General features: G+C 55.5%; 7 protein-coding genes across 9 annotated transcripts; 5 read left to right on the top strand and 2 right to left on the bottom strand.

The window, feature by feature from the left end:
• Positions 1–18,025: 18,025 nt before the first annotated feature.
• THY1 (Thy-1 cell surface antigen) lies at positions 18,026–23,617 on the top strand. Of its 2 annotated transcripts, XM_059829700.1 has the most exons (4): positions 18,026–18,058; positions 20,529–20,610; positions 20,747–21,082; positions 21,766–23,617. In XM_059829700.1, the coding sequence occupies exons 2-4, from the start codon at positions 20,574–20,576 to the stop codon at positions 21,876–21,878; spliced, it is 486 nt and encodes a 161-aa protein (XP_059685683.1). In that variant the 5' UTR covers positions 18,026–18,058; positions 20,529–20,573; the 3' UTR covers positions 21,879–23,617. The 2 variants fall into 2 exon arrangements, with proteins under 2 accessions (XP_059685683.1, XP_059685682.1); XM_059829699.1 differs by lacking the exon at positions 18,026–18,058 and having other exon boundaries at positions 20,536–20,610; positions 20,798–21,082.
• Positions 23,618–30,090: 6,473 nt separating this feature from the next.
• Positions 30,091–41,307, top strand: USP2 (ubiquitin specific peptidase 2). 2 transcript variants are annotated; one of them, XM_059829685.1, is made up of 12 exons: positions 30,091–30,836; positions 38,575–38,625; positions 38,919–39,042; positions 39,372–39,483; positions 39,564–39,674; positions 39,842–39,906; positions 40,000–40,103; positions 40,176–40,256; positions 40,411–40,489; positions 40,594–40,701; positions 40,935–41,055; positions 41,173–41,307. In XM_059829685.1, exons 1-12 carry the CDS (start codon positions 30,108–30,110, stop codon positions 41,258–41,260), a joined length of 1,773 nt encoding a protein of 590 aa, XP_059685668.1. In that variant the 5' UTR covers positions 30,091–30,107; the 3' UTR covers positions 41,261–41,307. The 2 variants fall into 2 exon arrangements, with proteins under 2 accessions (XP_059685668.1, XP_059685669.1); XM_059829686.1 differs by lacking the exon at positions 30,091–30,836 and adding an exon at positions 35,738–35,896.
• Positions 41,308–43,588: 2,281 nt separating this feature from the next.
• MFRP (membrane frizzled-related protein) lies at positions 43,589–47,678 on the top strand. The gene is made up of 13 exons (XM_059829776.1): positions 43,589–43,642; positions 43,738–43,849; positions 44,101–44,229; positions 44,593–44,754; positions 44,835–45,078; positions 45,173–45,303; positions 45,461–45,586; positions 45,740–45,816; positions 45,956–46,104; positions 46,298–46,428; positions 46,944–47,078; positions 47,248–47,375; positions 47,454–47,678. The coding sequence occupies exons 1-13, from the start codon at positions 43,589–43,591 to the stop codon at positions 47,676–47,678; spliced, it is 1,803 nt and encodes a 600-aa protein (XP_059685759.1).
• Positions 47,679–49,920: 2,242 nt separating this feature from the next.
• On the top strand, positions 49,921–52,301 carry C1QTNF5 (C1q and TNF related 5). Its single transcript, XM_059829751.1, has 3 exons — positions 49,921–49,998; positions 50,910–51,142; positions 51,746–52,301. Exons 2-3 carry the CDS (start codon positions 50,917–50,919, stop codon positions 52,261–52,263), a joined length of 744 nt encoding a protein of 247 aa, XP_059685734.1. The 5' UTR covers positions 49,921–49,998; positions 50,910–50,916; the 3' UTR covers positions 52,264–52,301.
• Positions 52,302–59,232: 6,931 nt separating this feature from the next.
• On the bottom strand, positions 59,233–62,909 carry RNF26 (ring finger protein 26). Its single transcript, XM_059829696.1, has one exon. The coding sequence runs from the start codon at positions 62,907–62,909 to the stop codon at positions 61,482–61,484; it is 1,428 nt and encodes a 475-aa protein (XP_059685679.1). The 3' UTR covers positions 59,233–61,481.
• A 9,221-nt stretch (positions 62,910–72,130) lies between these two features.
• MCAM (melanoma cell adhesion molecule) lies at positions 72,131–83,523 on the top strand. Its single transcript, XM_059829702.1, has 15 exons — positions 72,131–72,197; positions 76,822–76,949; positions 77,044–77,254; positions 77,363–77,433; positions 77,542–77,629; positions 77,842–78,021; positions 78,109–78,236; positions 78,399–78,561; positions 78,650–78,771; positions 79,092–79,230; positions 79,346–79,467; positions 79,569–79,704; positions 80,449–80,590; positions 81,040–81,157; positions 82,062–83,523. Exons 1-15 carry the CDS (start codon positions 72,131–72,133, stop codon positions 82,089–82,091), a joined length of 1,845 nt encoding a protein of 614 aa, XP_059685685.1. The 3' UTR covers positions 82,092–83,523.
• Positions 83,524–93,681: 10,158 nt separating this feature from the next.
• On the bottom strand, positions 93,682–135,171 carry CBL (Cbl proto-oncogene). The gene is made up of 16 exons (XM_059829666.1): positions 135,025–135,171; positions 126,924–127,171; positions 109,932–110,078; positions 108,420–108,576; positions 106,775–106,896; positions 105,623–105,760; positions 104,711–104,798; positions 104,029–104,160; positions 103,392–103,598; positions 101,723–101,854; positions 100,365–100,742; positions 99,191–99,285; positions 98,512–98,667; positions 97,915–98,018; positions 97,261–97,443; positions 93,682–94,679 (listed from the first exon to the last, which is right to left on the bottom strand). Exons 1-16 carry the CDS (start codon positions 135,169–135,171, stop codon positions 94,399–94,401), a joined length of 2,715 nt encoding a protein of 904 aa, XP_059685649.1. The 3' UTR covers positions 93,682–94,398.
• Between the last annotated feature and the right edge of the window lie 1,756 nt (positions 135,172–136,927).

Genomic DNA, 136,927 nt, shown 5'->3' with positions numbered 1-136,927 from the left:
GGCACGAGAAAGGCGCTCTGGGCAAAGAGACCTCCCTGTCACCAGGGCGCGGTCACGTAAGAGCCTCGCGGGCACCTTTGGGGTGCCCTTGGCTGGCGTTGCGCTGGGCGACCTCCCTGTAACCAGGGCTCGGTCTTTGCTTTTGCTGTTGTTGGCCTTTTGCCACCTTGCTCCTTTGGCTGCCCGGAGAGAGTGGCAACCCTGTAAGGAGGGTGAGAGCCACCATCTCCGCACCCGAGGGGGAAATGGAGCTCTCTGGACCCCAAGCCCACCCTGTAGGCAGGGGAGGGCCCTTTCCCTGTCCCCCTCCTCTGGCCCCGCGGCTTTCTGCCTGCTGGTGGCCTGTCCTGCGTGACCCCCTGGAGTCAGGGTGTGTGTCACAAGCTGTGGAGCCCTCTGTCCCCAGGAGCAGCCCGACCTCCCTGTAAGCAGGGCCGGGGAGGCTCCTTTAGACAGCCAACAGGAACGAGCCCTCCCTCGCCCTTTAGAGGGTGCAGGTTGAGGAAGCGCTGTGCCGGAGGGCGCAGTCCCGCCTTTGGCGCTGCTTTTGGCTGGGGTGACCTCCCCGCGGTTGGGGTCGAGGTCTCTCCCTGGGCTCCTGAAGATGTGGTGTTGTGCTGCAGCCAGGATGGCCAGCCCGTAACTCGGGCGCGGGTCGGAGCCTCGGGCTCCGTGGGGCTTGTTGGGAGTGCGTGCCGAGCCGAGGGGGGCCGCCCTGTAAGCAGGGCTGCGTGTGCCCCCCGTGCTTGGAGGGACCCCCTGTAAGCAGGCGGGTGCCCCTGGCCCCGCCCTTTCAGAGGTGTGGGGCCAGGATGTGTGGGGCCGGGCGTGTGCCCCCCCTGTTCTCGGGGCTGGGGCCCCGGCCCCCCGGCCTTTGGCCGTGAAGCTCCACTGCCTGGCTGTTGAGTCTCGTTCCTGTTGCTGCGGGGGAAGGCCGAGCTCTCTGGCTCCCTGGGTGTCGACCCGCCTGTAATCGGGGTCTGGGTCTGGGAGCCTTTGTGCTCAGCTGGCAGCCTGTGTGGGGTGACCGCCCCGTTAGCGGGGTGCGGGTCAGGGTGCCCCTGAATCGGAGAGAAGGAGCCTCCGTGGGCCTTTGGGACCAGGGCTGCCCTGTAAGTCAGGGCCCGGCCAGTGCCCTGGAGTCCCGGGCGCTTTGCAGTCCAGGCAGCGGCTCGAGCCCCCTGTAAGCAGGGGTGCAGCCTCTTTGGCCGCTGCCTTGCATGCCCAGCTCCATTTGCCCAGGGTGCCCGCCTCTGAGCCCAGCTCCAGCACCGGCTGGGACTCTGCTGCGCGTCGCTCTGGTGAGACAAGCTGAAGTCGGAGGGGTTTGTGGAGGTGGGGGCTCTGTGGGCGGGTGGGTGGTGGCTGGGTTTGTGCCTTGAGGAGCTCCCTCCAGGGGTAGGGGGCCCCGTGTCCTTTGGGCGGAGGAGTTGGCGCTTCTCAGGCCTAACTGTCCTCTTTCCTTGGCAGCAGCAGGCGGAGAAGAAAGAAGAGGCGTCGTGTGGAACGGCGAGGCAAGAGTGAGCGAGAAGAGGAGCGGCGTCGGGCTGAAGAGGGGGCACGAGAAAGGCGCTCTGGGCAAAGAGACCTCCCTGTCACCAGGGCGCGGTCACGTAAGAGCCTCGCGGGCACCTTTGGGGTGCCCTTGGCTGGCGTTGCGCTGGGCGACCTCCCTGTAACCAGGGCTCGGTCTTTGCTTTTGCTGTTGTTGGCCTTTTGCCACCTTGCTCCTTTGGCTGCCCGGAGAGAGTGGCAACCCTGTAAGGAGGGTGAGAGCCACCATCTCCGCACCCGAGGGGGAAATGGAGCTCTCTGGACCCCAAGCCCACCCTGTAGGCAGGGGAGGGCCCTTTCCCTGTCCCCCTCCTCTGGCCCCGCGGCTTTCTGCCTGCTGGTGGCCTGGCCCGCGTGACCCCCTGGAGTCAGGGTGTGTGTCACAGCATTTGCCCCTTGGCCACCCGTGCAGCCCCTTGGCGTGTTGAGGCCCCTCTGGCCTCCACGCAGCAGCCCGGGGGGCAGGTCTGAGGCTCTCCTCTCCTGCTCGGCGGTAGGGATGGCTCCCCAGCCATTGGCTGCACAGAGCTTGCTCTCTCTTCTGGGAAGTTCTGTCTGTGTGTCCTTGTCTTTGTTGGTGTGAGTGAGCTTGTCCTTTAGGCCCCTGTTAAATTCGCTGCAGCTTAGCTTAACCTTCGCAGGAGGGAAAGAGGGGCTCTGTGCAGCTATGGGGAGGCCCCTCTGAGCCCGCGAGCGGAGGGAGAGTGCGGGCTTGCCCCTTCTTTCTAAGGACGGAGCGAAGCCGCTTAGTCGTAGCGCGGGCAACGCGACCCGCCTGTAGTCAGGGCCTGGGTCTCTGCCTGCGTGGCTGCCTGTCCTGCTGGCGACCTGCCAGCGTTGACCCCCTGGAGTCAGGGTGTGTGTCACAAGCTGTGGAGCCCTCTGTCCCCAGGAGCAGCCCGACCTCCCTGTAAGCAGGGCCGGGGAGGCTCCTTTAGACAGCCAACAGGAACGAGCCCTCCCTCGCCCTTTAGAGGGTGCAGGTTGAGGAAGCGCTGTGCCGGAGGGCGCAGTCCCGCCTTTGGCGCTGCTTTTGGCTGGGGTGACCTCCCCGCGGTTGGGGTCGAGGTCTCTCCCTGGGCTCCTGAAGATGTGGTGTTGTGCTGCAGCCAGGATGGCCAGCCCATAACTCGGGCGCGGGTCGGAGCCTCGGGCTCCGTGGGGCTTGTTGGGAGTGCGTGCCGAGCCGAGGGGGACCGCCCTGTAAGCAGGGCTGCGTGTGCCCCCCGTGCTTGGAGGGACCCCCTGTAAGCAGGCGGGTGCCCCTGGCCCCACCCTTTCAGAGGCGTGGGGCCGGGCGTGTGCCCCCCCTGTTCTCGGGGCTGGGGCCCTGGCCCCCCGGCCTTTGGCCGTGAAGCTCCACTGCCTGGCTGTTGAGTCTCGTTCCTGTTGCTGCGGGGGAAGGCCGAGCTCTCTGGCTCCCTGGGTGTCGACCCGCCTGTAATCGGGGTCTGGGTCTGGGAGCCTTTGTGCTCAGCTGGCAGCCTGTGTGGGGTGACCGCCCCGTTAGCGGGGTGCGGGTCAGGGTGCCCCTGAATCGGAGAGAAGGAGCCTCCGTGGGCCTTTGGGACCAGGGCTGCCCTGTAAGTCAGGGCCCGGCCAGTGCCCTGGAGTCCCGGGCGCTTTGCAGTCCAGGCAGCGGCTCGAGCCCCCTGTAAGCAGGGGTGCAGCCTCTTTGGCCGCTGCCTTGCATGCCCAGCTCCATTTGCCCAGGGTGCCCGCCTCTGAGCCCAGCTCCAGCACCGGCTGGGACTCTGCTGCGCGTCGCTCTGGTGAGACAAGCTGAAGTCGGAGGGGTTTGTGGAGGTGGGGGCTCTGTGGGCGGGTGGGTGGTGGCTGGGTTTGTGCCTTGAGGAGCTCCCTCCAGGGGTAGGGGGGCCCCGTGTCCTTTGGGCGGAGGAGTTGGCGCTTCTCAGGCCTAACTGTCCTCTTTCCTTGGCAGCAGCAGGCGGAGAAGAAAGAAGAGGCGTCGTGTGGAACGGCGAGGCAAGAGTGAGCGAGAAGAGGAGCGGCGTCGGGCTGAAGAGGGGGCACGAGAAAGGCGCTCTGGGCAAAGGGACCTCCCTGTCACCAGGGCGCGGTCACGTAAGAGCCTCGCGGGCACCTTTGGGGTGCCCTTGGCTGGCGTTGCGCTGGGCGACCTCCCTGTAACCAGGGCTCGGTCTTTGCTTTTGCTGTTGTTGGCCTTTTGCCACCTTGCTCCTTTGGCTGCCCGGAGAGAGTGGCAACCCTGTAAGGAGGGTGAGAGCCACCATCTCCGCACCCGAGGGGGAAATGGAGCTCTCTGGACCCCAAGCCCACCCTGTAGGCAGGGGAGGGCCCTTTCCCTGTCCCCCTCCTCTGGCCCCGCGGCTTTCTGCCTGCTGGTGGCCTGTCCTGCGTGACCCCCTGGAGTCAGGGTGTGTGTCACAAGCTGTGGAGCCCTCTGTCCCCAGGAGCAGCCCGACCTCCCTGTAAGCAGGGCCGGGGAGGCTCCTTTAGACAGCCAACAGGAACGAGCCCTCCCTCGCCCTTTAGAGGGTGCAGGTTGAGGAAGCGCTGTGCCGGAGGGCGCAGTCCCGCCTTTGGCGCTGCTTTTGGCTGGGGTGACCTCCCCGCGGTTGGGGTCGAGGTCTCTCCCTGGGCTCCTGAAGATGTGGTGTTGTGCTGCAGCCAGGATGGCCAGCCCGTAACTCGGGCGCGGGTCGGAGCCTCGGGCTCCGTGGGGCTTGTTGGGAGTGCGTGCCGAGCCGAGGGGGGCCGCCCTGTAAGCAGGGCTGCGTGTGCCCCCCGTGCTTGGAGGGACCCCCTGTAAGCAGGCGGGTGCCCCTGGCCCCGCCCTTTCAGAGGTGTGGGGCCAGGATGTGTGGGGCCGGGCGTGTGCCCCCCCTGTTCTCGGGGCTGGGGCCCCGGCCCCCCGGCCTTTGGCCGTGAAGCTCCACTGCCTGGCTGTTGAGTCTCGTTCCTGTTGCTGCGGGGGAAGGCCGAGCTCTCTGGCTCCCTGGGTGTCGACCCGCCTGTAATCGGGGTCTGGGTCTGGGAGCCTTTGTGCTCAGCTGGCAGCCTGTGTGGGGTGACCGCCCCGTTAGCGGGGTGCGGGTCAGGGTGCCCCTGAATCGGAGAGAAGGAGCCTCCGTGGGCCTTTGGGACCAGGGCTGCCCTGTAAGTCAGGGCCCGGCCAGTGCCCTGGAGTCCCGGGCGCTTTGCAGTCCAGGCAGCGGCTCGAGCCCCCTGTAAGCAGGGGTGCAGCCTCTTTGGCCGCTGCCTTGCATGCCCAGCTCCATTTGCCCAGGGTGCCCGCCTCTGAGCCCAGCTCCAGCACCGGCTGGGACTCTGCTGCGCGTCGCTCTGGTGAGACAAGCTGAAGTCGGAGGGGTTTGTGGAGGTGGGGGCTCTGTGGGCGGGTGGGTGGTGGCTGGGTTTGTGCCTTGAGGAGCTCCCTCCAGGGGTAGGGGGCCCCGTGTCCTTTGGGCGGAGGAGTTGGCGCTTCTCAGGCCTAACTGTCCTCTTTCCTTGGCAGCAGCAGGCGGAGAAGAAAGAAGAGGCGTCGTGTGGAACGGCGAGGCAAGAGTGAGCGAGAAGAGGAGCGGCGTCGGGCTGAAGAGGGGGCACGAGAAAGGCGCTCTGGGCAAAGAGACCTCCCTGTCACCAGGGCGCGGTCACGTAAGAGCCTCGCGGGCACCTTTGGGGTGCCCTTGGCTGGCGTTGCGCTGGGCGACCTCCCTGTAACCAGGGCTCGGTCTTTGCTTTTGCTGTTGTTGGCCTTTTGCCACCTTGCTCCTTTGGCTGCCCGGAGAGAGTGGCAACCCTGTAAGGAGGGTGAGAGCCACCATCTCCGCACCCGAGGGGGAAATGGAGCTCTCTGGACCCCAAGCCCACCCTGTAGGCAGGGGAGGGCCCTTTCCCTGTCCCCCTCCTCTGGCCCCGCGGCTTTCTGCCTGCTGGTGGCCTGGCCCGCGTGACCCCCTGGAGTCAGGGTGTGTGTCACAGCATTTGCCCCTTGGCCACCCGTGCAGCCCCTTGGCGTGTTGAGGCCCCTCTGGCCTCCACGCAGCAGCCCGGGGGGCAGGTCTGAGGCTCTCCTCTCCTGCTCGGCGGTAGGGATGGCTCCCCAGCCATTGGCTGCACAGAGCTTGCTCTCTCTTCTGGGAAGTTCTGTCTGTGTGTCCTTGTCTTTGTTGGTGTGAGTGAGCTTGTCCTTTAGGCCCCTGTTAAATTCGCTGCAGCTTAGCTTAACCTTCGCAGGAGGGAAAGAGGGGCTCTGTGCAGCTATGGGGAGGCCCCTCTGAGCCCGCGAGCGGAGGGAGAGTGCGGGCTTGCCCCTTCTTTCTAAGGACGGAGCGAAGCCGCTTAGTCGTAGCGCGGGCAACGCGACCCGCCTGTAGTCAGGGCCTGGGTCTCTGCCTGCGTGGCTGCCTGTCCTGCTGGCGACCTGCCAGCGTTGACCCCCTGGAGTCAGGGTGTGTGTCACAAGCTGTGGAGCCCTCTGTCCCCAGGAGCAGCCCGACCTCCCTGTAAGCAGGGCCGGGGAGGCTCCTTTAGACAGCCAACAGGAACGAGCCCTCCCTCGCCCTTTAGAGGGTGCAGGTTGAGGAAGCGCTGTGCCGGAGGGCGCAGTCCCGCCTTTGGCGCTGCTTTTGGCTGGGGTGACCTCCCCGCGGTTGGGGTCGAGGTCTCTCCCTGGGCTCCTGAAGATGTGGTGTTGTGCTGCAGCCAGGATGGCCAGCCCATAACTCGGGCGCGGGTCGGAGCCTCGGGCTCCGTGGGGCTTGTTGGGAGTGCGTGCCGAGCCGAGGGGGACCGCCCTGTAAGCAGGGCTGCGTGTGCCCCCCGTGCTTGGAGGGACCCCCTGTAAGCAGGCGGGTGCCCCTGGCCCCACCCTTTCAGAGGCGTGGGGCCGGGCGTGTGCCCCCCCTGTTCTCGGGGCTGGGGCCCTGGCCCCCCGGCCTTTGGCCGTGAAGCTCCACTGCCTGGCTGTTGAGTCTCGTTCCTGTTGCTGCGGGGGAAGGCCGAGCTCTCTGGCTCCCTGGGTGTCGACCCGCCTGTAATCGGGGTCTGGGTCTGGGAGCCTTTGTGCTCAGCTGGCAGCCTGTGTGGGGTGACCGCCCCGTTAGCGGGGTGCGGGTCAGGGTGCCCCTGAATCGGAGAGAAGGAGCCTCCGTGGGCCTTTGGGACCAGGGCTGCCCTGTAAGTCAGGGCCCGGCCAGTGCCCTGGAGTCCCGGGCGCTTTGCAGTCCAGGCAGCGGCTCGAGCCCCCTGTAAGCAGGGGTGCAGCCTCTTTGGCCGCTGCCTTGCATGCCCAGCTCCATTTGCCCAGGGTGCCCGCCTCTGAGCCCAGCTCCAGCACCGGCTGGGACTCTGCTGCGCGTCGCTCTGGTGAGACAAGCTGAAGTCGGAGGGGTTTGTGGAGGTGGGGGCTCTGTGGGCGGGTGGGTGGTGGCTGGGTTTGTGCCTTGAGGAGCTCCCTCCAGGGGTAGGGGGCCCCGTGTCCTTTGGGCGGAGGAGTTGGCGCTTCTCAGGCCTAACTGTCCTCTTTCCTTGGCAGCAGCAGGCGGAGAAGAAAGAAGAGGCGTCGTGTGGAACGGCGAGGCAAGAGTGAGCGAGAAGAGGAGCGGCGTCGGGCTGAAGAGGGGGCACGAGAAAGGCGCTCTGGGCAAAGAGACCTCCCTGTCACCAGGGCGCGGTCACGTAAGAGCCTCGCGGGCACCTTTGGGGTGCCCTTGGCTGGCGTTGCGCTGGGCGACCGCCCTGTAACCAGGGCTCGGTCTTTGCTTTTGCTGTTGTTGGCCTTTTGCCACCTTGCTCCTTTGGCTGCCCGGAGAGAGTGGCAACCCTGTAAGGAGGGTGAGAGCCACCATCTCCGCACCCGAGGGGGAAATGGAGCTCTCTGGACCCCAAGCCCACCCTGTAGGCAGGGGAGGGCCCTTTCCCTGTCCCCCTCCTCTGGCCCCGCGGCTTTCTGCCTGCTGGTGGCCTGGCCCGCGTGACCCCCTGGAGTCAGGGTGTGTGTCACAGCATTTGCCCCTTGGCCACCCGTGCAGCCCCTTGGCGTGTTGAGGCCCCTCTGGCCTCCACGCAGCAGCCCGGGGGGCAGGTCTGAGGCTCTCCTCTCCTGCTCGGCGGTAGGGATGGCTCCCCAGCCATTGGCTGCACAGAGCTTGCTCTCTCTTCTGGGAAGTTCTGTCTGTGTGTCCTTGTCTTTGTTGGTGTGAGTGAGCTTGTCCTTTAGGCCCCTGTTAAATTCGCTGCAGCTTAGCTTAACCTTCGCAGGAGGGAAAGAGGGGCTCTGTGCAGCTATGGGGAGGCCCCTCTGAGCCCGCGAGCGGAGGGAGAGTGCGGGCTTGCCCCTTCTTTCTAAGGACGGAGCGAAGCCGCTTAGTCGTAGCGCGGGCAACGCGACCCGCCTGTAGTCAGGGCCTGGGTCTCTGCCTGCGTGGCTGCCTGTCCTGCTGGCGACCTGCCAGCGTTGACCCCCTGGAGTCAGGGTGTGTGTCACAAGCTGTGGAGCCCTCTGTCCCCAGGAGCAGCCCGACCTCCCTGTAAGCAGGGCCGGGGAGGCTCCTTTAGACAGCCAACAGGAACGAGCCCTCCCTCGCCCTTTAGAGGGTGCAGGTTGAGGAAGCGCTGTGCCGGAGGGCGCAGTCCCGCCTTTGGCGCTGCTTTTGGCTGGGGTGACCTCCCCGCGGTTGGGGTCGAGGTCTCTCCCTGGGCTCCTGAAGATGTGGTGTTGTGCTGCAGCCAGGATGGCCAGCCCGTAACTCGGGCGCAGGTCGGAGCCTCGGGCTCCGTGGGGCTTGTTGGGAGTGCGTGCCGAGCCGAGGGGGACCGCCCTGTAAGCAGGGCTGCGTGTGCCCCCCGTGCTTGGAGGGACCCCCTGTAAGCAGGCGGGTGCCCCTGGCCCCACCCTTTCAGAGGCGTGGGGCCAGGATGTGTGGGGCCGGGCGTGTGCCCCCCCTGTTCTCGGGGCTGGGGCCCCGGCCCCCCGGCCTTTGGCCGTGAAGCTCCACTGCCTGGCTGTTGAGTCTCGTTCCTGTTGCTGCGGGGGAAGGCCGAGCTCTCTGGCTCCCTGGGTGTCGACCCGCCTGTAATCGGGGTCTGGGTCTGGGAGCCTTTGTGCTCAGCTGGCAGCCTGTGTGGGGTGACCGCCCCGTTAGCGGGGTGCGGGTCAGGGTGCCCCTGAATCGGAGAGAAGGAGCCTCCGTGGGCCTTTGGGACCAGGGCTGCCCTGTAAGTCAGGGCCCGGCCAGTGCCCTGGAGTCCCGGGCGCTTTGCAGTCCAGGCAGCGGCTCGAGCCCCCTGTAAGCAGGGGTGCAGCCTCTTTGGCCGCTGCCTTGCATGCCCAGCTCCATTTGCCCAGGGTGCCCGCCTCTGAGCCCAGCTCCAGCACCGGCTGGGACTCTGCTGCGCGTCGCTCTGGTGAGACAAGCTGAAGTCGGAGGGGTTTGTGGAGGTGGGGGCTCTGTGGGCGGGTGGGTGGTGGCTGGGTTTGTGCCTTGAGGAGCTCCCTCCAGGGGTAGGGGGCCCCGTGTCCTTTGGGCGGAGGAGTTGGCGCTTCTCAGGCCTAACTGTCCTCTTTCCTTGGCAGCAGCAGGCGGAGAAGAAAGAAGAGGCGTCGTGTGGAACGGCGAGGCAAGAGTGAGCGAGAAGAGGAGCGGCGTCGGGCTGAAGAGGGGGCACGAGAAAGGCGCTCTGGGCAAAGAGACCTCCCTGTCACCAGGGCACGGTCACGTAAGAGCCTCGCGGGCACCTTTGGGGTGCCCTTGGCTGGCGTTGCGCTGGGCGACCTCCCTGTAACCAGGGCTCGGTCTTTGCTTTTGCTGTTGTTGGCCTTTTGCCACCTTGCTCCTTTGGCTGCCCGGAGAGAGTGGCAACCCTGTAAGGAGGGTGAGAGCCACCATCTCCGCACCCGAGGGGGAAATGGTGGGATTGGTGGTGGTGGCTGGGATGGTGGGCGTTGTTGTCAGACACAGTCCAATGCAGGGATTTTCTTTTAAGACCTTTTTCTGCAGCTCTTTTTCTGTACCATATATGCAGCTCTGGTAATGGGATATACTGGTATGATGGAGGTTGTTTCTTTTGCAGGAGTGTTTCTTTTAGGCTGTTTGCCATCTTTTAGATTAGATTGTGTTGTGTTTTGTGTCTCAAATGTATGTTTTTGTTGCAGCACCTCTACATCCGAGATTGCAGCTGGACTGTAGCATCCGGAAAAGCTGTTCCTGGGCAGAAAGGAAAATGCATCTGTGACTTTTTTTCCCCTTATTCAACCTCTGGGTCATCAATAAAATGCTTTTTTAAACTTTGTGTTGTACTTACAGCAATTTTCGTGGGGGTTTTTTTCATTTTACTCATAAGATTGTCCTACACCTTGTTTTGTTTTTGCAACAGCAGTTGTAACTCTTGCTGTCATGAGGTGGTTGTGTATTTGACTCAGGTGCTTCCACGTGGACTCTTGGGTATCTCAAGGTGTTGTCTAGCCGCATTACTTTTCAATACTTCAGTGGACATTGTGGGGCAGAGCTGGTGGCTGTCTTGAAGTGCTCCACTAGGGAAGTACTGGTATCCCCTGCTCTGGCAGATTTGCTCTAACAAGAGGATGCACAAATTCCTTTAAAAAGCGAAAAAGGAGGCATAGCTGCACTTTTGCGCTTAGGCTTGTTTATGTACGTGCTTTATTCTGCACTTGCTTTTAATTTGCTCTCAAAGCCTATACTCATAAACATTCTAGTGCAGATGCAGGAGCAGTGAAATGAGGGACAGTTGGGGAGGCTGCATAGTTGTACTGCACTATTTCAGAGCTCTGGAGCAGCTGCTGGCGAGAGCTTAGCGGAACATGCTAGAAACCAGGTGCGGTTCTGCAGCTTCCACAGTGTCACAGCCTGCTGCTAGGTGCTTTGTTTACAAAAAAATACCAACCTGTGCATTTAACATGTGGATATTGTTGTTAGAAGTAATATCCAGATTACTAAACCATGTAAATTATCTTAAAAGAATAGGACAGTAAGTTCATTGTAATCAGGTGCTGGCTGGCAGCATCCCAAACTCTGTTAGGATTAAATGTGTAGCCAAGTGCTATGTAGTTGCTGATTCTGAACAAGCTTAAGCTATCTCAAGCCCCATATATTTCTTCAAGTAAACAAGTGGAGGATGTTTACTTTTTGCTGTAAAGAATTTTACAAAGGTGCAGAGGTTTATTCTTTGTGTTGCCTTTACTTGGTTTTTTTCTAGTAATGGTACATGGTTGTATAGTTTTTTAGCTGTCAGTCCCAGAGAAAAGGGCCTCTAACCTGAGCAGCTCAGCTTGTCCCAGCAAATGCTGTCCCTGCCTTACCCTGGATGAGATGCTCAAAAAGATGACAAGATCATGATGGGGAGCTAATCTTCTTTCCACCATGCAAACCAAAACTGCATTTAAGGTTTTTCTTCCTGGGGAAATGGTGGTGATAGGGTGAAACTTAAGAAAGAGTTTGCTGTCAATGGATGCTTGCAAATGACAGAGCGCACTCACTACAGGAGGCAGTCCTCACATTTGACTAGGGAGGAAATATGTTTTACTGACATTTTTCTGAAGAATTCCAAGTTCACCTTGGAGTTAAGGTTACTAACAGCATTGTATGAACTAGGCTTATGCTAACTCTGCAGTTACACTTTCCCCAATACTGCTTGCTATTGATAATTCAGCTCCAGAGATGTGAGTTCTTTCCATACAGAAATTGTTCCCAAAGGGATACTTCTTGAGGAAGACTGAGACCTATTTCACACTGTTCATCACAACATCGGAGTTCCAGCCCTTTCCATAATATTACCTCTCTGGTAAAAGGCAGATCTTTTAGACACAGCCTCACTTACTCTGCTTTACCACCTTAGAGGAGAAGCTGGGTGACATCCCATGATGTCTTGCACTTCCTTCCACTTTACTCTCTTGGGTTAAGTGCTGAATTATGAAGGCTGTGCTGCTCCTGCCCTTGGGGGCCAGAGCCCTGGCTGAGTATTGTTTTTCCCTGGCAGGACGCCGCTTTTGAGCAAACTTTGGCTCCCTGGAAGTGACTGTCTTTGGTGCTCTAAAGGTGCAGAAACACCTGGGGAGGTTTCCACAAGAGCTGTTGTATTATGGGGCAAAAGGCTAAGGCTGGGCCCTCTTGCCTACCTTGAGCAACAGTGCGATGGAAAAAGCTCAAGACAAAAGCATTTTCAGATGTTTGATGTTGTACCACTGTTGGAAACAATCTTCTGTGCTATAGCATAAATTAAGTGATTGCGACCGTGTTTCCTCGAGGGCCTCCGACTGCTGCCTTGGTGCTTGGAGTAACTCGGTGAGTATACTGAAGAGCACCCACACCAGCATAGTGCCTGGGTAACTCCTCCACTGCTACAATCAAGGGTTTTTTTCTTTCCCTTTCATTTCTAACTTTTACCCGTGGCTTTGGGTTTCTCTTTACAAAAGCTCAGTGATTTTTTTGACTGTGCTGTCTTCATTGGCAATCTGTCTCCTAGAGACCAGTATTTCAAATCAGAGGGTTGGTCTAGACAAAAAAGGAAGAAATTTCTTCAGGACATGTTTTTCTGTGGCAAAACTGATGCACAGAGATATGAAGTGACCCACTTCCTGTCCCCGAAGGAGACTGTAGAAGAGATGGGTACAGGGGACTCGGGTTTCCTAGCTCTGTCTCAAGAGCCCAGAAACACAAGGTTCTCCAGCCTCCTAAGGAAAGAGAAGCAGACAACAACGGGTAAAAAGCTGCTTGGGAAGCACTTGAAAATCTCCCTCTGCTCCAAACAATTTGTCATTACTGACTGGGAGGAATCACTAAGTGACAAAGGACAGCACAAATCAGATTGCACAGCCAGATGTGGCTGGAGGGATGCTGGTGTTCGTGGCTTGATGCTGAGAAGGGTAATGCAGAGAGCAGGGCTTGCCGAGTGCCCCTGAGGAGAGCCAGCATCAGGCTCCGGGTAGGCAGCACTGTCTTGCCCTCTGCCTGGGCTTCTCAGGTGTCCTTAGGGCAGGAGGGCTAAGGAGGCATGCTGGCAGCACAGGCTTGCTGGCTCCTGTTAACTGCAGAGAAGGCAGGGAGCGGGGGGAAGCCCTTCCTTGCTCAGCCTGGGTACATGCTCCCATTGTCCTTGCTAACAATGGGGGAGATGAGCAAGCACTTGAGTGGATGACACAAACCCAAGTGCAGGGAGCAGCTGGCCGGCTGCTGAAGGGAAGCACTGTGTGTGCTGTAGTGACAGCCCCTGCCCTTCCAGCGCTGCCAGGGTGAGAGCCAGGCCTGGGCCTCCCTCTCTCACCAGTCCTCCTGATGGTCTCCAGCCTCAATGTAGAACCAAGCTCTGTTCTGTGCCTGAAAGGGGCAAACCTGCCTGCCTTTATTTAACCTGCCTCTCCCCAGAGTGAGGTGCTTCCCAGCTGGCTTCGCATGCAGGGGGACCCTGCAGGCAGTTGCTTCCAGTGGCTCTTCTCCCCCGGAATTATCTACAGGAACCTGTGTGGTGAGAGTTAACCATCCTGGCCTGATGGTTTCTTCATAAATAAGAAATGCTAATAAACATTTTCCATTCCTTAAGGCCCAGCAGGTAGGAGGAGAAAATTCAGGGAAGCTATTTCCATTTTCTGTAGCTTGCATTATTTATCTCTCCTGAGACAGAGAGGAGAAAGCTAGGCTGGGGATGAGGAGAAGAAGCAGTGCTCTATGCCCCTTTCTCTGTCCAGCATCTTCCTATGAGGCCCCTAGGAGCTTCTCCTTTCCCACACAGTTAAATTTCCTCAAAACAGAGGGGTTTAAAGTTGCTCTGGGAATCAGCTGCCTGTCTGGGGCTTCTAATGCTGCACAACCTGGTATCAGCCCCCATAGGTACTGCCCTTGATTGCCATCTTAGGGGGGGCAGGGAGGGATGGTGTAAGGTGTTCAGCAGGTGGAGGAGGGGAGTTTCACCATCTGAAGTGGCATCTTTTCCCAGTTCCAACTCTCTGTCCATGTTAGCTCTCATACAAAGAGCCATGGGATGTGGCACCCTTGCAAAGAGGTTGAATACAGGCCCTCTGGCCACTCACCCTGCAGGTAAGAGACATATATCCACAAACTCTGAGCTAGGAGCTGAGTTATCTGCCAAACCTGCTGGTTCAGTTGGCAGAGATGTTTCTCCTTCCCCCAGGGACAAGTCTTCCTTTAAGCTCAGCAGAGATCAGGTTTGCAGGGCATGGTGCAGAAAGCAGCTCTCCCATCCCAGCAGCTGTGTGGGGAAAAAACTAGCCCCTGCCAAGCGCCAGCAGGATGCATCACTGGCTGCAATGGGAGGCAGTGAGGAGGAGGCTGGAGCAGGCAGCCAAGCACTGCTCCCACTCAGTCTGGGGAGCAGATGGAGCAAGCTGAGAGCTCTGTGCCTCAGTCATGCCCCTCTTCCAGGCTGAGTTGGTTCCTAGTGTCCTGGCTGGCTCCCACAAGGATTTCCAAGTCTCTTGCAGGAAGATTTTAGTGGTCCTGGTCAGGAAGGGCTAGAAGCATAGAGGGATGGTCACCCACTCCTCCAGATGGACACTAGACTGCAAGGAGAATTGCTCTGCTCTGGCTGGGCAGGAGACCTGTACTACTGAGATCTTGCCTGGTGGTCCCAGATCCCAGTAGGGTGGAAAGGTAGCAGTGCCAGATGAAACGGGCATTTACTATGGTGGATCCTACTGTAGTGAATACTCACTGCTGACAGCCTCCCAGAGAAGCCTCCCTTCAAGGCAAGCCACCACAACAAGCAGGAAGGCACAACAATCCCAGTCTGGGGCACTCTTGCATGACTGGGTGTGAGCACAAAGCCAGGACTTTCTCCTAGCCAGTGCGCACGGGCAAACAGGGAGGAATGGAGGGAAGGGAGGGATGTTCCTGCTGGCAGGTGTGTCAGTGCAGGGACTGGAGCTGACTCCTCACAGGCACTTCCTAGCCCTGGATCACTCTCTGTTAGACTGAGAGGTCTTCCGTCTCTGGGGCTTCTCTGTACCAAGGACAGAGCCATAAAACAGGTAGAGGCTACCAAGGAGGAGCCCTGCACACAGCAGGCAAACCACCCTGGCAGAGCTGGGGCTTTGGGCCAGCCAGCCATCTCCTTTGCTAGGCCAAAGCGGCTGCTAGAAGCACAGCAGACCCCAGGCCAGTGCTGCAGCAGGAGCCCTGCCTGCCCCTGTTTTCCACAGCTGTGTGCTGCATGCAGGAAGGAGGGGAGCACAGTCTCCTCTACCCCTGCTCTGTGCAGCAGTGCCACAAAGCCCAGGGGCTTCGTATCTGGGCCATGCTACATATAGCATCCATGGGGCCTCGCTGGGCTCCCAGGGGCCATTCTGTCTCTCCAATCAAGGGCAAAGCTCTTCTGCAGCCTTCCTTTCTTGTCCCTCAAAGATGGGGTGGGAAGAACCTGGGTTTGGCTTAGGGCAGTGAGAAGCATGAACCCTTTGCAGCCCTCCTGCCAGCTGGAGCCCTGGGGCCTGACCAGCCTGCCAGGCAGAGTGGGGACATGCAGGGGCAGGCACTGTGCTGCGAGGCAGGTGAGCATTTCCATCAGTCAAGCCTAGAGCTGCAATCTCTGCCAGAACCACCAGATCAATAGCACTGATTCTCGGATGCCCTCCCTCACTCCTCCATCCCATAACTCCCCAGTTCTAATGGCCTTGGAGAGGATGCCAGGGGTCTCTCCCAGGAGTGCTGCTCTCAGGTGCCGGTGGCTGGGACCTCAGTCTCCCCTCCCCAGGAATTAGAGTGGGGGAGCAAATGGTTGCTGGTAGGGACCAGCTGCTGCACAGGCATCCTGCTGTCACATTTTGAGCAGGACCCAGAGCGTACTGCTCTGCAGTGATTCTATGAGCGGGAGGAAGAGGGAGAGACACTCTTGTTCCCATGTTTGGGCATAGGCTGAGGGCAGGAGAGAGATGTTCCTCTTGGAAAGGATGTGCACCCACCTTTCTCCTAGAAGAAGGGCATCCCTTGCAGCGGGATGTCCTTGGGGCAAGGCCAGGTTTTAATTGCTGCAGCAGCACCAGACACCCGAATCATGGTCCCCCTCAATGCCTCTGCTCCCAGCCTGCCTCCTGCAGCTACTGAGGACGGTCCTTGAGCTACCGGGAGCAGTGATGCCCCCAACACACTCCAGCGGAGCAGAAGGACTCCCCATATGCCCTGGCTTTCTCTCCAGACAGGAGCTGGGGGCAGTTTGGCTGATCTGAGCTCCTAGGAGGGCTGTCGGTGCCCTGCCTCTGCCTGCTTGTCCGTCTGTCCTGCCACATTGACCCATGCCTGCTGGTATCTGCACTGCTGTGCTGCACTGTGTCTGTTTGGCTACCTCCTTGTCCCTGTTTATGCTTGGCTGTCTGTCTCTCTGTCTGACACCTGCCACTGCAAACGCTGCCTGCCCCCCTCTCCATTTGTCTGTCTGTCTGTCATTATTAGATTTTTCTCCTCCCCACCCTTTTCTTTTCCTTTGGCCACTATCTGGAGACCTCTGCATTAGGTGTGACTTGATTTTCCCTGGTTAATGGATGGCAGCCAGACTGCAATCTGCAGTGAAGGGACTATCCAGCTGGAGAACCTCTGCAAGGAGCTTCCTGCAAATACCTAGGCAGGACGCTCGCTGCCAGCACTGCCCAGAAACTGCACAATCACGCCTGCCTCCACAGCACCACCAGCCAGAGATTTAAAGGGAGCTGAAATCTCTTGCAATGGCACTTGGGCAACTGCATGCCTCCAAAATCCAGTCCTTCGAGCTTGAATTCCCTGGTTGCCTATGCTCGCATAGCTGGGGGTGAGGGTGGGGATGTGGAGAAGACATAGCTTGTGGAGATGTGGGGCTAGATGTAAAAGGGACCTGTGTGTGTGTGTGCACGCGTGTGCGCATGGTTACGTGTGCTGCCCCACATCACAGCTGTGTTTGGATGCATTTTTTGCACCCTGACAACGTGGCAACATGCCTCTTGTGTTTGTCTGTTTGTGCTGCATCAATCTGCTTCCAGTCATGTTAGTAGCGGCTTCCTGTGTCAGTTTGCCATGCCTTTAATCCTGTCCTTAACCAGCACTGTCAGTCTGTACCATCCTGGGTCGCCAGTGTAGTTCTGTTGCTGTGCACACGCAGCTGTGTATGACCCCACAGCCTGGGTCCATTTGATGCTCAGCTGCCACAACAGACAAGGGTCAGGCCTTTGCCCTCCTCATAGCAGCCCACTGGGAGCCCTGCTGCACACTCCCTGGGCATCACGGGTCCCCTGGCCAGCCTGGGTGTCTGACCCCATTTGGGGCAGCACGCCCACAGCCCACTTAGTGAGCGAGCAGCCAGAGCCAAGATTTTGTAGGATTAGCAAAACCCCACTGCACAGCCAGCTTGCAAAACCTTAGCACTCGAATGTCACCTGGGATCAGGTTCTGCTGGAGCAGAATATGACTTTTCATATCAACTTTCACAGTGCCAGCCCTTTTTGCAGAGCCCAGCCAGGGGGTGTGGGAGGAGGTGAGGACAGGGTAGGCCATCCTGCATGCCGCTGCTCCTCCCTGGGGTGCCTTGGGACCCAAACTCCCAGGGAGAGCAGCTCCCTGATGCTGCCCTCCTCCTCTGTCATCTCCGCCTTGCCCAAGAGCACGGAAGAGGTCTTTTGCCAGGCTGCTTTCTGGGTCCAAGGACATTTTGCCTGTGCAGAAGTAGCTCTGCTTAGCCCTTTCCCAACCATGCAGCTACAGGAGCCTGCAGGGAGCAAGCCGTTGTTTGCATCCTCACTGCCGCCAGCCCTAGGTCTAAAACTTACGGCTTGTGGCCAGTGGCATCACAGACAGAGCTTCAGCTGTGTCTCCTGCCATTCCCACCACCATTTCCCGCGTGGAGGAGACCTGTGTTGCATGGCTCTTTGGTGACCTGGTGCAGGCTGGCCTCGTCAGGCCCCTGAGCTCTACTCATTTGGGGAGGGGGAATACCTCCCCCCTTCCTCAGCAAAGCCCAAGCCAAGCTCTTCCTTCCATTTCCAGAGCACCCTCCTTTCCCAGCAAAACAACTCCCGCGTTGCCGGGGGAGGGGGGGGGTTGGCAGCTCTTCTGCAAAATGTGGTGTTCCCATGGCAATGGGGATCTGTCGCCCTTTCCAGTCTGCAGACAGCGGGAACGGGGCGGGGGGGGCGAACGGGACCCCCCGCACCGGTGCGTGCCCCGGCCGGGCCAGGCTGGAGAGCCGCTCCGGCGGCGCCCCCCTCGCCCCCCGCCCCAGGGGCTTCCTTCCCCGCCTGCCCCCCGCACCCCGGGATGGGGCGAGCCCCCCGGGGCCGGGGCGGCCGCAGCCCGGGGCGGGGGCGGGCCCGCAGAGGCAGAGCCCCCCCCGCGCCGCAGGGCCGGGGGCCGAGCCCGCGTGACGCCGCCCGGCACTGATTTGCTGGGGCCGCCCGCCCGGTCCGCCCAAACTGCGGGAGCGCCGCGCCGCCCACAGCGCCGCCGGGCAGCAGCGCGGGCAGCACCGGACAGCGCCGGCAGCCCCGCGGGCGGCAGCGCGGGCAGCACCGGACAGCGCCGGGCAGGTAGGCACGGCCCCGCCCGCCCCGGGCGGCCCCGCCGCCGCGCTGCCCCGCGCCGCGCTGCGGCGCGGCGGACCGGGCGGCCCCGGGGGCGGCGGCGGGACCCTGCGGGCTGGCGCCCCGCGGGAAGGGCCCCCCCGGCGGGGCGGCGGCGAGCCGGGGGGCCGCACGTCGCGGGGCCGCCGCCGGGAGGGCGCGGGGAGGGTCCGCAGCCGCCGGGGGGGGCGGCGGGGCCGGGGGAGCCTCTTGGCGCTGCCCGGGCGGTGCCCCGCGGCGGGATGCCCTGCGCGCCCCCGGCCGCCGGGGAGAGGCTGGCTCGAGGGGGCGGCGGGCACCGGGGGAGACGCTCTCCATTTTTTCGCACTGGTACTGGTGCCCCCCCGCCCCCCCCCCGGATCGGGACTGCGGCATTCCTCCGTGGGCACGCCTGTGCGCACGCACGCACCCGCGCGCCTCGCCCCGCGCCGCCTGCTCCCACGCGCTGCCCCGCGCGCGCCCGCTCCCTGCAGGGGGGCAGCTCCTGAGGCGCCCCCACCCCTCCTGCCCCTCGCAGGGCCCGGGCGGCGGCCCCGCCCGCCTCGCTCTTCCTTGCAGCCCCCCCCACGCACCCCGCTTTTGCTGGCAGCCGGCCCCGAGCACAGCCAGGTTCCTGGGGCCCCCTTATTCCCCACCCCACCCACGCCCCCTTTGTCACCGTTAGCTTGTCACGGTGGTGGGCACAGAGGTACCACCGTGGCATGGCCCCGGCAAGCTTCGCTCTGCAAGGGCTGGAGTCGCTCTAACGCTACCGTCCCCGCGAGTCCTGTCCCTGTGCAAAGCCCCTGGGATCATGCAGGAGTGAGAGTTACCGGGCTAGCTCTGCTCCTGGCACCGCTGTCAGGGGGAGAGGAGGGGTACAGGGGATCCAAGGGCTCGTGAACCCAGAGCCTAGAAGATCTGAGTGCTTTTGCACGTAGATGGGAGGAGGTCCCCCTCTCCGGGAGCTTATTTGCACTGATTTTCTGGAGGAAAGCCTGCGTGACCTAGACAGTGTCCCAGGACATTCAAAGAGGAGTGGGTCGGAGCTGGGAAATGACAAAGCAAGGGACAGGGGCCAGTTTCTAGGAATCCAGAGGAGACTCAGGTGGTCTCCTCCATCATGCCTTTGCTCCCATTTGCAACCTCTCGGTTGTCAAGACCAAACAGAAGGGAATTTTTCTTCCTGGCCAGGGCTCGGGGTTGTGGATATAGATATCTTTCACAGCTTCAGAGTGAGCAAATGGTTTTGGTATTTCCTCCTAGAATGTTATATGAAAGACCTAAAAAATGCTAATAAGAAAAATCCAACTGGCTGTGGTGCAGGCAGTTCCTAGCTCTTCCCTGGATGCTTAGCCAGGCTCAGAGGGAGCGAACTGGGGGTCTGCTCTCCCCTCTGCCGGCCTGGAGACACAAAGGGGTGGTAGTTCACCTCCCCCTCCTGGACCTGGCCCCACGTCCCCAGCCTGGAGGACCGACTGCAGGGAGCTCGGCGTGTCCTTCAGCCCTGGCGTCTGTTTTGCTGCTCCCCCACCCTCTCCCTCCATTCCGCATGTCTGCGGCTGGATTCTCCATGCGGCTGCTTGGCTGGGCTGCAAACCTTTAATTGATTCCTCTCGGCCGGATTGGACTGTCAGCAGCCCTGGGGTTTTGACAGCACATCCGTGGGGCCCTTACCCACACAGACCAGGAGGCAGCCTGAAGAGAGCTGGACGCTGGGCCAGGACCCAGAGGGCAGACTCTGCCACCCCAAAACCCTTCCACCCTGTGGCCGGGCAGGCTCGGCTCAGCCCCTGGAGACTTGATGTCGTCCTTTGGCAGTCTTGGCTCCCTGTCCAGCTGCCGTGTCCCTCCTTCTCGCCGCTCTTGGCCCCTTTCCCTCACTGCATCGCAATGAGTCATCTTTGCTGAGCTCACCCGCTGGAGCCGCAGGGGGGCTGGCAGGCCTGGCGCCTGCCAACACCAAGGGAGGGTCCCTCACCTGGTAGCACGCTCGCCGTGACCCGCAGCCCTCTGCCCCTGCAGGCACCGGAACGCATCCTGATTTCTCCTGCCCATCCCTTGACCAGGCGCCCAGCCTGGGCGCGGGGCAGAAGGAGGAGAGGGCAGTGCACGCAGGCCTCGCTGCAGACAGCTGCAGGTCTGTGCCACGCTCATTGAATGTCTGGCATGGGGGATCCAGACAAGGAAAAGAGAGCGTGGCTGGCATTGCCTGGGGATATGGAAAGGTGATGCTCGCCAGGCACAGTGCCTGATTCCCTAGCTCATTGCAGGGCCAGCTGGTCCCTGTGCAGTGGATCAGACATCGTGATGAGGACTAGGCTGTGAAACATCATTTGTGCGAGAAGAGGCAGCCTGCCCACCTCTGCCATGTGTGCCCATGTCTGCACCACCAAGTGCCCACATCTGTGTGCCCAGGCAATGGCCTGGCTAACTGCCTCTCTCTCTCCCTGCCCAGGCTCCCCTCTCAGTGACGGCTGCCACCGGGCACCTCAGCGGAGAGATGAACCCCACCGTTGGCATCGCTGTCATCTTGACAGGTACAGCCGGCAGATGTGCATCCCCTCCCTGCTCTCCAGCGAGCCCGGCTCAGAGCAGCTGGGCAAAGGCTGGGAGGCTGTGTGGGCATCCCCAGTGCTCGCCGTTCCCTGTCCAACCCCTGCTTGCCTCTCCCAGTCCTCCAGGCCGCCCACTGCCAGATGATCAAGGACCTGAGTGCCTGCCTGCTGGGCCAGAGCCTCCGGGTGGACTGCCGTTATGAGAACAAAACCAGCAACCCCCTGACCTATGAGTTCAGCATCACCAAGGACAACAGGAAGCATGTCATCCACAGCACCATCAGTGTCTCCGAGAACATCTACCGGAGCCGAGCCAACGTCACCATGCACAAAAACCTGGTGTGCCTCTACCTGCAGAGCTTCACCACCAGCGATGAGGGTGTCTACATGTGCGAGCTGAAGGCCACCAATGACTACACTGGCAACCAGATAAAGAACATCACTGTCATCAAAGGTGAGACAGGCAGCAGTGTCTGGCCTCAGCCCCTCCTTCCCACGTGCTCCTTGGCTTGGCAGGGCCAGCAGAGAAAACCACAACCCCCTGTGGGGTCCCCAAACCCTCCCTGAGCCCCATAAATGTTTCGCAACCCTTACATGGCCTTCCTGCTGCAAGCAGAGCAGCCAGCCCCACAGATGGCCTCACTCTGCCCCATCTCAGACTGCTTACCCCTGCCTCTCTTGGGCCCCACCTCGGGCACATTGCCCAGGTGTCCTCCCGTAGGTGCTGCTCCATAGTCAGTCCCAGCAGAGGGGACAAGTCTGCTGGTGAAGGACTGAAGAGGTACATGGTCCAGAGAGGGAGCGCAGTGGGGATTTTCCACACTTAACATCCCACAGGAGCAGTCCTCCAGTTGCAGAGCCCTTCGTCTTACCTGGTGCCCATCCCCTTGTCACCTCAGTCAGGCACAGGCAGGGTTATGCTTCCCAGGGTCTCTGTGCCCCCGAAGGCTTTGCTGCTACGTGGGCACAAGGTGGGGGGAAACAGGCAAGGGGCCAGCATGGGACTGGCTGCATTTCTGTGGCAGGGAAGAGGCAAGAAGCTGAGTCCCAGTACCCCTTATAACACCCAGCCTGATCCCTGTTCCTGGGGGATTTCATTGCGGCTCTTCTCTCCCTCCCCATTCCCTGTTCTCACAGACAAACTGGAGAAATGCGCCGGCTTCAGCCTCTTGATCCAGAACACTTCGTGGCTCCTGCTGCTTCTCCTTTCCCTGCCTCTCCTGCAAGCCGTGGACTTCGTGTCCCTGTGAAAGGAAAAGCACACACGCACACACGCACGCACACACCGAGTACCCCAGCAAACTCACCTCCCCCGCCAGAACGCAGCCCTTGGAAAGAGAAGCTGAACCATTTGGAACAAGCGAAACCACTCTCTGTGTTATCTCTATATAGCCGTATATCTAACGCTAACCACCGTCCTGTGCCGAGACCCGCCATCACACGCACACATGCCCTGCTCCGAAGCATGGTGGCTCCGCTAGGCAGTGTTGCTTCTCCCATCGCACCTCCCCGCTCGGTAGGCTGGCTGGTTTGCTCATGCTGGGAGCACTGGAGCCTCAGCCCCACACAGCCCGCTTCTCCCATCCCTTTAACTTTTGGGGTTGGCCTGTTCTCAACTGGGGAAAGACAGCTGGACTGGCAGGTAAGAGAGAGGATGTGAGAGTGTGCAGGTGGGTCCCTGTGCTGGGTGCTGTGCCTATAGCCCCCCGGAGGAGATGGGGCTGCTGGCGTCCCCAACCCGCCCTGCCTGCTAGCCAGGTGACTTACCGATTTGTCAGCCTGCTCCTCTTGCCCTGATTCACCCCGAGCTGCCACAGTTGGGAGGGGGCACGAGACGAGTCCTGTCTCAAAGCAAGCAGGGAAGAGATGGAGCAGGAGAGGCATGGGATGATGCTGGGCATGGCCAGGCTGGGAGGAGAGAGGGGAGCAGGTCTGGGAGACACCCGTCAAATGCCCCTGCTTCCTTCGGGCTCTTTTGGGGCCCTGGGAGGGGGCTCACTGCAAACGTGCTTTGGCAACAAGTTTTTCTTAATCTGTTTTTTACAGCTGAGCTGGAAGTGAGGCCTCCTCCAGACATCGTCTGGTACCTTTGGGCTGCCCGAGCCCAAGACACCACTTGCTCTCCCCAGAGACCAGCCCTTAGCTGTGACGAGAGAATTGCTGCCAGCACCCGCTCGCAGTGGAGGCAAGCAGAGCCTCTCTGAGCTAGCCACAGCCCTGCCTTTGCCCCTGCTCCCCTCCCCGAAGCCCCTGGAGCTGGATCCAGGCAGGCTGGTGGGGAGGGGGCTCCCCTACGGGAGCGTGACCCCGAGGTCCCCGCAGGGATTCCTCTGCACCATCACCCTGTCTTCCCCAAGGGAACATCTGGGGGCCCCAATCCTTCCTCATGGCCCATGTCCCGGTGCGTGGCCCTGGGTAGGCTCAGCAGCCTTCCTCCAGTGCAGTCTTCCTCCAGTCCCACCATGCTGCTGGGAGGAGCCCCTGTGCCCCCTCTCTTCTCCCTCCTCCCTTTCAGCATTTCCCTGTCTCCATTTAAGAGCAGAAAAGGGCCTAAGGGCAGCCCAGCCCTTGGCCACCCAGGACGTTTCCAGGGGTCGGTGAGAGCGGCGCAAGAGACGCCAAGCACAGCCCACATCCGCCAGCCCAGACCTGCCCCGGTGCCCCACGGGACCCCAAGGAGCCAGTGGCCTCCCCGAAACCTGGCAGCTCCTGGGCAACGAGCAGCCCAGCTGGCCATGGGGAGAGAGACCGGAGGGCTGGCCCTGCTGCACCCTCGCCCAGGGAAGGGCTCTGGGGCAAGGGAAGATGCAGGCAGGAGCATTTGGGTCCACGGGGTGAACCCCATCCCCGCTGAGCTACCCGTGCAGCCAGGGCTGTGCCACCACGGCTGAGAGCAATTCACAGCAGCAGCTCCCCACTCCTTGCTCTTCTCCAGACACCACGAGCTGCCTCCTACCCCCATACCCATCCCTGCCTGCTTGCTTGCTGTCTAGTGCTGCTGAAGCCGTGTATAGCCGAGGTCTGGCTGCGCCCAGCTCCCTGGGCTTGCTGGTGAGCGCCGGGGCAGGCGCAGAGCCCAGCCGGCAGAGCGCGGATGTGTCTCGAGTCTCATTTTTTTGTGAACATCTGTAGTTGTTTCCACAGCTTGTCATAAAAGAAATTCTGTTAAGGGGGAAAAAAAGAACCCTACGAAAAGCAACAACAAAAAAACCTATCCTCCAGGAGTGTTCCTCTGTCTGCATAATAAAACCCTAGGTTGTGTGTTGGAGTGTGCGTGGCGGCGGGGCAAGGGGCTGTGGCAGGGCTGGGCTCCAGCCTGCGGTGAGGGCAGGGGCAGCCTGTGCCCTCAGCGTCCTGGCTGGAGGAGAACACCCTTCCTGAGCAGCCCCCACCATGCCTCCACCCAGGCCTCCAGCAGCCGGAGCCCTGAGGAGAGAAGCAGGCAGGGGCAAGACTTGCCTTTCCTGGGGAGGGTGACCCCCTCCTGCCCGCCTGGAGCGAGAACCCCTGTGCCCAGGCCCTTTGCTCCCATCCCCATCCCATCCCTGTCCTTATCCCCCCCGCTCTATCCCAGAGGGCCCCCTCTCGCCCCATTGTGAGCTTAGTGCCAGGGCTGCCCAGCATGCCGGCGGGGGGGCAAAGCGAGGGAGGTACGAGCGGGCACCCTGCGGCTAGTCCTGGCCCAGCCATCCTCCAGGGAGGGAATTGCCAGGGTTGGGAGCTCGTGTGGGAGCGAGGCTGGGTGTGCACGCGTGTCCTGAAGCTCCTGGCCCCAGGGCAGTCTCCCTGTTGTGCCAGGGTCCTTCCTGCATGCCAGTGGCTGCACGCTGCCCATGGGGCTGCCAGGGGCCCCCGCATCCTCTAGAGCAGCCAGAGCAGCTGTGCACTGCTCCCTGCCCAGGGTCAAGATGCTACCCTGGGAGCTGGGGACCCCGGGGCACGCTTGCCCTCGGGTCTGGGAGCAGGGCCTTGCCACCATCACCTAACACCGCTGGTGACCCCATAGCAGCCTCCCAGAGTCACACCCAGACGCATCCCTCGCACGGCCCTCCCTGTTTAAGGGCTGGAGCCGGGCAGGGGGGAAGAAAATGCCACCGTAATTGCATCCCTCCTAATTATCCTCAGCAGGTGCTCACTGACTCACAGCTGCCCAGGTGCCGGCATACCATGAGGCCACGCCGCCCTGGGTGGGTCAGGCGTCAGGGAGCGGTGCTGGGTGGGTGCCCCGGTGTCCCTGTGGAGCCACGAGGGGTGGGTGCTCCTGTGCCCGCACTGCCACGCCGGTTGCCCCATGCCCACGTTTCCTGCAGGCTTAGGGGGCTCTTCTCCCTACGGCTTGCCCCAAGGGTGGCAAAACCCAGACCACCTCCTCCCCTCACCTTGATGCTCTGCTCCAGACCTTACTGGCAGCCACGGGCACCCCCTCTTTCTGCCTCCCTGACCCCCACACCAAGTTGTCTCCCATCCTGCTCCCTCTCTCAACTCTCTGTCCATCCTTTCCCTCCTGGACCTCCATCTTCCTGCCAAAATCTCTCCCCTCCCCACACTTACCCTCAGTCACCCTTCTTCATTCCCACAGGCCCCCCTGCCTCTGCAGCCTCCCCTCCCAGCACTCCCTTGCCGTGGGCCACCAGCCCCCTCAGGTTCACGTCCCCTTTAAGCCTCCCCAAAGCTGGAATGCGAGAGGAGCATTTCGGCGCCCTGTGAGGTCAGATAAAGACACTATATTTATCTAGCTGGTAACCTGAGCCGTGAATTTCTGCGGTGGTGTTTTCACGTGGCCCCACAGCCCTCCGGCTCGGCCCCCTCCAGCCATTGCGTCCGCTCCCTGCCAGGTGGAGGAGCTGAGCCGTGGGGTGGCCTGTCCCCTGCAAAGGACTCGGCTGCTGCCGGCCCCACCACATCACTCGCTCTCCTCCGGCCCCACGGGAAGTGCTCCGAGGAGGCAGGATCAGCTCCCCACGCTCAGCCCCACAGGCATCACTCCATGAGCAGCCGCTCGCCCCACGCCATGCTGGCCTCGCGCCCCTGACCAGCCACTGGCCACCCGCCCCGCCGATCGGCCCACAGGTGAGTGAAGGGGGTGCCGCGGGGACACTGGCCCTGGGGAGGGGGCTGCGGCGTCAGAGACTCAGAGGTGCCCGCAAAACTGCCCCCCTCTTCCTTCGGGTGGATAAAACCACGGGGGAGAGGTTTGCAGTCTCTGTATCTCCGGAGAGCAGGTTCAGAGTTCACGCATGAAAACTTGGCAGCTCTCCTCCAGCAAGCCACGCTCCCTGGCATCCTCCTCATCCCCCAGCGCGGGCAGAGCCACATGCCCGGCAGTTTCCCGGGGTCCCTTCTTTTTTTCCACCCGTGGACCTCAAAGCAGTAACATGCCCTGGGTCCTGGGGCTGGGGTTTTACTGCCTGGGGGGTGGCTCAGGAGCAGCGAGTAGCAGGTTCTGCAGCCATGTGCGTATGTGTCAACAGCACAGAGTGAGTCCAGGGTGATGACTCCCTGGCCAGCACACATGGCGTGAGTTTGGAGGGTTCTCAGGCCCGGTAGCTGGTAGGGGAAGGGCCCTGGCCAGGCCGGTCCCGACCGCATGTGTGACCTTGGGCAGGTCCTGTCGCTCTGGGGTGTGCGAGAGGTGGGGGGGCAGTGCTGGAGCAGGGCTGTGACAAGGGGTGCCGGCAGCGCCCTGGGGCACTGGGGTCTCTATCTGCTGGCCAAGGGCACCCCTTGGTGACTCCGGCCCCTTGCAGGGAGGAAACGCTTTGCAGCACATTCCCCCCCAGGGCTGCTTGGGGCCACCCTTCCTAGAGGGAAATGCGGATACCCAGAGGGATCCCTTGCCTTGTCCCCCTCGGGGAATGGGCAGGAGGCTCTCCCACCCCTCCAGCACTGTTAGGTGGACATGGAGCCCCTCCGCCCCAAACCATTTTCAGGCTGGAGCAGGCAAGGTGCTTCACACAGGGTCCCCCCTCTGCCTCTGCCGTTGCGGCAGGCTGGGAGCTCGCACGTAACCTCCAGGCTGGGACATTGTGTCTCAGGGAGCCGGGGACACAGGTCCAAGCCTGCGTAAGCGAGAAGCAGTTGTGCCGTAACACCTTGGATGGAGCCAGTGCTGTGTAAGCTGAGCCCGCTCTGGGGCTCCACAGCCGCCAAGGGGGACAGCTGCCACCGGGCCACGGGCAGGAGGGCTCTGGCAGAGGACAGCGGCTGGAGAAGGAGCAGGGTCTCTGCTCCTCTGCCTCCAGGGTGAAGGGTTTGCCTCCCAGCCTTGGGCTGAACTTCCCATCAGGAAGGCTGCCGGAGCTGGAGGCCAGGGCAGGACTCCCCAGCAGCCGGAGCAGTCCCGCAGTGACCCGGCTCCCGGGTCCCTGGCTCTGGCTGCTGCCCGGCCATGTGATGGCAGACCGGACATTCCTGTGCCTCAGCTTCTCCTGACACCCCGGGAGGATGATGAGGGTGCAGGAGGCCTGACTCAGCCATGCCCGCCCCAGGGCTTTGCCAAGCAGCAGGAAAGCTCAGCACTATTACGGGCAGGGAGGGGCCAGGCAGGCCAGGAAGCGATGGGAGGAACCGAGGTTTTCTCACACCCCCTCAGCTCCTCTGGCTCCTGGCACGCTCTGCTCGCCCGCAGCCCTGGGGTCCGCTCTGATGTGACACGAGGACTCTGCAGCGCAGGCGGTCCTAGCAGATGCGGCAGTCCTCTGTGGTAAGACCTCCCTTCCCGCAATCCCAATGGGTTAGCTGCTGTGTCTGGGGCAGGTTCCTCCTCCGGGGCCCCACATCCCTCCATTGGCTCCCCCGCATCCCCAGGGCATGTGCTGCCCTGTGGAGACCTGTCCTGCTGCCAGAAAGCACCTGCTGCCCTCCCGCTCCCAAGCCGGCGGCTCTCTGGGGGCAGAGGCGCCCTGCGCACACCCACGGGGAGACACTGCTGGTGCCGGCAGTGGCACGGCATAGTGGGAGGGCACGGGCACCGCTGGCAGTGGGTGACAGCACGGGGCTGTCCCAACACTGAGGTGCCTGTCCCGAGCCCAGATCACCTCTGCTGCCTAGGGAGACGGGGAGCCCAGAGAAGGTCCCTGTGCCAGGCTGCTCGGTGTCCCAGCAAGGCAGGCAGCCAGGCGTGTGCTCCCTGGGAGCCGAGGGGCTCCCTCGCTCTCACTCCGGTGCACGTAGGGGGTGCCAGTCCCTTGGCCGGGGTCCCATGTCCCTCCGAGCAAAATTCCCCACGGTGTGTGTCAAATCCCGGCTGGCAGAACCACTCCTGGGACCTCCCAGTGCTGGTGAGGGCGGCCGCAGCCTGCCCGGGAAAAGCTGGGTGTTTCGCGGAGTCCTTGCCTGGGAGCAGATTATTCACCCCTCAGCCTCCATTCCCAAACAGGTCTGTACGCTCCACCTTGCTCTCGCTTGTAAATAGTTTCCCCTCCACTGTGGGACGGTTGCTCCCTGGGCAATAACAACAGCAACTGGGATGCAGCTGGCTAGCCAGAAAACCAGGCTGCCGGCCAGGAGGCCATGGTGGCTGGATAGTGCTTCTCACCACTGTCTCCTAAAAGCAGTCCTGGGGCATTTCCATGCTGGGGTTAGATGGGCAGAGGTGGCTGGGGGACCTGACACCACAGCCACCTCACCCCCCGCCCCATGGTCTGTGGAGCCAAGGGGGCTCATTCCCACCGTGCACAGCTCCCTTCTGCCGCTTCTTTCATGGGGATTGCTTTCGGCTGCCTGCCATGGAAAATGCAGGGTACCCGCGCTGTGACCGCAGCAGGGAGGCTCAGGGTGGCTCCTGTCCCCAGGGTGACACTTGCAGAAGGGTGCTGCCAGCTTCCCCGGCCAGGGGGTTCCACTGGGGGCAGGCATGCCCAGGGACTCCTGGGCTCTAAGCAGGAGCCTGGGTCCCCCCCAGGGTCAGGCAGGGAGTGATGCTGCCGTGGCTCCTCTTGCCAGGGATCCAGTGCCCATCCCTAAGCCTGGATGCGCCCTGCGAGCTGCTGGGGCTGTGCCAGGCACCCTCTCCGTCACCTCCTGGCTTGGAGCCGGGCCAGAGCCCGCCCCGACTGGGCTGGGAAAAGCCTTTGAATCAGGGTCATCTCCTGGGTGACCGGAGACTCTCAGAGCCACATGAGCCACTGTCCTGCCAGGGAAGGGACACCAGGCACCCGGGGAGCCAAGCACCAGCAACACCAGGAGAGTGGAGCTCGGCTGGGGTCCTGCCCGCCCCGGTGCCAGCCACAGTCCCAGGAGAGGTAGGGGACCAAGCCATCAGCCTGCCAGCGTGGGTGCTGGGAGCAAACTTTCCTCTGGCTCCGGACAGCCCGCATTTGCAGGCGCTGGAGGCTGCTGGCTGCCTCGCTGCCCTGTCCTGGCTCCAGGCTGGCTCCATGTATGCTCTGGGTGCCTCTGTCCCTGTCCCCTGTATGCTCCTCTCCTGCCCCTTGCGGGTGCCATGGGGTGGACGCCACCAGCTCCCTGTGGGGACTGAGTGCTGGGTCATCGCCCACCCCTACAGCCTGGCTCTGCCCGGCTGCCAGGGCACTGCAGCCGCCTCACCGGGAGGACTCGCGTCAGCTTGAATTACTGATGGGAGGCTAGCAGGGCGCAGCCACGGCAGGGAGATGGGCAGGCTGCTTGGGTCGCCAGGCCCCTGCAATGAGGGGATACCTGGCTGTCCCCACAGTCCCCCAAGGCTCCTGGGTGGTCGTGGCAGCACTGAGGTCTTCACCCACTGCCTGGTCCTGGGCACCAAGCGGGGAGCTGGGATGGACGGCAAAGATTCCTGTGCTGACTTCCTAACCTTACTTCTGTTACCCTCTCAGCCAAACGGGGGGTGTGTTAGCAGCGAGCTGGAAATGCCAGCCCCCTGCCAAGCCCCAGCACTCGCTCTGAATAACGAGGGGAAGGTGCTGGGCTGGCTGGCTCAGTCCATCCCGCCTGTCTATCTCAGCCAGAGTTGGGCCTAAGCATCATGACTGTGACCCGGCAACTGCCTCCCCTCTGGAGGAGGCACTGGGAACATCTCTCCAGCCCCAGGAGCAGGACACCCACGGGACAGTGTGGCAGGGATGCCAGGGCTGGGGCAGAGGTGACCACTGCAGTCCCTTGGCTTCGGTGACTGTGGGTGTCAGGATGCTGGGTGCCTCTGGCTGTGCCCCAGGGCTCCCTTCTGTGGTACGAGGTGCTTGAAGGCACACTGGTGGCAGTGCCAGCTGGGCCCTGCTGTCCCAGGCTCTCCAGGAGGGCTGGCAGGTAAGGCAAGAGCCATGGCCACCACAGACCCCCTGCACCCTTTAACCCCTGGGTTCCTGCTGTTGCCTGCCCGCCCCTCCCAGGGTCTCCAGACAAGGCAGGAGCCAGCAAGTTACTGGGTGGATGCTGGTGGTGGGCACCCCGTTGTGCTGACCATGGCCTGTGGAAGCTGACCCCTGGGCTTTTCTCTTGCAGTCAATGCCTCCAGGAGAGCCTGCTGAGCCCCAGCATCCAGAATGTCCCAGCTCTCCTCCACCCTGAAGCGCTATGTCGACTCGTCCCGCTATGCCGAGACAACCTACAGCAAGGCGCCCAGTGGCTACAGCTCCTACACCTCCTATGGATCCACCTTGGCCACATCCTATGCGGACAGCGACAAAATCGGCTTCAAAACCAGCTACCTGACCTCGCCTCGGTACCACCATATGGGGCTGTCCCCCATCAGTGGCTATGACAGCAGCCGGCTGCCCCTGTACCCCGACTCCAGCATCCGCCTGAGCCCCACGTACATCCGCACCCAGTCCAGGCCACCCGGCAGCGGGCTGAGCGGGGGTACGTGCTACACCTTTGTGGGGGCCCCCAGCAGCCCCCCCGGCTACCTGCCCACCACAGCACCTCTCAGCCGTCGCAAATCCATCAGCCACTCGGACCTGGCACGGGAGTTCTCGGGGCTGCACACTTCGGACAGCGCCTACACGCCCACCCCCGGCCCGCTCAGCACCCGGAGCCGCCAGGAGCTCGGCACCCTGCAGGGTCTCTACCAGGCTGCCGCACATTCTGACTACGTCCGCAGCTACCTGGAGAGCTACGGGAGGAAAAGCAATCACGGCAGCCTCCCCACGGGCCCCCTCAGCCCCTCACAGGCCACCCTTGGCTCTGGCCTGCCGCCCTCGGGCACCCGCTGTGCCAGCCAGCCCTGCGAGAGGAATGATGGCTACTGCGACATGCCCACCCGGGACCCCACGGTACGTGACGCGTGCTGGGGGTGGGGGACAAAGCTGTGCTGCGGTGGGGTATGTGGTCCATGCCCACTTGTGCTGAGCCGAGGAGTCCGAGGCTCCTGGCGCGCTCTCCCTGGGAATCTCGGTGCATTGCTCCGTGCCTCAGTTTCTGCATCTGTGCCACTCAGGGCTGCTGCTGACCCTTCAAGCCACCCTTGCTGGCACGGCAGTCCTGGGCCAGAGCTGCTGAGACAGCCGTGTGCAGGCAGGCAGGCGTCCTCTGAGGGGCTGTGCTCCTCACTGCCTGCACCACTGGGAGCACAGCCCACGGGTGCCTTGCAGCTAAGGGTGCCCATGTGCTGGCAGGAATGTGTGCGCTGCACCCCTCTGCGTGTGTGCATGACAGCGGGTGATGGCACACGCAGGCAAACTCACACCCCCGTGCGTGCAAACCTGCATGGGTGCACACTGCGCCATGTCCCCACACAGCTGACTGTGCCCACAGCCCCTGCCCTCTGCTCCCTCCCAGCCCCAGCCCAGTGCGGGGCTGAAGAGGGTTTCCTGCTGCCTCGTCCCAGCTAGAGAAGGTGACATGACCGGGCTGGGCACTTGTCCTGCTGGAGACACCCAGCTGGGAAGGCTGGTTTGGCTGGTGCTGGCTCTGGCACGGTGACTCGGTGCCCAGCTGCCAGTCAGGTTTTTCACTGGTGCCCTCTGATGCCTGATCCCTGGCACGGTCTATCGCTGCCATCTTGGGGCACTGTGCCCCAGCCCCCAGCGTGGGCCGTGGCAGCCAGGGAAGCATCAATTTCTCCATGACAGTGGCTGCTCTGTACAGCATCACACGTGTCAGGCACTTGGTGCCCCAGGTATCAATCAGTGCTGCACCATCCCCAGAGCCTCAGCCCGGGCCGGGAGCAGGCATTACACACGCAGCCCGGCTCCGGCACGCAGGGGAGCAGCCTGGTAATTTTCCACTCAGGTTTCCTTCCAAGATCTGGTCAGGCTCTGCCTGCATCTCCCGTTCTCATTCCAGTCAGCCTTCATTCACCCATGGTGGAGACCAGTCTGCCCCAGCACAGGGTCTGACCTACCCTTTGCTTCCCGGCAGCTCTGTCCCACAGCCATTGGCCAAACCAGGAGGATAAGGGCTGGGGGATTCTTTTATGCTTCCCTGCGAGCAGGAGAGGAAGCTCTTTCCCTTTCCATCCAGTGCCCCCACATCCCTCCCTGTGCCCAAGGGCCTGGGAAAAGGGCTGTGGGAGCAGCCTGAAGGTCTGGCCCGTGCCCTTGGGCTGGGGAGGCACAGCCAGAGGCAAGGGGTAGGGAGGAGAGGCGGACACTCCTGCCCGCCATGTGCCTGCAGCTGGGGCTCAGCGGAAAAGTTTTCCCCCCGTCTCTTTGGAGCTACCAGTCCCATTCCTGGCAGGGCTGGCTTCCTTCTTTCCTCTCCCTGGCACTCACCCGCATTTTAAACACCCACCCGAGCCCCCAGGCATGGGCGCAGGGGCAATGGAGGGGGTGCAGCATCGCAGCCCGCTGCCAGCATCTTGCCTGCCTCTTCCCCAGCACCCTCCAGCCCAGAACCAGCTGCACCACATGCAGCACCAGCAGTACCCTGCCCTGGTGTGGGACCCCGTGTGCCAAACTTGCCTGGCCCCTGGCCCCCAGCCCTGGAGAGAGGGAGCAGGTTGGGGGGGCCAGGGGCGAGTGGAGGAGTGGTGCTGTGGAAGGGAATTCCTGCCTCCCCCTCCCACACCAGGGCCTGGTGGGGGGGACCGAGGGGGGACCCAGCAGCCGCTGCCAGCCACGGGCACTCACTAAAGCCCCGGCCACCACTGCTAGGGCAGGTGTCCCCACCCCCAGGTGCCCACACACCGCTCCGACGTGGGTGCCAGCCTGCTGCCACAGGATGGCCATGGGGCAGCAGGGGCTGCGCTACTCCCAAACCGCAGCCTTATGGTCTGCGTGCGAACGCAGCGGGGGGCTTTCCAGCCAGGGCTGACAGGTAGCAAAGGTGAGCAGGGCTTGGCTCAGCTTGGCTCACCAGCCTCAGGGGCTGGCACAGGGTCCTGGAGTGGGCACCCGTGCCGGGGCAGGCAGGGAGGCTGGATGGGTGACACTGGCTTAGGTTTGCTTGGTGCTTTGATAGACACACCTGCTATTTTCCACTCCTATGCTTTTTTTCCTTCCTTTCCCAAGCTGGGAAGCAAATGTATGGATCGTAAAACAGACTTGGGTGCCTGCGGTCATGCCAGGTGCCGGAAACAAGTGCATGTTGCAGCCCCGGTGCTGCCATCGGTTCTGCCCCATTACCCAGCCCCGAGGGCAGTGCCAGCAGCACCCGCTCCCGCCAGAGCCAGGGCATGGCGGGGCCAGCTCAGTGCCTCCTCCCATCCCTTCTTCCCCAGCCACCTCCTGCCTCTGCATCACACGAACCATCATCCAGAGGAGTTTGCAGCTGGGAGGCAAGCGTACCCACCTTTGTTCCTACCCACACCATCACTTTGCGCCTCAGTTTACCATCTCGCAGGGCAAAGGGAGGCACGTGCAGTTACAGTGAGTGGCCATGCCTGCTGAGCCGCGGGCTCCACGCAGGGCTGTGCTGGCTCCCGGGAAGGGCAGGCTGGCGGGGGGCAGGACCGGAGCTGTGCCGCCCCATTAACCGCCCTGCGTGAACACAGGGTCAGAAGGCCAGAGCTACCCACAGAATCGCCGGCAGCTCTCTGCAGTCCCATCCTGAGCAGCTGACGTCTCTGGCCTCCAGCCAGTCCTGGCCCTGCACGTCTTGGCGGTGCCAAGCGGGCCTGTGGCAACCTCTGCCCACGGCAGAAGGTCACCGCCGCAGAGGGGACAGCTGAGGGCAGGGAGCTGGCTCTGGGTGATGCCAACCTGCCAGGGCTCCCCTTCTCTCTCCTGCTCCTGGCTTGCCCTGAGAGCCTGTATGCTCCCCTGGCTAGAAGGGAATTTGGTCCTTTGCCCAGGGCGCCCGATGTCACCAGGCCACAAGGCTCGGCACGGGATGTGGCTGAAAGCCACCCCTCTTGCCGTGGAACTGGCTCTGCCGGCATAGTGCACCCCCAGGGAGAGTACTGCACCAGCACCCTGCACAGTGCTTGGGGCAGGCTGTGCACCGGGGCAAATCCTGCCCCCAGGCCACCCACCGGGCTGCAGGGCAGGGTGGCCGGAGCCCTGGCTGGCGTGCGCAGCACTGGTACAGCGACACACGCGCTGGGGAGCTGTGCCATTGCCCCGGGGCCCAGGATGCAACCTGCAGGGGCTGCGGGAGCGCGTTGCAGGGCGCCCACACCGTCTGCACGAGGCCAGTGGGGTGTGCATCCCCGTGTGCACACTGCGTCCCTGCGTGTGTACAGTGTACACACCGCGGGGTGTGTGTATATATATACACATGCGCGCACATGCAAGCAGGGATTACAACAAGCACCCTGTTGTGATGCAAAAAGCCCTGGCCCTGCAGATGAATATCACTGCAAGATGCCTCCTCAGATATTTTTGCTGGTGCCAAAAATAGTCTCCTCCCTCCCCCCCCCCCAGTCAGCCCCTCCACTGGCTGTGCCGAGCTCATGCCGTGGACAGGGGAGGCTGCATCTGCAGCAATTAGGATTCAAACAGCAGCCGCTGGCTCCGGCTGGGGGTGTATTAGTGGGGGCTGGCATGGGAGGCAAGCAGCCTCTGCTCAGTGCCTCCAGCCCCCTCGGTGAGGCTGGAGGCTCTGGCTGTCCTTGGGAGCAGCCCAACCGCACTCCCTGCCTCGGTCACCCATGGAAATTTCCCTGAGCGGGCGGGTAAGACACCTGGGCACGCACAGCAGTCACAAGCCTCCATCGCTCACCCTGCTGCGGTCAGAGGGGTGAAGCAGAGGGAGACGCAGGACTGGGATGCAGGACACCCGGGCTCCCTGCCAGCCTCCGCATCTGCCCTTGCTGCAGAAGAGCCGGAGTCCTGCCCGCTCCGTGCCTCAGTTTACCCAGCGCTCAGAGGGGAGACACCAGATAGGCTCTTTGCTCCACATAGGATTTGGGGGAGTTTTTCCCCAGGGATGCAAGGCACTGAAATACCCTCTGAGGAGTGCCAATGCATCCCCCAAAGAGGGGGTTATGCACTCTCTGCTGTTGCGCAGTTCCCCCAAAACGGCACTGCCCGGGGGCCCGGCGCAGGCGCTGCAGGGAAGGCACATGCCCGGGAGCCCCACAACCCTCTCGGGCAGCCCTCCCCCCTCCCTGGGCACAGGCACCCCGTGCACCCACCCGCCGTGGGAGCGCCCCAGTTTTACCGAGCCAGCTCTGGCCAGTGACCGGGCCAGACCCCCCCCCATGCCCGCCCAGCCCGGGGGCCAGCGCCCGGCGCGGGGGCGCCGCTCCCACCGGCCCTGGCCCCGGGAGCATGGGGGGGCCCAGGGGAGCAGGCGCTCCCCCGGCTGCCGCCTTGCGCTCAGCGCCCTGTGGCCCCCCGGGGTGCCGGCGCTGGGGGCGGGCAGCGGGAGCGCGGGGGGCAGCGGGAGCGCGGGGGGCAGCGGTGCCGCGCGCTGCGGCGGGGCGCTGCCCGCGCCCTCCCCGGGGGCCCCGCGGGGCCGGGCTCGGCGTGCCGGGAGCGTGGCCGGCGGGCAGGGCCGCCCCTCGCGGGCCCCCTTGGCTGACGGCGCGGCTGTACCACGCGGTGCGGCGGGGGCTGGCCGTCACGGAGCGCGGCTGCCGCCTCTCCACCCACTTGATGTCAGAGCCGCTCAGGTGCCGTCAGCCCCAGAGCCGGCACCGGCTCCGGCACCGCGCGCCTGGGCACGGCGGTGCTCGGCGAGGCCGGGCGCCTGAGCCCGTGCCCCAGGCCTCAGCTGGCCCCGGGCGAGGGGTGCCCAGCCGGCACCCCCCGGCATCCCCCTGTCCGCGGCTGGCCCCCGCTGTCTCGCCGTGCCCGCGAGGGCCATCATGAGGGACTCCTACACAGTGACGCTGCCCGAGGAGCCCCCCGCGCTCCCCGACCTTCACAAGGACCTGCGCCCCCGCGCCTCCATGCCAGGGTCCCTGCTGGTCTCCACCTTCGTCGGGCTCGTCCTCAACAAGACCAAGGTACGAGCCCTGCGGCTGCCCGCAGCCCCTGCCCTCCGGCTCGGGGGCAGAGAAGGGGGCACGGGGAGGGCGCGGCCCCTGCCCTCGCCGGGGAGCATGGCGTACCCCGTGGCATCCCCCTCGCCAGAGGACGGGGTGCCTGCGGGTGGGTGCCCGTCCCGGCTGGCCGTGGGGCCGGGGAGCCCCGGTGTCCTGCAGGAGGGGCAGGGAGCAGGTGAAAGCACGTGTCAGGACGCCTGGGCCCCTCTCCCAGCCCTGCCCCTGCGGTGACCTTGGCCAAATCCCCATGCCCCGGCCAACCCACTGCAAGGAAGGGGCTCCTGGCCACGGTAGCCCCTTGGCAGTGTCACCGGACTGAGCTTGGCTGGTCTCGGAGCCACAGCGCCGGGCAAGACTCCCCCTGCGGGGATGGCAGAAGCAGGGGGCAGGGTGGGCAGGGTCTGGGCACTTACGTAAGTCTGGCTTCTTCGGCTCTCCTGCTGCCAGGCACTTGGCATGCGGACCTGGATGGGGCAGGAGAGTCCGGATCTTGTCCCCTGTCCCCATCCCCTGTCCCCCGTCCCCCTCCTGCAGTGCAGCCTTGGGGACTCCCCAGCCGCCGCCACGTGAGCCAGCTCTCCTTCACCGCCTCTGAGCAGCGCCGTGTCCTAGATAAAGCCCTGGACGGGTGAGGGGGATTAGCTGGAGTTGAGTCACCCAGGGGAGGGAAAACCAGAGGGGGAAATAAGACCTCGGTGCACACAGGCTTGTGCCATGGTATGGGGGCACCTGGTGGGGCCCAGCCCCAGCCCTCCCCTGGGGTTGCTCCAGCCTCTGGGAGGGCAGCCCAGGTCCTGGCCTGGCCAGGCAGTGGGCAAATGCCAGGTCCACGGGGAGGTTTGCATCCACATTGGCGGGACACTCCAGTCCCTCCTGGTACACGGCAGGAGCTGCCTGACCAGGGCAGCTAGGTGAGCAGCGTCCTGGTGGGGATGGCTGGGGTGCATTGGGGCAGCTCCCAGGAGCTGTGGCATTGTAACCTTCCCTGCAATAGGTGTGGGGACCTGAGCAGCAAGGCCTCGGGGGGTTGGCCCCTGCAAGGGATGCGGGCTGTTGGGACACAGACCCACCTGTCCTGCTGCCTGCTCTGCCCTGTCTGCTCAGGGACCAGAGCCGGGCCAGGTCCTCCAGCCGCAGTGTGGCACTGACCCGCTGCAGCTTGCTGGCACTCCTTGCCCTGCTGAGCCTGCCCCCGGCCTCGGGGTCCCTGCTCGGGGATAAGCGGTGGGGTTGCCTGGCACTTTTGCATAGCCACCCCCCCGGCACTGAGCGCCATGGCTGGGGACACCCCTGTGCGCTGGGCACTGAGGGGGCACTCGCATGGCACAGAGGGTACCCGGTTGGTCTGGTAGAGCCGCATGTGCCTGCACAGGGCGGACGAGTCCCCATTGGTGCTGGTCTCCCCTGCGGTGGGTGATGCCTGCACCGTCGCTAAGGAGCACGTGTAACTGGATCTGGGTTATTTTGGGCTGCTGTCAGGGCTGGGTGCTCAGCACCTCCCACACACACACCAGCTGCTGCTATTTTGGAGCTGCTGGGCCCCCTCCTCTCCTCCTCCCCCTCCTCATGCCTGGGGCGGGCAGCTGGGGCGTTTGCTTGAGGATCCTTAAAACCTGGTCAGGCTGGGGGAGCATAGTCAGCAGTCTGACGCTGCAAGCCCTGTCGGCCCCCCACCCTGCTCTGGGCACGGCTCTGGGGAGGTTTGCCCCACCCCTACCCTCTGCATGGGCCTGCATGCAGGGCTGGGGGCAAGACCACTGGGCTCCCACCATTCGTCCCCACCAGCACCTGGTCCCCCATGCTGGGAGGGGGGTGGGCAACCCTGTGGTCCCCCAGACCCCTCTGCATTCTTGGTCTCTCCAACAAAGACTGGCAATGCCTCTTGACCCCAGAGCCCAGCTACCCATGCCCATCTCTGCTTGGCCTGAGCCTGCCCAGCTCAGGAAGTACCTGGGGACCTGGAAGAGCCTCGTGGTGCAGGCGCAGCACAGCCAGGCCAGCGAGCAGTTGAGAGGGCACTGCTGGGCATGCAGCCCCGTCCCCGAGGCTGACTGGCACAGGGCTGGGCTTGCACTTTCCCAGGTGGACTTTATCCTGTAGAACAGCTGTGCCAAAGTCTGGGCTGTGCTGGTGCACGGTGTCCTGGAGGGGACACCCAGAGTGGACAAGGTGGGCAGCAGCGGGGCACCGTGCACCTCCTACAGCTGTGGGGCAGGCATGGGGCACTGCCACCCCCCAGCTTCCCGGGGCACAGGGCTGGCAAGGGGAGGCAGCAGGGGCGACTGGCCTGACATACAGCCCAGGGCATGGGGCAGCAGTGCCGCCAGACAGGGAGGACTTTGAGCCCTGCGTATTGTCCCAGGCCAAGGAGCCGAGCAGCAGCAGCTGGGCAAGCAGGATGGGGCAGGCCAGTCGTGGCTTCCCACTGGGTCCTCGGCCACGGTCCTGCATGCAACCGGTGCAGAGAGCGGCTGCCGTGCTGGCTCTGCCCATGGTAACCACAGGGGGATAGGGCCTCCTCTTGCACTTGAGGACCTGCTCCACGTGGATGCCCATGGCACCACGGCCTCACTGGGCTGCCCACAGGCACAGCTAGCCTGTGCCAGGCACTGTCTCAGCCCTGTTCCCTCTCTCTGCAGAGCTCCAAGGCGGTGCAGGGGCTGACCGGCTTGCGAAACCTTGGCAATACGGTGAGTGCTTACCCAGGCACCCGGCTGCACAGCCCCAGCTCACACTGTGCTCTTCTGCGGGCACATCTGTGGGGCAGTGGGGAGCCCTGACCCTTCACCTCGCCCCCAGCACCCACACTCTGGCTCTGGTAGCTCCCTGCACCCTGCTCCCGACGGTGCTGGCAGAGGAAGGTGTTCCCTTGCTCTGCACTGCTTCGTCCCCATCCTCTGCCCACCCACCCCAGGTGTCCCCCTGCCACTGCCTGCCTCCCTCTGCCTCCCGTTGCCATGGTTTTCTCTTCTGCCTCCCCCAGTGCTTCATGAACTCCATCCTGCAGTGCCTGAGCAACACCAAGGAGCTGCGGGATTACTGCCTGCAGAACCAGTACCTGCGGGACCTCAACAACAACAGCCGCATGCGCACCGCACTCATGTCAGGTAACAGTCCGTCATCAGCCCCTGGCTCCACACCTTGCGGGGCTTCCCTGCCTCCCGTCCCTGCAGCACATCCTCGCTCCCCTGGGCCGCCCCATGTCCTGGGGGACGCCCACCCAGAGGTCGGTGCTTCTCCCAGCCTTGCCAGGGCAGGTGCTGTGCTGTGGGCGCCCAGCCAGTGGGAGGATCGGGTCCCCTCTCCAGAGGGGCCGGGGCCAACCGTGCGGACCCTGAAGCAGGGTGCTGAGCTCTCCACTGGTGGACGTGGTGATGCCATGCCACCGGGGCTGGCAGGGGCCAGCTGTGCCGCTGACCTGTCTCCTTGCCCACAGAGTTTGCAAAGCTGATTCAGCTGCTCTGGACTTCGTCCCCCAACGATAGCGTGAGCCCCTCCGAGTTCAAGACGCAGATCCAGAGATACGCCCCCCGCTTTGTCGGCTACAAGTAAGGGGTGTTGGTGTGGGGGTGGCAGCAGGGAGCCAAGCCCCTGCCGCCACTCACCAGCCATGCCCCATGTCTTGCAGCCAGCAGGATGCACAGGAGTTCCTGCGGTTCCTCCTTGATGGGCTGCACAGCGAGGTGAACCGTGTGCTGGTGCGGCCACGGGCCAGCACAGACACCCTGGACCACCTCCCGTAAGTGCTGGCTAGGGCGGAAGCAGTGGACCAGCCCCACGGATGATCTCGCTGCCTGCAAGCCCAGCCCAGGAACAGTGACCATGCAGGTCCCTCTGGGCTTGGTCGTGGGGGCCAGTGTCCCCCGGGCCACAATCAGTACCGCTCTGTCTCACCATCTCTTGCAGTGACGACGAGAAGAGCCGCCAGATGTGGAGGAGGTACCAGGAGAGGGAGGACAGCCGCATTAGCGGTGAGCAGGGCTGAGAGGAGAGGAGGGCAGGGCTGGGCTGGAAGCAGGGCTGGGAACTAGGGGTCTCACCCTGCTTTGTCCCATCCCCACCAGACCTCTTCGTTGGGCAGCTGAAGAGTTCACTGACCTGCAGCGAGTGCGGCTACTGCTCTACAGCCTTTGACCCCTTCTGGGACCTGTCCCTGCCCATCCCCAAGGTAAGGGGTCCCTGCCGATCCTCGGCCCCCTGCCCCGCACCCCCGTCCCTGACCTGCTCTGTGCTCCCACAGAAAGGCTACGGGGAGGTGACCCTCATGGACTGCCTACGGCTCTTCACCAAAGAGGATGTGCTGGATGGGGACGAGAAACCGGTACGGGGCGTGGGGCACAGGGAAAGGTGGGCTTGCCTTGGTGGAGGCTGGGCCCCTTTCCCTCCATGCCTGTGTTGCCGGGACTGTGGGCTCAGTGCCCGGTGGGGCTGGCCTCTGCCCTCGCCCTCCAGCTGATGCTGTTTGTCTCCCACAGACATGCTGTCGCTGCAAAGCCAGGACAAGGTGCACAAAGAAATTCAGCATCCAGAAGTTCCCCAAGATCCTGGTGCTTCGTATCCTTCAGGTGGAGGGAGAGGGCCAGGGGGTGCTGGTGGGGAGGCAGGCAGTTCCTTGTGGGCTCCCCTTTGTCCCTCAGCTCCTTGACATGCCCCCCCAGACCTGAAGCGCTTCTCGGAGGCCAGGATACGAACGAGCAAGCTCACCACCTTTGTCAACTTCCAGCTGAAGGACCTGGACCTCCGGGAGTTTGCCTCGCAGAGCTGCAGTGAGTGCCGGGCCCTGCATGGCTCCAGCCGAGCCCTGGGCTCCCGGCGGCTCCTGGCTGGGTCCCTCATGCCCCCCAGGGTGCTGCAGCCTGCGGCGGGGGGCAGAGGCACAGGGGTGGGAGCTGCAGACATCCAGTGTGCCAGTCCCTCCTGGCCCCAGCTTCATGGTGGCATGCTGGGGGGCAGTGGGGCAGCAGCTGGCACGGCTGAGCACCGCTTTTCCTCCCCACAGACCATGCCGTTTACAACCTCTACGCCGTCTCCAACCACTCGGGCACCACCATGGGGGGACACTACACCGCCTACTGCAAGAGCCCCGTCTCCAGCGAGTGGCACAGTTTCAACGACTCCCGGTGAGGCTGCATGTGGGACAGGGGCGGTTGCAGGGTTGGGGTGAGCGGGGACCCCCTGCCCAGGACATCCCGATGCCTCGTCCCCATTGCTCACGGCACATCTCCCCATCTCCGCAGTGTTACCCCAATGTCATCCAGCCACATCCGCAGCAGCGATGCCTACCTGCTCTTCTACGAGCTGGCCAGCCCGTCCTCCCGCATGTAGCCAGCCCTGCCTCCCTGGGGACCCCTGCGCCACCCCTCAGAGACGGCCCTTCCAGGTTTCAGCCGTTTGCCCCCCAAGTGCAAGAGGGAGGTGAAGAGGAGAGACCCAGAGGTGGCTGCAGCGGGAAGCTGGAGGCAGCCAGGAGCACATCCCAGGCAAGGACACCCCAGCTCCAAACTGAGGAGGACAGCCCGCGGCAGGGCAGGGCCCTGGCAGCTCAGGCGCCTCCTGGTCGCTGGCATTTGGTTTTTACCTTGGGGTACGTTCTCGTTTCTTTTTTTTTTTTTTTTTTTTTTTTTGGCGTGTAATAAAAATACCGAGCAAAGGACTCCGCAGGCATGGGGCCACCTGCCCCATTGACTCGGCCAGGACCTCTGCTCCCCTGGGGGAGCACCCAGAGCTGGGGACTCAGGAGAGCCTCCCGCATCCCTCCTGGCCTCTTGGCACTCCCGTTCTGCTTGGCCGTCCCAGAGGATTCGTGAACTGCTCCCAGCCTCCTCCCGGCACTTCCGAACCTCCTGGCAAAGGACACTGGCCCTTCAGTTGCCTCCGTCCCGTCTCAGGCAGCACATCCCCACCAGCTGCCCCATGCACACTTCTCAATGCAGCCTGAGTTCAGGCCCAGACTCACGGACAGGAGGGAGGAAAATATTTTGTGGAATTTATATGTATTTATAGTGGACTTTGCTCAACCTGGAGCACCCTGCCGCTTCCTGGCTCTCCAGGGACTTGTGTCGGGGGATGCTTTGGGTAGCTTTTTACCTGCCTCCTCATACGACGGTGCCTTAAACCATTTAGGGGAGCAGGAGGCCATGGGGGTTGCACAGGAACGTCCGTCCTGCAGAGGAGAGGGAAGGGAGGACAGTGGCTTTTTGGGACCATCTGCAATTGGGGCTTTCTTCTCCCTGCAATCAGGAGCCCCCCTGGGTGCCTGGGGATGCACGTCCCCACCCACCCTGCTGCTCTGTCCTCCAGCTGGCAAATGCCAGTGGCCTTTTTAGCCTTTTCTCTAATTTATTCTCCTACCCGTCCTGCCTTGCCTGAGGTGCAGCGGGAGGAGAGATGGGCCCGACCCAGCCCAATGCCAGCCCCAGCTCGCAAGGCAGCTACGTCCAACCCAGCAACCCGTCCTGCTTTGCCCTCACTGGCCCTGTGGGCACAGGCTGAGCACTCTCGCGCCAGGAACATCCCGCCCAGCCTGGGGCATCCCAGCGGGGCTCCAGGGAGGGCAGGCCAGGTTGGAGGGGCTGCCCGCGGCAGGTACCGGACTGGGGCAGCATTGCTGCTTGGCAGGTGGCTTGTTTACTGTGTAAGCAAGATGGGTGGGAAGTGTCTCGTACAAGGGAGACTCATGCAGGAATAAATTTTAGCTTGAACAGAGCGCTGTGTACATGTGCTTGTCTCTGGGTGGGCAGGCAAAGGACTGTGGCTCCAGCAATGGGAGGGAAACCGAGGCATGAAGCAGGACTGTAACACCACAGTGTTTTGTGGCTCCAGAGGCCCAGGAGCACCCATGCCCTGGGGCTTGCCTGGAGCAAGGGAGATGTGAGTGCAGGCGGCAGTCCCTCTCCTCCAGCTACCTGTGGTACCCGGGGGCAGAGGGAGCCTTTCCTCCTCCTGCAGCCCTGCGGAGCTCCCAGCGCCCACACTCTTCCCCCAAAGCCCTTGAACAATGGTCCCTTTCTCCCCTGCTTAGGGACGGAGACGGGCACCAAGGCATTAAGGGGCAGCAGGAATGCAGGCAGTGGGGCTCAGGCACCCAGCACCTGGGGGATGAGAGGGAAGGAAGGACACATTCAGCCCGAGCTCTCAGATACAGCCTCTTCAGTGCTGCCCTGCACCAGTGCGAGCCCAGAGGCAGCAGGCAAACCAACAGCCCCTCCGTGCACCCGAAAGCAGGGTCTCCGGTGGGACCGGCTCCCAGCAGGGCGGGTGTGAGCACACCTTCCCCTTTAAGACGCTGGTTCTCTGTGCCAGAGCCTGACCTCGGCATCCTCAGCTGAGCTGGATTAAGGGGGTGAGGGGGAAGGGGCCTGCAGAGGGGACTGGGGCTGCCAGCCTCCCGGGGCTCCCTGCACTCCCCGCACTCGCGGTGTGGCGGGCATGGCCCTTGGGGCTCTGCAGCGTCCAGCGCTGGGGTGGCACGTGTAGGCACAGTTGGCGCTGCCACCACCTCCGCCCTGGTGTGTGGACCGGGGGTCCCCATGCCGTGCCGGCGCCGATGGGGGCAGCCAGGGAGGAGCGGGTGGTGGGGCAGGCTGCTGTGCCGGGGGGCAGAGCGTGCTGGGGAGGATTTTAGCCAGGCTGCACCGGGAATCGCCTGCCGCCATGAAAGACTTCACTGAAATCACGCTTTGCCCCGAGGCTCTGGACCACAGCAAGGTAGGGCTGGTGCCGCCTGGAGGGTCCCTGCCTGGCCATCCGCGGGTCCCCACAGCATGCTCCCCACGGTGCCACCCGCGCTTGCTCTCCTGCAGACTGAGTTCTGCAACCCTGTCTTCGAGGGTGAGGAGCCCCAGGCAGCGCCAAATGCCGAGCGCCCAAAAGAGGAGGACGGGACCAGCCCTGCATTGCCCCGGGACAGCCTCGGTACCTGCCTGGGGGTTTGTACACACGCCCCTGTCCATGGGGCCGCCGGGAGCAGCTATGGGTCTGGGAGCGGGGTGGTGTGGCAAGCTCCCCGCAGGGCTCTGGGGCTGTTTAGGGGTCCCACTAGCACCCCGGGGACAAGAGGTCGGGACATGCCCAGCCAGGGCTCAGCCAGCCATGCAGGGAGGTGGCAGGGTGGGGGCATGGCTAGCAGCACCCTGGCTCTGCCCACTTTCCTTGCCCTCCCGCAGGCCGTCAGCTCTGGGGCCAGGCAGGCTGGCGGTACCGCGCCGACTGCAAGTTCACCTGGCTCTGCGTGGCTCTGATGAGCGCTGTCCTCCTCTTCCTCATCGCCCTCCTGCTGGGCATCGTCATCCACCGTGAGTGCCCAAGGAGGGCTGGGGGACGGGTTGTGACCATGGGGTGGGGGACACAGAACAGGCTCAAAGGGAGAGAGGGGCACAGCAAGGGCATCCGTCCTACACAGGACCTGCCAGGGTCTGCCCATCGTGAGGAGAGTGTGTCCCCATGCACGGGAGCGAGGGGGATCTCCACCTCCCTGGGATGTGGCAAGGTCACTGGGCCCTGCGAGAGCTGTGTGGGATTCCCCGGGACCTGCACACATGTGGGGTAGGGGAGAAGCACAGGACATGGGACTGGGTCGGCTTCCTAAACCCCTTCCCTGCACTGCAGCCATTTCTCCCTGCTGGGGCTGAGCTGTCCCTGCTCTTCCCTGAGCACAGAGCTGACATCCCCGGAGCCACCCGGCACCCCAGCTGCAGCCCTGCCTGCCCGTGGCACCACCGCCACCACCGCAGCACCCACCCAAAGGGAGCCCCCGGCCCCCAAAACAGCTGCCACCCCAACCCAGAGCTGGCTGCCTACAGCCGGCACATCAGCACCGGGTAAGTCTCATGTGTGGCGGCGTGCCAGGATGGCGGTGCCCTGCAGCACTAGCTCATGCCCACGCTGTTGCCCTGCGCAGCCTGCGGCGGGACCCTGCGGGGCCCTGAGGGCTCCTTCAGCTCTCCCAACTACCCCGGCCCCTACCCGCCCAACGCGCTCTGCATCTGGCGCATCGAGGTGGGCCCTGGCCTCGCCATCCAGCTGAAGATGGAGACGTTCAGCGTGGAGGGCACTGCCTCCTGCTTCTTCGACCGTGTGGAGCTCTACGAGGAACAGGGGGCCGCCGGCACAGATCCTGCCCCAGCTCAGAGGGGCCCGATCAGGTAGGGGCCCTCGCACCCGGGGAGCATGGCAGTGCAGTGGGGAGGGGGCAGCGCCTCTGGGGGCGAGCAGTGTCGCCCCTTGTTGTGCCCCCAGGTTTTGCGGCAACGTGCCCCCCCCGACCTTCAACACCTACTCCAACTACCTGCGCGTCACCTTCGTCTCCGACAGCAGCGTGGGTGCCCCAGGCTTCAGTGCCCACTACCGTGCCGTGGCCCCCAGTGAGAGTGAGTACCCCCACCCCGGGCACTGCCAGGACTCCTCGCTGCGGGCAGGTAGCGGGTAGTGCCAGGGGCATGTCCCGTAACGCCCGGGGCACTGGGGCAGGGGAGGGTGCCCAGTGGGACGCCACCGCCAGCCTGGCTCTCTCTGCCTGTGCTGCAGAGAGCTGTGCCTGGGATGAGCACTTGTGCGACCAGGGGCTCTGCCTCCACCTGGGCTTCATCTGCGACGGCTTCCATGACTGCGTGGACAAGAGCGATGAGGCCAACTGCAGCATGAAACACAAAGGTCAGCCAGCCCCCCGCTTGCAGCCCACAGCCCCCACGGCACCTGGCCAGAGGGCATGGTGATGGGCAGTGGGAGGCAGGGGTGGGGGAGTGGGGAGATGGGGTGAAAGTAGAGGGGCAGGGGGTAAAGCTGCATGTGTCTGTGTCCCTCCAGAGTGTGGGGGGCCGCTGACTGCCTTGGAGGGGCACTTCTCCACGCCGAGCCATCCCCAGCCATACCCACACCAGCAGGTGAGAGAAGGGATGCCAGTGGGATGGAGGCGGGAGGAGGGTGAGGGCGGGCAGGGAGAAAGGCAACCTCCCACCGGGGAGAGCTGGGGGTGCCCCTGCCCAGCTTCACAGGTGTCACTGGCTGTCCCCTGCCCTGCAGCTGTGCCTCTGGCAGATCTCAGTGCCCGTGGGCCACGTCATCGACCTGCACTTCCACAACTTCAGCCTGGAGTCGCATGAGGACTGCAGCTTCGACTTCGTGGAAGTGCACGACAGCGCAGGCACAGGGGCCGCCAGCCTCATGGGCAGGTACAGGTGTACCCCTGATATCTCCAGCCCTGCTGCACCAGCCAGGGTGCACTGGGGTCCTGTGGCTCAGCTGGGGAAACTGAGGCACAGGGCAGGCTGGCGAGGAGGAGCCACCAGAGGACAGGGTTTGGGGAGGTGCTGGTCGGTTCCGCTGCCCACCCTGACCCCATCCCTCACCCCACAACCCCGGCAGGTTCTGCGGCCACCAGCTGCCACCCACCCTGACCTCTTCACGCCACGTCATGACCGTCCTCTTCGTGGCGGACGAGGGAGTAGCAGACGACGGGTTCTTCGCCACCTACCAAGCCCGCAATGCCACAGAGAGTAGGTAGCCAAGCAGGGGCGCAGGCTGCCCAGAGGGGCTGTGCAGCCACCATCCTTGGGGGTTTTCAAGGCCAGACTGGATAAAGCCCTGGCAAAAACTGCTCTCACCCCATAGCTGACCCTGCTTGGAGCAGGACATTGGGCTACAGGCCCCTGGGGTCCCTTCTCATCTAAATTACCTTATAACCCTATTGATCCTAGCCATGGGGATGTGGCCTGGAAGGGCTTACCTGCACACAGGCACAATCCATCACCTGAGGGCTGCCCCCAAAAAAACCAGGGAATTTGGGATTCCCCTAAGCTGGGCCAGCAATGGTCACCTATCAGCTGTGGCTGACAGGAGGCAGTGCTCTGCAACCACTCACCTGGATGTCCCGGGGACGGTGACCAAGAAGAGCGGAGACAGGGCTGGTCAGCATGGGAACAGGCTGACGCCATCGGCACGATCCAGGCCACAGCCAGCCTGCTCTCTGCCTGTGCCCATGCCCAAGCCTGTGCCCTGCTCTCTCTTACAGAGACCTGCAGCCCCACAGAGTTCTCCTGCGGAAATGGTGAGTGCCGGGTGCTGGAGTCCGTGTGTGACGGCTGGCACGACTGCCCCGACGGCACCGACGAGCTGAACTGCACTGGGGTCTCCTACCCGGCCTTCGGTGAGTGCCATTCACAGGTGCTCCACTCAGCACTCAGCCCCCCCTGAGTCCTGAGTCCACTTGGCCCCGGAGACACGCTGGCAGCTGCCCCATGGCTAACATCTGCCTGAGGCATACCTGGTGAGCATCACTGCCACTATAAGACGTGAAGCACCTCGCCCTGTGGCAGGGTCTGTCTGCGAGCCTGTGGAAGTGGAGATGTGCCTGGGGCTGGGCTACAATGCTACCTCCTTCCCCAACATCTGGCTGGCCATCCCGGACCAGGAGGGAGCCGCTGAGGTGCTGCAGGACTACCAGGTGAGCTGCCCAGGGGCTGCCCGTGGGTCTGCCCGCATCACACCACATCGTGCCACGCTCACCGCCACTCTCCCACAGACGCTGATGGAGCTTGCCTGCTACCAACACCTCCGCCTCCTCATCTGCAGCCTCTTCGTGCCCAAGTGCACCCCGGATGGTGGTGTCCTGCAGCCCTGCCGAGCCGTGTGTCTGGCTGCCGAGCTGCGGTGCCAGCAGTCCCTCGGCCTCCTTGGCATCCTCTGGCCCATCAACTGCAACATCCTGCCCGATTCCAATGACCCCGTAGAGTGCTTCCAGCCCTGACCCGGCAAGAGAAGAGGAGCAGGGGATGAAGCAGCCTGCTCAGAGCTGCTCCCCCACCCCAAATATCCCTTCCATCCTCCTCCTGTTGCAAATACTCAGCTGCTGGGATGGCCCCCATCAGCAGCACCCCATTGCCTAGCTTTCTGGGGTCCCCCATTGTGGGGTCACCCCATTGCCCCTCTTCCCTGGGGTCAGCCCCTCTGCTCAGCGCTCAGCTCATTGCTCAGATGCTGTGGGCTTGCCCACAGGACCAAGTCCTTAGAGAGCAGGCACCCCTTCCCAGCTTTGCTACAGGGAAAGGCTTGTGCTGGAGGGGCTGTGCCCACAGGTTGGAGCTGAGCTGGGGCCACCACACAAAGTCCCCCTGCCAAGCGGCAGGACGGTGGCAAGAGGATTGGGTGCTCCCTCCCCATCCTCAGACAATCCCAGGCATGTTGACCAGAGCTGTGCACAGTTCCCAGCTCACTTCTCTCTTTCAGCCTCTGGAGGCTGTGCGTGGCCTCTTTCCCGCAGCCCTCAGGCAGCTGCTAGCCTAGCAGGGGAAGGGTTAATGCTCCCCAAATGGAGCAAGGCTGGGCCGAGGTGAGCCAGGCTGCACGCAGAAGAACCCAGGGCTGCCCATATCCTGCAGCCCCAAAGCCTGCAGAATAAACAGTGTGAGCAGCTGACAAACCCAATGGAGCAGACGGCTCATTTGGGGAGGGTATGTGTGTGGGTCCTGCCAGATCCCAGGGGAAACTGAGACACGGACAAAAGGAGGGAAGCCAGGGCTGGGGTTGGGGGTCTGAGCAGGAATGGAGGGGCACAGGGTAGACTGCCCGGCTGCAGCGGGGAACAGGCTGCTTGGCTGTGCCCTCGATGGGCTTGGGGGCTTGCAGGGCCCCAAGGAGACGGGTGGGTGTTGGAAGGTGTCAGGCTGGCAGCCCCATGGTGCAGGGAGGCGATCCTGCCCCAGCAAGGGCTGTGGCCCTGCTGGCTGGGCTGGCCACACTGGCTTCAGGCCACCCTGATGGCCACAGGCCTGGCAACACCCTGCGGCCACAAACCAGCTCCCAGCTGGCCAAAAACAACAGCCTCTTCACACCTTGGGAGAGAGAAGCCAGACGGCTCCCTGCCAGCACCCAGCCCGGCCCCAAGCATCCGAGGCAGGACGGCTCAGATGCCAATGTCACCCACACTGCTGCGGGCACCAGCACAGGGAAGAGAAAGCCAGCAGTGCCAGCATGCTTCCTGCTGCCCTCACCCACCCTGGGCGCGTGGGAAAGTCCCCTGCCCGGCTGGGGTCACTGGGAGCACGACCCACTGGGGTGGGTCAGTACCACTCTGCCCTTGCAGCCAGTACAGCACCACTGTTCCTGCACTGCCGCCCCTGCTCAGAGGGCTCAAGCCCACCCAGCTCCTTCACTCCCTGCATGTCCCAGCTGCTGCAAGCTGGCTGCAGGGCATGGGGACACCCCCCAGCCGCAGGACCGCCCCACCGCTCAGCATCTGACTGTGTCCCTTGGATGCACTCAGTGCTGGAACGAGCTAAAGGCAAGCTGGAAGTGCCTTCGAAAGCCCGGCACGGTCCCAGCTTTGCCGCGTGCCCCGCAGTCCCCTAGGGCTAGCCCTGCTTCCTGGCGTGGCCGCAGTGCAGCTCTGCCTGCGCTTCCACCTGCCTGCTGCTGCCTAGCGTGTCCCTGCCTGCCCAACCCTGCCGCCCGGGCCCTACGCTGGCACCCCCGGGCTGGCTCCTGCAGCTCCCTGTGGGTGCTCCTGGGGCTGCCACTGCCAGCCTGTGTGCGCCCTGTCGTCCTCCTTGCCTCAGCCCTGCTGCCAGAACAGCCCTGAGGCTGCCAGCCAGGGGACCTGCATGCCCCGAGGAGCTCCCTCTTCCTTCTCCAGCTCCAACCCTGCCTGCCTTTGCTGGATTTCCCTCCTTTGGCCTTTCTCTTGTTCCGCTTTCACTCTACTGCCTGTTTGTTCTCATTTCCCTTCCCTCCATCCAGCTGCCCGGGTGCCCAGATGTGATCAGCCGAGGTGGTTTGCAGCCCACGCCTCCTCTCCCTTTGCCAGGCTGTTTGTCTCGCTCTCCCTTCCCTCTGCTTACAGCACTTCTGACACCATGGGATTATTTTTCTTTTTCCCCTTGTTTTGTAGCTTTTGGCTCCCAAGGCCCTTGATTTCCTTTGGAGTTTGGGAGGAGAGACGTGAGGAGGAGGGGGGGGGTGGAGAGGCTGCCTTTCCTAGGGCCTTCGTCAGAGCGAAGTGGTCAGGAAGAGCCGCAGCCCTTCCACGCAGAAGAGCAGCGAGGCGCTGGGGCAGGAGCCACGGGATCGCAGTGAGTGGGGCTACCCAGCTCCGTCCGCCCCGCACCGGGGGGAGCTGGGACTCGCTGGGGTCCTGGCTCTGGCGCCTGGGCGGAGGAGAGACACTTTTCTCCTCCTTTTCCTCTTTGTTGCAGCTGTCGCGTCCAAGAGGGGGAAGAGAGCAGCTTTCCCTGGGCAAGGCCACGGGGAGGGGGCCAGCGCTGGCCGCGGGGCTCCGCTCTCGCTGCGCTGGTGTGGGAAGGGCTGGGGGCAGCCCGGGCAGCAGGGTGGTCCCCGGCACTGGGGTGGTCCAGGACAGCCAGGGATGCTGCAGCCCCAGACAGCCGGCCGCAGGGAGCCAGCCGGCTGTGGAGCAGAGCCGCCAGCAGCAGGGATGCTGCCAAGGGCTGGGCCGCGACACAGCCCCGCGCTCCCTGAGCTGCCGCCCTGCCACGCACCGCCCGGATGCAGCAACCCCATCCCACGCACGGCTCGCAGCTCACCCGCTGCCCTCCTGCTGACACCCTAACAGTCCCCCGCCAGCACCCCCACGCACACCCATGGCCGGGCACGCCGCCGATGTGGTAGCTCCCATCCCAAACAGCCCCCAACCACGCGCACAGAGCTACTGCCTCCCGCACATGCTGCAGCTCCCTCCCCAGCTCCCTGGCCCCGGCACCCCCACGAGCCGTCCCATGGAAGGGCACACCGGTGGGCTGCGGGACGGTGCGGCGGCACAGCCAACAATGGGGATGCTGCAGCAGGTGCGGCCAGCGGTCAGGCCTTGCCATGGGGAGCAGCCAAAAAGGCAAGGGGGAAAGAAGGGAGGAACTGTCCCCTGCCAACCCCCCCGCACCCACTCCCTGCCAGGCACTGCAAGCCTGCTTCCCAGCCCTCTTCACTGAGGTTCCCAGAGCAGTTACCCCTCTCTGCCCCCTTCCAGCCCCTCCATGGCAGACGAGATGAAGCAGCTCTTCCTCCTCTTCCTCCTCGGGCTCGTCGCCAGCTCCTTGCAGATCGAAGACAACAAGATCCCTGGGCTGTGCTCAGGGCAGCCGGGCATCCCGGGGACCCCAGGCCTGCATGGGGGCCAGGGTTTGCCAGGCAGAGACGGACGAGACGGCCGGGATGGGGCGATGGGGATGCCGGGGGAGAAGGGCGAGATGGGCCCTCCTGGTAAGAAAGGAGACATCACAGCCGGGGAGGGGGACCTGCTCTGCCCTCCCTGTGGGGAACCCTCATGCCAGGGAGTGAGTCCTGGATGCTGGCACAGCCCCCCATTGCCAAACCGAGAGTGAATCCTGCAAAAGTGCCCCTTTCATGCCACCACCGCCCCTCCAGTCCTGCCTGTGGTGACCCCGTGCTCCTGCAACAGGCAGCAGCTCCCCGTCACTGGCAAAGCTGCATTTCTCCCCGTCCCCACTGCCATCCCTATCTTCCACCCCCGCTTTAGGAGGGCCCACCAAGCTGTCCCCAGAATATGGCTGCATCATCCCCGCCCTGGCTCCTGGGCTGGCGTTTCTCCCAGCCTGTGGGGTTTCTCCAACTCTCTGTTGCCGCTGTGCCCACTCGTCACGTACACCTAGCCCTCCCTGTTTGTGCTGCTTCCCCGGGCAGAGCACTGGCCACGGCGGGTATTCACCACCCTGGTGGGAGGCTTGTAACCCCAGTGGGACTGGGGCTGGGCAGGGGGGCTGGGGGAGCTGCTGTGAGGATGCGGGGGGCCATGCTGGTGGCGGTGGCTTAGAGGTAACCATGTCCCCGTCCTGCCTGCCCCAGGAGCACCCGGTCCCCGCGGGGAGGTGGGCAGCCCCGGCATGGATGGCATGCACGGCGAGAAGGGGGCGCAGGGTGAGTGCGCGGTGGCCCCCCGCTCGGCCTTCAGCGCCAAGCGCTCTGAGTCACGCAGCCCACCACTGGCCGACCAGCCCATCCGCTTCGACGTGGTGCTTATCAACGAGCAGGGCCACTACGACCCCACCACGGGCAAGTTCACCTGTGAGGTGCCCGGCCTCTACTACTTCGCTGTCCATGCCACCGTCTACCGCGCCAGCCTCCAGTTTGACATCATGAAGAACGGCCAGTCCATCGCCTCCTTCTTCCAGTACTACGGGAACTGGCCCAAGCCCACCTCGCTCTCAGGGGGGGCCTTGGTCCGCCTGGAGCCCGAGGATGAGGTGTGGGTGCAAGTGGGCGTGGGGGACTACATCGGCTTCTACGCCAGTGTCAAGACGGACAGCACCTTCACAGGCTTCCTTGTCTACTCCTACTGGCAAAACTCAGCTGTCTTTGCCTGAGCCTGCCCTCGGCTGCGGCCAGGACCAGGGCGCGTGCCCCTTCCCAGCCACCGGCGCCCCGGGGAGGGTGGTGCCAGGGTCCGGCTGCGTGGGAGCTGGGACACCGGGACCCCCGCCCCACTCAGCTGCTGCAGCCCAGCGCAGGGCAGCAATATGGCCCCTCTGCCGCCCCGGGGGTGGCGGGGAGCATCCCTTCAGCAGCGCTGTATAAGAGCCAAGTATTATCTCGGGCACCCGGCTGCGGGGCAAGATGCCTGCGCTGGGGAGCCGCAATAACCTGGTTGTTGTATCTTACTCGCCATAACCGCCTCGGCACGCAGCGTAGCCCCACCGGCACGGGCACGACGCCCCAGCCGGTGCTGCCAGCTTCTCCCCGCGCGCAGAGTGAGCCCGGGCTGCCTGGCCGCTGGCACGGCAAAGGGCCGGTCCGGCCGCGGCCCTGGCGTGCCCCAGGGCTAGCAGTCACCCCCGCTCCCTGCCCTCGGGCCACCCCGGCGCCTTCCCTTCCTCCTTCACCCTCAATAAAGGGCTCCTCAGCCACGCGTGTGCCTGCTGCCTGTGCGCCCGGCTCTGCCTCCCCGCTCCTGCCGCCTCCTCGGGGGCGGCGGGGCCCTGCCGGGCTCGCCGGGGTGCTGGCACCCCTCGGGGGGGGGCGGCTCCCGGCGGGCGGGGCTGGGGGGGCGCTGGGGGCCCGCGGGGGCAGCGAGGGGCGCCGGCGGTGCCAGGGGCCGGCGGGGCGGCGCCGTCCTGCCTGGGGGGCCGGGGGGGGCCGGTGGCGGGCCGGGGGGGGGGCGGTGGCGGGCCGGGGGGGGCCGGGGGGGGCCGGTGGCGGGCCGGGGGGGGGGCGGTGGCGGGCCGGGGGGGGCCGGTGGCGGGCCGGGGGGGGGGGCGGTGGCGGGCCGCCGCCCGCGGCAGCAGGGCCCGCGGGAGCCACTAGAGGGAGGCAGCGGCGTCCCGGGCGAGGGCACCCGCCGCGCTGCCCGTGCCCCCTCCGCAAAGCCCCGGGGGGCGCAGCGGAGCCCCCCCAGAGGCCGCGGCTCCCTGCGGCGCGCCGGCGAGGAGCGGGGCGGGGGCCCTGGCCCGGCGGTGGGGAGCGAAGGCGGGGCCCAGGCTGCCGGGACGGGGCTTGCGGGGCGCCCTTCCTGCCTGCCCCCCTGCCAGCCCCGCGCTCCAGTGAGAACGCGGTGACCCGCCTCTGGGAAAGGTCCCTATTTTTAGCAGGGGAATGAAGAGCTTCCTCATTCTTGCCCAAAATAGATCCCTGCGGGGACTAGCCAGGGAGGGGGCTTTTGGCCAGGGGCCGAACTCCTTAACGGGCCCTGCCGCCCGAGCGGGCTGGGGAGGCCTGCTCTGCCCGGCCGGGACGTGGCGGCTGCGCGGGGCTCTCCCGGCCGTGCCAGCGGGACCTTGCGGGCGCTGAGCGGCCCAGGACCCCCTTACACGGCCAGACAGCCACCTCTCCTCTGGCCCGGCTCCCCCGCTGTCCCCCAAGCCGTGCTGCATGGAGCCCCCAGGACTTAGGGCCATGCCCGGCATGAACAAACCCTGCAGGAGCTGGGGCGGGCTGGCAGCAGCCGTGGGGCCAGCCTGGGTGCCCCTGTGGAGGGCCACTGCCACCCGCAAAGGGGGCTGCCCACAGCCCCTCACCCCGGGACTGGCGTCCATGCAGGGACCTGGGGCCAAGGGCATGTCACTGCAACCTGCCTGGCTGTGTGGGACCGGGGGGATGCACAGTCCAGCAGTGCCGAGGGCTACCCCCAACCTATAAGGGCCTGTGGAGGTGCTGGGACCAGGGCTGAAGCCTTGCTCCGCCCTGGGGTGCAGAGGGGCTCTGCTAGCCGTCTTGCGGGCTCCTCTTCCCAGCCCCAGCCGCAGGACTGGGTTACAGTGGAAGCATCTGTTTGGGTTGACGATGGCCTTCTCTGTAAGCAGAGCCGCCCAGGGGCAAACAGCACCGCAGAGCAGATCGATGGCTGGCGCTGTCTATTCTGGGAGGAGGAAAATTACTTTTCTTGAAACGAGGCCAGGGGAGGTGGGGGGGGGGGGCTGGGAGCATCCTCTGGTCCCTATCATGATGTGGGGAGCACAGCTAACAGAGGCAGCCACAGACATAGCACTTGACACAGCAGTTTCTGGGCTCTGCTTTCTTTGAGATGCTCCTGGTCTTCTGGACAGTTTGTCTGGGATCACTGGGGGACTGCTGGGAACCCTCTGAGGAACACGGGGGTGCCTGCTACTGCCTGGGGAGGATGAGGAAGAGGATGAGGAAAAGATAAGGATAAGGGAAGGAGAGCCACAGGAGACCTTGACTTCTTGCAAGTTTCTAGTAAGCTCCAGCTGCTTCTGATGAGCTCTGCCAGCTGCCCCTGAGGAAGGAGTGCTTGAAGCCCCTGTTCCAGCTGAGCCCAGGTTAGGGAGGGGCCAGCATCCCTTAGATGGTGTGAGGAGAAGCCTATATAAGAGCCAGGCTCAGCACACATGCACTGTAGTACAGCTGACACAGGCAGCAGTTTGTGCAGAAAGGTGGGTTGTTTTGGGGTGGTTTGTTTGTTTTTTAAAGTGCCAGCACCTCTTCTCAGAGTAGCACACGCATCCTTGGCACACCAAGGTCACAGTCCCCAGCAGCCGTTGGAGCAACTCCTCCTGCAATGCTGGAGGACGCAGCCTGGCTAGCCCTGCGCTGCAGAGGGTGCTCGGGGCCTCTTGCTGGGGCTGATGCACCTGCCTGGCAGCCTGCAAGAGGTCTGTGGTTTTGCATGTCTTGGAGCTGTGCTGCCAAGTGGAAGAGCTGCCGGAGGAGGTCAGCAGGCTGCGGGGTGTCAGAGGGGGCATGAAAGAGATCAACTGGATCATCTCTGAGACCCTACAGCTACAAGAGCCCAAACCTTCACCAATGGTGGCAGAGCGTGCGCCTGCCAGGTTTGGAAGTGGAAAAGCCCTCGATGGTGAAGGTTGTCCTGGTGACTCCTGGTAGAAGAAGCTCCTGCTCCACCCAAAAGCTTGCAGCTATGGCATATGTTCAGTGCCCTCATTGCTGATGAGGTGCAGGGAGCACTCTCCAGTCATCTTCAGGTGACCTCTGCCAGCAGGCCAGCTGATCTGGTAAGGAGAGCTTTAAACTGGGAGTGGCAGGGGAGGGAACAATCTTCACTCGGGTGGGGATGTGGTGGATTGGGTGGGCAACCAAAGGGTTTAGGGGGTGTGAACAGCGGGGACTCTGTTACCAACAAAACAGGACTGATGTGGGGTCACTTCAGCATAGGGGCACAGATGGGGCAGTGCCCGCAGGATGGTGTTGTGGGCAAGCTCTCATGGCCTTGCTGGGAACTGGGCATGTGTGGGGGTCACTAATGCAGGCAGGATGCGGGGACAGGAGGAACTAGTGGGCTGTGAGCACTTACAGGGCTGCAGCCTCTTTGGGATGATGGCTGATGCAGCAGCTGAGGGCTGATGGGTCAGGATTAGCAGGCAGTTGTGAGGGTGTTTGCTACATACAGCCTGATCAGGAAGCAGCCTGCCTCCTTCAGGCATCTGGAAGAGCCCCATGTCAGGAGGGGAGCAGAGGTCCTTACGGGGAACTGGAATGTCCCTGATACCCGCTGGAGGGACAGCCCAGTGGGGCACAAGCAGCCTGGGAGGCTTTTGGAGCATGTTGACAACACCTTGCTGACATGGGTGATTGAGGAGAGGTGCTCTGCTGGGCCTCACAGGCAAGGAAGGACTGGCCAGAGGATGCTCAGGGTCCTGAGAGAAGAGAAAACAAAAGCAGGACCACAATCCTGGATTTCAGGACAGCAGACACTGGCCTCTTCAGGGATCTGCTTGGGAGAATCCCATCTCCTGGAGAGAAGAGGTGTTCAAGAGGACGAAGGATCAGCTTTTCCAAGCTCAAGCGATCCATCCCAAAGAGCAGGAATCGGAGCTGGCAAGTTATCTGTGTTGACCTAGGAGGAATAAGGAGACTGAGCATGCAGGGATGGGGCTAGGGCCAGTTCAGCAAAAGGAAATGACAAGTCCTGCACCTTGGGAGGAACACATCAGCATACAGTGGTGGCTAACTGGCTGGGAAGCAACTTCCCAGAGAAGGCCCTGGGGATCCTAGTGGGCAACAAGTCTACTACAAGCCAGTAGTGTGCCCTCATGGCAAGGAAGGCCACCAGCCTTCTGGGCTGCATTAGGAGAAGCACTGTCAGCAGCTGGAGGGAGGTGATCCTTCCCCTCTGCTCAGCACCAGCCAGGCACAGCTGCAGTGCTAGGTCAGTGCTGGGCTCCCCAGTATGAGACATAAACATACTGGAGAGGGTCCAGCAGAAGGCTGTCCATCTTCTACTGTGAGGGTGATCAAACTCTGGCACAGGCTGCTCAGAGAGGTAGTCAAGTCTCCATCCATAGCGATGTTCAGAACCTGACTGGCCACAGTCCTGTGCAACCTGCTCTAGCTGCCCCTGCCTGAGCAGGGGGCTGGGCTGGGTGATCTCAAGGTCCCTGCCAGCCTCAACCACTCTGCATCCCCTAGGCCTCGGCAGAGCGGCTCCGAGGTGCTGGGATTGCCGCTGTGTTCAGGGAGCCCTGTGGCTCCTCGTGCCAAGCCGCTAATGAGGGAGCAAAGCTGGTGCCCAGGAGCAGCCAAAGGCCCCTCACGGTTCGGCTGCTGATCATCACCTGCTCCCTCCCTGTCGGCTTGGTATCATTAGCTGCTCGTGCTGCTGCGCATCTGCAGCAAGTCTGTTGTGCCAGCTCCCTGCTGTGAGGCAGATGATGGCTATTGTCCCCGAGCTGGGACTAGCGTCTCATTAGGGCTGGGGTGTTGCAGCTGGGCTGACAAAGGGATCCCAGGGATTTTCCCAGGGCCTGAGGGGCCCCAGTTTCAGCAAGCTGTCAGCCCCCACCACCCCAGTGCTCCTAAACTGGAGTAACCTAGCAGCACCATGTTCCTCCCTCCTTGCGGAAGGGAGAAGGGTCTTTGCATTGTGATGAGCTGAGACCAGCCCACTCAGCTCATGCATGAGGCTCCCAAGCAAGCTCTGGAGCAGGGAGTACCCCCAGGGACTCCAGATCTCGTGCCCTGCACTGGTCTGTGAGCATTGCTGCTGCTGGGCACCCTCCCCAGGTAGTGCAACCCTGCACCAAAAGCCACAGTGCCAGAGCAGGCAGGTCTGGCACAGCTGACCATCAGTCTCGGGGACCTTATGCGCTGCCCATCAGCCAGGAAGTGGTTGCATTTTCCTCCTGTGATTGCTTGCTGCTTGGCCAGTGAGTGAGCCAAGTGTGTGCAGGATGGCTCCCAGGGGAAGGCTGTGTCCTTCACATGCTGTCCTCGCTTGGCTGCAGTGGGCTGAGGTGGCTGAACACCCTCTCTGTCCCCCGCTGGGGCTGGCTGAGGGGATGGTGGGCTGGGAGCACCCTGCCTGTGCAGGGGATGGCAGATGTTCCCCTGCTCGCCCAGCCTTCCTGCCCTGGGGCAGCTCTGCAGCCTGCCTGGGTGCCCAGCTGGCCTCAGCTCACACACCCTGCAAGCAAGAGAGGAAGGCTGAGCAGTGCCTCAGTTTCCCCAGCTGTCACCCATCTGCAGCCAGACCTGTGCAGGGCTTAGGGAGGCTGCTGGTGTGGCCCTCCTTCCTGTGCCTGGCAGATCTGTGTTCCTGCAGCAGATGTCCATCTCTTTCCATCCTCCCAGCAGCCCCCCCTCTCCCCACTGCAGTTTTCAGCCAGGGTGTGAAAGGATCCTGGTTAAAATTAGCTAGTATGCTGGTGTGGCCCTGCCAAAGCAGGTGAGTTCAGGGCAGGGTGAGCCAGAAATCCTGGGGTCTCTGCCCATCAGGATCCTAAAACATTTTTCCAAACAATTTACAACGATGCTGGAGAAGCAGAGGGGTGCTTAAAAACACACAGCAACCTGCCAAGAGCTCAGATCATGGCCAAGGAGTAACTCATTGTGCAGTGAATGTGTCTGCTCACCAGTAGCCCAGTGTGCCTGAGCCTGCCACAGCCTTTCTGCAAGGCAAGACTGAGCCCTGTGCTGCCTGGAGCTCCACAACTCCTAGTGCTTTGGGTGCTACCTCCATCCCTGGGAGAGTCAGGCTTGCCAACACCCTCCATTGCAAGCAGCAGGACATCAAGGTGCCAAGGACACACGGGAGCAGGGATTACACATCCCTGTGCATGTTTCTTCCAGCCTGGGAAATCCCAGCCCTTCTGCTTTGGGCTGCTTAGGCCCTGGGGAGCTCCAGCTGTGGAGAACCTGAGCACGAATCCCTTTGCTCCAGTACGGAAAGGAACTGCTCCTGAAAAGACACGAAGCTGTGTGTACAAGCCCCTCCACAAAGCAGTCATTGCTTCTCTCCTTGCTAAACAGCTCAGAGTGACCTGAATTAGGAGTGGAGAGAAGATGCCCACCAGTCCTGGGCCCTTGCCAGCAAGAGCTACCACAGCCATTCTGCCTGCTCCTGGGCACAGAAGAGGCTACAGGAGCAAATACATCTCCAGGCAAGATGCAGATGTTAGCACAGGTGACTTGCAAGCTGCACTCTCTGCCCCCTTGCACAGGCGTATCCGCAACCACCTCCTCTCGCTGTGGGTTAGCAGAGCAGGGGCTGGGGCACGCCAGCCCTGGGAAGCCCACCCACCGTGTCTTCAGGCATACATTAATCTCCTGGGTGCCAGGCTTTTCCTGTGCAGCAGCCTGGCTCTGGGGTATCCCACAGCACTGCCCTTCTGGGTGCAAGCACCCCTGAGTTTGCTGGTGGTGGTGGCGGCCCTCCAGCTCTGACCCTTGGTGGGGAGTGACGGGCTTCCTCTGGAGCCCAGGGGTAAGCAGAGAGGAGACCCCATCCACCCAGAGAAAACCCTTCCCAAGAATGAGGCAGCAGGCAACTTTTGGTAAAGGAGACTTTAATCTGCTCAGTATCTAGTCCGTAGTGCAAAGAGTTAAACTTAAGGCAAAGCTTTCTCTTCTTGTATAAACAGCAAACAAACAACAAGCGTGACTGCTATAATAGAAAAAGGGTTTGAGGGGAGAAACTGCGGTCCTGGGGAGGTGTCCTTCCCCCCCGTAACTGATGTAGGAAACACTGCACCTCCAGATCCATGAGCTGGTCCCACCCAAACACCACTACCTGCAGCCAGGAGCACAGCCCCACTCCCATTCCTGGGTGTCTCCAGAGGCACACCCAAGGAGGGGAGCAGCTCCCCATTTCCTCTTGCAGGAGGACCTCTGCAAGTGCCTGGGCCAAGCTGGACCCTGGGGAACGCAGCCTGTGGGGCTGCACTCGCTGCTCTGGTAAGGGCTTGGCTACTCAACTGCAAGTGTCACTGGCTGCAGCCACTGGAGAGGTGACTGGGGAGAGTGAACATTAACACGGGTGGTGTGTGGCTGGGGAGGTAGAGGGACAAGAGGCTGAGCAACAGGGCTTGGGCAGGGAGCTTTGCAGATGGTGGAAGCAGCCAACAGCCCTGGGGCCAGGCCCTTCTAACACCCATTAGTGCTCAGGAGCCCAGCTTGGCCCAGGGAGCTGCTCCAGCCCCCTGCAAATGGGGCGGGGGGGGGGTGCGAACAAGCCCCTGAAGTGCCTCCTAGGGTAGACCCACTCTCCAACTAGATAGTACCCTGCCACAGCTCAGATTTGCAGCGCAGAGGCATCTCCCAGCATGGCCTGGCCTCTCTGCTGCTTCTGTTTTGGCTTAAATCACTAATCAAGGAGAATAGAAAAGGAAGACCATGCCAGCCGCCCTCAGGCTCTTGGCTTGCAGTCCAGGAGTCAAGACTCTTTCCAGTCTGACTCTGGCCAAAATCAGCTATGGTGTGTGGCTGAGCCCTGGCAAGCAGCTGGAAAAGGAAAAGCTTTTCAGTGCAAGGCCCTCTTGCAGCCCAGCAATTTCTTGGAATGATGCTGGTTGACCAAGCTGGGATGAGCCATCTCAGGCCTGCCCAGCCAGGATTAGGTGCCCTCATTAGACTTCAGGGGACACTCTTAAATAAAACTAGCTACATTTCTGACAGACAGTAAGACAGAACAGCAGTGTAACCCTACCCTAATCAAAGATAGCTATGGTCCTGGTACTGCTCCATGCACACAACTGCAGATCCACAGCACGGATATGCAGAACTTGTGCCCAGAGCCGGAATGTCTCAGTGGGCTCCCAAGAGCTTTGGGGTGTCCTCTCTCCTCCCAAAGAGTTACTCCCTCTGGGAAGCAGCAAGCAAGGACTGGTGTGAACCACTCAGTTGTGTGGCACTCTGAGCCTGAAGAAAACGTGTCATTATCTAGAGAGCATTCTCTAGCATTGGCTCAGATGTGTGCTGCTGCTGCCAGGGCTGTGAGCACTGGCCAGCCAGCCACCCCCCAGGTTCCCCAAGCAGCACCACCACCCCTGCAGAAAGAGTAACTGCCTACAGCCTTCCCACGTGAGTAACCTGATGTGTGCTTGCTAGTCTTGCATAGGTGATGCGTGGAAGCAGCAGCAACACTGAGCTCTGCAGTCAGCCGGCCTGCAGGGAGCCTGCGTTCATCATGGCTCCTCATTGTCCTGGCAAGGGGCACAGGAAGCTCAAAAACCAAAGCCACGGTGGCTGGGATACTGAAGTACTCCAGAAACCCTGCTCTTCTACAGCTGAGAGCCAGGCTCAGCCCTTTGGTAGCAAAGCTTAAAAAGCTCTAGTGTGCTCATTGCTCTCCTAGGACCTTGCAAAAGGGGCACACTTCTCCCTTCCCAGGGAGCTGCCCCGTTTAGATAGTGGGAGGAGGCAACAGAGCCACGAATGCGGTCTGCCAGATAGTTGTCTGGTCAGACCTTGGGAAAAACCCTCCCTTGCCTTGCGCCAGCCCCTATGATTCCCAGGAGGGCATAGCCTTTAACCTCTCCATCAGCTTTGGCTAGGAGGGACCAGAGCATCTTTCTGCACTCTGCTTTGGATCTCGGACTGCTGCAGGCTTGAGGCAACAGGCTCTGAAACAGCAAAAGTTGTCAACAAAAAAAAAAAGGTAACTCTTTCAGCCCGCTGCAGAGATCAGTTATTGTGCTTGCTAGCAACAGCTACAATCTAGTAGCAAATATGGCTAGCAGACACCACTGACAGCCTTTTGCCCTTTCAGCACCATCCTTAGTTCTTTGGAAGCCGCTCAAGGCAGCCCTGGGAAGTTCTGCTTCCTGGCAAGAGGCAGAGACAGGGGTGCCCTTGACCTCCTGGGAAAATGACCCAAGCCACCTGCCCCTTGGGTTCACAAGTACACATTGAGCGTCTGGAGGATCATCTGGCGGCACAGCGGGCAGTTGCGCTGGTAGATGGCCTGCTGCAGGAGGACTTCCGTGCACTCCTGACACAGGCACAGGTGCCTGCAGGGCAGAAGCAGGACTGTCTTGGTTTGGTCTTGACAGATGACACATTTCTTACGTTCCTCTTGTTCTTTCAGGAGCACCCAGGGGTCATTATCCGGAGCGCCCTCACCATCCCCAGCTGCTGCGTTCAGCTGCTGCCTCCTCAGAGCTTTCCCCCAGGAGGTGCTCGGTTCCTCCCTGGGCAGCTGGAGACGCTGTCCTGCCACGGCACTTCGACTCAGAGCAGGACGCGCTTGTGGTACCTGCTCTACATCCAGCTGGTCCTCGTGCTCAGCTGGCAGCTCGCCGACCCCTGCCAGCATCAGCCTGCCAGGGGCCACTGCTCTCGGAGCGGGTGCAGCTGCCCCTCGCTGGTTGCTTTCCTGGTTCATCGTTCTGCCTCCTCGGCTCCAGTTGGTCACCTGCAGACTCCAGTCCACCAACCTGCGCCAGGCCTGGGAGGTCATGGCCATACCCAGCGTCAGGACTGCAACCTGATAGAGCCGCCACACATCCCGCTGCAGGCGGTGGTAGGAAGGCAGTGTGTTGAAGTAGCCCAGCACATAGCCTGTCAGCGTCCACAGCAGCCCAGGGTTGAAGACAAAGGCGCTGACAACAATAATGAGGAGGAGCAAGCCCAAGCCGTAAATATTCACGAAAAAGATGTTGATGAAGAGCTTGGTGATGGAGGCCAGGAGCTCGAAGGCCAGCTGGCAGGGTGACCACAGCAGGATGGACACAGCGATGGCACCGCTGGAGACATGTGCGAGGAAAGCAGCCAGCAGGTCCGTGACTCTGAGGAAGGGGCCAGCAACAGAGTCCCACAGGGCCGCGACGAGGGTGAAAAGGTTCTGCGTGCCAATGAGGCACACGTTGACAAGGCTGTTGACCAGGTAGGCCAGCAGGCTGGTGCCGATGGCCAGGCCCTCGCAGACCTGCCTGGCCAGGGCCTGGCCGCAACCCAGCAGGCCGCAGAGCCCGCGGTGCAGCAGCTCCTTGCCCCGCAGCGCCAGGTGCGAGAGGAGGTGCCCCACCACCTTGAGCCCCTCCAGGCCGCAGCAGCAGCTGCGCAGCAGGCCGGCCAGCCCCTGCACGACGCCCAGCGCCAGGCAGCAGGCCGCCCGGGCCAGGGAGGCCAGCGAGAAGAGCAGCCCGTCCCAGCAGGCCAGCGCCCCGGCGGCGGCGGCCGCGGGGAGGCTGCAGGCCGCGGCGAGCAGCCAGAGCAGCGCCGACACCAGCGAGGACATCAGGAAGAAGTTCACGTCCAGCACCAGGACCAGCAGGTCCAGGGCCAAGCGCAGGCCGCGGAGCAGCACGAACAGCAGGTCCATGGCGGCCGGGCGCCCTGCCGGGGCCGCTACGGCGCCGTCAGCCGCTGCCCGCTCGGGGCCCCCCGGCGCTGGGCGCCGCCATCTTCGCTCGGGCTGCCGCGCGACGCCGGGCCAATCGGCGGCGAGGGCCGCGCCTCTCCCCGCCGCCCATTGGGCGGTTCGGAGGACGCGGCGGGGGCGTGGCCGCTGCCGGGCGGGGCGCCCCCGGCTGGATGTCGCCGCCGGGACGGGCCCCGCCCACTGGCGCGCATTTAAAGGGCCAGCGGCGCTCGGTGGGCCCCGGCGGAGCCCGGGGCAGCCCGGGCCCGGTCACAGCGCGGCGGGGGGATCCGGGCACGCGTGACACACGGCACGGCTGGGGCATGAGAGCGGCCCCTCGCCCTGGTTCCAAGCAGTGAGGCGGGCACCCACCATCCACAGGGTCCCTGGGGCCACACATGTGATGAGTTTCTGATGGCCTCAGCCCTGGCACGGGGAAGGTTTGTGCTCGCTAGCGGGGTCCCTGGGGCGGGATTGTTTGGGACAGGGTCAGCCCAGGGCAGTGCTACTCTCACCCCACCAAACAGTTTCCTGTAGGAGGTCCTGGAATAAACCCATGGCCGTGGCCTGGCCCAAGGTTACAGCCCCAGAGCAGCTCCTGCTCTCCATGCCGGCTCTTGGGCAGGGCGTAGGGCTGCCAGCATCTCTGGCCTTCACTCCGATGTGCCCCGGGAGATGGTCCAGTCCCGCGGCCCTGACGGTGATGACAAGCTCGGGAAAATCCAGGCCTGGAGCCCAAGGCTTTTTAAGGAAGGGGAGAGCAAGCGGAGTGCATGACCCATGGGAAAGACATCTGCAGCCCCGGGAGGCACCGGCCAGCACGGGCCAAGAAGGAAAGTACTACACCCTCAGGCAGCAAGGGAGGAGCTGCGAGGGAACTGGATGCTGGGGTCCCCTTCCTGCAGCCGCCTGCCCCTTCCCCTACAGGTTCCCCCCGTAACACCCTGGGCCGGGGCAGGAGCTGGGGCAGGAGGCACGTCCTGGCACACTCTGCATGGGCTGATGCTGCTTGGTGCCATCCAGCCCTCCTCGAGCCGCAGCACTGGCTGGGCTGCCGGAATGGCAGATCCGTGTGTATCTGTCTGTCTGTCCCCGTCTGGGGTCTGTCCTGCTGGCTGGCTCCCCGCCAGCCCTGTCCCCGCCCTGCCTGACCGGTTTTGGCTGTGGGCTCCTTCGCAACGGGTGCCTGGATCCCCCCGACGGCATGTGCGCCCGTGCCCACGTGACGGAGCCAGGATGCTTTCAGCTTTTATGGTAATGTTTGGATTTCTCATTGCTTTACCAAACAGGAGGAGGAAAAAAAGAGCCGAGCCAAGGGCTGGGCTTGCTCCACTCATTCCCCGCTTCCGGACGCGCACCTGCCTCCCGATCCTGGCGCCTGCCTGGGCCCCTGCCATGCCCAGGGCGCCATGCCCAGGGCACCGTGCCCTGGCAGGGTCCCCTCTGCAGGGCTGGAGAGGTGCAGGGGCTGCAGGGTTTAGAGGTCATTGCTCCGCGCTCTGGGGCACGGAGGGGAGCATGTGCCTGCTCTCCCCTGCTGTAGGTTGTCCGGCTCCGCAGCATCCAGACCTGCTGGGGAGAGAGGCGCAGGGCTCAGGCACCCGGGCATGGGGCGAGGAGGGGTGCAGGGGGCTGGGAGCACCCGGGGGATTGGTTCAGGTTGGAACACCGATTTGGCTGGAGCAAAGTGGAGCGGGGGTCCCGGTGGAGGGGCTGCGAGGCTGGGGTGCAGGGATGGAAAATGCCTCCCTGGGGCCCTGCAAGGGGGACAGAGGTCCCTGCCAGGGTGCCTGGCAGCTGGGCCGTGGCCAGGACCCCTCCTTGTGAGGAGGGTCCCCCCAGCTGTCCCTGCACTTGCTGGAGGTCTGGGCACGATGCCACCACGGTCCCAGCTGTGCCCGCGGCAGCTGCCAGCGGCAGGACAGGGTGGGCCCTGCTTGTGAGCCCACTCCCCTCGTCAGCCTCTTGGTGCTCACTTGGCACAGAGTAGACAGGGCTCTGCCATGAACCGGGCTGCGCTGGTGCTAACCAGGGCCACCACAGCCCACAGAGCCCGGGATGCGTGTGCACCCCTGCCTGCCTGCCCCACAGGCAGCCCTGCCTGGAGACCCACAGCCAGGCAGGGGCTGTGCAATGCACTGGCTGTGCTGGCACTGAGCCTGGCCGCAGGGCTGCTGCTGCATCACTCCTCTGAGCTGCCTTCCCGGTGCTGAGCTCACCGCAGCCGGGCAGCTGCCCCGCATGTCGGGCAAGCAGAGCAGCCAGAGGAAGCCAGCTACAGGGCTGCCTCAGCCCTCGTAGCCACTGTGTCATTGCGGCTTTTAGCTGGAAGTAGAGGGAGGGAAGGAGCAAACCCATGGCCGGGTGTCAAGGTTCTCGAGGAGCTCTCTGGAGCCCAACGTGCTTTGGGGGGGCACGGATCAGGACCCTGTGCTCTGGGGTCCAGGCTGTGCAGAGCCAGGGGCCAGGCTAGCAGTGCTGGGGCTGCCCCACATTGCAACCTGGGCAGGTCCCAGCAGACTGGCTGGGAACAGGCTGCGGGTGGTAGAGGAATGGGAAAAATGAGGCAGACAAAGGGCTGGCAGCACAGCCTGCAGCCGCGGAGGTGAGAGACAGTGCTGAGGACCACCATTTATCCCTCCAGGCCTGCCTCTGCAGGTGGACATGCAGCTTCCCAGCCCCAGCATCTTCCCCTGGCTCCCTAGGCCCTTGCTGCATGGGCACGTCCTGCCCTGCTGCTGCCCTGGGGCAGGAAGGGTGTTTCTGGGGTGTGGGTCCTGCTGGCATCACACCAGTGCTCCCAGCACGCTCACAACTGGCCAGGAAGCTGTGGACTCCCGGCCATGCAGCAGCCCCGGCACCTGGGAGAAGCTAGCCAGCACGGTCCTCCTGGGTGCTGCCAGCAGCCTTACCTCAGGTCCCCTCAGGATGCCCTTGCCAAGGGCCGGGCAGATGCCTCAGCGTGGTGGCAGATGCCTGCAGCCTCATGCTCGCAGGCCAGCCTGGAACAATAGCTCGTTCCGGTGCGTCTGCTCCAGGAAAGTCTCCCATCCCCACTTGGGCTCAGCTCCAGCATGGCGTGGCTTCACTCTTCCTCTGGCCTTCGCCTAGCCTTGGAGGTGCAGGTGACGGTATCCCCCACCACACGCATCCCTGCAGGGAACAACAGCCGGCATCCGCCCTGTGTGCCGCATGGCTGAGGCTCCCGGGGAGAGCCCGCAGGAAGGCTTGGGAGCTGGAGGGCGCCCGTCTCCCTGTGTCCCTGGGAGCGGGCACCTTCCCTGCCTTTGTTCGTCCTGCAGACTGGTGGAAGAGTGGGAGCATGAGGGCTGCCCACTGTGTTTCTGGAGGGCTGTGTGGATCCCCCTGAAGGGAGCTGGGATATCGCTCTCTTCCTGGAACCTGGCCAGATGGCCCTGGGAAAAGCAAGTCATCTTCCATGGGAAAGTCCTACAAGGAGAAATCCCTGCTCGGCCCGGCCAGCCCCACGGTTCCCCTGGGCCCTGGTTCTCCGGCATGTCCGCGATGCTGTGGGGCCAAGCAGGGTGAAGGGACAGTGGTGCAGGGAGGTGGCACGGGGACTGCTCCCTGCCTTCTCCCAGGCAGCCCTTGTCTGCCCTCACCCCTACTCCAGGTGCCCTCGCAGCAGCGGGGAGCCTTCCCCAGAGCCGTCCAAAGGGATCCTCCACAGCCCATGGATGTGAGAGGGGCTCCCCCAAGGCTGGAGCTGGCCCCACCACCTGCCTGGGGCTAATCTCTCATTATGCTTTCTTGCAGTCACTCCTAATGATCTGTCCTGGGGGAGCCCCAAGCCCTGCAGACAAAGCCGGGATGAAGACTTCACTGCCTGGGGCTGCAGGCAAGCACAGGGAGTGATGCTGGGCCCCCATGCTGGCTTCTCCTCCCTTCCTGGGCAGCGGGAAGCAGGCCTCTCAGCGACACCACAGCGAGCCAGGAAAGCTGGGTGACATGGAGCGCAGGGCAGGGGCGTTCCCCCTCCCTGTTCCTTCGGGGAGCCGTGGCACGAGAGCTGTGGCGTTAGCAGGGGTGATGAATGAGCGTGGCCGGGATCCCCGCCTGCCTCGCTCTCGGCCTGGCAGCCCATGCCGCGGGGTTGCTGCGCGGGCGCTGGCAGCAGCTGCTCCTCCTGGGCGTCCCGCTGCCGGACCCCCATCGGCCGGACGCATAATCTGCCCCATTGTGCGGGCGAGTGCCCAGCCCCGGCCCATCTGGCGCCAAGACAATGGGGCCTTTTTCCGGCCGGCACTTGGGGGAGATGAACTCGGAAGTCTTCCGAAGGAAAAGGACTGATTATAAATAGCCGTCCCCGGGCTCCCGGCTTCCCCCTGCCGCCCCGTCAGCCCCCATCCCACCCAGCCCCGAAGCCTGCCCCTCGCACCCAGGCAGCCGCGCACCGGGGCTGGGAGAGGAGCCTGGGGCACATACGTGACCGGCCTGGCCCCGCTGCACATGTGCGAGTGAGGGGGCAGTACGTGGCTCTTTGCATGCTGTCCCAGGGCTGCACCTGCTCTGGGCCGTGGGGAGCCTGTACCCCCAGGGTGCCGAGTGACAGTCCGGCCCTGGGCGGAGGGCTCCTTCCCCTGCGCCTTGGCAGTGGCTGTCGGCTGGCTAAGGTTTCCCCAGGAGCGCTCACTCCCCAGCTGTCCTTGTCCATCTGCCCCGCACGCAGCGAGGGTCAGGCCCCTGGGGCAGGGCATGAGGGGAGGGCTGCACTGCTCCACAGCCTTCCGCACCACCCCTGCGCTGCTCCCTGCGGAGCGTGGCCAAGGCCATGTCACTTGCACACCACAAGCCAGCTTTCACAGGGGAGCTGGAGCCCTGGGGCTCCTAGATCCATCCTCTGACAGCGGCACCATCACCGGGGCGGATGCTGGGGGCTGCACTTTGGATGGCATGGGGCTGGGTGACCCTTGCCAGATTGGCTCCTCTTTGGGGCTTTGCCACCGCTCTGCATCTGCCGAGCCCCCGGCCGTCTCCGCACAGCCCCCCCAGGAGATCGTGCTCCTCTGGCACAAAAATCCAGATGTCACCTTCCTTCCCCCCTTCCGCTCACGTCCTTCCTTCCGCCGCCCGCCCAGCCCCTTGCCCGGCTCTGCTCCAGGCCCCTCCTAAACAAAGCCCCGGTAGCCATGGTTAATAATCCCCACATAAAGGCCCTGCAGAAGAGGAAAGGAGGAGAGGGGAGACACAAAGAAGCCGCTGGGAGCCCAGCCAAGGAAGGGGGGGTGGAAGAAGGCATTTTCCTGAGCTGTAGGACAGGGACGTCGAAGAGAGCTCTCAGAGGTGGACAGAGATGGGGTGGAAGTGCCCCAAGGCAGCTCTGCCCTCATGGCACATCTGATACCCTCGTGGTCTTCCACCCCGGGAATGGGGAGCCAGAGGTCAGACAGCCCAGGAAGGTCCCTGTACTTACCCCAAACTGCAATGCATTGCGTGAGCCCTAAAGCACCCCAAAATGAGGCACCGGGGGCTGGTGGGAAGGTGCCCTGGGGGCTTCCTGGAGCTAGTAAGCCTTAGCGCTGCCGTGCCCCAGCGGCACGGAAGCGGCGGGCTGTTCCTGGGCCGTGTGGGAAAGCACGGTGCTGGCCCGCATCCCATCCCTTCCCTGGGGAGCGGGGGCCCCTCTCGGCCCTGACGGTGTTGTGTGAAGAGGTGCAGGCCAGGGCGGACACGGCAGCCGGCTTCCGCCCTGCACGTCTGCCTTTCATCCACTCTGGAACTGCGCAGGAAGCCAGCGCCAGCCGACAGTTCATCGCTCACTGGCACCGGTGGCGGGCTCACTGGGAGGCAGCTGGCACACAGAGCACCCTGGGCACCCTGCAGACCCCTCCTGAGCCACCCAGGCTGCTCTGGGCCCCATTGGCATGCTCAGGGGCTGCAGGGGCTGGGGAAGACACAGGGCCCCCTGTCCCCACCTGGGGCATGCCAAGCAGCATGTCAGGGCACGCACAGCGTGAGAGCAGAGTGCTGCCTGCCAGCATGGCCCGCTCTAGGGCCAGCTCCCTCTGGCAGCATCAGCAGGAGCCAGCTGAGCCCCGGGGGCCTCACTGGCAGGGCAGGGAAAGGTGGAAGGAGCTTAGGTGTGTGCTGTGATGCAGCCTGTGCTCAGTCCCAGGCCCCATGCCTGGTTCTGCACGCTGGCCATTGCTCCCCTCCGGGTACGGAGAGCCAAGCTCCGCAGGAGCCAGAGGAGAAAGACAAATGCAATTACATACTTCCAGATCGTGCCTGCAACCTGCGATGCTCAGATAATGCATGGGTAATCAGCCCTGCCCTGGGCAGGCTGCGCCTACAAGCTGCCCCGTGGTCCCCACATTTCCAGCAGAGAGGAGCGGCTGTCCGGCAGCTCTGCCAGGGGCCAGCAAGCTCCGCTGCTCCAGGAGCAGAGATGCCTGCCTGGGCGCAGCCTCTCACCCGAGAGGTTGCAGGAGGGTTGGAGGAGGAGAGCGCTGGGAGCCACGGGGGCCCGGACACCCGGGTTCCCTCGGCTGCCGGAGAACGAGAGCTGCTCCATGCCGCAGCTGGGGCCAGACCCGTGCGCCCTGACCTTCCCACCCTGGCTGTGCGCGTGGGACCACGACACGGGAGCCTAGTCCGCACTGTTTGTTTGCATAGCAGTAAATGGGAGACGAAGCCAAATCCATTAAGCAAGCAAATAAATAAGAAGGCGTGAGATAAAGCGGCAAAGAGGGAAGATGAAGGTGGCCAGCCTGCTGCGCTCCCCACGCAGAGACCCCGAGCCCATCGGGTGCCGCACACAGCGTGGCAGAGCGATTTCATGCCAGCTGTGAGGTCAGCGGGGCCTGGCTTTCAAATCCTGCCCATCTTCCCCAGAACCCAGTTCGGCAGGGAAACAACACCTAAGTTTTCTTCAAAGTGAAATGGTCTGAAAAGCAGAGTTGCCTGACCAACTGGAGGCACGGCCGTTGCAGTAACAGTGGAAGGCTGTTTCAGGGTGGCATGTTCCCTGTCACAGCGGTTGTTGGCCAGCCTCTTTTCTCCAGGGAGTGGCATTGCCCTTTCCAACTGCTGGGAATTTTCTGCAGCGGTTTTATTAGCAACATTTTGCTTTATTTTTAACACAGAATAAGTTAGCACCAGAACAAAATGCACCAGCAGTGTGTCATCTGGGTTCTCCCGCTTGTTTGTTTGATTTGGTGGATGCTTTCCCGTGGAAAAGCAGGACACCTCAGGCCCTCTTCCCTCACAGGGTGGCATTTGCAGAGCTTAAATTGCAGTATTTTGTGCACGGCAATGACAGGGCTATGAGCCTTATCACTGCCCGGCATTGCCATTTTAAGCAACTAATCTCGTGGGGAAAAAATTTAATCATTTCCGATGAATCATCAAGTCTATTTGGCTGCAAAAGTGTTGGGGGGGGGCGCTGGCCAGGCATGAAGCCGAGGCAGGAGGAGAGCATGGGAAGGGCTGCTGCATGGCACCAGCGGGGGAGCGGGGCTGGGGGCCAGCACAGGGATGCCAGGGCTGGCGGTACGAGAGGTACTTGGGGATGCGCGGGGGGAATGCTGTGGCCCAGGGGAACCTGCAGCCCAGCCCCAGAGCGGCTCAGGGTGGCCAGAGAGATGCAGCCCATGCTGCCTGGGGTCCGGACTGCACCTCACGCTGCAGGAAAAGCAAGCGGAGGAGAGAAGAGGATATGCAAAGGTTCAGAGCCCCTGGGCTGAGAGCTGGAGGAGAGCGCTCTCACTGCTCACGGGAGATGCTAGGGCAGCCCTGGGCCTGTCCTCAGGTGGGATGAACATGAGTCAGTGAGGTTCGGGAGTCCTGTGTGAATGGGGAGGGAGAGCGTGTGAGGCAGAAGAGGGGTTTGAAGGAGAAGAAAACCCCAGTGCTTTGTCCTGCAACACAGCCCTTCTGGCTCTGATTGACCGGGGGGGAAACTGAGGCGCAGAGCCAGGCTGTGACGGGGCAGGGGCACTGGACCCGACCGTCCTGCATGATCGGCTGTGGGCAACTCACAGCACCTGGGGAGGTTTGTTGTGCTCCCCCAGGCCTGTGTAGGGGCCTGTCTCGGGGCTGCAGGAGGGCCGGGCTGTGTTTGGGCTGGGTGATTACCCCTGGATAATAGCAGCCTTGTGCAGCCCTGAGAGCCCCTCCGCCCCTGGCCAGCCGTGCTGCCCCGGCCACCGCAACTAACTGCTTTTCCACAGCCGCCCTATTCAACAGCTGCGCGGGGGCTCGGGCGGCAGCTTGCTGTGCGCTGCGCACCGTGCAGTGGGGCCCTGCCTGCCTCGGGGACGGGGCTTTGCAGAGAGCCTCCCTCCGGGGCTGGGGGCCCCGCACGCAGGGAGCCTGGGGCAGAGCGGGGCTTGGGGTGCAAACCCCGCAGGCCTCGGTGACCTGCCTGGGACAGCCCCACCCTCGTGTCCCTGCTGCTCCCCGAGGGCCCCGCTGTCCCCAGGTGTCTCTCAGAGCGCGGGCAATGACAAAGGGTGCCGTGGTCCCCCTATTTTTGGGCCTGCTTGTGCGGGTTCAAAGGCAACCCAGAAGCTGCGGCTGGGCTTTGGGGCCGAGCGGGGCTGAGCAGGGGAGCGGGGCAGTTGCGGACTGCAGCACTGCCAGCCAGATCCCCTGACGCCTGGGAGCGGGGCTCTCAGGGACTGTTCCCCTTTCCAGCATTCCCCAGCCCCTGTGGAAACCGGCCCGACCCCGCACCTCTGCCCCCTCCGCTGGCTCTGCTTAGCGATTTCCACCCCCAGCGCCCGGCAGTCTGCTCCCATCAGCCGGCACAAGCCCGGGCAGGTAGGACCGGGCAGACTGCAGGTCTGCGAGCCGCGCTGGAACGAGCCCCGCCGCAATGCCTGCGAACAGCCCCTGCCGAGCCGGGGGGGCGTTCGCCCGGGGCTGAGAGTTAGGGGCCCGTCCGGCGGAGCCGGGGCGCCGGCTGACGGCCCGAGCGGCGCCCGCTGCCCACTCCCCGCGGCCGGGCGCGGAGGCCGAGCGGGGCCGGGGGCCCGCACCCCCTCCGCCCATGCTGGGCGCGGCGGCGCCCGGCCGGCTGCCGCTGGGGGGTGATAAGCGGCCGCGGGCGGTGGGCAGGCACCGCGCCTTCCTCCTCCTCCGCCTCCTCCTCCTCCTCCTCCGCCTGACGTCAGCCCGCGGCCCCGCTCAGTCGCGGGCGGCCGGCGGCGGCGGCGGGCATGGCTGGGGGGCGGCGGGCGGCCGGGCTCGCCCTGAGCTGGGGCTGCTGCCTCCTGCTCTGCTGCGGTGAGTGGCGCCGGGCGCGGCGCTGCCGGCCCGGGCCGAGACGGTCGGGGCCGTGCCGGGGGGCGGGCGGGCGGGAGCACCTGCGAGCGGGGCGCTGCGGGGGGGGCCGCGCTGCGGGTGCAGCCGCCGGCGGGGCGCCGGGCCGCGCCGTCCCCGGGCGGGGGTGCCCCTTCGCCCCGTGCCGCTGCCGGCCCCGCTCTCGCCGCCGCGCGGGGGGCGCCGGGCTGCAGCGGGACAGCGCTCCGGCGGCGGGGGGCGTGCGGTGCTGGGCTCTGCCGGCCCCTGCCCGCGGCCGGGACCCTGCCCGGCCCCTTCCCACCGCCGGGCTGCGCGCTCCGAGGGGGCGAGGGGCGGCAGCCGGCGGGGTCTTCCCCGCAGAGCCGCTGCGGGGCCAGCGCAGGCAGGCAGCGGAGTGACGCCCTTGGGGCGCTGCCTGGCGTGCGGCCAGGAATGCCAAAATTGTGGTGCCGGGGGAGCCTGGGTGGGAGCAGCCCCCGCCAGCGCATGTCCTCGCCTGCGCGTCCCCGGGCTCCGCGGTGGCGGCGGGGCCGGCTCTGGGCGCGGGGCCCCATTCTGCTCTCGGGGCCTCTTCGCAGCCCCCGCTACGGCAGGGCAGGGTGAGGGGTGCCTTCTGCGACCCCGGGGAGGCTGCCGCGGTGGCCAGGGACGGCGGCCGGCGCAAGGCGGGCTCCCGGGGCGGTGCTCCGTGGGGCAGAGGCGAGGGCGTGAGGGGCAGGGTGCCCCACGTGCGTTCGGTGTGCAGCAGGGTGAATTGGTGGAGTTGTTGGGAAGCATCCACCCCTTTCCTTCTAAGGAGTTTTTCCCTGAGCACTTTGTTTCTCTTGGCTTTTTTCACGCTTTCTTTTTTTATCCTCTTTCCAGTCCATTTTCACCCTCGGGGGGGGGCTGCATTTCCTGCCCTGCCCTGCTCCCCGCAGCATGCCCTCCCCCCGCCGGGGGCCAGGGAGCGGTCCCGGTGCGCCGGCTGCTCCCTGCCGCCTCCTCACCGTGCTGCCGGGGTGGGGGGGCCGAGCCCGCACTGGAGCTGCCGGTGCCACCCTGGCCCCCTCTGCGCGGCACTCGCCAGCTGTTAGAGAGGTCTCTGGTCTCTGTGGATGTTGGCACCTGGCTGCAGGGCTGGCGTGTGAGCCTCGCCTCTCCCGGTGCACATGGCTGGGTCCTGATGGGGTGGGGGGGTTTGTCTGGGGGTGCGAGGTGCGGGTCCCTCCTGCAGCAGCGCCTGGGCTCCCTCCCCATCCCAGGCACGGTGAGGGCTGGGCTGGGGCGGAGGCTCTTGGGCGCTGGCGGTGGTGCTGCTTGCTGCAGGGCTGGGGCTCTGCACCCTGTTTCTCCTCTCTGTTAGGATGGGGCTCTGCACCCTGTTTCTCCTCTCTGTTAGGACGAAGGGGTGCAGGTGATCCCGCTCCGTGGGATCTGGGGCACCCCAGCTCAGGCCTCTCTGCAGGAAGGGCGGCTTTGTCAAGGCGGAGGAGGGCAGCGTGTGTGCATGTGCAGGAGGGATCTGGCCGCAGCTGGTTTCCCAGAGAGGGGAACAGAAATCCACGGAAACCTCAGGCATCCCACGTGCGGCTCCAGACCCCCGTGGTGCCCCTCCTCTCGCTGCTCCCCGCCGGGGGCTCTGCACCGCCAACGCAGCCGCCCTCCTCTCCGGCTCCCCACACACCTCGGCTCCGCAGGAGGCTGGCGGGGGGGCTGCGCTACTCCCCACCCCCTTCCCCGGCTCTAAAAGCAAATCTTTGTTCTTGTGGAGCTCTGGCTGCTGGCCGGCTGTCCGCCAGCCAGATGGAAAGGCATGGGGGCTCTCCTCCCTTCCCTGCTTGCTTGCTGCAGACGTCCTCTCACTCCAGATCTCTGGGTCTGCCGCTGGAGCTGTGCCAGGCGCTTGGGGTGCGTGGTGCAGGCTGGAGCTCAGCTCGGCAGCTGGGCTGCTCCACGCGTGGCCGATGGGTCTCCAGCCCTGCCCAGGTTCCCTCAATGAACCGGTGTCCGCAGCCGTGCTGGGCACAAGGGACGACCGCCACGTCCCGAGAGCCTGCTGTGCCAGGGTGCCTGTGCCCAGTGCCTCTCTAGCCTGCCCACGCACCTGGCAGGCTGTGGGGTCTCGGAGCTGCAGGAGGAAGCCTTGGGTCCCCCAGCTAGCTGCACTTGTGGTGTCTCTGGGTGCTCCATCCAGCCTGGGGGAGGGCAAGTATCCAGCCTGCCCCAGAGGAGGTGTGGAGCAGTGAGCTCTTGTTCCAGGCAGGGTGGGGGCTGCAGTGTCCATGTCCACCTCCTCAAGGGCAGTGGATGGGTGGGAGGGATGTGTGCCTCATGCCAGCCCCAGATGCCAGCCATTCTCCAGCTCTGAGCTCATGGTTTCGGCTGCTTTGCTGCCTGGATGAGGGCTCTCATGCCGAGCGGGTCAGCAGGGCGGGCTAGCAGCTCTCCCTCTCCCAGGGGCTGGCTCTGCCCGGGGCCCATGCTGAAGGTCTAAAAATGATGGGGGGCAAAGCCTGGCCTGGCTGCCTGCAGCCCAGCGGTGTCAGGGCTCCAGGGAGGGTGCAGGGGGGCAGCTGGGTTGCACCCCAGCCCCAGGCTTGCCCAAGTCTGCGGGTGCCCGGCTGCGCCAGGCAGCCACGTTGTGGCTGTACAGGTGGGCAGGTGCCTCCGGTGCAAAGTTATCTTTTCCTATGTACGCTCAGTCCGGTTTTCTGACCCCAGTGCATGCTTATCTCTGGGGCTTTCACCTGTTTTTCTAGCACCTCCTTTCCTGTGCAGTGCTTTGCTCATCCCTCTTTGCTTAGTGCCAACTGTACTGTGCAGATGGGATGGGTGAGGGCCAAAAGCTGGCTGTTGGCATGTCCCGAGGTGGCTAGTCCTGTGAACCGGGGCCTTTGCTGTGGCAGAAGGGCTCCTGGCTGCATTTTGGGGCTGTGGCACCACATACTCACTCCAGACAAAGAGTATTTTGTGGGCACGGCATTGCCCTTTGAAGTTGCCTCAGTTGTGCGGCTCCGTGGCTGTTACTGAGCGGCACTATCAAGGGAGCTGTTGACACAGCTGGCTTCCTCCAGCCTCTTGTCGCCAGCTCCCATACCTGGGCTGGGCCGTGGGTGCCCAGCCGGCTGGCCCTGTTGCTGGGGGACAGAGCGTTGTCCCCTCCTGCAGGGCTGCATGCCAGCCCAGGGCATGCAGACCCCCCCTTGCTTTGGCATCCATAGGGCCAGCAGCGGTGGCACTCCCAGACTTGCTGTGACACAGCCCTTGTCTCTGCTGTGCCTGGCTAGGGCTGCTCTGCCCCCAGCCCCTCGGGAAGCTGCTCTGTTCCCTGGCCTGGATCGATAGCCATTACCTTCCCCTGCCACTCTGGAGCACGGCCAGGAGCTCCATTACTGCTGCGGGCAAGCGGGTGGCTGGGCTGGGAGGGAAGGTGGGGTGCCGGGGTGGGCAGGCTCTGCTCACCGGGGGTGCGGGTCCCTGGTGCCACCCGTGCTATGGGTGGGCAGCGCTGGGTTTGCTTTATGGGCAGCGAGCAGAGGAGCAGGCAAGGGGCTCGCTTGCCTTGGGTGTGCTGCAGGGGTGGATGCTCCGGCTGCTGGGTTCTGGGTTCCTGTCCGGGTGGCAGGGTCGGAGCTTGGGGAGGGACCTGGGAGTCCCGGCTGCGCCACGGCCATGGTGGTTGGGGGCATGCTGCCTCCCCCACGGGCCCTGTTGCCTTGGAGGGGGACAGGGAGCAGCAGGCAGCCGCAGCTGGCTGGGGCACCCCTCCTGAGCTGCTGCCCTGTGTGCCCCATCCCGCTGCAGAGGAACACAGCGCCTCATTCATGCCCCAGCTCCCGGGGCTGCTGCGGGGGCTGTGCAGGCTGACGTCAGGACTCTGGTCCCGGGCTGTGGGAAGGTGCAGCCTTTGTGCTGCCAGCTTCAGTCTCCAGCATCCGGCCCCTTCCCCTGCCTCTGCTAACCTCCCAACACCTCCTTGCCTGGCCCTTGGGGCCAGTAAGGCGTAGTGGGTGCTGGTCTGGGATGCTGGCTTGGACCGGGGTGATAGATACGTGCTCCAGGGCGTGAGGGTCATCGGTGCTGCCCCGGGCTCAGATTAGGGCAGCCAGCAAGGCGATCTGCTCACTTGTGGGCTGCGGAGACGCAGCCCCTTCCCATTCCCATCCCCGGGCAGGGTGCAGCCACTCCCTGCCTTGGTGGTGTGCAGAGGGATTTGGGGGCTCAGAGGTCCTGCTGCCCATTAGGCTGGGATGCCATGGGAAGGGCAGGTCTGGCAGGGACTGCAACAACAGTGGGGTGGGTGGTTGTCCCCAGGTGTCCTGGGGAGACCGGTCATGCGAGCATGGCGTGCCTCGTCCCCTCTCTGGGAACAGGATTGGTGGCCTGAGCCCGGGGGCTCCCCGTGGACGCAGAAGGCAGTGTGGTGGCCGGAGTGGGGCCGTGCTCCTGGCTGGTCTCCCACTGGGCAGGGACACGGTGCTTGGGGGGTGCTGGCACAGGACACGGCTTTGCCCCATGCCCTTTGGGGGATGGAGACAGGGATGGGCCTGGGCTCAGCTCTCTCGCTGGGTCAGACAGGGAGGCTTCCCTGTGCTTCCTGCTCCTGACGGGCTCTGTCCTGCAGCTGCAGCCAGCAAGCTGGAGGTCTCCATGCCAGCGGTGGTTGAAGTGGAGAGCGGGGGCACAGCCAGGATCGAGTGCAACTTCTACATCCCTGGAAATGGTTCCTACACCTACATCAACTGGTCCTACGTGAGTGCTGGCCTGGGAGCAGAGCAGTGGGTGGTGGGCTGGGGTGGCAACTAGCCTGGGGCTTTCTCCCTGGCCTCGGCCCCTTACCTTGCAGATCGACCGCAACAACCGGGTGAGGCTGTGCCGCATCACGGGCAGCGAGATCCTGGAGGAGAACACGGACTACAAGGGGCGGCTGTCAGTGGGGGAGGACAAGGCCCTCTCCATCAGCAGGGTGACAGTGCAGGATGCCAGGACCTTCGTGTGCCAGGTCGGGGCAGGCAGCCACGGTGTGGGTGAGAACCACACCGAGCTCCACATCTACAGTGAGTGATGGGGCAGGAGGGCAGCACGGCCGTGCATCTGCTCTGTGGGGCTGGTGGGGGATCCCATCCCATGCCTCCTAATACCCGTGGGGTGGCTTCTCTTTCCAGAGATCCCCGAGGCCCCTGAGATCATGGCCAACCCAGGAGGCATCTCCGTGCAGAGCAGTGACATCCCGCAGGTGAGGAAAGGCCCCACACGGGGAGGGGAGGCTCCCAGCCATGCCAGGCTCCCCGCTTCCTCTCCCCATGGGGACACCCCGCGCTCAAAGCTGTCTCTGCTGCCACAGATTGCCCAGTGCGTGAGCAGGAACAGCTTCCCGCCCCCCAACATCACGTGGCACAAGAACGGGGAGCAGCTGCAGCCGGAGGAGAAGAGTGAGTTGGATGGGAATGGGGATGAGGATGGGGATGGTGAACCGCACCTGCGTGCTCGGGAGAGGGGCTGGGGCACTTGTACTATCCAGGGCCTCATTGGCTGGGGACTGGCAGCCCCTGGCCACCCAAAGCAGCCCTGTGCTCCCAAGAGAGCCCTCCTTGCCTCCCACGGCCTCCCCACGGGCTGGGAACAGCGGCTGTGTCCCACGCAGTGGTGAAGATTCCAGCCACACTGACCCGCGAGTCAAGCGGGCTGTACACGGTGAGCAGCACCCTCTTCGCCCACGTCACCCGGGAGGACCGCAACTCCTACTACCACTGCACCGTGCACTACTGGCTGCGGGGACAGAGGCGTGCCGTGGAGTCGCGGCAAGTCAACGTCACCGTCTTCTGTGAGTCAGGGGCTGGGGGCCATGCCCGCTGCCAGGTGCTGTGTAGCGGGGCCCCATGCCGACCCTCCCCGCTCCCTCCTTCCCCAGACCCCGCACAGCACGTGAAGCTGCAGGTCATGCCATCCTCGGCACTGGTGAAGGAAGGGGACGACGTGAAGCTGGTCTGCGAGGCTGACGGGAACCCAGCACCCGTCTTCAGCTTCTATAAAAGAGAGGTGAGGCCAGAGGGGACCTGGGCACCTCTCCCTTGGCAGACATCTCATGTCCTGGCTGCTCTTATCCTCTGCCTGGAGGGCCCTGGGGAGTGGGATGCAGCAGCTGGGATGGAGGGTGCCTGTGTGGGGCTAAGGGCTCTGCTTTCTCCCCGCTGCCTGCAGCTGGACAACAGCTGGCAGGACCTGACATCGCTGGCAGACACCAACAGCGGGGTGCTGAACCTGCACAATGTTAGTAAGAGCAGCAGCGGCCTGTACAGATGCCAGACCCTGGACTTGGATGATATGGGACAGCTGGAGAAGGATGTGGAGCTTGTTGTGAACTGTAAGGCGAGGGACGGGACCCTGCGCACCTCGTAGTGGGTGCCCCGTCCCTCCTGCTCACCCTGCCCTGCTCTCCATCCCTCTCCTAGACATTGAAGGGGTCCATGTGAAGATGGAGCCATCCTCACCCCTTCAGGAAGGGGATAGCGTGAGGCTGAGCTGTGATGCCCACAGCCCCGTGACCCTGGACTACCAGTGGAGGGATGAGAAGGTGAGCAGGCATTTGGGTATTGTCACGCTCAGGCTCGGCAAGCCTGGGCTTTGCAGCAAACCGGGCAGAGCCAGGAGCTTGCTCCGTCTCTCCTGAGAGAGGCCAGGGGTAGGAGTCCCCCTTGCGTGGACCTGCATTGTCCATCTCTACCTCATCACCTCCTGGCCAGTACTGCAGAGAGGTCCTGTGCTTGCAGGCTCCCTCGCTGTGTGTAGGAGGGAGGGCTGAGCCCCTTTGGGACAGCTGCAGAGCATGGGGAGCTTGGTGCAGAAGGGCTTGGTGCTCAGCGCTCGTTGCTGGGGGGCATCCCTTCCCTACAGGGCAGGAAGGTTGCAGAAGGGAACCAGCTTTTACTGAGCAACCTCACCTTCGAAACCTCCAGCAACTTCAGCTGCAAGGTGATTGCACCAAGTGTGCCAGGGCTGGAGCAGAGCAAGCAGGTGGCCGTGGCTGTTCAGGGTAAGAACCCGCATGTGTGTGGGCACACTGCCCTGCCAGAGTGAGCCCCATCCCACCCAGCGTCAGCCGGTTCCCACCCCGAGAGCCACAGGTGCTTGACGTGCCCTCCCCACAGGGAAGCCACGGATCGTCGCCATCAGCTCCCCACTGTACGTGCGGCAGGACGAGGTGGTGAACTTGACCTGCAAGGCCATCGCTTTCCCCAGGCCCTCTGTCCACTGGAATGTCAACGGGACGGTGAGAGCTGGGGAGGGTGCTGGGTCCAGACCGTGGTCTCTCAGAGAGGGGCTGCGCATTGCCTCGGGTGCTGAATCCTTTGCTGCCTCCCTGCCTCGCAGGCTCATGAGTACATTGAAAATCAGCACGTCGCCAGCAACCTGACGGTGCGCGTGAACCATGACCTGCTGCGGGCAGGAGCCATGTGCAGGGTCTCCAACGCACTGGGTGCCAGTGAGGAGCACATCCAGCTGCTCGGTGAGTCTCGGGCACTGCCCTCTGCCCCAGGAACCCAGAGAAGTATTGGTCCCCCTCGCACAGACGCCATGTGTGCCATGCTGCTGTGGCGTGGCTGAGCTCTGTCTCTTTCCCTCCCTTTCTGCTCTACCAGTGGAGTCCATCAGAAAAGGTCAGTCTCCTCCCCACGCTGGTGCGTGCATCTGTCAGCCCAGGCTCTGGCGGGAGCATGCCACCGACGGGAGTCACACTCAGCCCTGGCCTGGGGAGGGAGCCTTGGCTGCTGGCTCTTGCACCGCATCTGTCGCTGCTCCTCTCTCCCTGCCAAGCCGCGAGGGGACCGGAGGCTCTGTCTCCGCCTGTTTCTGCAGCGGTGTGAAAGCTGCTTGCTTGTCCTCAGCCTGTAGACCAGCGAGGCCATCAAGTGCCGCTTCCTGCAGCCCAGGCCCACTGGGCAAGGAAGCAAAAGGATGGCCTGATGTCTTGCAGGAAACCCTGTAAGCCATTCTCCTATGGCATGCAGGGGCATGGCAGCCAGGAGCAGGATGCAAAACGTATTCATGCAGAAACTGCCCTAATGGCGCATTTTTGTGCTGACATCTGCATCCTGCAGGGAGCTGGAGAAGCACCAGGAACTGGAGTCCCCATGGTGCTTTCTTGGGGGAAGGGGTCCTTTTCTTGCCCCCAGGGGGGTGCAGTAATGCGGAAGCTGGAGAGCATCAGGGTGGGACAGGCATTAACTTCTTCCTCTCCCGTTGTGTTTAGATCAAAAGACATCAGAGAGCAAAGGGGTGATCATTGTGGCAATCATCGTCTGCATCCTCGTGGTGGCTGTGCTGGGGTCTGTCATCTACTTCCTGCACAAGAAAGGCAAGATCCCGTGTGGCCGCGCTGGGAAACAGGACATGTAAGCACTGCCGCCCGTCCTCCCAGGGAGCCCTTGGGGCCAGAGGTGCTTGCCATCACTCATGCTTCCCATCTCATTACACCAGCTGCTCCCTGCCCAACGCAGAGGGAGGCAATAGTGCAGCCTCGGGGGGCACCGTGCTGGGGTCTTGGCAATGCTTCCAGCTTCCCACAGCCTGGGGTCTGCACTGCTCGCCCCGTCTGCGCAGGGAAGCGATGAGGAGGACAGCAGAGTGGTAGAGCAGCCAAGGGACTCGTCCCCAGGGAGGGGCTGGGCAGCCCAAAGCTTTCTCTAAGCTGGAGCCTCTTTCACCCCTGGCCTTCCTCTGCCCCGGCCCTGCTCCAGAGCATCCCCTGAGATGGAGCCCCAGGGCTTGGCCTCGCTCAACCGGCCATGTGCCCTCTTTGGTATCACAAACATGTCTCAAAATTGTCACCTCCCTCCCCTAGCACAAAGCCAGAGGCACGTAAAGACAAGATTGTAGTTGAAGTTAAGTCAGATAAACTTTCCGAAGAGGCGGGGCTCCTGCAGGGTGCAAACGGCGAGAAGAGACCTGCCGCTGACCAGGTAGGACAGAGCGTCGTGCACTGCCCTTCCTCAGGGCCAGGGCTGCTCCCAGAGCTGGGAGCGGAGGTGAGGAGTGTACGGGGGTGCATCGAGGTAATGCTTTTCTCCTCTCCGCAAGCTCCTCTCCCGGCACTCCTCACCCTGCATGGGCCATCATCCATCATCAGCGCTCGAGGGGGGCCATGGGAGGGAGGGAGGGAAGGTGACAAAGTCACAGCTCTCTGCTCCAGGGACGTAGGAGCAGCCCTCCCCTGCGCACGTGCAGCTCTGCTCCGTGCCAGCCCCTGGCATCTCCTGGGAGCACACTGCCCACTGCCCGGCCTGCTTGGCACTGCCTCCTTCCCTGCTCCCTGGAGCAGGAGCCAGGCTCCCTGGGGGGCTCTGGGAGAAGGAACTACATAAACGTGTCTGGCCGGGAGTCAAGAGTGGAGGCTGCAGGAATGGGCCCTGCTCTGGCATCTCTGAGCCAAAGCTCTCAGTGCAGGATTAGATGAGTCTCTCGGGCTGCGTGCTTACCTCTCACCTGAGGTCGAGAGCCACCGGGGGCTCGAGCAACTGTTCACAGTATCGGGGCCGGACCCTCACTCTGCTACGGCAGGGTTTGCCATGCTTGCACATCCTGTGGAGCCACAGGGTGCGGCACCTGAGCCCGCTGTGGTTTTATTTGCCTTGGGCCAAGAGATAACCCCACCCTGGTCCTGCTGCTGGAGTAGCTCACGCTCACCCCTTGCCCTGGGGCAATGCTCGGCCACCCAGCCACCACGGGATGGCCCGGGTGGGTGGCTCTCCCCCATCGCATTGGTGTCTGTCACGCAGACACCTGCAGTGGAGGGCCTGGTTTTATGCTCACCCCTAACTGCTTTTTTTTTTTTCCCCCCCCTCTTTTTGTTTTGGTGGACTGAAGAGCGAGAAATACATCGATTTGAGAAACTAGAGAGGGAATCTACTAAGTGCTTTCTTCCTTCAAACCTTTCCTGCTCTTGGATTGCCTTGTCCCACCCCTGCTCCAGTACCTGGGGAGCACGGCCAGAGACGATTACTGCGTCGCAGTGCTGAGCCCCAACGCGCGGGGGACACCCCCCTGACTCACCTGTCCGTTACCTCAACTCTGGGCTTGCAGGTTGTCGACTTAGCAGCAGCAAAGCTGGACTTGCTTACTACTACAGAGAAGCCAACAGCAATATTAGAAAGAAATACCCCATTAAGCTACCTGGTGGAAGGATTTGAGGCTTTTTCAGGAAATCTGTCCTGTACGTGTGTGGGAAGGTTTTGATGTGTTTTACCCCAGACTTGCTCAGAAAAGCTGGTGAAATTTTACTTTTACTTTTGGGATGTCCCAGGCACCTTAGATGTAGTGGTGTGCAGGTTAGATGAGCAAAGAATGGAAGTGGTGTGTTAGAGCGGCGTTTGCCAGCTGCTGGGGAGGTCTTAGTGCTTTGCTTTTCCTTCTGAACTGTTCTTGTCTTGTTGGTTTAGCCCAGCGTGTCCTGGCGGTGCTGTGTGGGTAGGGAGCTCCACGACGGGTAGCTGTGATCCTACGGGAGGCAAGTACCTGGCAGAGCAAGGCAGGGGCGCCCATCTCTCAAGCTCATGCCAGACCAAGGGCTTCCGTTCTCTGGTCTATAGTGTAGCCTTGCTGAGGTGAGAGGGAGGGCTTCTCTTTCCCCACTCCCCATGGAATTGGATTGCTTGTAGGGGGGCTGCACAGCTACTGGCAACAGCGGGTCCTGGAGCCCCCCACAAATGTAACACTAAGGAACATTAGGCCAGGGCCAGTTGGCGATGTCTCAGGGGTTTTTTTGTGCTGAACAGTTACCAGCCCCAGGTAAAACTTTTTATTTCTGTGCTTCGGTGGCACGTCTGGCCCCACAGCCAGGCTGGTGCTGCAGCAGCTGAGTGGTGGAGAGGGGAGACGGGCAAGCAGCCTGCCTTTAGCTTCTGCTGTCAGCGCCTGTCCCAGCCCTCTGCCTGAAACATGGCTTTCCCTCCTGCCTCCTCTTAGAGAGGTCGGTCCCCTGCAGCCCCCTCCTTCCTCTAAGTCATGTACTCTCAGTGCTGTGCTGTCCACAAGCCTATCACGCCCCCAGCCCTTCGGCAAGGGGCTGAGGCTAACCCTGGGTGACAGGAGAGGTGTCCCCCCGCGCACCCCCAGCATCCTCTGCCAGTAGCAGGGAGCAGTGCAGCAGCCCGGTGGCCAGCGCTCTAACAAGCGGTGAGCTATACTCGTGAGCTACAAGTGTTGTCGAAGCAGAAGCTTTGGTTTATATATATTTTTGTTGGATTGTGTGTAAATTTCCAGAAGTTTTGTCTGATACTTGCAAGGTTTTTTTTATATATGTGAAAATAAAGTACAAAGTTCAAAGCCAGGTTCTGAGTTTGTTCTCACTAGCAGTGGCCCCACTGGGAGAGTAAGGGCAGCATGTCTTCCCCGTCCCCGCTCCATTTTAAGGCTCCCTTCCCCAGGAGCAGGTTACCAAGGCCGGGTGGCACTGTGCGCGCTCCCAGCTTTAGGTTTGTTTCCATGACAGCGTGACTTTCACCTGGGAAATGGGCTTAAATCAGCAGATGAGTGTTGGCTCGAACCCCTCCTCGCCCAGGCCCCTGGCACCGGGGACACCGCGGAAGGTTGCGGGGGGCTGGCGGCTGCTGCCCCGGGGTCTCAGCCCGGCTGCTCTCAGCAAGGCAGCTGCAGCGGCACTCGCTGCCGCGACGTGGCTTTTCCCAGAAATGGCCCTTTGCTTCCCGGATGAAGCCAGCGAGCAGGGTTGGCTCAACCAGCCCTTGCACTGCGGCCGGGGCAGGAAAACGTCTTTTGTTCACTGGTAACGGATGATGCTATCAACAGGTGGTGGACAAGTCCGATACGGAATACTAAGAGGTAGCGGAAGGTAATGGCTAACGAGGTACAGGTAGCTATTAGTCGATAATCCTGTTGAGGTTCTAACAGATGACACAAATCTAACAGATTTATACCCCCTGCAGCTGGTAACAGGTAATTCTGTAGATTCTAATAGGTAATGGCATTAACAGCTAATAGAGACACTGCCAGTACTAATAAATCTACTAATGTATTCTAATAGATAATCTTAGTATTAGAATGCAGTATACAATTATATTACTAGTGATGGTAGATACTAAAAGGTAATACTGTCAATAGAATTTAATAGGTCCCAACAGTAGAATCTATTAGATAGTTGTATTAATAGCTAATATAGATACTAATAACTGCTCGTAGATAAGTGCATCACTAGATTCTAATAGATAACAAGACATTATAGTAGATAATTGTATTGGTAGCTACTATAGACACTAACGGATATTAACGGATTTTTCCCTTAAAGAATTCTAATAGATTAGAACTGTTATTCATATACTAGCTACTCTAGATCCTAATAGATAATTCTTATGACTACATTCTAATTCATTTTAGTTGGTAATTGAATTAATAGTTACTATAAATACTAGATATGAATAGGTAGTTAATTTATTAGATGCTAATAGTAATAGCTTTTACTAGAGAATTGCAATAATACTAATAAAGATATGAATAGATAATTCTGTTAAAAGATTCTCATAGATTATGAGACAAAATTGTATGGTTAGCTATTAAGTATACTAATAAGACATTCCATTCATGAATTCTAATAATTCTAATAGATAATTGCATTAATAGCTACTATTGAGAATTCTATAAGTAGATTCTGTTATAGATTCTACTAGACTATTGTATTTCTATCTAATATAGATACTAATAACTACTTAATGAATAATAGAATTATTAGATACTGGTAGATTATACAAGAAAATCTTATTACCAGCTATTGTAGATACTAATAAATTTACAAATCTACAAATACATTCCAATATATTCTGATAGATAATTTTAGGACCAGCTACTGTAGCTACTACTCATAGATAACTATTGTTAGATTCTAACAGATACCGTATAGGTTGAAATAGCTATTTGTATTACTCCGTACTATAGGTACTAATACATAGCTCTATCATTAGAATCCTTAAGAAAACTTTGCTACTCGCTGCTGTAGATGCTAATAATTACTAATAGACAATTGTTTTAATAGAATCAATTCTAAAAATTGAATTACTGTTAGTAACTGTGAGTGTCTACAGTAGCTGTTAGCTGATAGCCGTAATATTCTAGTCTAATATAATCAGTAAACAGAATTATCTGTTAATGATAGCTACTATAAATGGTAACAATGCTAAACCCAACTCTTAGTGGATTCCAGTGGATACCAATAACCTTAACAAATAACTCTGTTAGTAGTTTCTGTGGATACTAATAGTCACTCATCGATAAATGCAGTATTAGAATCTATCACGTTCTAACAGAGAATTGTTTTACTAGCTATGATAGATACTAATAACCCACTAATAAATAAATCCAATTCTGTTGTTGTGCTGTTACCTGATTCAGTAAGATAGCTGTGCTAGCAGCTACGGTAGGAGATAATAAACACTGAGAGACAACTCTGGCACGAGGCTGACGTGTTAGAATGCAGCAGACCCCACTCACTAGCAGTGTAAAACCTTCAACAGCAGCAAGAACCACCGAGCTGAGACGGAGGGGTAGTGCCACGCAGGGCGGCCACCCCAGCGCGGGGGGGAGCCAGCTGAGGCCTTTGAGGCCGTTTCACTAGCTTGACAGGGCTTGAGACCACCAGCCCCTCATCTCGCCCCGGGTCATGGTATTTAACCCTTCTTATCCTCAGTTGACCCTGTGTCCTCAGTTGACCCCAAATGTCCTCATTTGACCCCACAGTGAAGTCTTTGAGAGGTTCAGGCGACCTCAGTTGACCCCCTTGTCCTCATTTGACCCCGTGTCCTCATTTGGCCCCAATTAGCCTCATTTGATCCCACGGTGATGTCTTTGAGGGGTTCATGTGACCTCAGTTGACCCTGTGTCCTCATTTGACCCCAACTGACCCCATTTGACCCCACTGTGACATGTTTGAGGGGTTCAGGTGACCTCAGTCGATCCCCTTGTCCTCATTTGACCTTGTGTCCTCATTTGACCCAAATTGACCTAATTTGACCCCACGGTGATATATTTGAGGGGGTTCACTTGACCTCATTTGACCCCATGTCCTCATTTGACCCCAATTAACCTCATTTGACCCCACGCTGACATCTTTGAGGGGGTCAGGTGACCTGAGTTGACCCCCTTGTCCTCATTTGACCTCTGTGTCCTCATTTGACCCCAATTAACGTCATTTGACCCCTTGGTGACGTCTTTATGGGGTTCATGTGACTTCATTTGACCCTGTGTCCTCATTTGATCCCCGTGTCCTCAGTTGACCCCATTAACCTCATGTGACCCCTTGGTGATGTCTTTGAGGCGTTCACGTGACCTCATTTGACCCCGTGTCCTCATTTGACCCCTGTGTCCTCATTTGACCCCATGGTGATATCTTTGAGGGGTTCATGTGACCTCATTTGACCCCGTGTCCTCATTTAACCCCAATTAACCTCATTTGACCCCATGGTGACATCTTTGAGGGGTTCAGGCGACCTCAGTTGGCCCCCTTGTCCTCATTTGACCCCTGTCCTCATTTGACCCCCATGTCCTCAATTGACCCCTACGGAGACCTCTTTGAAGGGGTTCAGGTGACCTCAGTTAACCCCGTGTCCTCATTTGACCCCGTGTCCTCATTTGACCCCAATTAACCGCATTTGACCCCCACAGTGACATCTTTGAGGGGGTCAGGCGACCTCAGTTGACCCCTGTGTCCTCATTTGACCCCAATTGACCTCATTTGACCCCACGATGAGCTCTTTGAGGGGTTCAGACGACCTCAGTTGACCCCCATGTCCTTGTTTGACTCCAAAGTGAAGTCTTTGAGAAGTTTACTCACCCTCATTTGACCCCTATGTCCTCATTTGACCCCGTGTCCTCATTTGACCCCAATTAACCTCATTTGACCCCACAATGCCCTCTTTGAGGGGTTCCTGTGACCTCATTTGACCCCGTGTCCTCATTTGACCCCTGTGTCCTCATTTGACCCCCCATGGTGACATCTTTGAGGGGTTCAGTTGACCTCAGTTGACCCCTATGTCCTCATTTGACCCCGTGTCCTCATTTGACCCCAATTGACCTCATTTGACCCCACAATGCCCTCTTTGAGGGGTTCACGTGTCCTCATTTGACCCCTGTGTCCTCATTTGACCCCCATGGTGAAATCTTTGAGGGGTTCAGTTGACCTCAGTTGACCCCTATGTCCTCATTTGACCCGTGTCCTCATTTGACCCAATTAACCTCATTTGACCCCACAATGCCCTCTTTGAGGGGTTCACGTGTCCTCATTTGACCCCGTGTCCTCATTTGACCCCTGTGTCCTCATTTGACCCCCATGGTGAAATCTTTGAGGGGTTCAGTTGACCTCAGTTGACCCCTATGTCCTCATTTGACCCTGTGTCCTCATTTGACCCCAATTGACCTCATTTGACCCCACAATGCCCTCTTTGAGGGGTTCACGTGTCCTCATTTGACCCCGTGTCCTCATTTGACCCCCTGTGTCCTCATTTGACCCCCATGGTGAAATCTTTGAGGGGTTCAGTTGACCTCAGTTGACCCCTATGTCCTCATTTGACCCCGTGTCCTCATTTGACCCCAATTGACCTCATTTGACCCCACAATGCCCTCTTTGAGGGGTTCACATGTCCTCATTTGACCCCGTGTCCTCATTTGACCCCTGTGTCCTCATTTGACCCCCATGGTGAAATCTTTGAGGGGTTCAGTTGACCTCAGTTGACCCCTATGTCCTCATTTGACCCCGTGTCCTCATTTGACCCCAATTGACCTCATCTGACCCCACAATGCCCTCTTTGAGGGGTTCGTGTGTCCTCATTTGACCCCTGTGTCCTCATTTGACCCCCATGGTGATATCTTTGAGGGGTTCAGTTGACCTCAGTTGACCCCCTTGTCCTAATTTGACCCCATGTCCTCATTTGACCCCCATGACCTCAATTGACCCCATGGAGACCTCTTTGAAGGGGTTTGGGTGACCTCAGTTGACCCCCATGTCCTCATTTGACCCCACAGTGAAGTCTTGGAGAGGTTTACTCGCCCTCATTTGACCCCATGTCCTCATTTGACCCCGTGTCCTCATTTGACCCCAATTAACCTCATTTGACCCCACGCTGACGTCTTTGAGGGGGTCAGGCAACCTCAGTTGCCCCCCCGTGTCCTCATTTCACCCCCATGTTACTTGTTTGAAGGCTTCCCTCGACCCCATGTGACCTGTGTGCCCTTATTTGCCCCCAGGTAAGGTCAGCTGAGCCCCGAATGTCTGGGGGGGGGCAGCCGGGCCAGCCTGCCCTCACTTGAGTCTGTTCCATGGCTCTGGAGGGTCAGAGCGTAACCGAATCCAGAACCTGCTGACCCTGCCGGGCTCTCCAGTTGCCACCAGAGCCTGAGGCACACAACTCACGGCTGGCAGAGTCTGTCCCAGCCTCACAGCATCTTGGCCGCAGTCCGACACTTGCCCAGGCCCCCGGAGTCTCACAAACTCTGGCAAGGTAGGCTGGACCCCAACAGCCTCTAACAGATTGTATAGCATCCATTAGGCCGCATAAGAAGGGTGTAATGTTATCTATGTATATATAATTTTGGATTTATTATCTATCCTTTATATTTAATGTATAATTATTTTCTACAATTGTGTAATACATATAATCACGGAAATGCTATGCAATAATTGCAAAAGTCTTTTAGAGTCTATAGTAATGTACTAACAGGCTGTGAGAGGCAACTGGAGCCTACGAGACTCCAGCAGAGCGGGACTGACGCTTCAGGATCTCACAGACCCCAAGAGATGCTGCAGAACCCGTTAGACCCTGCCAGATTCCTACAGGCTCCCTTAGACTCTGTTACGGGTGGTAACAAACCTCTTCTTAATGTCATTTTCAGACTTGAATAGGTCCTGAGGGATTATAGACTCTATTAATCAATTCCCTTAGAATACATTACCTCTAGCAATAGACCTGTTAATATAAACTTTGCACAAATCTATCCTGCCCTGTTTGTTAGTGTCATGGTTTAACCCCAGCTGGCAACTAAGCACCACACAGATGCTCGCTCACTCCCCCCAGGTGGGATGGGGGAGAGAATCAGAAGAGTAAAAGTGAGAAAGCTCATGGGTTGAGATAAAGACAGTTTAATAGGTAAAGCAAAAGCCGCACAGGCAAGCAAAGCAAAACAAGGAATTCATTCAACACTTCCCGTCGGCAGGCAGGTGCTCAGCCATCTCCAGGAAAGCAGGGCTCCATCACGCGTAACGGTTGCTCGGGAAGACAAACGCCATCACTCCGAATGTCCCCCCCCTTCCTTCTTCTTCCCCCAGCTTTATATGCTGAGCGTGACATCATATGGTATGGAATATCCCTTTGGCCTGTTGGGGTCAGCTGTCCCGGCTGTGTCCCCTCCCAACTTCTTGTGCACCCCCAGCCCACTCGCTGGAGGGGTGGGGTGAGGAGCAGAAAAGGCCTTGACTCTGTGTAAGCACTGCTCAGCAGTAACTAAAACATCCCTCTATTATCAACACTGTTTCCAGCACAAATCCAAACCACAGCCCCATACTAGCTACTATGAAGAAAATTAACTCTACCCCAGCCAAAACCAGCACAGTTAGGAATTTAACAGACAGTTGTGGTAATAGTTAAAACAGGTACAAAGTCAGTCGCAGTCTGCAAGAGATCCGGGAGATGAACCGAACATCTTGGACTTGGGCACTCTGAACAAGATGACTGAGACAGGCTTGCGCAGGATATTCTTTTTCCAGGACTCACAGAACCAACACAACACAGACGATGTGCTACAACAAAGGAAATTTTATTTAAAAATAAAACTTTGTTTTGTTTTCTTTTTACTGACACAGGTGAATGAAATCCCAAACAAAGAAGCTCTTAGTGGGCAGCATACAAGAATGGAAACAATTAATAAATAACATTAGTATAACCTCTAAACATTAACAATGCATTTGCAAACAAAATGAGGACTTTAAACCAAGTGAACCTTAAAGCTCAGCTACTCTCTGTAAGAATATTTACCTTCTGTTTTTCCTTATTCTTTACAGATCTGAAAGGATTAAATACTGCTATTATATTTTTATATTAATGACACTATTATATTTTTTTAAAATATTTTGTGAAAATCTCAACATTTTTAACACTGATACTATACAAATTGGTATTTGTCATTCAAGAGAAAGAACAACTGTTCCTCCCCCACCAGGAATTTCAAAAAAGATTTCTATTAGGAACTTTAAAAATAAGTGTCCTTATTCCCCACTAATTTTTAAAGTGGCACCTTTAAGAAAGTGCCATGGGAGTTGCATTTTTTCTTGCTCAACTGAAAAGAGACATTTACAGTAATAACCCTGCCTCAGGATTAGCTACAGTAATGTAATCAGTCTAGTGCAGGAAGCAACATGCTGCACTCCGGGCTAGCCTATCTGGCTCCCCCAAGGTAAGGGCTCAGTGAAGGGCATGCAGAAAAGCTGTTTATAGTGAAAGCAAGTGTGCTGGTTCCCAGCAGAGACACTCCATGCCTCAAGCTGCAGCACCTGCAGAGACAGACACCCAAGGGCAGTGCAGCAGACAAGATTTACCACACCCCTGGCAGGACACGTCTCATTTCAGAGTCCCATTCAGCCATGGTGGCACTGAACGCACTAAGTCAGCCGGAAACCCCGTTCAGAACAGACGATACTTCCCTGCTTTCCACAGCTACCTGCTGCTCGCCATGCAGAGACTCACACTCGTCCCGCACATTTCGTGCCCAACTCTCGCTGTACAAAGTGTTTGCTGCTTGCTTTGTGTCCAGGCTGACAGGTAGGGGGAAACCCAGCATTTTTTGTGAGCAGAACTCGTGTTTTGTTACAAGCAAAACCAGTCATGTCCTACAATTCTACTGGCTTCACACCAAGCTTAGTACAGCACCAGTCCAGACAAGTCACTCTTAGTAACAGATAAAGTAGGAAACCTCCACAGTTGAAATGCTACAAAACACAGTGTCATAGTTGAAGTGACAACTGCCCATCTTTCTTGCCCCTTCTTTTGACCCCTTCCAAAGCAGTCTCGTGCTCAAAGGCACCTTTACAGCTTGTCTAGTTCAGGCTCTTCATTTTCACAGAGGGGTGGGTACTCAGATCCAGCCTAGCGATGCAGCATTCCCTTAAGAAAGGCACTAGACATTTGGGTTTGTTTTTTTTTAAAGTAGCATCATAAAGTTAACTTCTTAAGAATAAAGATCAAGGAGGTGAAGGGGAAAAAGAGAAATCAATCTTAGGCTTACCTTTCTGAAAGAACAACACAAAAAATAGAATGTACAGTGCCTGCCTGGATTGACTTCACAGAGCACAGCCATAAGACATGGTCAGGACTCTGCTGCACTTCAGTGGTACTAGCAAACACTCACATGTCTAAGGAAGAAAAGCCAAGACTTAAGTTTCTTAAATCAGTTTGAGACACAAACAGTGCACAGAAAGGACACATGCAGAAAAGTTAGTGATACATGCCACAGAGATTGCTCTCTCTAATCTCTACTACCTGGAACAATACCCACAGGAACGTCTCTCGGCACATAAACCCCAAAGACAGGCCTGTAATAGCTCTGCTAGGCATGATTTAATTTAACATTACAACAAGGCTGTAATACAGGGCTTGTATGGGACAGGGCATCACTACTCTGATCACACACACTGTGCAAGACGAGTTAAGGCTTTCTAGCTGGCTGGACTTGGCTGTTATGCAGCCTTGGCAGTGGCAAGAGTCACACGCCACACTTGAACACACTTGTGCTGAGTTTACACAGCAAGTCAGAAACAAAGTGGCTCCAAACCCAACACGGAGCTAGTGGCAGCACTGGAGAGAACAGGAAAAAGAGGGAAATAAAACCGTAGTGCTCCCTCACAAAAGGGTTTTTACCAGGTTCTCCAGGACAAAGCCAGGAAATAACTCTCATATGCTAGGACTGGTTGCTCAGGCCCACAAGTGTAACATGCAGATCTGCTGAGAGAACCACCAGAGCTGCCCCATGCTCTCAGCAGCACAAGTGTTGGGCTTGCTTCTGTAGAACCTCCCACGAACACACTGACCAAGGCTGCCAGGCATAACTGGCAGAGCATTGCACACAGAAAGAGCAGGACTTGTTCACGATACTGCTGACTGCTGCATGTGTGGGCAGAGAAAAAGAACAGCTCTTCTTCCCCAAGTGCAATATGCACTGACATCCCCTTCTCTGTAACTCAGCACCTTCACCAAGGCCAGACCCTGCTCTTGGCTGTGCCTGCCGTCTCTCTGCACCACTGCAAAGCACCGTGCCCACTGACATAAATCTCATCAGTGTGCTGCTTATGCAGGTTTCAGCCCTGGCCCCAAAACAGCAATGGTGGTGATGGCCTCTAAGTGTCGCAGGAGATCTCCTTATGGTTTCAGAGAACATTTTCTTTACTACAGAAAGGAGGGGAGTAGAGAGAGACAGTTCATGCTTTTGGACCGCCTGGAACCCACTACATCAATTTATAAAGCTGTAGATCTAGAGAGAAACCTATACCCTACATAAAACAAACATTTTATGCTTAGTTCTCTTTGCTAATACTTGTTAAGTCCCCTCCGCCCATTGCAAGCTGTTTCTTTGAGATCTGGGCCCAGCTACTAGATTCTTTAAAAGGCTAAGCTGCATCCAACTGCCATAATCACTCCAACAATATTTCAAGTTGCAACCCTTTGCCTAGTGACTACTGCTGCCCTTAGAGAGATGCAAATAATGCTAGACATGCTTCAAAAGGCTAATAGCCTCTCAGCATACACAGAGAACTTGTTTGTCTGTCAGGCTGTGATCTGTGTATCCCTACTTCATTTAAATCCTCTCAAAAGGAACCATACACTTCTCGCACATCAAGCACCTATGAACAGAGTTAAGTAGCTGAGTATGCAAGTCAGGTTTTTTCAAAGTAACAGCTGAGTACTGACTTTTAAAGCCATGTGAATGTTTTACAAATACAGAAGTTTCCCAGATCTGTTTTAACACAAGCTCTGGCAATACCTTAGAGTAATGGAAACGGAAAGAAGAGCCCCCATGTTGTTTTGATAGCCATGCAGAGAACTGCTGCATTTCTTTTACTGCAAAGCAGGGAAGATACCAACGAGTACATCAGCTGCATCTACCAATTCCACAAAACAGCCTGGCACAAAGACAGTTGGCTCCTGCAAAAGCTCTCTGAAGGAGATGATGGAATGTGTGTGAAGGCCACTAGTCTGCGACAGCCACCATGCAATTAGGATAAACAAAACATCATATTTACCAGGTGCAGCATTCCTAGAGAAAGAGCACACAGGAGTGTCCAGTGACGGCTGCTCAAGCCCAGCAGGGCCACAATCAAGTTTGAGCATTGAAGCACAAAATGCTCAAGGCTAAAAAAGGAGAAGCAGCAGCCAGTTCTTTGCTCTCACTCAAATTCTTCCCACCCTCTCCCACCCCTCAAAAACACGCAAAACTTTCAGCACGTCTAGCTGCCTGGAATCTGGTGCTGCCGGCAAGAGGACACATATGGAGAAATCTAACTCCCAGCACTGTCAAGATCAAAATGCCTGACAGAAGCTAGTCATGCAACCTCCAGGCAAAAAGGGAGGATGTGAATCCTAAACAATAAATGCTATTATTACAGGCAAGAGGGAAACGCCACAGCAAACAGGAAGCAATCGAAAGATTCTTCCAAGGTCTCCTATTTATTCCCAGCAGAAAGTGACCTCCCAGCTGCTCTAAAAAGCCTGAGCCAGACACACAGCAGCGAACAGATCCAAACTTAGTACCATGAACCACAGGACACACCACACCGACCTCGAGACTTTGTTTCTCAGAGCATTCACTTAGAATTCACAGCACAAAACACTCCCCCCGGCCTCCAGGGCATCAGCTCGGGGATCCCTTGTTGTGATACCTTTCTCTACCAACACCCTGGAAATAAATCTGTTCTCTCAAACAAGAGGTAGGGGTAAAGGACTCCAAGACATACACTGTATAAAACACCATTCTGCTCCATTTCATTCCACTCATTTGAAATCTGGAACCACAAAAACCTGATAACTGATTCTCTTGAGAGGCAGGACTGACCTCAGCATGAAGTCTCTAAAGGAACCCCCTTCCCCTTTGGTGCGTAGCTGGGCTACGGCTGCCCAGGCAGTTGGTCCACAGAAGTTGTAGGCGTGGAGGTAATGTGCTATGTGGCCACATGCGCAGGGGAGGAAATGGAAACAAACTCCCGGAGAATATTCTTGGCCATTTCAATATTGTTATGTGCAATGACCAGTGCTTTCTGAATGTCCTGATATGAGTAGCCTTGGCTCATTAGATTCTCGATCTCACTGGAGAGTTGCAATGATGCACTGGTCCCACTGCTGGCTCCGCCTGTTTGGCAGCTCCCTGCTTTCCGCTCAGAATTTATTCTCCGTGGTAGCGGCTTTGGCGGCCTTTCTGGAACTTGAGAGCCATCTGAAAAACCTGGAAGGAGAAACAAACACATCACTTCAAAAAAGGACATGTGATTCCTGCTTGGAACAAAGTGGGAATGACATTAGACTGATAAATGGCACTTCAAAAACATGCCACTGAAAGCTACGTCACTTTCTCCAACCAGCCTATCCTCTCACACAACAGTACGGATCAGCTCAGCTTCCCCTCTTGTGTGCAAAAACAGCTATGGAGATTTTTTTAATTAGGAGGCCACATCAGGCTCATTTATTAAGATAAGACCACATAAATAGAAAAAAATTGACAAGGGATACATGTGTGCATGTAAGCAGAGCTCAGATATCAGCCTTAGAATAAGAAGCAAAGACCTGCTGGGAAAAAATGACACAGAGAATATGCAACTTTACCAAATATCCCATTTCCTTCTGGAATCAGACAGCAACCCCCCCGCCCCATTTAACTGTCCAGATGCTGATCTGTCCTCACAGAACTGTTGTCCACATTGCAGTGTGCTGAGGGAGTGTATGCATAAAACCAGACCTATCAGTTACAACTCAACTACCACAATTGCTCCAGCAACTGAATTATGTTCTCTGAAGGGTCTGCTCCTCTTCCTCTGCCAGCCCATCAGCAGGCCAAGGCCATCTAAAAGAGCTCCTGCTGAAGCTCACCCTACCTAATGGCTGGCTGCTATGGCAGATCAGTAAGCTCAGCCTGTTCCGCCTTTCCTCTCAGTCACTCAGATGTGTTACTTGCCAGTAGCCACATCATGCACTACCCCTGGGGAGAAAAAAGAATAGCCAATAAACCAAACAGGACACCAAACACTAACCCCCTGTATCATTGCAGAAAGCATTTTTCCCTACTCTGCAAATCACAACTTTTCTGCATGAATATTTGACATCACCTTAAAGAAAGTTTTATTTGCCTTCTGAAGAAACTCCTCAAGGCACTCAAGATAGAGCTTTCTAGCATTAGAACTGGTGTACAACAGACAAATCCATAAGACTAAGAATGTCCAAACAATCCCTTTTTAAGAGTGGGCACTGCAGCACTGGTCAGAAAAAAAGCAGTCATTGTGGAGCCTTTCTGAAAAACTTGTACCAAAAGCACTAAGACAGAGTAGGCTCTTCAGGAAACAAATTCATTGAAGCTTCCTCACCAACCACAATGCAGTTCAACTCCCTAATCTTCAAAGTACAAGCTTCTTACACATAAAAAGCTTTTTGTACACTTGAGAAAAGGACTACCCACTTCTCTCCCCCAAACTGTCTTTTGAAATAGCTGTTTCACCTTGAACTGGATCAAATTTCAGAGACCATGGGTCAATTTGAAAGGGCAGCACAGCTTTTTTTGGTAAATGATTAAGAAACTAAATTGTAGGGCACAATGCATGAGAACATAAATCTGCCAAAATGTATCCCATACTAGTCAGGCTTGCTTAACACCAGGCTTCAGCAGTAGCTAATACCCAGTGTTTCAGAAAACTGCATATGCTTCCCAGAGCAGTAACAATCAGCATTTCCACAGTGTTTTTCATTAGCAGATCTCCTACCACTACAAAGCAGGACAACAGCAGTGTTATTTCAGGGCTGCAGAAACAAAGAAGGGTCAATCATTAAGCTCAGTACTTCATTGGGGAGCAGGATGTGAGCTCTCTCTGCCCCTTCTTATCCCTGTCAGCCACATTCTACAGACACAGTGATAGACTTAAAAAGTGAGGCAGGGAGGAGTGGCAAAAGCTAAGAAATTTCTCTGCACTAGTAAACTCCTCTCTGCGCTGAAGAAGGACAAGCTCAGGGAAGGGGAAGTGGTGAAGCAGATGAACAGAAGACTCACTAGGGCAAGTGATGGCCCTGAGTAAAGGAGGCTCTGCCTCCCGTCTGCCTCCAGAAGGAACAAGAAACTCACTCCTCTTACTTGGCAAATCGGCAGGGTGTTCAGACATGCTGAAAGCCCCCCAACAGGAAGAGTTTCAGAGCTTCCTTTAGAGCTGCTGGGCAGTTGTAGGGAGTGAGTCAAGCATTATTCAGAAAGGCTTTGGTTTTTCCCTCGGAGAATGTGCCTTGTAGCCAGAAGGACAAGATGTCCTCTACCCCCCAGGGACAAAAAGCTGACCTTGCTGAGCCACTGGGTCCCTGCTCAAAGGAACTGACAGCCTCAAACAGTACACTTGTGCCATCTGCTGGCAACAACCGCAGACGAGACTGAGCCAGACAGAAGCTGTGCAAGGCCAGCCATGTCATCTTCTACTTGGAACAGTGATACGCAGCAATCTTCTGAAGTTCTGTTTCATGCCCTGCTACGCCCTGGTACAAAAGGTATGCCATGCCCTGTAGGAAACAGTGGCTTAAGGAATATCCTTTAAGCTGAGGAAAGGTTTTCCTAACTGTGATTTAAATGTGATTTGCTAGCTCAGTGATTAAATGACCAAGGCAGTGCATTCCAAGTAGTAAACCAAACAGAACATCTAAGAACCAATGTAATTCTGCCTTGTAAACCTGATTTTACAGCTTACATACAAAACCTTGAGTCAGTGACAGAAGTTTCAAACATGCATAGCAAGCCATCAGTACCCCCTACAACATGAAGAGTACGGGTGTCCTCTAACCTGTTACAGGGTCATTTTCCAAAGACATTCGGCTGAAGGCAGGCGTGGCATTGGAGATATCAGACAGTGTGCGACGAGCAATAGCAACCGGTAGCGGTGGTTTGGGGATATCATAACCATCTTCTTCATTTTCTGACTCTTCAGGGCCATTGCTGGCAGTGGCTGCTGCCAGATCCCCTTCATCTAGAATAAGAGGCACATTCTGAGCTCTGGGACTGAACAGAGCCTCTGTTTCTCAAGGCAGACTGTGTTCCCCTGTAGTCCACAGACACTGACAGGACACAGAACTAAGGTTTTGCTGCCAAAACCCCACATTCAATGGAAGCTCTCTCCAGAAGGTAGTATTAGATTAAAAATACTTATGATAGATGTGGGCTGACAACTGCTGCCCAGAAAAAAACAAACAATCTTCAAAACAGCAATTTTTTTAACAACTGTTGAGTATTTTTACAGTGCATTCCAACTAGGCTTCTCAACAACATCCCCACGTGCAGTCTGCAGTACGCAGACCCAGATGCTTCCACACACATCCTAGCTATTTTAACAACAAAAGCAAGTAACATTTAATTTAGCCTAAAATGCTGTTTCAACTGGGACTAGGACCAATTCATTGTACCCCAGTTTCTCAGTTGTTTTTTTAGCACACCCACTCACCAGAAGTGTTGACAGTCTCGAAAGCAGAGGATGCTGCTTGGGAGTGAATGTTGTACATTGCTTCATACATACAGCCATCTGTCTGCTGGTCGCAGTCTAAAACTCTGAGGGAGAGAACACAGATTTCCCTTCAGACAAGTGACAGTGGTCAACCACCACCACCTAGTCTCTGTGACTGAGATTCTACACAGATCCCTGCTTCTAACTGAAACCACCACTGTTCTGTGAAATAATATTTGTTCCAGAAAATGCTCTAGTAATGTCTATTGCAATACAGCATATCAGCTTAAGAGACTTTAATTGATACTGCCATAACACAACCTTTTAATAGAATTTTGAATTTCAGTTGCCGCTGTTCCCAAAAGGTTACCAGCAGAAATAGGGGGGAGTAGTTATCTGACTCCTTTAATACTGTATAAGGGTTCTGCAAAAGAGCAGTAGTCACATTTCATTTACAGTTAGCTATGTTAGTCTAGATCTGGTGAATATCACTGGGGAATTCAGCAAACCAAGCAAGCAAAATCTCCACCCTAGTAAACAAATATGCTTTCCCAGAGCTGTGAGGAGGAAGCACAGTACATACAAACAGAATCTCACCGTAAACTCTGAGTCATTTCCAAAGGCATTTTGATCTCTGATTTTTGTACAGCAGGACCTGGAGGCACCACAGGCAGAGAGGATGGTGACATGTATTCAGTGTCTTCATCGCTTTCAGACTGTTCCCCAGGAGGCAGTTTTGGTACAGGCAGTGGTCTGGAGGCAGAAGAAACAAGATATAAACATTAGAAAAACATTTATGCCAAATCTAATTAATATCGAAGTGGCCTTTAAAATCCACAGCAGAAGCAACAAGCAGTCATCTTATAGTGATTTTGTCTAAAGAAATAACCTGGCTTTCAGGATTCTCAGCAGCCCAGCTGCAAGGTCACACTGGCACAAGCTCATTATGCAAAAGGAAGTTGGCAATATCATCCACAATATACATCACCTACTTCACATAAAGACCAACTCAGAAGCAAATTCAAAAAAGAGCTAATGCCAACTGTAGCCTGTTTCCTATTGCCACAGCCAAGGGTAACTACCACCACTATCCACGGATCTTTGGGACACTCGTTTAATCTATTTTCTCTAGATTGTGTTTTTTGAATCTGTCAGAGATTGAAACAAAGGCTGACAGAGTTGCGTCAAATTCTGTCCCTGGCACCAGCACCGAGAGAGCCCTACGATTACCATTCTCTAAGTTATAAAAGAGCACCTTTGCTAGAAAACAACAGACCTGGCAGCTAAGGAGTAGATCGCATTGGCAGACGAGGAGGGTTTAATTTTGGGGTGTTCACACTCTGAGGTTGTTGGTGGACCACTGTTCAAGCTCTGCAAGAAAAAATTCCAAACCAGGAATCAGAAACATCACATATACCAGTATAGTTGCAAAGCTGTCAGCCAGTCATTCAACACATCCTCTCGGGGAATGAAGCATCTTCACTTATTGCAAAGCATTTACTGAAACTTAGAAATCCAGTAGTTCTGTGACAGTTTTCCCTCAGTGAGGGCACAAGCAGGGTTTTAATCCTGTAACCAACTGCTTGTTTACACAAAAACTGCAGGAACTTCATATCTTTTGAGACTCCAATGGCTTTGGCCAATTCAGCTGAAATAGGCCAAAAGGCCAAAATGGGGGACAAGAGGAAAAGGATGCAGACAAGCACACACATATGGAGACAGAATGACAACTGTTCAAGTGTCATTTTCTTAGACAATCTGGCTAAAAATGTACTTGCTTTCAATTTTAGAAAGCTGGAGGTCTTAAAAGAAAAAAATAGGGAAATGGAATCAAAGAAAGCAAAACTGCTTGGGATTTCTTTTAATCACAGAATCACAGAACCACTAAGGTTGGAAAAGACCTCTAAGATCATCAAGTCCAACCATCAACCCAACACCACCATGCCCACTAAACCATGTCCCGCAATGCCACATCCACATGTTCCTTGAACACCTAAAGAACAGTATGTTGGACTACTAAGTTACACATCATGACATTGGTAATAGTAACAGATCCAAATTTAATTCAGATTTCGTTGTGTTAAACTAATCATAGCTACTACGTGTAGGTTTTTCAGGACTGAAAACTGGGAAAAGTAAATTATACTTTTTCAGCATACCAGCTCCAAATACAAAACACTCTCAGTTTTTCAAAACTGAAAGGTGATCGATGATCATGAAATTGTGACTCATGACTGCTCAAACTGGGATTTCAGCCTTTCTCCCAAGAGGCATGAAAGCACTTCCCTAAGAAGTCCTCCCACTATTCTCCCTTGCCAGGCATTCACCAGTTCCTTTCCATCTCTCCCTTGACACAAGATCGCCCTATTCAGATGTAAACTATGAGAAGAGGGCACCTTGGAGGACTTAATTCCTCACAGATTACCTTCACCTCCAATAGGCCTACTCACCACTGGGTTGTCCAGACTGAGCGTGCTCCCAAGCCGATGGCTGTCAGCCCTGGACTCCATCTGAGAGGGCAAGGAAAAGGGAAGCGAGTGCCTGTTTGACAGTTCTCTCCCAGCCCAAGGGTCACTGGGGCTGAGAGCTACAGATGGGGCTTTTGGAATTGGCCTGGATGGCCACAGATCCGCCTGACGGTTGGAGGGCACAGGGGGTGGTTTGTCTCTCGAAGGACAGTCTCCCGGCGTGCAGGGCAGAGGACGTCTCTGAGGTCGACCTTCAGTCCCAATGGAATGTGGCCTGTCTGGAGGCGGTGGCGGCGGCAGATCTCTGAGTGTGGGTGGGATCGGCAAAGGTTTATCCTTGTGAAGAGTACCAGGCGCAGCCTGGAAAGCAGAAGAATATAAAATATTGCTTAACAAAGGCAGTCTAGCACCGAAACATAGAAGGGAGGGAGGTGGGTGGCAGAAGGGTGAGTTTTGGTTTTCGTTTTATCTATTTTTACAAGAAATTATCTCAAAGGATGTGGAGATAACTCTCCACATCTCCACAAGTTAACCCTCCAGACACACCTTCTCTACAGGCTTGAAGAGGTAACACACTAACTACATGCAGCTACAGCTAGGCACTAAACACACCAGATTATTTTTCTTGAAGGGAAAAAAAAAGCTTACGGCAACATTAGATTGGATTCCAAACAAAGGATACCCATAATTTAAAAAAATTATTCAGTTGTGGGTTATTTATACAAGTTAACATTCATCAGTCAGGAATGAATATGCGTAGAAATGGATATTTTCTTCTGCCTGAACTTTCAAGCATAATTTCATTATTTCATCCAAACCAGCTGAAGAACCGCTGCCTGTCTCAACAGCCAATGACCAAATGCCACCAAGATCACACTACTGCCTTCTGCTAGTCAGTCAGAAAACCAGTTCATCTCTCCCAGTCACACACACTTCATTCCTTCCTTAGTTTTCTACCTGAAAAAGTGCTTGATGGAAAAATTTGTGAAGAAAAGAAAAGTTGGGACAGGAATAAGACACCTTCCCACATCTAGCCTGCTAGCTAGAACAAAACACAAGCCCATAAATGTGGCTCCAAAGGGCACAGGCAGCAGTGGCTGAGGCTGAAAAACAGTGAAAATCACGGATTCCAGGAGGCAGCATTTGCTTTCAGGGCAGACTAGGCTCTTGTGGGGAATAGAAGGAAAGTGGCCTAACAGGACTACAGAAAAGGAAGACGCAAAAGTCTTGTGTGAAAGTACTTAGGGATGTCACAGAGAACATTCAGGGTTCACCAGAATGCTCTTCTTCCTGACTGCCCCACCAAAATCATAGCTGAAAGGGCAAACAGTGTGTTTGACCTTTGAAGTGGTCCCAGGACTGGAAGCCCCAGGCGGATTGGACACTCGCTGCTGCAAAAGATCCAGTCGTGGTGGCACGGGAGGAAGGGTGGCCTGCGGAGCTACTGAGAACGGAGAAGGAGGACGCTCGACCTGAAAAAGAAAAGAATGGGAAAATCAAAAAATGACAAAATCCATCAGAACTCCTTTTCTCTAGAGAGGCTTTCAACCTCTGTGGCTTGTACTGGCTTTTGTTACTATTGGTAACAAATTACTATATTAGTAACAACCACACACCAGTAAATGAAGGCAATTTCACAGTACAACAGCATTCGATCTGCAGCAAGCCTTGAAGATCACCAATGGGCTTAGCTGTGGCACACAACTAAAAATGCACACTTAGCAATGGCACAATAAAAGACAAGCTGTTTTGCTGGAGTAAAAAACGTGCCTTACTGGGCCCTGAGCAGGAGCAAGCTTAGCTTCTTCTCGACACAAGAGGGCATCAGCTGCTGCAAAACCTACTTATCACTGCAGGCACCACTGTGCAAACTACCTTGACTACAGCGTCATGGCTGTTGCAGCAATCACTAATGTGCACCAAAACCTCCATTTTCGTCGCCGGAAAGCTGTTTTTCCACCTAGCAAACCAGAACAGCGCCTGTTCTTCTCTTTTTCATAAAGTTTATTTTACAAGCAAGGCTACTGCTTTCTAACTTTGAAAAGCTTTACACAGGTTTGAAGTCACTAATGCCAACAAATACAGAGTACTAGCCTACTGCAAACCACGATAGGATGTCACACTGAGGAAATTGTTTTGCTTCCCCAAGCTATGTATACAAAAACTACCTCCAGGAATACCGTTTACTGTTTAGTACGCTATTTCACAGGGTAGAAGCTAAAGAGAAATATGACCATAGGTAAACCAGTGTAAAGGATTCTTTCTGACCAGGAAAGACAACTTATTTTAGTGAATTCAACTATTAAAATTTAGCCAAATTCAAACCCACTTCCCTATGCAGTAGAACAGTGCTAAGTGCAGATGTGCAAAAGCAGCAACAAGCTTTTAGAAAAACATGCAGGGATACATAAAGAATGCATGTCTTGTACACATCTCCTGGCAGGAAGTAGCACTAATGGCAGAGAGTTATCACACTTTTATTATACAAATTTATCAGACACCATATAAAAAGATGACAGTCAAATTGACTTCCTCAGCAAAATAGCCTGCCCTCTACCCAGTTAGTCATCAGGACCTTGGGAAGACTGTATCTGGTTGGCTGTATTCATCACTGGGGAAAATGGATGAATTTCTGCTGATATGGGTGAACTATAGCTAATAAATCAAAAACAGCATTGCTAAGCATGCAGAGAAGTATTATAAACCTAGATCTCACATTCCAGTAGGTAAAGCCAGCCTTTTCCCCATCTAAGGATTCTTTCAAGACAACCCACAAAAGATCAAAGATTTCAAAGTGTGACCACCGTTGCTTAATAGAACTGACAGTGTAAACTGAACGGACAAAACTGAACCTAAATCATCGTTTTCCACACTGAGTAAAATCTTTCCTGTTACAAGGTCTGACAACCCCCACATGCGCTAATCACTAAGACCACTGAAAACTGATGGAGAACATGCAGTCTTTCTACATACTGCCACATCTACTAGCACACACTCTGGTGACCTTACTTTGGCACCAGCGAGTTCTTTCATCATGAAGAGGGAATCATCAGCTCTGTCATCATCATCATCGTCATAATTGGGGGAGGGAGTTCCTTCTGCCCCTTGCCGTGACAATCCTCCTCCTCCTCCTCTGGGGTCGAATGGGTCTACTACAATTGGCTCCGTGCCTTTGATTTCACAGCGGCAAAAAGGACAACCCTGGCCTTCCGATTCCTTCAGGGAAGAGAAGAGATCTGTTACAACAGCCACTACGATGCAGAAATTAAACACAGTTTATATATAAAGAGTTTTAAACCTGCTTCTTGGCAGATACCTTTCAACTGAGAGGAAGACAGAAAGGCAAACTGTGCTACTATTATGGGGAGTATTTTCCCTCTGAATTCGAAAACCAGCTTTTTAGCAAGTCCTTGCACTTCTTCCCTATTCCTAGATTAAGAGATCAGGCATCTAACCAGCTTCTCCCTGTACTGGTGAAGCTGGCACTGATGCATTGATATTACTGAACTATGAGCTTATGTCCTCAGTTATGCTATCTTATCTCCATACCAGAAGGAAACTGAACAGTTTTGGGAAAAGAATATACCACTTCTGTAAAAGAGCAACTAGCTTCACTCAGAGAGATTAACAAGATGCAATGCCTCACCTGCCACGCAGTGAGACAGGACGTGCACATCAGATGACCGCATGGTTCAATCTTCACATCCTTGTCGTTTTCAGCACATATTTTACACAGCTGAAACGTGGAGCCCATCTCGCAATACAATTCATATTGTTCCTTGGGGAAAGACAGACAGACATGGTTGATACTTTAAAATAACAAGCATGATTAGTCATAGCTACAAGAAAACCAACGCAAGATTTCCAGGAAAAAAATAAATAAATTCCAAACACAAGAACACTGTGCAAAGGAGAACAGAATTCTCAAAGACTTCACTATAATTTTATGTATTAGATACACCTGTCAAGCTCTGAAAAAAGTGGACTTCAACTTATCCCAGATTTTCATTTAGGTGTCCCAAGAACAGCCTAGGAAAGCAGGGCTCAAGACATGCTGGATGGCACAAAAGAATGAATATTTGGCAGAACATTACCAAAAAAAAATCTTAAAATCTGTCAGCCCTGCATAAAGCTTTATCTAACCTTTGCAATATCCTCTGCCCATTCCTACCATTCAAAGATTTCTGTAACTCCTGTAAAATACAATACATCAGCCTTAAAAACAAGCCTTGGTGATATCAAGTATGTCAGAACTGTATAAACAGCTAACAAGGCTAGAAATTAGGAAGAAAGCAAGTGAGTTTGATGGGATAGAGTACTTTGCTCACCTGTGTAACTTTAATGTGGTCCTGAGGTGTGGGCTCACACAAGCCAGTCAAGTCAGGATTCTGATTCCGGCCATCGGGAAATAAATAACTGTAAGCAGTTGGGGAAAAAAAAGATCTCTCTCTCTATATGTGCATATACACACGTGCATACATACACACACACACACGCGAACACACATATAATGTTTCTTTTGGGGATGGTGGAGGAAAGAAAGAATGAGGGTTAGAAGCAAGGGGTGGGAATTCAAGGTATTCTGAATTCAAAAGACATTTTGGAAGAATTTTACTATCGGACAAAACCCAAACATGTCATTCTTAAAAACAAAAAGAAGCTTGTCTTCCTTTCTGGCAGCAATTTTTATTTTAAACAGGATGTTACGGTCCCAGACTACTCTTCTTAAATCATCCTATAGTGAAACTGTAATATCCAGAGTAAGAAAACTGATGCCATAATATCAGTTGCGGTGGCTCAAATTAAGGACTCGACTAGAAAACTGTCTATGACAAGGGAAACACTGACACACGCTTATCGTCTGCTATTGCAAAGGACAGCGCAGCTCTCCAGTGCAAAAGATAGCTGTCTGAGTATTCTTGAGTGCCAAACAGTTAAGCACATGAATTATTCCACTGACATCAAGGGGACTATTCACGTGATTGAAATGTTTTGCTGAATCAAGGTCTAAATAAAAAGGAAGAGCTGAGAGATGTCCAAAAGGGGCTCACTGATGTCAGTAGTGATTGCTTGACCTCTGCAACATGCTGCCTCTCCTGTGATGTAGATAATGTGTGATGAACCCAGAGGGTATGTTCTACCATTCAACTGACTTTAAGAGCTCACCACAGGATTAAGATTTGTAAAACAAACTCACAGCGAAAAAGGGCAAAAAACTTAATTTTGATAAAATTACTTACAAGCCTTCCCTGAAGCCATCAATCAGTGCTTGAAAAAGAGGTTTGTTGTGGGGGATTGTCTGAAGAATGTTCCCATCTGCAGTGACATAGCCAATGGCCCACTGACCGAGTCGTGTACAACTCAATCGGAAAATATAACTAAAAACACAGAAAGGAAAAGAAACTTCAGTTTGGACCGGAACAGAGAGAAAAGATTAAATGTCAAGTAGGCAGCCTTTGCCTGGCTATCTCAAGTCAGCAAATAAAAACTCGTAGGAATAACTTGATGATTTATACCAGCTTTCCTCAGTTTACCCCCAGGCAGATCAAAGGAGAACCCTGCAATCTGACACGAAGTGAGAAAAGTATCCAAGCAGAGGCCTCCAGGTGAAATTAAACCCAGAATGCAGAGCAAGAAAAGTTAGCATCATTAAAATCATTTGTTTCAAATTAACTTTAAAAAAACGCAACAAACAACAAAACCAACAGACTACACAAGGTTTCCATTTTTAAAACCAGCACAGAACTAACAGCGTAATAACAACCTCCAGAAATGAACACTTGACCCTTCCTGCATATAGAGAAATCTGTTAGCCCTGTTGCACTGGGCCAAGTTCTACCCTGGACATCAGGTAGCCCAAAAACTGCTCAAGTCCACAGCCTGCCCAGAAGCATGTATTGTCCCCCCCAGTCTCTGATGTCCACCCAGCCTGCAGCATTACCTTGCAGCCTACTCTGCCTACCATGCTGCTATCTGCCAAAGCAAATACTGGTCAGCTGCCTTGACTGTCTGAAGTTGGCTTCAAATGTACACACTGCTTCTGGTGGCTGCAATCCACTCAGTTCTCCTGGTTTATGGGAGTTATGGGACCTATAGATACATTTCCTTATTCATGGTCCTAAACAGCCCACTGTTTAGGCTCACTCTGGCAATGTCTGCCTCTGCATTCTGCTCATCCCTGAGGGAGCTGTTGTGACAATTGTGGGGGTGGGCAGGAGGTAAGTCACCACATGGAGGATAATCTCCAAATACAGGGCAAGCTAGGGTTTTTCACAGTTTAAATTTCTGAGGAAGGAGCACAAAGACAAAATAAACCCAATCTCCTCAGTCAGCGCAGTAATCAGCGATGTTAGCAAGAACGATCAAAAAAGGCACTGCTGCCAAGCACTAACCTGCCAGGTTTGTGAATGAATTTCTGAAGCCGGGCTTTCACCTCATCATACGTTAGGAATGCCATATAACCAGGATGAGTCACTGCTAGGCTATTCCAGTTCCTGAGCAAAGAGGACCATGGCTGTAGAAACAACAAAGAAATATATTAACCATGCCCTTCTGAAAGGTATCAACACATACAATATTCCTTAATCAAAGGGATTAGTTCTTCAGTTAAAGCAGCAAGTTTCTTATCCCACCATAAATCCAGTAGAGGAACTAAAACCTACATTCTCATGCAAGCAGCCTTAGCATTTGAGTTTCTCTCTTGTCGGTGATAAAAACATCACCTGAGACAGACCTTAATCAAAACTCCTTTAATAAATGCCCAGCGAGAAGTCACTGAGGTCACAAAAAGACAGCTCAAGAATAGCTACCAATTTGTGCTGCTTCTGCAGAGAAAATGACTCATTCCTGAGACAGGAATAAAGACAGAAGTTTAATAAGATTATGCACAGGACCAGAAACCATGACTAGTCTGATCTCTAACACTGACTTCCTATATGGCCTCAGGAAAGTGACCTCCCCTCTCTGTCTCAGTTTCACTGTGTGTAAGATGCTTGTGACTATTCCTTAACCACCTAACCTCACTTGGGTGTGGCAAGGATTACTGGCTAGTCTAAGATTTGAATAAATAAACCAGCACATACATATTAAATATTCCTTAAAATGATGCATAAAAAGTCGTAACAACTGTTTGAAAGCTCTCAATCCTGACAAGGGCTTTGGTGTCTAAATCTCACCCAATTTTTCCAAATTTCTTAACTTGTCTAAAGGAAGATATTAGCTCTCCCTACGAACTTTGCATCTCTTGGAAATTGCAGCAACCCTTAACTTGCTCTTTATGTACTATAGTTGGAAAAAGTACTGAATGAGATCAGCTACATTGCAACACCGAACATGGGAATTTTTCATCTAGACACATCTTAATTACAACCCACCCTATCACATGGGAAAAGGCAAGTCAGAGCCAAAGAAGTAAGTGTTTGTTCTTGTAAATACCCAATTGCACCATCAGAAGCTGTGTTTTTGAGTTTAGCACTATTAAAACTGTGGGTTAGAATTTTACCTACTATTAATATCACTTCAGTAATATAGATATATCTTGTGCACAGAACACAGACATGTCCACAACATCCTGCCAGTTCAAAAGCTAGGAAGCCCAAATTTCCATGCTTGTGCTCCATCCTGAACAACCCCCCCATGGAAAATAAATCTGACAAGAAAGAAAAGGACAAGGAAAGACAGATGGATAAACTAAGCTTCACATTTCCTGGCTTATAAAAGTTGTGTCCGAACTTCAGTCTAAAAGTGACCTTTGAAAGGGAAAAACTGATTCACGGGAGGATATTGAATGTGCCTTACAGTTGCAGTATATATTTAGACAATTTTTTCTTCTACAACCAGAAGCATCACACACTTTTACTGCAATATAGGGTCCTAAGTATTACTAGAGCTGTTTAGGGGATGAAGTGCGGGACGACCAAATCCCTTACAGCACAGATAATGTCATTTTAGTGTGTAAAATACAGTTTGTCCTGGGAAGAGAGTCTAACCTGAAGCTGAGAGGCAAATTTCAAGTGATTCACGTTCCTCAATTCTTACCTGAAAAAGTCGTGTGAAGATATCAAATTCAAATACTGAAATGTAGTCATTGCACGTCAAGTCAATCGTTGACTTCAGGGCCATGGCTTCCAGCCCTGAACTGATTGGATGCACTTCATGCAAGGCCTGACGGAAGCTCTTCCAAGGAACGACAGTCCTGGGGAAAACCAAGCCATCTGTAAATGCGGTATGTCTGAAGACCACCACCATGTACGCACCTTATACATTTTGTTTGTTAGTATGCACCTCATGATAATGGAAGAGAGAAAAATCAAAATTAGTGACAAGAGATTTATTCATGTTATGCAAGCATAGGATTTCTTGGTACTCCAGAAAATTAGCAGACAAATGAACTTCAGACAATTTTCTCCGCATATGCAAAATTTTGGAATCTGAAGTCCAGCTCTGCTTTCTGCTTTCCCTTTTTCTGCAATCCTATCATGTCAATGCTTATATGTATCCTGGGCTGTATACACCACCATCACTTGAGAAGAATTTCATGATTTGCAGCTGGTAGAGAAGGAGTTAACAGTAAGTCTTTTAGTAGAGGTCTAGACAGTAAAAAAAAAAAAAAAAAAAGCTGCAAACAATTCTCTAAAGAAGGATTAACTGGAGAAGTAAGATAATCAGAAGCCAAAACAGAGGCTCCTGTTTAAAGGAATATTTTCCTTCTTTTAAAATATCAAGTGGAATAGAAACATAGAAAGAACATGCCTAGCTTCAGACAACTGTGTTATTCATGAGTAAATATATATTATTGCTTTTGTTCTGACAGCTACTAATTAGTCAACTCTTTATGTGAAGTACCTTACCTTAGTTAGAAAGCAGTACGCAATTTCATTAACTTTAATCCTCAAACGTTGCTGTGGACACCTCTACAGTTCATTTAGTTAGAATTTTATTAGATACAAAAATTAAAACTGACATTTCAACAGTTTGCAGGCAAATATACATTGCAATTCACTTTCTCCTTCATGCTATCTTAACAAAGCCATTATGCAAACTGACAAAAGTTCAGACAAGCCAGAAGAAAGGTGACTAAGTGGTTGGAAAGAGTAAGTGGAGGGAAGATGAAAAGAATTTAATATAATGGCTTAGCTAAAGGACAACTAATATTGGGGGCATGGTAACCTTTGGAAGAAGAAAGCAGTTTATTTTGCATAGTTCGTGGAGCTTACTTACAAGTTAAGGAACAAAATTAAGGAGAGGAAAATCTAAGCTGAATAATCAAGGGAAACTCTGTGACAGTACAAGAGTCTCCTAGGGAAGTGGGGAAAGACCCACCAGTTGACACTTTTAAAACAAGACAGGCAAAGAACTGGGAAATATAATGTAGGAACAATCCTGTATCTCACCCCAGAGGGTGGACTGAATGACTAGTAGGTCTCTCCCATCATTCATTTTAACCTGACAAAGACCCTTCTGAACTGCAAAACAGAGTTTTTAAAAATACACAGTGCTGTGTGCAATTTGTTCCCACATCCCTATTTTTAAACGCAATTAGAAACTTACTTTTCACCAAAAGCCTTTCTCCAAAATTCTGCAGCATCTGCCTTGGTGATCCGGAACGTGTCTCCCTGGAAAAGGCCACTTGGGAAAATACCTTTGAGTTCTGCCAGCATATGGCTGAATATCAGGGATAACTTTGTCAGGTTACGCCTACAAAGGACCACAAAACCAAACATTTCTTTTAGAAAAGACAGACGTGGTTTAGCACTCTGAACAAAACAGAAATAACACCTATTGCAATTCAAGAAGTATCCCAGCCTCGAAAACTCCTCTTATTTGGGACCTCCTTTCAAGTATTTACCCAGCATTCAGAATATATCCATCACACGTTACTTATCAGCAAGGTCTGTTTGTCAAGACATTTTCCACAATGACTAACTTTGCATAACCTATTTGAGGCAGGCAGGTTATTTCCAAAGCAAACACCCCCAAGGAAATACATTCACAGAAAATGTCCAAAACCAATATTCAGAACTTATCTATTAAGTAACAGCATAATCGGAGCCAAAACCTCATCAGATTCCTTTGCTCTTGGGTCTGAAAATACCTTATGAGAGCACATAAAACTACTACTGCCTTGGACCATGTAAGCTGAATGTCTTTCCAAGTCTCCAGAGGGTCCCAACATAGTAGATATGCTCAGAGAACGTCTAACCAATAACAACAGGCCCAGCTCCCAAGGGAAGGTCAACACTCCTGCAGGTTTCTTCTAAAATGGTAGTAACATGCGTACAAAAGCTTGATGGTCAGGGTGCTTAACCATACTGTGTTGAGTAATTGTCCAATTTGAATTACAAATTGGTACCCCAAGTCCCTTCTCTGCCTGATGACATTCATATATCAGGAGTGCTCTGGTCCATCAGGGTACGCCCTTTTCTAAACTGGAGAGGGAAAGTTGGAGAAGAGATATTCTCTGCTTGGATTTAGTCAATGTGCAAAATATTTCCAGAAATAGAAGACAGGAGGACTGCTGCCTAGCAGAGAGGACACAGCAGCATTGGGAGCATTTTGGGTTACATGCTTCACAAGAAACTAGCATTGGATTAGCATCAAATCCCAGCAGCACAAACTGCAGCAGTGGACTGCTTCTTCCCTCCTTGTAGTCTTAGCGACTACGTTAAGGAGGTAAGCTCTATGTTGTAACTGTGCTACGGAGAAATAGAGCTAGCCTGTAGCACTACAGGAATACCAAAATAACAGTCTTCCTACCTAGGAGTGAAATAATAACACTATTACACACTAGAGAGGTCATCTTCTACTTGTAGATGGAAAAAAAAAAATCTATTCACTAGTGGCACCTCTTTCTCTCATTCCTTTACCCAAATAAAGGATAACTCTCTTCTCTTTCACTCCATTACATTCTCCATATGCTAGGAAAATGGATTTCCTGAAAAGAGACAAGGCTATTTCTAGGCCAGAGGCTTTTTTTCACCCCTACGTCACATGCTTGAAGGTAAAAGAAGGAACTAGTATCACATTGGAAAGGACAACTCCTAAGTTATGTCCAACAGACCAGAGCTGGTCAGAAGACTGCATCAACCACGAAGGCATTGCACAAACTCAAAGTTATGACACTGAGCAACAAGTTATTTTGCAGACTGCAAAATACTGAACCATTTAGAGAGGGGCTAGAAGCAACCCCAGTCACATAGTATTTTCTTAATGCCTTGTTTTCCAAGCTCTAAGTATGCTACTATTGTAGTATGCCATTTCCCTGAAGACAGCTGTGTTTGGCAGCAAACTGTGCTCCCCCCAGGTTTCAGCCTTTCACCAATTTCTACTATTCTGGTTGGATTGGTTCCAATTTACTTAATCTTGGACATTTTTCAGATACCACTTGCTCCAGACACGCTATTCCTAGTTGAAGTACTTATCCTGTTAATCTGCCTGATTGAGGAACCGACCTCCAGCTAAAGAAGATGGGTAACTGCCTCCAACCTTTCCGCAAAAATTCCCTGGATGTTTGGGCTTAGGTCTTCTAGCTCCATGTCATACTTTCATAGAGTCTAACCTCAATTGGAAGTGACCTACTTTGCTTGACATATATTTTACCATTTATTCGGCTCCACACGAGCCCTTTCTTCACGCTGTGACACAGTCTGGGTAGACTAGAAGGTATATAGGACTCAAAACTATAAATCTTTGACAGTAGTTCTCCTTTCTTACCCTTATTTATTCAACTACATTTTAATTTGTGTCTCAGCAATGAAAGCCACTCCAAGTGTTTATAGAAGGTGCCAGCTATAGAGCAAGGGATTCTGGTTTTTGTCATTTCATACACGTCCGATAACAACATGTGCTCAAGATCAACTTAAGTAAAACCAGCCAGATGCTCTTCTGTAGGCTGCTCCATTCAGCAGCTCTCTACTGGATGCATTACACATTCAAACTGTGTGTATTTTAAAGCAGCTATACAATTTGCCTGTATGATTCTATAAACAGACTGAAAAGGTTTGTTGTTCACTTTATCAGTTAATTGGCCTCCACCAAGAGGGGCTATCTGAAAGTCCCCTTGCCTTACTAGTGTATCACAATTTCCAGCCAGCTTGCTTTTGCAGTTTTGTTATACCTTTGGAGTGCTACTGTAATTCCTCACCTTCTGCTTTTAGGAAGGTTTATACAGCATGTCTTAAAAAAACCCCTAACTATACAGGATCCTGCGCGTAGAAAAACTAAGCTGTATCGGAACAGCAAAGTAGTGGTTTCCTATGTGATCACAATCACATTTATGAAGATCAATAGCTCAGGACCTAGATGTATGGATACAATAAGAAGCTGCAGCAGTACAAAAGCAGGCTGTTACCTTATCGGTAGTATCTGTGTATCACCCCACACTGGTGTAATGTTAAGTAATTCAAGGCTGTGTATTCCTCCTTCCAGTAGCAGATATGCAACTTTGCATTTAGCAGGGGAAAGCTCAGATTCTGAGGCACAGCCACTGGCTCATCCTACAGAGATGATGATTTAACTGCAAATTCACACCCCAGCTCCCTCCCTCCAGAGGGTAGGTTCCCACCACATCCCTGCAATGCCTTTGGCTGACAAACACCAGAAAAATTGCAAATCAGAGGTTCTAGCTGCAGAGCTTGTTCCCCAAGCCATCTTCTGAAAGTCCTCACTTCCATAAAATGACAGAAAGATGTCAGCTTATAGCAGTGCAAGGAAAAAAAGCAAACACCATGATATTATGAACCATTTAATCCACCTACAACTCAAGCAAAAAAGAGATGGTACTTGTTTTCACTCAGTTTATAAAAATGGAGGCTTGAGCACAAACTACTAATTATTTTGCTACACTAATGTGGAAGTAACTGGTAAGAATTAAATTCCGAATCATTTTCTTGAAGGGTTAGCATGCAGTATTTGTGTGCAATCTTAGCAAGTAAAGTGGCATCTCACAGCAATGCATTAATGCCAAGTGACTACAGAGTTGGCAATCCTAAAGCTGTTTAGGTATATGGCACAAGCTAGCACTGACTTGCTAGCAGTCTTAACACTTGAAAAATCATGTCCTATTTGTGAAAAAATTCTAAGCATGCTTGAAACTGATGTATGCAATATTTAATAGACAGAAGGAAAGTAATTTCAGGCATATACTCTCCTATTGCTGCCCACAGTGTGAAAATTTGGGTATCATCAGGCAAGCACACTAATGCATTTCTGACCCTCGAACAAGAAGCTAAGTGAGTAAGTGCATGGCTTAAATAAAGCAACAGTTAACACTGCCAGAAGAGAAGGTATATTCCTGTGTCCAGTTGCTTATCAATTCTGCCGAAGAGCCTTCTCCCTTAGCTGAGTTTCAGGAAGCACTTGCAGTCAGTTGAGCACATCATTTCAGCGAGAGAAGTAAGAACTTCCGCAGGCTTAAGGATGGATAAACAAATGATTTTACACACACACGCACATTGAGGGACTCTTTCCAAAGAAAGTTTCTGAATGTTTTCAATTCTTAAGATACAGATGAATATTTGTAAAAAATGATGATAACTTTAGATAAGTAACAGGAAAAACACAGGAAGTGAACATAAAGAGCAGCAAATTGCAGAATATTTTATGTTAGTAACTAGCTTTTACATACAGCAACTAGTTACCAATTCTGTGCTAAAGGGACAAACACTTTCTTTCAAGAGTGCACTCCTTCATTTTAACAAGCCAAGTTACACATTTGTAAATTAATACACACCAAATAAATGCTTGCAATTGCAGTGAACATTTTTACTGGCATATCAAAGTTTAGTGATTATGATTGTATTTTGTTTTTAGTAACATCAGCAACTGTCCTTATGTCCATTGCTTCAACTAAACAGAAACAAGTGTTCTCCCAGAAAAAGGGTACTATTTTCAAAGAACACTTAAGTGACTTAGACCAGAGATTCCCAAACATTTTTGGCCACAGACCTCCAGCAATCTTCTATGTTTCTTACAGACTATGATGGCCCTCTTTGAACTTTTAGCTAAACACAGTAATGAACTCAAATACCGTTACCAAGAGTTGCACCAGAGGTATGCCAACTGCAGTTTGGGAATGACTGACTTAGGCACCTAAATGCCATTGATAGTCTGTGGAATTTAAACACCTGTCATATAAGCACTTTTGAAAATGTTACCCAGCGACCACAGGCCACATCAGTTGGCTCTCCTCACTGTTTGCAACTGAGCTGAAGGCAACACCTGTACCAGCTTCAAACGAAAAACTACAGCATGTTTCTGCTCAGTGGTTAGGTCCAGAGACAGAGCAACAGCTACAGTTTAGGGAGGATTTCATGTTCCTGCAGGTGCTTTCACACATATATGCACGGTATTCAGTTTATTACTGTTAGATAGTGAATCAACCACATAAAAAGTGAAAGCTTGGAAAGGCAAATATTTTGCCACTCTATACAGTAACCAAATATTTACTAAGGAACATCTGCAGTTCTAGCATGGAAGCATTATTCCTTCCGTACACACAAGGTTAACAGAGAATTGTTTCTTTAACAACCCAGAAACATCACCAGAGCCTGTTTAGCTGCAATTACACTAGCCTGTAAAACTGCACTACCTTGACGCTCACAGAGCTCTGAAGATGCAGGTCTCAAGCAACCGTTTTGGGGAACAAAAACCAGCATGGAGCAAGACTGTTTCTTCAGTTACCCAGTGCTTATTAATCAGCTGGCTCCCCAAGGCCAGGCCAGGCCTGCCGGCGGCTCTGCAGGCTGAATAGGCATGTTCCTTCGTCCTCCCGCCTCCGTGCCCCCTCCGCTGTGGTTGTGCTACTTCCTTCCTGCTTCATGACTGTTTTTGCTCCACGCATCTTAGAGGAAGTCAAAAGGTCGAGCAGGCACTTCCATTTGCACCGCAGTTCTTCACCGCAGCCCCTCCGCGGGCCGGGCCCCAGCTGGGTTTTCTGGTCCTGTTGCCTCCCCCAGACCTAGGGCAGATTTTTCTTTTCCAGTTTCCTGTTTGCTGGACAAAAGCGTTTTCCCACTGTATAGGCTCAGTCTTGCAAAACCATTAATGGCAGAGGACGGTTTTAATCAGAGCGTTGCCTCCTTCAGCTACATCGACACGACTAGTTAAATTCATTCAAGTTACAAAGTCATGCAGCACCTAATGCACTTCATGACTAAAATGCCTTTCTTACCTCAAGGCAACGTTAATACAGTTCTACCATTTCTGCCACTGCCAGATAGAATTTTTTCATTTTCTTCCAATATTTCTCAACTACTTCACAGCTAACGAGCTGACACAGTGTAATTTTGCTCCTCACACATAGCAAGGAGACTGCTCCACTGGCTGATTTAGTCACAATATTGTGCTCACATGCCATAATTTGACATGCACATAATGTCACGTCTGTAAAGCTCGTTCTGTTGAAAGCACGCTACAAACACTGGTGTACAGAGGAATTAAGAGCTGTAACACAAGACAACCAACTACAAAATGCTTCATTTCTCTTAAGTTATTGTGCATATTTCTTATGACTGAACTTTCAAAGGGATTTTTGTATTTGCACTCCCACTGACTTCAGTTACACTTGTGAACACTGGGTTTTCACAAATAGCATTCAGCCTCTCTAAGAACAGGCTGCGTTTAACAAAGATTCTTCACCAGAAGCGAAGACAAACACAGCCACACCTCCACCTTGGCCCCAAAACAAAATTAAGTCGAACATGACCCAACTGACTTCATCACAACATACTTTTAAGAAAATGCTCTATTTCATAAAGTCAGCACCAAACTGGCTAAAATTACACATCAACAATGAAGATTGAAGAGGGTAAAAAGAATTCAAATCAGAGGACCTAAGTTACTGTAGAACCATCCTATTCAAAACTCAAGAGAAGGCACTCTCTACATATCAACTTGGCTGTTTAAAGGGGCATGAACCAAAAATGCAGCTCACAACAAGAAATGCAATCTCAGTACACTGGAGGTATGACCACAGAGCAATTTTTAAAAAGTATACCTATTTATTCTATTGGAAAATTAAGGGGAAAAGCATTAGGGAGGATGTGGGAGCGTCTGAAACCTTAGCTCTAAACTCACTGACTGCAAGTCAGAGGTTCCTAGAACAGATGATGCAGTTTCTAATTGCTTCTGCCCTCACAGAATTGCAGAACTAACACGTTCACCCAGGCCAACTCAGATGCACTACCTCCTTTCTTCAGAAATTCTATGTTTATTTGGTGAAAGAATTACAAATTGGTGGCTTGGAAATGAGACGATTGCTCAGTTAAGCTGAGGGAAAACACACTCTGATCGCTGCACTATTATTCACTACTACTGCTGAAAACTTGTTGTGTGGTTTTTGGTTTTTTTTTTTTTGTTTTTTGTTTTTTTTTTTTTTTAAACAACTCACAGTCCAAAACAGCTTCTGCGGTAGCGCAGTCTTACATCTCCAGTAGCTCTCCATGTAAGTTTATGACATGCAGAGCTGCAAGTACACCATAATTATTTCACTAGTTGAGCAATTAATGCTTTTTTTTCCTGTAAATCATACCTCAACCACCGTATTGATGGATAAGACTTCCTTCAGGACTTTGACATTCTTCTGAATATGAGATCATATAATTTTTCTGAGGCAAAAAAACCCAACAACTTTACCCCATTTTACAGGTGAGGTAGCTGAAGGACAGAAAGAGAATGTGCTGGAAGCTAGAATTACAGCTAGAGAATTTCTAATTCCTTATCACATGCTCATTATTGCAGAATACTATCCACTTACTAAGCACTACTGCAAGAAATTATAACTAAGGAAATACAAGTTTCCCACCCTCTCACTTTTGGGGTTCGTTTGGAATTATACAGCACCAGATGATATTTAGGTGACAGGGTTAGCATCCACTATAGGCAAATGCAAGCTCCAGTACCTAAGAAAAAAACCCACAACAACCCAAAACCACAGTTCTTGGGTCCTGCAAACAGCCAAACATTATTTTTTCCTGTAACTACTTTACATCTTAAAATTTGATATTTTGAAGATTTAAGAGCTAGTAAGAAAAAAATCAGCTCTTTTCATGAGTCTCCAACAAGTAAAATGTACCTTTCAGAAACCACAAAGGCATGAGGTTATCATATAACACATGCTTTTCAGACGTTACAAACTATGCACCAGACATGAGCAGTTAGACCCAATTTCAGCAGATAGGTGGCTGCGCCTGGCTCCAGAAAGAACTGTATCATATATCCTACTACCACACCAGCAAGAAGTTTTCTGCATGCTCTTCATGTTAACATAAAGCTCCAGCCTATGCATATAAGCAGTTAGTGGAAACGCTTGAGGTGATCCCAAGATGTCTTTTGTAACTCTGAGACTGCTTCAGAGTCCTCTACACACAGTAATCAGTTTTAAAAATAGAAACAGCGGAACTTTCAACAAAACTTGCAACACAGGAAGTGAATGAAATTCCATTTAACTATTACTGGCTCAACAGAAGTCACCTTACAAAGTTATGCCAGGCCACTGCTCTGTAACATTTACCGTACTTCCACAGGACAGCTAATATAGCAGACTAACAGCAAACCAGACATTTTAGAATCAGCAAATTGCTTGTACTATAGAATTTTACAGCATCAGCTAATGCTACATTGATTTTTGCAGACTATCTCATCCCAGCACCCTTTGGGGAAAAGGAAAAAAAACACATAACGTGTTTATCACCTCTTGTTAATACAAGGTTCGGCTTTTCCATTTAAAGAACTGTAGGCTTCACTGTTTCATTCTTCGTAGAGCTATAAAACCAGCTGGTTAATTCTGCAGCTTCAAGACTTCACTTACTAAAGCAGCAAAATGGGAACAGGAACACATAAACCACAGGACTAGATATTTCTGTCCATTCTTGGTCTAATCCCAGTTCCATTAAACACTCTCAACAGTAAGCCTGAATAACCTGAATGCAGGGTAGCACCACTGCCTCCCCTGCGGAGGAGCTGGTCTGCATCGGTGGGTGCCGTGGGCACCAGCGTGCCTGGCTAAGGATGTCAGCTCACGCACAGAACACACATCTAACTGCATCTGGAAGCTTAACTGCCACGTTCATAAGACATTGCACCTGAGCTGGCCCCCATGAAGCCAAACCAGAAATGACTGCAACCACTGCATTAGACTCTTATTCTGTTTAATATCTGCAACAAATCTGTGTACAACAGTTGCGACTGCCGTGAAGCTTCCCCTCTACTCCCTCCCGCCCCCTTTTTTACCAATTAATTATGTCTACAGCCAAAAATGCAGTAGTTAACTAGTGAAAGGCATCCTCTGCATGCAGTATTTCTTTCCATTCTAATTTTTTTTTAAACAGTACCAATTGTAACTTTAAAGAATCTAAAACTTCTATAGGCTAATTCCTTTATCAGTGCTTTAGATATTAGAGGACAGAAATATTACACAAAACATGTTTGTTTCCTTACAGTCTTCTGAATCCTGCCACTTTTCAACTAACATATATATATTTACCTTGAACTCTGTGAGTAGAGCATGCCAATTGGTTTAAAGTGTCACACAAAATATACTGCAGGCCACAAGTGACCAGAAAACTTCAGCATACTCCTATCGTTATGCAAGTGGATGTGTTTGATCTGAAGCAGAAAGGACAACACAGTCCAGTGTGCTGACCAGAAGCACCAACCTACTGACCTTTGAAGGATCTGGACTTCTTATTCTAGGCACAAATGCTAGTGTTATATTTTTAACAAGCTAGATTTCTTTCAATGTAAAGAGGGTAAAAATCCACTTATTTTTTCTGGATTTAAATCTTATAGAAAGCACTTTAAAGAGAGTAATTCATTTGATATGATTAATGGTTTTTAAAGAGCTCAACATATACTCAGAGGATTGACAAGATAAAAGATAACCTCTCACACAGGTAACAAATTAATTCTTTTACCAGATTCAAGGGACTACACAGCAAAACTTATTGCTCAGTACAACACTACTCACTACACTTATATTTAGGCTCTCTGCACTGGAGTCAAAATTTATATTTCAGGGGCTACTTGCTACAGTTAAAGGGAAAAACAAAGCACAAAAGCCCTGTTTCCAAATCAAGGAAGACTCTATATTTCACACTTGATCTTCAGCTGCCTCAAAACTGTCTTGGGTATCACAATGCCACTGGGGGATTCCTTGGCAGAAGGGTCTGTAAGCTCAATCGCTTCACTTCCAACTTGCATCCTGTCAAAATACTATAACCAAGATATTTTGCAACACACGTACTCCAGTACAACATACTGGAGTACATACAGCATATGTTTGCTTTTCAAGCTTCAGACTCTAGGATTGCAGCTAAAGACAGTACTCACCCAGTTCGTAGCTGTCCTGCTGAGCAATTTGGAAACAAATCTCCATTTTTCCCCTCACACCAAACTCACTTACCATAACCAACTTGTCCTCTACAGTAACTTTACAGTCCTTTCTACAGGTGGGTAGCAGTCACCGAGTCACATTACCTGAGCCAGCTGTGGGTGGCACATAACTGAGTGCCATCTGATCCAACTTCCAGAGATGGAAATGGGGCAAAGCCAACAAGTTCACAAACTAACACCACAGAAAGTATTGCTTCAAACAGTTGGGAAGCAGCTGGCCTAGTTTTGTTCAGTACCTTCTAGTAAGCTGAGGGTTTTTTTCAACACTATCTTATAGTTCAGAAAAGCTTTCACACACCAAAACACAATCTGTTTTCTGGTTTGAAAGGGCCATGACTGCAGACTTCTTCAAAACAATAGAAATCCAAAACAGGGCATCTTGGCCCTTAATACACAAGCCACGCACCCAAGAAACATGATATGGTTGCCAAGTAGCAGTAACCGATTTTTGCCAGCATTGAGAAATCTATCCACATTTCAAATTATCATTACTACAAACTAAATAACATTCTTGCACTTTCATCCACAACATCAAGTCCACAGAGTTAGTCTACCATAAAACTCTAAAATTTTATAGCATCTGAGAGCAAAAAAGAATAAAAAAAAAAATCTTACTTCCCTATTATGCAATAATCTGAAAGCTTACATTTGCCCATAAATTGATTTTCAAGACAGTGGTCCAATTTTTGACAGAAAGAAAACTAAAATAATTGCAAGCTTATGCCAATTATGCTAAGTGTTACTTAAGTTCCACAACTATCACCTAAACTAGCAATTTAAAGCCAAATTAAAAAGAAATAATTCACATTCCTCTCTCCAACAACATTTAAATGATAATGAATTTCTTCTTGGGTAATAAGCAGTTAGTTAGTGTTCATATGCTGGAGCCTGGCAAGGAAACCTTTCTTGTGGGCAGCTTTGGAGCCTGTTCTTTTCTTTAAGATGTTCTAATTTAAATGCAGATGTAGACTTCACACTAGTGGGTTTTGTTAAAAAAGTCTTAGCTGTATTAGAAGGAGGACTTGCACACACCATGCACCATTTGAGTTCCACAATTTACACTACCTCTTTTTCGCAGGACAGGAGTGTGTGCAAGCACTCTAAAATAGGAGGTCAGAGCACTAACCCCCCACCCCCACCTCAAGGGCTTTTCTGGTTCATGGCTTAGCACAAGTGTTTTCCAACTTTTTTCTCTTTAAAATCCAATTTTTTTTTTCTCCAAGTCATTCTTCATGCATTTCCTTCCCCTTTAGAGATATGCATGATCATTTCCAGTACACATTAAATATTGGTAGCTTTTTCCTGTGTAAATTAGTAAGTCTTCACATTGGAGCTAGAGAAGAATATGAAATCCTGCTGAGCCAGCATCCTGTAAGATTATTGTCAGAAAGACAAGAGTTTAAATATGGACTAACTTCCCAAACCTTTTTTGCAACTCCATGTTACATGGAGAGGGTTTATTATAGCCCCTGCCTAACCCTGTATTCTCCTCTACAGATATGTTAGTTTTGTTAACAGTTTGTTTTCCAAAGTATGCAAGCTGAACTAGTAAAATAAGGTGTGCTATTTCCTAAACATCCAGTCCACATCCTGAGTAATTACTTCTCCTCAGCCTTTCACCTAACCCCCACCCTCCAGCTTAAATAACTGCATTCTCGTGTGGAAACATTTGCAGTGGTCTGATTTTATTTAGAAAATAGATTTTTCTGAATTCTTCCTCATAACAGACTGTTTAAACATAAGCAGCAAATTTGATTCATTGGTGAAAAATGGACTCTTCAGCCTAATTCATCCTTTCCCAAGTAACAGACAATTCCTATCCTTGTCTACTGATTGGCAAGCTATTTTTCTGTCATGCTATGTGAAGTATAATCTATTTACACAACTGCAAAAAAGCTGCTGCAATGAGTAATTTATGTAGTGGGGAAAGCTGACAAATGACAGCTCCTCTGTGCAAGTTAGAGGTCTGGAGAAGTAAAAGCTTTCTGCAATGGAGACAAAACAATATTCCAACATAACCACTGAGCCTCTAAATTAAACTGTAATCAAGAGCTTAGGCAAGTCCAACATGTTCAGAGCAGTTGTGGCATTAACATTAATGGCACTATCAATCAATGGAACCATCACATTGCAGGAAAAAATATGTATGTTTTTGTTACCACTAGTTAAAAAGTAAACTCAAGAAATTCACAATACTTACAGAGTCAGAAGTGTCACATATTTACCACTGTAGGCAGCACAGCAAGCTACTTAGTGCTAAACAGGTATACCTTTCTCCTTTGCATATAGACCTGCTAAATACCCTCTACAGAGTTTCTTTTATTGCACTGTTTCAGCTTTATAAGCTACAAATTTTACTTTTGAGTGTTTTTTAATTTTGTTTTTAAAACTTCAAGTAACAAGTCTTAAAAAGCCTTTTGCATTAGAAAATACTGTGAACCTACAAAGAATAGGAACCACCAGCTTTGGAAATGTGTATAGCCTCAAGAATACCTGCTAATTACTTCAGCACAGCCAACCAATTATTGAATTACTTACCTTTACCTTACTGCAAGCATATGACAAAATAACCGGAGTGATTAACTCATGAAATACTATTTGATTCCAATATCAAAGCCTGCAGATGTTACCATTTTACTTTACCAGATCCCCAAATATATAATTTGTTTTTAGAGACCAACATACCTATCAGCAAGCACAACCCAAATAAGCTCCTAAGCTGTCAAAACTCAGAGCAGCAATATAGTATCTCCACTAAAAAAACCACACCTATTCAGAAGTCACCAAGTTGAATCTGATCTACTTGCTAAAACTCAGTCTTTAAACAGTAACTAGAAGTTACTGCATGTACTTATTAGTCAGGAAGTGCATACATAGCTTTAAAAGCACCCTGAGCAGCATTAATTTTTAAACAGATAAGGAAGTGAGCTAAAGCAGAATTTAAATAGCATCTTTAAAGCTCTCCTAATAAAATAAGTGAGTTCTCTTCACAAAAATTGCAGTATGAGTTTATGCATGAGGGTAACAATTTCATCTGAACGACTATATATCAAAACCACAGTGTTACAGAGACAAAACAGCCGTTACAGTCCTAAGAAAAGAAGGGAAGCCATTGAGTGTTGCATTGGACGGACGTCACGCTAACCGTAGCGTTAGCCACAACAGGAGGATGCTTTCAGCATGCTGACGGTTAAGGTATGACACAGGAGAGCTGCATTCACTTTTAACAGCTCTATGACTGCAACTAGTTTAAAACTGAAGGAACAACACTCACCCACATCTGTAAGCACAGCAGGTGTTCATACAAGCCTTTTCTAACCCTGTTCTCAGCACCTCTGCTCCTCTACTGTAGTTTGAAAGTCAGAGAATACACCAAGGTGTGTGTTCTCTTTACAAACACACCTTTAAATGTTCAATATGCAACTGCAATCTTATTTTGTACTACTGGATTTTAAACTGCCTGCCTTACAGCAAACACCAAGTAGCATCTATATTATACTCCCACAAAGTCTACTCTAAACACACACACAACACAGTGTACCAAACCACTCAACACTATATGACACACATCTTGCAGCTATTACAAACTCTCAAAGCAGCACAAGCAGATACAAGACATGGTGCTCTCCGCAGCAGTGCTCCAATTCTGCCTTAGTCCACCTTGGAGGAGCACACTGGAGAATCTCTAAAAAGTTTGAGAAGAAATACACAAAGAGTAATTTAGAAATAATAAAAATAGAAGGTTGATGCTCAAGTGATCAACACAATTCTGATCTTACAATTTAAGACAGGCTTCAGTCATTTCTAATTACTGCTTTATTTGCTAGTAGCAAACACCTGCACAGCTTTCACACTAGTTATGCAAATGTCAAAATAGTGCATTTGCTCTACACCAAGAGACATTTGGAGGAGCAAAATAAGAGCATACAGAACAGGAAACAAAATGAATGCTAAATCTGGAAGACAGGAAGAAAGAAGCTTTAAGGACAACAGGAAAAAAAAAGTCAGAAGAAGTCAAGACAAAACGATTATTCAGTACACCAGATGAGATTTTTAAAGGCATGTTTTCAAAACAGTGCAGACTAACATTAGCTGCAGATTTGCATGAGCAAAATAGATTTTTGTATTTATATATATATACACACACACATATACACACACTGCCATGAGTACATTTTCAGTAAATACCAGATTCAGGTTGTATTTGTTTGCTTTACAGGCTGCTGACAACCTTCCAGAAAGCTTCCCCCACACTTTGAATATCTGAATTCATTAATACTTACAAAAGAAAAAATTAAATATTTTTCTTCAACTCCTAACAAGGTGAGAAAAATATCTTAAGTTTATTCACCTTAAATTACTATACATATTTCAAATCTAAAGGCATTTATAGCAAAAATTCATTTAACTAGATTTCAGATGAAACAATAGCACATAAAGCAATCAGGTTCCTAAAGCTCACAACACCACGAAGTCTGACACTGGAAGTGCAGCATTTCACAGAATCCCCAGATGAACCAAAAGTGCCATTCTTTGTGCAGATCTCTCTTGAACCAGTATACGAATCATACGCACTGACTACTCTAACTTCTTTTCTATGACAAATTATAGAGAATTGAGAAAGTTGCTATGCTCATTACCAGCACCAGGAAAAGTGTGTCTGATATTTCCCCTTTATGACAAAACAGTTAACTGCTGCTTCCTGGACTGAGTGAAAAGCAAAGGAAGACGTAATGAGACTAGCCAGGATGTGATTCTGCTTTCATGCTTATGTTTACAAGTCTCACCACAGTTGCTTCCCTGGTAAGCTGTTTATTCATAAATGGTACAATCAGCAATTCCCCAAAGACTCCCATCACCTCTGTGAGAAAGCAAGCCTCTACAGGAATCCTGTTTCTGAAGATCACATCCATTGATCTGGATTTCCCTCACTCCATTTTGTAAATTAGTTTGACTACAAACTGACTAGGATGATTAACTTCCTGGAATTATTTCTCTTTGCTTCTCTCTGAAAAAAAAAAAAAATCAAGGGACTGCAGGTGAGACGTTGGACTTATGATTGACATAGCTATCTATCATTTACTCATCAGATGTTCCATATTTATGATGGACAGATCACAATACATGCACAGTTAACCAGAACAAGTATCACAGATAATTTCTAAAGGGTTTTATATACCCTTTTAGCCTACTTCTAGAGGCAACAGTAAGTGTTCTAGAAAATAACATCAACTCTATTACATGGGAGCAACACACAAAACCATTTTCAAGGTAAATGCTACTTAAAATATTTTAAGAGCAACTCACTGAACTGTAAAAATCACTCACAGTCTTGAATGATAGATAATCTGTGTTGTTAACATCTCAAAGGATGATACAAGAAAATGACCTGTTCTAGCAAAAGACCCAGAGATTAATTTTGATCAGTTTAATCAATTTATTTACAGCAAAAAGTGCTTTACATATTGTGGCTCATTTTGTTCTGAGTGAAGGCTAAAAAAAAAAATAAGCAATTTTCCATTAAGTATCACTTCATCCACAAAACATACCAGGCTACTGAACTCTTTTCTCCCCATATTTGTTATATCCATTATCTTCTATAATACTTTTTGAAAATTCCAGCTAGCAGCATCTCCCAAAACCCACTTCTCACCTGCAACAAGCCAATTATGCCTATACTAACCACATTCTCCCAAGGGCGGGCAAGAGGGAGCAGATAATACTACATCTAACTTTTGTTCGCACATTACATTGAACCTACTTCCTGAAGGCCTCATATAGATAACTAAACTTTTAAAAGAAGCAAATGTACCACATGAAGATGTCATATTTACACTCCCCAAGGCCTGTCTCAAACAAACTCTTAAGAGTAAGTTTTATTGTCTCACAAAGAAACAATGCTAAACAACAATCCAGAAAGAAACTTCCATTTCTTAATTCATTCTTCAACACTGACAGTCAAAAACAAAACAGTGTTAACAACGCCTTCTGGAGCCACTACTATAGTCTTCTGTTGGAGTTCAATATTATAGAATATACTACATAGAGATCAACATTATACCAGAAACATGTGCCAGCACTCTTCCATGCCCCCCCAAGTAATCCAAGCAAGTAGTTGCCAGGGCATTAACCATGTATTCTCCCCAGAGCAATTATGTTCAGCCACTGGGTGGTTTTCACTTCCCCCCCCGCCTCCGTTGTTTTTTTAATTCAGCACCTACTCCAAAATCCTGAAACAAGTTTAAAGTTACTATTGTATGCTTTGTATATCTCTGTCCGTTAGACCTGCTGCCAACAGTTAGACAAATATGGAACAACTTTTTCCAGAGCTTTATTCTGCTCTTAAATCACCTTGGCTCTCCTTTCCTTAAAGGCTGGATGAAGGAAAGAAGCACCTTTTCAGGTATAGTACAGTGCTCATCAAATTCATGCTGTTTTGTTCAAGAAAGCCTTATATTCAGATACAACTGCAGTTTCTACCTCCACCTATCCTTTTCAATAGGTGCAGTTCACCTTGGAGATGTCCTTGATCTCAGCTATGCCTTCTGAACAAAATTGAAGGGAAGTTCACAAGTGTGGCACCCTGATCTACCTTAAATATGAAGTTTCCAATGCATGAAAGTTATGGGGTTTTAGTAAGATGTTTTATTCCCACAAAACAAGGTTACTTCCCCCCCACCTCCAGCAATACTGGACAGTTTCTGTTTCCAGAAAAAGTTCTGTAAAGCCTAAAGACCAATTACAACAAGTTTTAGTCTGGATGACTGTTTTGCTATGAAATATGCTACTGTTTCCTCCAATTGCTAGAAACGTCATTCTGAACCATATTATCATCCTCTCTCACAAGGCATTCTCTATGTGAGAATGCAAAGGACTGCAAAAGCTTTTCACAGCAGACTTTATTGTTTATATTAACCTAGCATACCTGAACTACACAACAACTACGGCTATAAAGGCTCTGAACACTTACTCTGCTCTCAGATTTCAATATATCCAAGTAAAATTTACTTAAAAATCTACAGTTAGGCTAACATCTCTTCAAAGTCTGTTTTCATGTACAGACAACGTATCAACCAGCAGACATTTGTTCAAGCTCTTGTTCACTAAAGCAAATTTATATCATAAATATTTGAAAACATTTCTCCCCATTACCTAGGCTGAGAGTTCTCCTCATACATCCGTTCTTTCCCTTCCTTGAAAAGGCTGATGGTCTGCTTGGTTTTCTTCATTAAGTTCTCCATGAACACACGGAAATACTCGTTTTCTCCTAGGGTCTCCATCTTCCCCTCATAGCGTGATAGGATGGTTCGTAGATGCTGGTAGGTATCAGGTAGCAGATCTAGGATATAGGGTGGGCTGTTCTTCAATGCCAGTTTTGGGTTCTGACACAAACGCACCACCTACGGTTAATGAAGAAAATACCATCTTGAAAACTTAGAAGGAGCAAACAGTGATCAGTTACTCAAACACAATTCAGTGTTACAAACATGATACACTGAAACATTCACTCTCAACAAACTGTTTGTTGCTCCAGTCCAGATAGGGAGCCCAGTCACTGTAAAAGAATCCAGTTTATGGACTGAAGTGCACATGGACTGACAAAACTCCCAGCATATATATGATTTTATTTCATGAGGCTGTATTTCACCCCAAGTGCATTTTCAAAAACAAAATTCAAGAAAATTCAATATGGAGTTTGTAAATGGCAAGGATGTAACTTACCACATACAAATCTAGTACTTCCTGCCACATTTCAGACTCCGAACATGCCCATAGGCAGAACTTTACCTGTCTAGCTGCCCTGATTTTGGCTGCAAAAGTGACTTTTCACACCGACCCATATATTCGGGACAAATATGTCCACAGAGGAAGTTCCAGTGCTACAGGTATCACCGACGCCAGTAAGTGTTCTCAGGCTGAAAGTGTTTTGAAGGCAACAGGGCTAGAAGAATCTCTTTTTCTCCCTCCTTGAATACATACAATGACTAAGACGAACAATTGCTTTTATGGTAATAACGACCATCAAGAAAGAATGAATGCAAAGGAATTTTCTCAAGAATGAGAAATAAGCTGAAGGATAATATATATGGTAAGAGAAGTCCGGGTGAAAGTTTAGCTTGCAAGAACTTGTGTCCCTAGTTATGCATCAACTTTGCTTCTAACTTCTGTTAGATGAATCTCACAGCAAAACCAGACTCTTCACAATAATTTATGTGGGTTTGTTTTTATTTTTGGGGTTTTTTTTTTTTAATAACACCACATACACAGTGATACTCATAATTAGATTAAAGGGTTATTAGATGACCTCAACCTGTCTTCCGCTTGGCATACAACTAAACAACTCATTTTTCTTCCTTCCAAGCTATTTTTTAGTAGTGAGATCACATATTCTCAAAGTTAAGAACTTGAATCTAGCAACACAAATTTTTGCCATCTACAGCAAATTCACTGGATCATTGATAAAACAATTTTAGGCACTTACTTTTGCATTATGTAGTTAAGATACAAGTTACAAGTAGAATACTCCTGTTCAGAACTCACAAGCAACACAACTGTTATACCTGTACACAAACAAATCGGGATGCAAGCTGAACTTAATATAGGTCTTTAACACATAGGAACGTAGAGCTTACATGCCAAAATCTCATGATAATAAGTTTATGTGATAGGGGAGGATAAAGAAAGCCATTTCACCATCCACCATGGCCAAAATTTTCCATTATCAAGACTGAGAGAATGATAGGGAGAAATAACGACAAAGCGGCAATTTGACAAATTAGTGGTGCACTTACAGTTATAAAACGGGCTGAAACTCTAGAGTTGTGAGGCCAGTATTAGATGAAGTTTACAAGCTAAGAACCAGCAGCTGGTGTAGTCTTACTGCTCTCTTGCTGGCCAACAGCTTCTAGCTTCTGTGATTTACATTAAACTTGAGAGGGAGGCCGGTACAAAACATAGATAGTTTCCTAAAGTTCTTCACTACAATGAATGTTATCTGACTGCTTAATACCAAGCATATGAATGAGGTCTAAACTAATGACACTGCCAGGTATAAGGGTATTACAGGTATCAAACAATGAAGTGCTGCAGAATGCAAAGCTTAAGGGAAGTGGATAGGAAGAGGTAAAATAACAATCTAACATCCTTTTGCAGTACATCATTTCCACAAAAACTTGTGAAATCTTCAAGAGGAATTGACTAGTTCCCTACAGTGCATACTTAAATATCTACTTCCCTTAAACACTTAAATGCTGATGGTAAACAAAGTAATTTATTCTGAAACAGTGCTTTAGCACTTAACTTTGCCATTCAGGGTATAAGCAAAAAGCAACCTTCTCAAGTTCAGTGACATCTCCAATTATATCTGACTTACAGTAGTGCCTCTAATAAGAGCTGACTGAGAAAGACTCAATTTCAGTAAAGAGAAAGGCACCCAGTGTATCAAAACTCAAACAGAAAAATCTGACTGCCATTAAAAAAATTACATGCCTAAAAAAGCCTCTGCAAGAATACATGGAAAAAATATACCAAAGTTTTCCCTCCATTTTGAAGAGGCTGCCAAGGATTAGGAGGTCTAGATAAGGAGATGGATGGTCAGACAACTGACTTGTCCAATTGATTCTGATGCCTCAACTGCTGCTTCCTTGGAGCCTGTGAACGTTGTACAATGAACCATATCAACGAACTGAGTCAACACGTTTGTCCCCTGAATAAAGCCAGTTTCACTATGCAGCATGAATAGGTTCTAAATATGCTCCTCAGACACAGCTGAATTGTGCTATGGATCGCAAAATCTTTTCTTCAACAGAAATTGTTTGTTACACAGTGGGTTTAAAACCTTAATAAAGACACAGTCAGCTTTTATGAGGAAGCCACATTAAGCAAGCATACAAGTTGGAGTATGCACTTCTCTCAGTCATCTGTAAGAGAAAACAGTTGGGCTATTACCCCTTGAAAATACCCAGCTATAGAAGAAGCAGACCCACCGTGTTTCAGTAATGTAACAAACTTCAATATCAAATAGAAAAGTTTCCCCACAGCAGAAGCCAGTTCTGTAAACCACTCATTCTCATAGCCTCTATGAAACGTTTCCCAAGAAGTGACTTGCAAAGATACCTCAAATAGTTAACAGAAAGGCCAAAACTGCTGTGATTTTATTATCAAATGAGTTTCTTTATTAACCAAGTAGACCAAAACTAGTAAGATAAGCATTTAAACAAAGCTATGTAACTAGGAACTGCTGCCTCTTGAGCAAACTTGGTTCATTTTATAACACAGCAGCAACAAAACCAGTTGCATTTTGCTTGTTTCTCTACATGTGCACTTGCAGCATCGTGACAATGTCAAAAGGAATGCTCCCAGCCCTGGGAACAGCTGCCCCTCAGCGAGCTACCCTGCCTTCCACAGGGACCAGCAACGTGGAAGGAAATTGAGCAAAAAGCAGCAAATATTTTCGATTAGGTGTGATGGCAACAAACACAAGTAATCCATGTTTTTAAACTACCATCCAAACTCATTCAAGTTTGCCTGGCTTATGCTTTGTTCTCTCAGGAACAAGCCTTTTACAGAGACATTTTTGGGTTTTTAGAAATACCAATAAAGCATTTCAAGCTTAGCACAAAGATTCTAAGAGGTTGGCCTGTGAAGAACCCTAAAATTGACTTCACCGATTTTCATTTTCCAAACTCAAGAGGAAAAGATAATCAAAAACCAGTTTCCCCTCCTTAGTTTGGAAGAATCTGTTATCTACTTATTCGAGGGAAAAAAACCCAACCTCATATAGATTTTCTAGGCCTGGAACTGAGTCTTTCCCCTCAAGATTCTGCAGCTTGCCTTGACTGATCTCTGGATTTAAAATACTTCTCTTCAGCACTGCTTCATTAGAGTTGCACAAATAAAGGAGCTGGGTAACTAGTATAGGAAAGCAGTGACACTATATACAGAGCGCTGTCACAGGCACTACATATAGCTAAACTGAGAAACACAGCAAGAACCATAAGCTTTTTTAAATACTGCCGTCAGGTACATAGTTGGATTAGGTACATGTTTGCAGAAGCAAGGAAGAAACACTTAGAAAAAAATGAGATACCTAAGCAAATGCACTCATTTAACAATACACAGTATTTGTCAGGAAGGGCAGAGAGTGCTGCTTAACAGAGAACACAAACCTGTACAAATTGTGGCCCCTCAAGGCAGACTGCCACATTAGTAGGCTGTGTCCTCCAACACACCCTGAAAGCCCCCCTTCTCAGCTTCCTGTCTACCAGTCCAATCCTCTTGGTTCATTACTTTCCCCATTTTGCTCATCCCCAAGTCCTACCTACAAAAAAGCTAGCGCCAGCCTGTTTGCTGCAGCCATTGATATGGCACCCCATTTCTTGTTCTGGCAGAAAGTCCCCGGCCCAGATACCACCTACCTGCTTGCCTCAGACTGGGGACAGTGCCACAGAGTTCCAGGCCTGACAAGCCCCCAGGTGTTACTGTGCCAGGTAACAGTTTTTCCCTTCCAGCTCAGACCCCTTCAGCGCGGTTCTGAAAAGCCATAGTGTCTTCCTTCCTTTAAGAGCTAAATAGCTAACTTGTTTATTGAAATCACATCTCATTTCATCTTAAGTCAACAGCAAAAGAAAACCTACTCAAACATCTCTTATCTCCTGCTGAATTTGTATTTGGCCTCTCTTCTACTTACAATGAAGGTGATCTACAGTGGCATTTCTCTATATCAGTTTTAGAAACTGAATGGCATCAGTACGCTGTTTAGAGAAGCTTTATCTCAAAGCTTATCTTCCTCCTCCATGTCTTACTACATGTACTCTACCATTCTTCTGCTACATCCCTTACACCTCATCCCAAGCGGTTCGTGACTATACCACCTATTCTTCAAACACCATCCACAGCAATGAACTCAAGTGGTCTGCATTATCTGCTGCCCAGATCACATTTGCAAGAACTGATTCATCATCTCATCCTTTTGTGTAAAAAAACCAAATTGTTTTCACCAGCCAATACATCATATGTTTTCTTACACTAAGCACTGCTTTATTTGCTAAAGACAGGGATAAGATGAACAAGCATGATAAAAACAAATTAACAGCAGTTTCTCCCACTTGAACCAATCTATACCTTTTATTAGGTTCAAGACTCTGCAAGGAAATTACTATGTTGCTTACTGTTTGACACTGCAAGCTTGCAGGCTCACAAGACGTCTGACAACACGTTCAGCTTCCAAAGACACATTTAACCTCCATTCCGTAGACAAACGCATAAACGTCACCTAATTCAGCTGAAGGTGAACATCCTTCTGCACAGTGATGAAAAGCGCTATTTTATGTCCATACTATATGTGACCAGATGCAACTGTAGGAGAAACGGTTAGTACTGACAAATATTAGAACTTCAAGCGAGAGAATCCAAAAGACATGAATACGTCAGGCAGCTTATGGAGAACATTATGGGGAAAATATTTGGACAAGAATCAACTTGCAGAGGAAATTCATCTGAAAACAGAGATGCACGAATGCTTTGACAACACCAGCTAATTATGCAGACTAACGAATCAGGTTGCGAATGTACTGTACGCACACAGATACAGCACACATGTCTGAAAGGCAAACACATCATCTATTAAACACGCTCACAAGTATTTTTTTTTTATTTGCACCTGTAATTTCATTTACTTGGCCCAGAAAACCAACCCATTTTCAACATCTTCCTGTCATTTAGCCCTTCTCACCACTAGCTTCACAAGCACTGTGCTTGCCTGGCAATTTGCTACACTACTAAAAAGATTTTTAATTCATATGTGTTCTCGCAAGCGTGCTTAAGTACAACTAAAATCTAACTGCAATCTGAAAGGCTCCTTACACTCAAATCTTTCCTCCTGTACAAATCAGACTGAACAACTAACTCTTTAAGACTTCAAAAATTAAGCCTACTCCTAAGAGCTTTAGGATGCTGCTGCGAGCAAAACTGTGAAGTCAGCGCACATTTAAAAAAGTTACTTTAACTTGTGACAAATACAACAGTTGCCTTGGCTTTTCCGTCAGTGATATCATGGTGGAGAGGGTATACAGCCAAAGACTGACTATGCAGATCTGAAACTGAAAGCATCCCCCCCCCCCCCCCCCAACCCATTCAACTGCCATTCAAAATGCCAAGGTAATCCAAGTTCTTTTCAGGCCAACCTCTTCCTTTGAACAGACCAGGTTATGAGGTCAAACACGGGTTGACATTCACATTTGTATCACATGCACAAGAACTAAGATGTGCATTCTTACAAGTTGTATCTGTGAGTTAAACTTATTTCTAAGAGGATCTCATTTCCATGCTCAAGCTACCTTTCCCACATTAGCACTTATGCTTGCCCTCAATGTTTGTAAGACAGCCACTGGCACTTCTCAAAAGACTTTTTTCTTTATCCCAATCTCTCTCTGTAGAAGGTGATCAAAGCTCATCACAAGCACAGCAAGGCACAACTATAAACCATGTCTTTTGTTGAGCCAGCCAACACAAAGTGATTTCTTGGCATGAACATAACTTAATATGTCTTTAAAAAAGTCATCTACTCTGCCTCCTTTAGCATTTACTGCGGGAGATTCAGACACTGCATGCATAAACAATGCAGGGAAAAGAGAAAGAAAAGTTGAAATGCATAAGCCTGCAGGGCAATTGGATGAGGTATGCCCATCAGCCCTGCTTGCTCTGCTCCCAGAGGGGAAGAAGGTGGCAAGGACTGCAGGCAACTTTGGTGATGCTCTAACTCTGCACTGCTTTTAGGGCCCTGAACTCAGCATTATAAAATGCACTTCACATTTTAGAGTCCAACATGTCAAGCCTAGCCTCGATTCTCAGAGCTGAACAGCAATAACATTGGAAGATCAATCAAAATACCAGGAAAAATGTCAGATTTTTAATTTATGCCCACTTCTGGATGCCTATGCTCACTTACTGGGTCATTCTATAGATAATGCTAGCATCCACTAACAACTCACCAGGATTTCTTAAAACAATGGATTTACCAACACACCTAGCCAGGCTAGTAAATCAATTGCCATACCGCATCACACCATCAGGCCAAAAGGTCTGGTGTCCTGCCCCCGGCAATAACCATTTCCTGGCATTTTAAAAGGTGGAGGAGGGGAGAGTCTTAATGACCCCAGAGTGCAGTGCCCCGCATAAAGGCGTGGGACTGGAAGATGGCCTTTCCAATTCCCGCACCACACGTTTTTGTTGTTTAACGTTAGATTTCATACTCCTTATCTTTGTGTAACTACGTGCATTTATTGCAGAGGATTTTATTCAGGCTCTTACGGTTTTTACCAGGCTTCCAGTTTTAAGGAAAAGGCTTTGTGCTGAGCTCGGTAACATGTCCCTATTCTTTCAGAAAAGAATAATCTGAACTGCCACAAAGCAGATGTGCAACCTCACCATCCAGTACTCACGCACCGAGGCTCACCTTCAGACAAGCAAATCCTAGGTTCCTCCCTCATGCAGTTACACACAGGTTGGACCTACTGCTGACACCACCAGGATGCACCTGCAGCTCCCCACCAGGCCCTACCCACTCCCAATCTCTCCCCCCACCAGCGCCCACCCCAGCACCTACAAGAATTCGGCCGTACAAATCCCAGATCCTCTTGAGCAGGTCTGCATCCTCCACCCCACATCTTCTGCTCTTTCTCCAACCTATTCCCCCTACAGCCCTGCACGCAGCTCATCCCTTGCAGAGCTGCTGTTCTCCCTCCACACCTTCCAATCTTCGCATCCCACTCCCATCTTGCCTCTGGCCTCTCCTCCACCGCATACCTCTCCACCAGCTCCCACACCCTCCCCCCAAAGCGTTGCACCCGATCCTGCACCCATACCGCTCTTGCCCCCCCCAAACATTTCACCTCAGCCCCACCCGGCGCCACACAGCTCTCTCTCCCCCAGCCAACCCCGCAAAACCCTGCAGCTCCAGGCCTACCCTACCCCCCAGAGCCCCCTCTGCCCCCAGAGCCACCCCATCGCCCCACGCTCCGCCACCCAGCCCCATCCCTCACCGCCCTACCCCAACCCCCACCCCGCCTCCCCAAGCGCTTCAGCCCAGCTCCTCCGGCCCCCCCCAGCCCCTCGACCCGGCCTCGGCCCGAAGCCCTTTGCCCCAGCCCGCCCTCAACCCACAGGGCCCGCTGCCGCCCCGGCCCGACCCCCGGAGCCGCCCCACAGCCCTCCCCGCCTGCCCAGGGCGGCCCGACGCCCCCGCCGGGCCCACCTTGTCCATGAGCTTCCAGCACTTCTCCACCATCTTCTTGTCCACGGCGCCGGGCTGGTGCGGGCCGAGGTGGTGGTGGTGCGGCTGGAAGGCGTCCTTCATGAGCCCGATCAGCCCCCCGGGGCCCTTCTTCAGCGGCGCCGACATGAGGGCGGCGCGGGGGCGGGGGGCGGCCGCGAGCGCGCCCACACCCGCGCCCGGCCCGTCGCCCCCGTCCGGCACCGGGCCACGGCCCTGCCGGGCAACCGGACGTGGGGGCGCTCCCGCGGGCCGGGCCGGGCCGGGCCGGGCAGGGCAGGCGGCGGCAGCGGGAGCCGCGGGCGGTGGCGGCGGCAGCGGCGGGGGCGCCCGGCTCTCGCGTCGCCCCGCCTTCCACCCCGGCCACGCCGCGTCCCGATTGGTCAGCAGCCCCCCCCCCCAGCGCGTCCGGGACCGCCCCCTCCACCGGGGAGGAGCCGGCGCCGATTGGCCGGCGCCCGCGCCCGGGGGGAGAGGGGCGAGCGGCGGCCCGGCCGCGAGGCCCCGCCCCGCCGCCCTGGGGCAGGCGCACGGCGGCGGCGAGGGCGGCGCGGCGGCCACGTTTGGTGCGGGCGGGCGGGGCGCGGGCCGGGGCGGGGCGGGGTCGCCATGGGAACGGCGAGGGCCGCGCCCGGCGCCCGGGCCGCGCTGCCCCGGTCCCGCCGCCCCGGGGGCGCGGAGCGCGGCGGGACAGACCCGGGGCCGGCGGCGGCGGCTCTCCCGCGCGGGGCGCTCGCCCGCGGTTCCCTGCCCCGGGCCCGCTGCGCGGCAGGCAGCGCCGGTTTCGGAGGCTGCAGAACGGGATCGCTTCCCCTTTCCGGCAGCCGGGTTCCCTTTTCTTCGAATGGCCGGTGTGCCGCGCGACAGCGGGGAAGCGGCCCCGGGAACCGCGCTGCGCCCCAGCGGGGCGGCCTCTGCCCCCGCCCGTCCCCCGCGGCAGCCGGCAAAACGCCGCCGCCCTGAAGGGCTTCGCTCCCCCCGGCCCCGGGAAGCCAGAAGCCGGCCCCAGCCTGCTCGGGGCGCGGCGCCGCGCCGTCGGCGGGCAGCGGGCGGGACGGGGGCTGGGCCCGGCCCGGGGCGGGGACAGCACCCCAAACGTGAGCCCTCGGCAGCAGGGGAAGCGACCCCAACCCAGCCCGGCGCGACCGGGACCGCGCCCCCGAGGCTGCTGGGGGGGGTGCGGGGTGCAGCATGGGGGATGCAGGGTGCAGGCCGCAGGGTGCAGGACGTAGAGTGCAGGATGGAGGATGCAGGATGCAAGATGCAGGGTGCAGGATGCAGGATGTAGCATGGGAGATGCAGGACGCAGGGTGCAGGATGCAGAGTGCAGGATGGAGGGTGCAGGACGCAGCATGGGGGATGCAGGACGCAGGGTGCAGGACGCAGGGGAGGACACAGGGTGCAGGATGTAGAGTGCAGGATGGAGGGTGCAGGGTGCAGGACGCAGCATGGGGGATGCAGGATGCAGGGGAGGACGCAGGGTGCAGGACGGAGGATGCAGGGTGCAAGATGCAGGCCACAGGGTGCAGGATGGAGGGTGCAGGATGCAGCATGGGGGGTGCAGGGTGCAGGACGTAGAGTGCAGGATGGAGGATGCAGGACGCAAGATGCAGGGTGCAGGATGCAGCATGGGAGATGCAGGACGCAGGGTGCAGGACGCAGAGTGCAGGATGGAGGATGCAGGGTGCAGGACACAGCATGGGGGATGGAGGGGAGGACGCAGGGTGCAGGACGGAGGATGCAGGGTGCAAGATGCAGGCCACAGGGTGCAGGATGGAGGGTGCAGGGTGCAGGATGCAGCATGGGGGGTGCAGGGTGCAGGACGTAGAGTGCAGGATGGAGGATGCAGGACGCAAGATGCAGGGTGCAGGATGTAGCATGGGAG

The sequence above is a fragment of the Gavia stellata genome, chromosome 26 (assembly GCF_030936135.1).
Source record: "Gavia stellata isolate bGavSte3 chromosome 26, bGavSte3.hap2, whole genome shotgun sequence".
NCBI classification, from domain to species: domain Eukaryota; kingdom Metazoa; phylum Chordata; class Aves; order Gaviiformes; family Gaviidae; genus Gavia; species Gavia stellata.
Note: the sequence above shows the minus strand (reverse complement) of the source record. Positions and strands in the feature narration are given on the sequence as shown.

Excerpts from the sequence above, each read along its gene's own strand:
- MFRP (XM_059829776.1), top strand. The coding sequence starts at position 43,589 with ATGAAAGACTTCACTGAAATCACGCTTTGCCCCGAGGCTCTGGACCAC. Across the intron at positions 45,817-45,955 it reads AGCCATACCCACACCAGCAG|CTGTGCCTCTGGCAGATCTC; the intron begins GTGAGAGAAGGG and ends CCTGCCCTGCAG. Across the intron at positions 46,429-46,943 it reads AGCCCGCAATGCCACAGAGA|AGACCTGCAGCCCCACAGAG; the intron begins GTAGGTAGCCAA and ends TCTCTCTTACAG.
- THY1 (XM_059829700.1), top strand. The coding sequence starts at position 20,574 with ATGAACCCCACCGTTGGCATCGCTGTCATCTTGACAG. Across the intron at positions 20,611-20,746 it reads CATCGCTGTCATCTTGACAG|TCCTCCAGGCCGCCCACTGC; the intron begins GTACAGCCGGCA and ends TGCCTCTCCCAG. Across the intron at positions 21,083-21,765 it reads GAACATCACTGTCATCAAAG|ACAAACTGGAGAAATGCGCC; the intron begins GTGAGACAGGCA and ends CTGTTCTCACAG.
- RNF26 (XM_059829696.1), bottom strand. The coding sequence starts at position 62,909 with ATGGACCTGCTGTTCGTGCTGCTCCGCGGCCTGCGCTTGGCCCTGGAC.
- C1QTNF5 (XM_059829751.1), top strand. The coding sequence starts at position 50,917 with ATGGCAGACGAGATGAAGCAGCTCTTCCTCCTCTTCCTCCTCGGGCTC. Across the intron at positions 51,143-51,745 it reads GGGCGAGATGGGCCCTCCTG|GAGCACCCGGTCCCCGCGGG; the intron begins GTAAGAAAGGAG and ends TGCCTGCCCCAG.
- MCAM (XM_059829702.1), top strand. The coding sequence starts at position 72,131 with ATGGCTGGGGGGCGGCGGGCGGCCGGGCTCGCCCTGAGCTGGGGCTGC. Across the intron at positions 77,255-77,362 it reads CACCGAGCTCCACATCTACA|AGATCCCCGAGGCCCCTGAG; the intron begins GTGAGTGATGGG and ends TTCTCTTTCCAG. Across the intron at positions 79,231-79,345 it reads GGTGGCCGTGGCTGTTCAGG|GGAAGCCACGGATCGTCGCC; the intron begins GTAAGAACCCGC and ends CCCTCCCCACAG.
- USP2 (XM_059829685.1), top strand. The coding sequence starts at position 30,108 with ATGTCCCAGCTCTCCTCCACCCTGAAGCGCTATGTCGACTCGTCCCGC. Across the intron at positions 39,043-39,371 it reads GCGCACCGCACTCATGTCAG|AGTTTGCAAAGCTGATTCAG; the intron begins GTAACAGTCCGT and ends CCTTGCCCACAG. Across the intron at positions 40,257-40,410 it reads TGGATGGGGACGAGAAACCG|ACATGCTGTCGCTGCAAAGC; the intron begins GTACGGGGCGTG and ends TGTCTCCCACAG.
- CBL (XM_059829666.1), bottom strand. The coding sequence starts at position 135,171 with ATGTCGGCGCCGCTGAAGAAGGGCCCCGGGGGGCTGATCGGGCTCATG. Across the intron at positions 104,161-104,710 it reads ACCACATTAAAGTTACACAG|GAACAATATGAATTGTATTG; the intron begins GTGAGCAAAGTA and ends TCTTTCCCCAAG. Across the intron at positions 98,019-98,511 it reads GAAATGACTCAGAGTTTACG|AGTTTTAGACTGCGACCAGC; the intron begins GTGAGATTCTGT and ends TCTCTCCCTCAG.